Source organism: Kogia breviceps, chromosome 15 (genome assembly GCF_026419965.1).
Source record: "Kogia breviceps isolate mKogBre1 chromosome 15, mKogBre1 haplotype 1, whole genome shotgun sequence".
In the NCBI taxonomy this organism is placed as follows: domain Eukaryota; kingdom Metazoa; phylum Chordata; class Mammalia; order Artiodactyla; family Physeteridae; genus Kogia; species Kogia breviceps.
In genome coordinates this window covers 64753454-64875349 of record NC_081324.1, presented here as the reverse complement: position 1 = coordinate 64875349, position 121896 = coordinate 64753454, and the positions used below count along the sequence as shown (strand labels likewise).

The 121896-nt window shown below is 55.5% G+C and overlaps 9 protein-coding genes, 3 long non-coding RNA genes and 1 other non-coding gene across 44 annotated transcripts in view; 5 read left to right on the top strand and 8 right to left on the bottom strand.

The window, feature by feature from the left end:
- Window positions 1–518: 518 nt before the first annotated feature.
- Window positions 519–17133, bottom strand: SLC2A11 (solute carrier family 2 member 11). Of its 4 annotated transcripts, XM_067014365.1 has the most exons (13): window positions 17095–17133; window positions 16566–16625; window positions 13849–13947; window positions 11840–12000; window positions 8642–8766; window positions 6878–7007; window positions 6209–6357; window positions 3189–3376; window positions 2967–3077; window positions 2427–2528; window positions 2266–2341; window positions 1919–2046; window positions 519–1611 (listed from the first exon to the last, which is right to left on the bottom strand). In XM_067014365.1, exons 2-13 carry the CDS (start codon window positions 16605–16607, stop codon window positions 994–996), a joined length of 1929 nt encoding a protein of 642 aa, XP_066870466.1. In that variant the 5' UTR covers window positions 16608–16625; window positions 17095–17133; the 3' UTR covers window positions 519–993. The 4 variants fall into 4 exon arrangements, with proteins under 4 accessions (XP_066870466.1, XP_066870467.1, XP_066870465.1 ...); XM_067014366.1 differs by lacking the exon at window positions 17095–17133 and having other exon boundaries at window positions 519–1700; window positions 16566–16868; XM_067014364.1 differs by lacking the exon at window positions 17095–17133 and having other exon boundaries at window positions 16566–16867.
- LOC136792631 (uncharacterized) lies at window positions 2202–8122 on the top strand. Of its 3 annotated transcripts, XR_010836694.1 has the most exons (5): window positions 2216–2317; window positions 2808–2886; window positions 5267–5345; window positions 5620–5774; window positions 6913–8066. It is a non-coding gene; the product is annotated as an uncharacterized lncRNA (long non-coding RNA). The 3 variants fall into 3 exon arrangements; XR_010836696.1 differs by lacking the exon at window positions 5620–5774 and having other exon boundaries at window positions 2202–2317; window positions 6913–8122; XR_010836695.1 differs by lacking the exon at window positions 6913–8066 and having other exon boundaries at window positions 5620–5928.
- A 1655-nt stretch (window positions 17134–18788) lies between the features above and the next one.
- LOC136792739 (uncharacterized) lies at window positions 18789–26600 on the bottom strand. The gene is made up of 2 exons (XR_010837019.1): window positions 25136–26600; window positions 18789–19073 (listed from the first exon to the last, which is right to left on the bottom strand). It is a non-coding gene; the product is annotated as an uncharacterized lncRNA (long non-coding RNA).
- On the top strand, window positions 23358–33976 carry DERL3 (derlin 3). 15 transcript variants are annotated; one of them, XM_059039300.2, is made up of 8 exons: window positions 23358–23574; window positions 26695–26896; window positions 27023–27088; window positions 27164–27237; window positions 27344–27437; window positions 27851–28046; window positions 28503–28593; window positions 29508–33976. In XM_059039300.2, exons 2-8 carry the CDS (start codon window positions 26804–26806, stop codon window positions 29605–29607), a joined length of 714 nt encoding a protein of 237 aa, XP_058895283.2. In that variant the 5' UTR covers window positions 23358–23574; window positions 26695–26803; the 3' UTR covers window positions 29608–33976. The 15 variants fall into 15 exon arrangements, with proteins under 15 accessions (XP_058895283.2, XP_058895286.1, XP_066871839.1 ...); XM_059039303.2 differs by lacking the exon at window positions 29508–33976 and adding an exon at window positions 28697–28941; XM_067015738.1 differs by having other exon boundaries at window positions 23401–23574; window positions 26695–26913.
- Window positions 30908–58901, bottom strand: SMARCB1 (SWI/SNF related, matrix associated, actin dependent regulator of chromatin, subfamily b, member 1). 2 transcript variants are annotated; one of them, XM_059039296.2, is made up of 9 exons: window positions 58316–58901; window positions 54278–54416; window positions 52645–52774; window positions 50404–50541; window positions 48224–48351; window positions 44486–44652; window positions 37665–37855; window positions 31575–31706; window positions 30908–31239 (listed from the first exon to the last, which is right to left on the bottom strand). In XM_059039296.2, the coding sequence occupies exons 1-9, from the start codon at window positions 58406–58408 to the stop codon at window positions 31200–31202; spliced, it is 1158 nt and encodes a 385-aa protein (XP_058895279.1). In that variant the 5' UTR covers window positions 58409–58901; the 3' UTR covers window positions 30908–31199. The 2 variants fall into 2 exon arrangements, with proteins under 2 accessions (XP_058895279.1, XP_058895281.1); XM_059039298.2 differs by having other exon boundaries at window positions 54305–54416; window positions 58316–58609.
- A 798-nt stretch (window positions 58902–59699) lies between these two features.
- Window positions 59700–69880, bottom strand: MMP11 (matrix metallopeptidase 11). 4 transcript variants are annotated; one of them, XM_059039290.2, is made up of 8 exons: window positions 69753–69880; window positions 64381–64610; window positions 63334–63477; window positions 63114–63247; window positions 62730–62971; window positions 62396–62612; window positions 61437–61694; window positions 59700–60582 (listed from the first exon to the last, which is right to left on the bottom strand). In XM_059039290.2, exons 1-8 carry the CDS (start codon window positions 69870–69872, stop codon window positions 60449–60451), a joined length of 1479 nt encoding a protein of 492 aa, XP_058895273.1. In that variant the 5' UTR covers window positions 69873–69880; the 3' UTR covers window positions 59700–60448. The 4 variants fall into 4 exon arrangements, with proteins under 4 accessions (XP_058895273.1, XP_066871831.1, XP_058895272.1 ...); XM_067015730.1 differs by having other exon boundaries at window positions 60355–60582; window positions 61437–61556; window positions 61671–61694; window positions 62396–62971; window positions 69753–69872; XM_059039289.2 differs by having other exon boundaries at window positions 60355–60582; window positions 62396–62971; window positions 69753–69872.
- A 2750-nt stretch (window positions 69881–72630) lies between these two features.
- Window positions 72631–74542, top strand: CHCHD10 (coiled-coil-helix-coiled-coil-helix domain containing 10). The gene is made up of 4 exons (XM_059039305.2): window positions 72631–72780; window positions 73031–73250; window positions 74097–74244; window positions 74344–74542. Exons 1-4 carry the CDS (start codon window positions 72740–72742, stop codon window positions 74361–74363), a joined length of 429 nt encoding a protein of 142 aa, XP_058895288.1. The 5' UTR covers window positions 72631–72739; the 3' UTR covers window positions 74364–74542.
- A 945-nt stretch (window positions 74543–75487) lies between these two features.
- Window positions 75488–76819, bottom strand: C15H22orf15 (chromosome 15 C22orf15 homolog). The gene is made up of 5 exons (XM_067014667.1): window positions 76810–76819; window positions 76137–76223; window positions 75885–76045; window positions 75604–75676; window positions 75488–75522 (listed from the first exon to the last, which is right to left on the bottom strand). Exons 1-5 carry the CDS (start codon window positions 76817–76819, stop codon window positions 75488–75490), a joined length of 366 nt encoding a protein of 121 aa, XP_066870768.1.
- Window positions 76820–77480: 661 nt separating this feature from the next.
- On the bottom strand, window positions 77481–82529 carry LOC136792718 (uncharacterized). The gene is made up of 3 exons (XR_010836963.1): window positions 82215–82529; window positions 80358–80495; window positions 77481–78298 (listed from the first exon to the last, which is right to left on the bottom strand). It is a non-coding gene; the product is annotated as an uncharacterized lncRNA (long non-coding RNA).
- On the top strand, window positions 80321–81583 carry VPREB3 (V-set pre-B cell surrogate light chain 3). Its single transcript, XM_067015425.1, has 2 exons — window positions 80321–80426; window positions 81174–81583. The coding sequence occupies exons 1-2, from the start codon at window positions 80378–80380 to the stop codon at window positions 81488–81490; spliced, it is 366 nt and encodes a 121-aa protein (XP_066871526.1). The 5' UTR covers window positions 80321–80377; the 3' UTR covers window positions 81491–81583.
- On the top strand, window positions 82188–95282 carry ZNF70 (zinc finger protein 70). 8 transcript variants are annotated; one of them, XR_010836962.1, is made up of 3 exons: window positions 82684–83196; window positions 85865–87736; window positions 94949–95282. XR_010836962.1 is itself a non-coding variant. In XM_067015424.1 (3 exons), the coding sequence occupies exon 3, from the start codon at window positions 85928–85930 to the stop codon at window positions 87260–87262; it is 1335 nt and encodes a 444-aa protein (XP_066871525.1). In that variant the 5' UTR covers window positions 82684–82796; window positions 83114–83196; window positions 85865–85927; the 3' UTR covers window positions 87263–91001. The 8 variants fall into 8 exon arrangements, 5 of the variants coding, with proteins under 5 accessions (XP_058895278.1, XP_058895276.1, XP_066871525.1 ...); XR_010836960.1 differs by having other exon boundaries at window positions 85865–88725; window positions 94873–94956; XR_010836961.1 differs by lacking the exon at window positions 94949–95282 and adding an exon at window positions 88544–91001.
- Window positions 95283–105790: 10508 nt separating this feature from the next.
- Window positions 105791–105897, bottom strand: LOC131742971 (U6 spliceosomal RNA). The gene has a single exon (XR_009331628.1). It is a non-coding gene; the product is annotated as a U6 spliceosomal RNA (small nuclear RNA).
- Window positions 105898–114937: 9040 nt separating this feature from the next.
- The window catches only part of IGLL1 (immunoglobulin lambda like polypeptide 1), an 8085-nt gene continuing 1126 nt past the window's right edge, over window positions 114938–121896 (bottom strand). Inside the window, exons 2-3 of one of the 2 annotated variants that reach the window (XM_067014912.1) lie at window positions 115727–115845; window positions 114938–115257 (exon numbers count right to left, since the gene is read on the bottom strand). In XM_067014912.1, the coding sequence (XP_066871013.1) occupies window positions 114938–115257; window positions 115727–115845 (439 nt within the window). The remainder of the gene's footprint in view (window positions 115258–115726; window positions 115846–121896) is intronic. The other variant, XM_067014913.1, reaches the window with a different exon arrangement.

Genomic DNA, 121896 nt, shown 5'->3' with positions numbered 1-121896 from the left:
ATACAGTGGAATACTATTCAGCCATACAAAGGGATATATGCTAATACATGCAACAACACACATGAACCTCAAAAACTTTATCTGGAGCAAAGCCAGACACAAATGCATACATATGGTATGAAATTATATCAAATTCTGAAAAAGAAATCTGACCTATAGTGACAGAAGGGAGGTCCATGGTTGCCTAGGGCCTGGGGTCGGGCAGGGTATTGATTGCAAAGGGGCACGACGGAACTTTGGAGATGATGTGACCGGTCTACCTTGATGGTGGTGGTGGTTCATGGATATGTACACCTGTCAAAACTTATCAAATGTAAACTTAATATGGATACATTTTATTGTATGTAAATTATACCTCAATAAAGTTGATTTTTTTTTTTGCGGTATGTGGGCCTCTCACTGTTGTGGCCTCTCCCGTTGCGGAGCACAGGCTCCGGACGCACAGGCTCAGCGGCCATGGCTCACGGGCCCAGCCGCTCCATGGCATGTGGGATCCTCCCAGACCGGGGCATGAACCCATGTCCCCTGCATCAGCAAGCGGACTCTCAACCACTGTGCCACCAGGGAAGCCCCAATAAAGTTGATTTTTAACAATCAATTCCTCAGAAAATCCTTCCCTGACCACACCCCTCTCAAACACCCCTTGGTATTCACACGCTTCAGAAGCTGTATTTTCTGCCACTTCATTTCCCCGAGTTTGTTTGTTTTGTTTTGTTTTAAGATTTTTTTGATGTAGACCTTTTTTAAAGTCTTTATTGAATTTGTTACAATAGGGCTTTCCTGGTGGTGCAGTGGTTAAGAATCTGCCTGCCAATGCAGGGGACACGGGTTTGAGCCCTGGTCCAGGAGGATCCCACATGCCACGGAGCAGCTGAGTCCATGCGCCACAACTACTGAGCCTGTGCTCTAGAGCCGGTGAGCCACAACTACTGAGCCCACGTGCCACAACTACTGAAGCCCACATGCCTACAGCCCATGCTCCGCAAGGAGAAGCTATGGCAATGAGAAGCCCATGCACCGCAACCAAGAGTAGCCCCCGCTCGCTGCCACTAGAACTGCTAGCCTGCTCGCCGCAATGAAGACCCAATGCAGCCAAAAATAAACAAATAAATAAAATTTTAAAAATTTGTTACAATATTGCTTCTGTTTTATGTTTTGGTTTTTTGGCTGCAAGGCATGTGGGATCTTAGCTCCCCATCCAGGGATCAAACACGCAACCCCTGCACTGGAATGTGAAGTCTTAACCACTGGACTTCCAGGGACATCCGCCCAAGTTTGTAATTGTGTTTTTATTGGTTTCCTGTTAACTGCCTCCAGACAGGGAGCACTGAGAGGTCCCACACCCCATCTCTCCAGTTCACCGTTGATGGCTAAACACCAGGCCTGCACACAGTAGGTGCTCAACAAGCACCCATTAAACAAGGGGATGCAGGACTGGTGAATGGAGAGGGCCCGAGGGAAGAGCAGCGGCTGGCTGGGCCCCAGCCAAACCTGCTGAGCTAGAGTTCCGTGGACCAGATGACCTCTCGCCCGTCCACGCGGGGCCCTTGCTCCACCCCGGGGAAGTTGAGTCTGTGCAATTCCTCTGAGATGTCCATGAAGCTCTTGCCTCTGGTCTCAGGGAGGAAGAAACCAGTGTAGACGGCCCCACAGACACAGACACAGAGGAAAGGCACATAGAGCAAGTGGGACAAGCCCTCCTGTGGGTTAAGAGACCCAAGATCTGGTGTGGCCCATTCAGCTGCCACATGGAAGGCCCCCCCACAGGTCCTGATGAGGGACTCGACCCTCTTGGCTCAGATAAGCCCCATCCCCTTCAGTCTCACACATCCTGGATGGAGCCTCCCCTGGGGTTCTCATGCTGACAAGGACAAAACCTACGGCAGGGCCCCCGGGAGGGAGGTGCGGGCAGGCCTACCATGATGAAGGGGAACCCCAGCCCGACTAGGAAGAGCGTGGTCCACATGAGCGCCCCGCAGACCATGTAGGCAGCAGGCCGGGCCATCTGGTCAAACAGCTCTGTGGCCAGGATCCCGGTCACTCCGGCTGGAAGGAGGAGTGGGGACAGAAGGCTGCCAGCCAGGGCTCCCTGGCTGGCCTTCCCCCTACCTTGCCCCAGACAGGAAAGTGGGGCCCTTCCAGGGCTCCTCCAGCCATTCCCTCCCAGAAGTCTGTACAGTGCGGGGAGGGCACACCCAAGCATCCTTCACCCAGACATCCGTGCTCCTTCAGCCAGGCCCAAAGGCAGGAGCTCTTCCCACTCACCAGGGCCAATGCCAAAGCTGAGGATGAAGGCAAAGACGCAGGACATGGCCAGGTAGGGCATCCAGGGGAGGGAGCTCTGCGGCAGAGGGGCGGGGGTGGGTGTGGGGGTGAGGGAAGGTCAGGAGGGGCCCAGCCGCCAGTCCTCATCCACGCCCAGCTACCTGCAGGCACAGGGCTGCTGTGAAGACGCTCCCCCAGCAGGTCATCAGGCCGTACCCCCCAATCAGCAGTATCCGTCGGCCCACCCTCTCGATCACCACACACTGCAAAGGAAAGGAGCCCTCACTGATTCACTCGTGTGGGCCACGGTCGCGGTCCTCTCGGTTTGCGGGCCAGCAGTGGGGAGGGGCCTCATGAGGAAGCTGGGGAGGCGGGCGCGAGAGCAATTTACCGCTTCAGTGGATTAAGACATTATTAACTTCTCGGAGGACCTCAGTCATTCAACCTCATTCAGTTTACCCATCTCAAAATGGTGGTGGGAGTGCCCGGCAAACTAGGTACTCGATAAGTGGTGCTTCCTAACTCGCCGTATTTTAACATAGCGACCTTTAGTGGAAGTGGCTTAGCGCCGAGCCCTGCAGTCCCCGGAGGGCCAGCACCCCGAGGATCAGCACCCCGAAGGTGAGCACCCCGAGGGCCAGCACCCCCAAGGGTCCGACGCAGGGCTGGGGGATGGGGTGTCATCCCGGAGGCAGACTCACGCTGAGCAGCGCCGCCAGCAGCTCGCAGCCTCCGGTCCCGATGGAGGCGTACTGGACCTTCTCCGGGGGAATCCGCGCCTGGCTGAACACTGCCGACGCATAGGCGTACACCTGCCAGGGGGAGGGCGAGAGGCCGAGGCGCACCGGCTCTCTCCCGGACCCCGCCCCACCCCTTTCCCCCTCCCCTCTCCTCCCAACCCCGGCCTGGCGCGGACTGCTCACCGCGTCGTTCCCGCACAGCTCCATGGCCCCGCCCAGCACCACCAGGCTCGCCACCTGCCTCCGCAGCGCGCGGTCCCGGAACAGCTCCCACGGGCGCCGCGCGCGCCGGCCCTGGCAGGCGGCGCGCTCCCGCTCCAACTCGGCCAGCTCCCCGGCCAGGTCCGCGGGGCCTCGCAGCCGCTGCAGCGCTGGGGGAGGGGGCAGGGCAGAGGACGCTGAGCTCCCCTCCCCCAGGCCCTCTGTGGCCCCCACAGTGAGCTACCCACTCCCACCTCCTTTCGCCTTCCCAGGGTCCCCTTGGTCTGATGGGGATGATCAGTTCACAGCACCACGGAGCAGAAAGGGCTTTAGAAACTCGGGGTTCTGCGGGTGCATCACACAGGACACGACAATTGTGGCAGATCTCCACTGCCGTCTCAGTTCTCCACCCCTCCCTGAGCCATGGGATTTGGCAGTTGCTCCCACTAAGGAGGCGTGTATACATCCGCCCCTTGGTGCTGGGCTCCCGGCTGTAGCAGGGCGTGCCGCGCGTTCCAATCCAGCCTCAAGAGACCTGCTGGTTTCTATTTGGTCTTCTGTCATCATCATAAAAACTTGCGGTGGGGCTGGCCCACTGGTCCCAGGAAAAAGCAGAGATGGCCCAGCTGGGACCGTCCTGGATCAGCCAATGCCCAGCTGACCCACACCAGTGACAGAGCCTCCAGCCAGATCCAACCTTCATCAGCCAACCCCAGAGAACTCAGAGGCTTGGGCTAAGTAATTGCTTCCTTGGTCTCCCGCGGAGGTGCGACTGTTAGGCAGCAAGAAAAAAAACGGACTAAAAAAACCCCTGGTACAGGAGTAGGTGATGCCATAACTAGGACCTATGACATACAGTGTTGGTTCCTAACCAGGCAGAGGACGGTGAGGAGGAGGCTGGAAGAATGAAAGCCTGTGTAACATGCAAGAAACAAAACAGGTCTAATGAACTTCTGGACTTGGGCAAAGAGATCTCCAAGTGTCAAAAGCATGAACTAGCTGCCTTTACCTGAGTATTCTAAGCTGATTGTAAGGAAAATGAGCTCAAAAAGACCTTCAGAGGGAACACAATTTAATCAAATTTAACTTATTCCAGAGCTTGCTAGGTTAGTTAAATAAAAAAGAAAAAGAAATCTGTTTCTCATCTCTACCTTCTCCATCTAGCAGAGTCCTAAGTTAAATCACAGCCTGAGAGCAAAGACTAAATCCAGAGCAAGGCCAGCGAGCCCTGGCCTGAGGGTAAAGATCAAATCAAGGGTATGGCTTACTGCAGTGCCTCATAGACCCTCCTGGCTGGAAAAACGGGCATTACAGAGGCTTAAGGGTATTGGTCCACCTCAGCTCTGCTCGACATGCCCTAAATTCCAGTAATTAGGTTGCAAGAGAGAAGCATGTCTCAAAAAGAATTGTGGGTGTGGCTTTCTGGCACATAAATCAAATGCACAGAAAATTCACATCATTTTTGGAGAAAGTTGTATTGACAGAAGCTCTGCCAGCCTGGATGAAAAGACACCAAGACAGTTTGAAATGTAAAGACTTCTGTGCCCCAGTTTTCTATAGGTACATTTTCCAGGGCCCTCTTCAGGTGTCAAGGAGGGTGATAGAAAAGGAAGGACTTCTCAGTGGCCTGGGGAGTCCCTCCCAGGGGGCAGAGCCAGGGCTTCATGCAGGAGCACTCTCCATCCCAGGGCAGGGGAACCTGGCAGAGTTTTCCCAGGGACACTCAGCATTGCTATGGATCGGCCTCATTGCCGCCTCTTTTTTTTTTTTTTTTTTTTTTGTTGTTGTTGCATGCGGGCCTCTCTCTGTTGTGGCCTTGCCCATTGTGGAGCACAGGCTCCGGATGCGCAGGCTCAGCGGCCATGGCTCATGGGCCCAGCAGCTCCGCGGCATGTGGGATCTTCCCAGACCGGGGCACGAACCCATATCCCCTGCATCAGCAGGCGGACTCTCAACCACTGCACCACCAGGGAAGCCCTGCCGCCTCTTTTCTGAAAAACATTTTCTCACCAGTGTCTGCTGAGTGCGCGCGAGGCAGAAGACTTCTGTTTATCTCCTAGGTCTCTGGCTCAAGAAAAGGCATATATAGACTTGACATGATCTTAAGATCCTGGACTTCAAGCCTGATGCCATGATTGGGTAAGACTTGGGGGGTGTTTCTGGATAGCACTGAGCATGTTCCTGCTCAGGGGAGGGACATGAATAATAATTGTGGCCACCATGGCAAGCTGGGAAGAATACGTTAGTGGGTCCTGGTCTTCGCCCCTTGCCACATGAGTGGAGATGCCATGGATTTTCCCATCTCTGGACTTTGGGTTCAGTGACGTGACGCTCCTTGGCTAATGGGAGGGTTAGTGGGCAGGAAGGGACCAAAGGTTTGGAAAGTGCTTGTGCAGTTGGATCTGCCTTCTAGGCTAGTCTGTCAGTACCAAGAGTGCGAGGAGCAGCGTGTGCAGCAGAGCTGAACGGCTCCAGCCCAGACTAGCCTCGACTGGCCAGCCCTAGCTGACCCCAACACCATGAGCCAGCCCAACTGAGATCAGCAGGGTCGTGCAAACAACCCAGCAAGTAAATGAGTAGAAGATGCAGTAAAGGATTGCATGCTTTAAGCCAGAGATTTTGGGATTGTTCCTTTGGCATCATTATTGTGGCCATAGCTAACAGGGAAGACCATCAGCCCAGCTGGCAATGGGCCCCTGAGGTCTTACTCAGTGTTTCTTCATCTTGCATGTCAGGCAGGGGGCAGGTGGCGCTCCTTCTCTGCACCACCCTGGGGGTTCCCAAATGGCAGGTGCTGGGTCTGTTCCATCCCACTGCTTTGGCACTTAGGACAGCCCCTTGATAAAGAGCTCTGAAGGGATGGATGGATCATGAAATTGAGGCACAAAGAGAGGGACAGTTTTTCCTGAATAAATGCGACCCAGGAAATGAGGACCCACATGCTCTGGCCAGACGTGCCCCATGATCAAGGGTGGTCTGGGAGCCCGAGGTCAGGGACTCACCTGCCAGACAGGCCTCGGAGTCTCCACAGTCAATGAGGAGGTAGCGCGGGCTCTCGGGGAGCAGGGGCAGGGAGGCCAGCTGGAGCACCCCAGGCACCAGGCAGCTGGCCAGCAGCAGGGGCCAGGCCTGCGGGCCACCCAGGAGCTCCCTGGGGAGACAGAGAAGAGGCTGGGCCAGATGCCTCCTTGTCAGAGCTCTGTCCCCTACCGGCCCCCCTGAGGGCAGAGGGTCTGCATTACCCTGTGCCTCTTCCCAACCAGTTCTGGGTCTGGGCAACCAGGTAGGGACCCACGATAGGACAAGGTCATGGCCCCACCTCATCCCTGGCAGCTCCTCTCCCCAGGGCTCTTCCCAGGGCACAGGGCTCTGCCCTCACCTCCCTTTTCTGGGATGAACAGGACATGCTCCCTTTAAAAGCCCAAACCTGCACCCTCTCCTCTTTGCTCCCTGATCCGGAGAGGCGAGAAGAGGGTGACTCACACCAAGTGTGGCTGACTGACACCACACTAGCCAGATGCACGTGGACAGGGTTTCAACGCCTTCATACAAGGAAGCAACACCTTAATCCACTTGGGGGGGTAGGGGGAAATTTAGGTGAAGAAGGGCTTTCTCTGGCATCCCTCTAACCTCTCAGTGCACGTGGGGTGGGGGAGGGGGGCGGCGCTTACCTGAGTCCAACCACCTGACCCATCACGATCCCCAGGGCGGTGAAGATGGCTGAGGTCATGGCCACAGACCCTCGGAGCTCCTTGGGGGCGCTCTCCCCCAGGTACATGGGCTGGACGTTCATGCTCACACCTGGACATAAGCACAGCAACCGTCAGCCACAGGCTGGACTCCCGCAACGCTTGGGCCCGCCTCCCCCCTCCCCCCACCGCCCCCACCGCGGCCTTGGCGCCACCAGCCCATCATCTACAGGCACTGAGTGCTGCTCCCTCAGCCCAAGCGCTCTGAGGGGTTCCTCCCCACCTGATGTAGGGCCAGCAGGACTCCAGTCAACTCCCAGGACTTCTGAGAGAGAAGCCCCATCACCGGGAGGAGTGTGAGGGGCTCAGAGGGAGCAGATACCCACCAGCGACCCCGGCTCTCACTTCTCACATCAACTACCACTGCATGTTCTCCCCCATCTTGGCTTCCCTGGGGACGCACCTCGCACCCAGGCAGCCAGTGGGAAAATGGAACTGGATGGCGCCCCCACTGCCCACCCCAGAGGGTGATAGCCGGCAAAAGCTAGGAGGCCGCAGTACTGGGGCACCATCCACCTGGGAACACGTCAGGGAGTGCTGCTCCATCCCCTCCCTGACGTGGGATCAGGAAACAGCCCTCATCAAGGTCCTGCCTCTCTCTGAGCACTGGGTGGGGGGAAGGTGGGTACACTGATTGCCAGAAGCTCTCCCACAGAGGTACACCCACTCTTACAGACAATTAGGGAGAGATTCCTTCTGTGCCAGGTACTCAGGGCACAAAGTTTGTCCTGGTCCCTCTTTCCTGAAATGTGGGCTGTTCTGAGTGACTCACTTCTAATAAGTAGACTGTGGCAAAACTGATGGTGTATGACTTCTGAGATTAGGCCATAAAATGCGCTGGGACTGCGTCCTTGCGCACACACGTGGGCTCCCTCTCTCCCATCACTTCCTCTGGAGGAAACCAGCCGCCATGCTGTGAGGACACTCAAGCAGCCCTACGGGGACACCCATAAGCTGAGGAGCCCGGGCCTCCTGCAAACAGTACAAAAGGGTGCCATCTCAGAAGCAGGTCCTCCAGCCCCAGCCAAACCTCAGGTGACTGCAGCCCTGCCTGACAGCTTGATCACAGCCTCCTGAGAGGCCCCAAGCCAGGACCACCCAGCGAAGACACTCCTGGTTCCTTACCCAGAGAAACCATGAGTTAATAAATGTTGCTGGTGTTAAGCCACTAAATTGTGGAGTACTTTGTTTCACGGGAATAGATAACTAACGAATAAAGACATCAGCACCTGGCTGTATAAACAGTAGGAGTCAAGGGGGATTGTTGATGGGTGCCCCTAAAAGCCCAGGTGGACACGCTCAAAATTCTCCTCCCTCCCATGACAAGCCCCAGAGCCTGAGGGGTCCCTAACAGGCTACTCTGCTTCTGTAGGAAAGATCAGAGAGCTCGGCCTAGATGCCTTTTCATCTTGACTGCCAGGAAGCTCCCAGCTTAGAGGACTTCTGTTTGTTTCAGTTTGGGGATGTTTGCCCTCCCATCCCTTACAACTTTTCAATTTTTCTAGATCCGCTTTAAGTACCTAGTTATATGACCCTTTTAAGATAAATCATATCTAATCATTCTGCAAACAAAAAAAAAATGGTGGGCATGAGTGGAAAACAAATCAATGACTGAAGGGAATAAAGAGGATACAGGAAAGAGTAGGAACAGAGGCAGGAGGAGATCCCCCCCCACACACGCTGTACCTGCACTGACGCCCACGAGCAGCCGTCCCAGCATGATCATCTCAAAGGAGCCAGCTCTGCGGCTGAAGCCAAACAGGGCTGCTGCGGCCACCACGAAGATGTTATTCACCAGCAGGGACTTCTTCCTTGAGGAAGCCAAACACAGGGGAGAGAGGTGGGTTCAGTCCTGAGGACCACCCCTGGGGACCCTTCTCTGAAGCTGCAGCCAGCCCTGATCAGACCTGTGTGTGCAGAGGGGACTGAGTCAGGAGTGTAAGCTGCACGAACAGAAGTGACACTGGCCACTGTAGCTGGGGTCACTTGTGTGATGCCCCCAGGGGCCTACTCCCACTCCCCTCCTCCAATATGCCCCAAATTACTCTCCTTTCTGCCTCCGCCATGGCTTGAAGTGACAGAACTCGTATGGCTTTATCCCTACAGATTGAGTATTGCTCTCCTCAAACTCCTCTGTAAAGCGAAAGGCCTAATATCTGATTTCTCAGACTCAAGGAAACCCTGGGGAGGAAGAACAGGGACTTCTGGAGTGAGGGAAGGGACACCTGGAGAGCCAAGTCCCTTCCCATTTCCTCCGTGCATTGCAGAGTCACTGCTCAGAACCTTCAGGATGGCTGGGTGGTCTCTGCCAGGCTGGTTCAATGGGACAGACGGCAAAACAGGAAGGGGCACTGGGCATGTCAGCAGCTCCACACGATGAGGCGTCAGCTCTGGGCTCCTGACACCTCGCTCAGAGGCGCCGTCATGCAGGTCACCCAAGAGAGGCCACAGGCGGTCATATGCCTCATGTACTGACAAGGAAATGAGCCATGGGAAGCCGCTGGCCTGCTCCAAACCAACAGTACAGGGGTGAAAGATGGGCCAAAGCTCAGATCCCCTGGCCTAGAGAATGGAGAATGACAGTGGATTATAACTTGATCCAGTGGTAACTCCAGTTGTGATTTATAAGCCACATACAGCTTCCTCACTGGTATAAATTAATACAGTACTTCCAGGACTTTCCTGGTGGTCCAGTGGTTAACACTCCATGCTTCCAATGCAGGGGGCACGGGTTCAATCCCTGGTTGGGGAAGTTCTGCATGCCAATGCCGTGCAAAAACAAACAAAAAAACACAGGACATCCATTGTAGCTACTTATCTGGCGAATGCATTTTGCTGCATTTCAATACACAGAGGACAGCAGAAACACTTTACTTCCACCTGGCTGGGAGAGTACTGCACCTTTACCGACCTCCTTAGGGACATGGCAGCTCTCCAGCTCTGGGCCGCCCCTGCTCCATGGGGAGCTGCCCGCCTCAGCCTCAGGCATCTTGCCGGCCGGCTGCTTTGATGACTTTATTCTGAAAGGACCTGGGGAAGAGGAAGCGGCAAGTGCACCTGAAGTCATGGTAACGTAAAAGCATGACAGAGTGGGAGCCGCCACACCAGTGGAGTTCCTGACATCCGAGGGCACATTTCCTCCAAAGTGCGGGGTGGCTTGCTGCCCTTCCTCTAAGAAGGATGGACAAATCTCAGATGGCTTCTTTCTACTTTGGAGGCAGCCTGTCCCACAGTGAGTGTAGTGATCTGATACCTACACTGGGTGATTTGCAAACCTGGAAGCTGTGACTGGAGTATATGCCCTAGTGGGTCCAAACCAGCTGCCAGATGCTCTGCCCCTCGACCCTCTAGACCTGGGAGATTGTGGTGCTCAAAGTGCCTCCAAGGAGAATCACAGTACAAGACCTAGGATTTTGCAGTAAAGCCACTACTTCAGTGAATTACTACCCCCTTAATCAGAAATAACTCCTGACTGGTCACTAGGCCGTAGTGGAGAATAAACACCAGAATGGGGTGTTTGACTATTGTTTTAGCCAGCTGAGTCCTGGTTTTCTGTCACTTGCCATCGATACTCCTGCCAAATACACAAACATGTTATCTGTGCAATTTTGCTTCCAACAAAGGAGGTTGCATCAGTGAAAGTGGAAGGATGGGTGCCCATGGAACTCAGTATCGCATTAGGAACCCCGCCATTCAGAAGATGACCTCAGAGGGTAATAACCTGCTGAAGGACCCACACCATGCCCACTCAAGCATGAAGATTGGGGTCACCCCGATGGGCGAACAGCCTCAGCCGGTGGAAGTGCTGACCCAAGACAGGGGCAGAAAACCTGAGGATGGACGTTCCCGAGGCAGGTTTTGGAGTGACCACCTCCAAAACCCAGGAGAAGACCCTCTACCTATGTTTCCAGTTTCTGGATCATACACTTTAAACTAAATTCATCCACTAGTTTCCTTTTCTTTGATTAGTTCCCCCTACACTTTCTTCTTTCTTCTTCCCATGAGGTGTCTTGAGGGCAGTTAAGTTTACCATTAAGTGTGTAGATTGCAGAATATCAACACGTTAACGGCAGGGCTGGCAGATTGGTCGTCACGTGGAAACCCTGCACTCAGGGAGGACACCTCCGTTGTGTCGTCCCTGGTGGCTGTGACGAGGCAGTGACCTGGGTGGTCTCAGGAAAGACTGAACCAACTAACGTGAGGAGGGGCACATGGGGAGCTGAATATATGGGCGAAAGGTGCTGACACATGCTGGGTGGCCAGCCAAGGGGGGGACCATGAGAGCCGCTTGTTTTTCCACCCAGCCTTGCTTCTCTCTGCTGTCTCACGGGTGTAGTCGTGCGACCCAAGGTGGGCCAGGAACAACCCATCTCCCTTGATTCTGAGAGCAAGTGAAGATGCTGGAGGTGGAACAAGGCTGGAGCTGATGTGCTGAAGGCATCTCCCAGGAGGAAACCCTAGGCTAGGGTGGCCTTGCATCCTGCCCTCCCCAGACCTGGCTTTTGACCACTTCCTTTTGTCCTATGAGCTGCCCCAGTATCCTTTGCGTTATCACAGCTTTCCATTCAGTCTGTCAGAGTCTGTCTCTCTTGTCAGCGACCCAAGGTCTGCATCAGTTGGATACAAAGGGGGTCACTGGGGAGAAGACACCTGTTCACAGTCAGACAGCGTGTGTTGTATTGGCAGCCATGGTCCTCCCTCCATCCCAGCATAGGACTTTTCCCTCTGCCACATCTTCTGGGAAACGTGAGTCACCCAGTGAAACTGCAGGCAGAGCGGGAGGCCGGTGAGGAGTTGACTCGGGCCTGGGCCTGCCGAGCATCCTGCTCACACCTGGGGTGCCCCTCACTGAAGGGCATTTGGGGGTCCACGGGAAGCACTTACCTTCCCAGTGTGATGGCCAAGGGGCCAGCAAGCAGTGCTCCCAGAAGGCCCCCCACGGGGTACAGAGACACGATGAGGGACCACACGAGCGGGACCAGATGGTCGGGCAGCGGCCGGCCGGTTCGCATCCGCCATGTCTCATTGGTGAATTCCTGAATGTGCTGTGAACAGAGATGCCAGTCAGCCCCCTGGGGGCGGGGGCTCCCTCCCCACAGCAGGCCTTCTCCCCACAGGCCCTGCCTCTGCAGAGCAGGCAAGTCTCCTCAGCAATCCTACTCCCTTCGGGGCAGGACCGAACTCACCCAACTGCAGGGCACTGTGCTGTCTCTTTCAAACACAGTGTCTCCTGGAGCTCAGAGCTGGCCAGTCTCTATGTGCCCCTCTGAGTCCACTATCAGCCCCCCTCCCCCACTTTTGGCCTGGGAAGCCACCTGCATGGGTCACATCAGCAGGCTCCCTTGATGACCAGCTTTCTGATGGACTTGGCCATCAGTGAGCATCAGCAGAGCAACGGAGGCAGGAGGGGTGTTTGTCCTCAGGGCTCCTTTGCTGGGGGCACCTCAGGATGGCTGCAACGCCTGACCAAAAGACCCAGATACCCTTCTCTTGGTCAAAGATGAATGTCAATGTCTCGCTGGTCTTAGGCCTCCCAACAGGACGTGAGGGATCCTCTTTTAAGGGACTGGGCAGCTATAGTTGTTTCTGCCCAGAATGTACTCCCATCCCCAACTTCTAAGCACCAACATGCTTTGAGGGCAATTCTTTCCCCTTGACAATTACAGCCCCCTACACAGTTGGTCACCTGACCCAGGCCTGGCCAATCAAAGTGCTCCAACCTCCTGATCACATGATTGGTCTAGTGGGCATGTGATCCAAACCAGCCAAACTCTTCCCCAGCCTTTCTGCTGGAACTAATAGGGAGGACTTCTGTTTGGGGGTTCCCAGTCCAGGACAGGAAGTGAGTCTGTTGACAGCTGCTCCCTTGTACTGGGTGGACGATGATGCCCCGCAGGGATAGGAGAGACCCAGTTCCATCCTGGGACCTGTTTCCTGTAGCCCCGCCTCCTTCACAGCTATTTGACAGGACACTTGCCCTTCTCACTTAAGTGGGATAGAGGTGGCTTCTATCAATGGGGCCGAGAGATTCATCCTTTCCACAGGCATTTACTGAACATCGGCACAGGCCAGGACAGAGTCAGGTGCTGGGGACTCAAAGATGACTTGGACACTGAGAGGAGACCAGCAGGAGGCTGAGACTAAGGGCTGGGGAGGAAGGGTGAGTCCAGCTGGGAGGCTGCTAAAGGAAGGCTTCAGGGAGGTGATGGCATTTGGGTGGCTCTTGAAGGGCTTCTTGCAGGTGGGGCAGAGAGGGCTTCCCATCAGAAGGAGGCTTCAAGGAAGGGCTGGGTGCATTTGGGGAACTGCGTTTAACCTGATTTGGTAGCAGAGTTGGGGGAACGAAGGTGGGAGACAGGTGGACAGGTTCTGATCCCAGGAGGCCTTGGACTTCAGATGGATGAGTCTGTCCTTATTCCTGTAGGCACTGGGGAGCCACAGAATGATTCTGGGCAGGGGAGTGGTTTGATCAAACTTGAGAGGATCTAGAAGGGGGAGGTCAAAGGCAGGGAGGCCAGTGATACAGGCAGGAGAGACGGGGTCTGAATTAGGATTGTGGAAGAGACCCGAGGAGAAATGGCTGGAAGACAGAGGCAGTTAGGAAGGACTTGGTGTCCAAGAGGGAGGGAAGAGTCAGGGCAGACCCCAGTCACTGGGTGGATGGTGGAGTCATCCACTGACATCAGGGACTCAGGAGAACTTGTGAGTTTCAGGGGAGGATGCAGAGCTGGGTTTGAACTCACAGGGCCTGCGGAATATCGCAGTGGAGGTGGACATGTGGAAGAAAGTGCCATCAAGTGGATGCTGGCCTGAAGATCTGCTGCAGGCAGCTGCTGGCCCTGGCCCAGCACTAGTGCACTAGGATGGTGACATTGGGCATGGAGGGTACATACCGAAGTTGGGGCATTGATGATTGAGAGGTTGTAGCCAAATTGAAAAGTCCCGCCAATGCCAGCCGCACAGATGGTCAGGAGCAGGACCCTGCCCTGGAACTGAGGAGAGAGGAGAGGACACAGAGTGCCTGATTACAGCCTCCACCAATCCCAGCACTGCAATCAATGTGAACCAGGCAATGATGGCTCCACTTTGCAGATGAAGAAACTGAGGCAGAGAGGAGTTGCCTAGGTCATATGGCTGGCAGGTAGCAGAGGCACCCCTAGCCTTCTGCTCTGAGTCCAGGATTTCGCTGCCCCTTCACCCCTGACAGCATTTTCCTGAGATGGACAGCCATTCCCGGCCCTCCTTGCCGGGCTGCCCCTGGGCATGCCTGCTGTGGCTCAGGGGACAATGCCTTGAGCTGGGGCCCCACAGGTGTGAACCTCTGCCTCTGGCAGGACAGGAGTCCCTGAGCTAAAGTGACTCGCCCCAGTGAAACTCTCTCAACAGCGTGGCTGGGCCTCCCTCTCTTCCCTCCCAGCCTGTTCTGCCAGGAGGCTAAGAGGAGGGGCCACATGGGCCTCCATGTGTGGGGGCCTGGGGGGCACATGGAGCAGCAGAGAGCAGCCTGGGTCCCAGTGCCAGCTCTGCCCTTCCTTCCTCATCTTCTCTGAGTTGCTTCCTCGCTGGCCCTGGTGATGATAATGGCTATCTTCAGGCTGGGGGACAGCCAGTGTGCATGTGCTCTACACACACCTGGTACAACAAAGGGCAGCTTTTCATCCTCATGCAGCACCCTTAGAGATGGAGGGAGAACTCCCCAAGGCACCCAGCTCAGCGCCCTGATGCCCCATCATTAGGTTGGTATCTTTTTCAGGGGATTCACAGTCTTATTTATATTTTTTCTCTTATAATTTTTAATTACAAAATAACATGCTCGCTAAATTTTTTGAAAATCCGGTGTACGCTAACAGTTCTCCACTCTCCCAAAGAGCAGTGAACTGCTTCCCTCAGATATTCTCTGAGACATTCACAAAGTGGTTAACTATACAAAAATCAAATTGTTGATCTTTTCCTAGTAACTCTATACTACCTTTCTTGCTCGGGCAAATTGTCCCACAAATATAAAGCACTGTGTCATATTTATTATTTTTTTAATACTTAAATACAAGTTTCAAGTCAGAAGGATGTTTGGCTAAGGGCTTTCTGAAGAATTTCCAGAACCTGAAGACTACTTACTCATTCATCAGTCACATACCAAGTGCCTGTCCCAGCCAGGAACTGATCTGGGAGGCAGATACAGCAGGGCCGGGGGAGGGGGGTGGGGGACGAGAGACCTGCTTTCACCGTATTGTGAGAACCTGGCCTGGGGGTGGGGAGGTAGAAGAAGAGGCTCTGAGGGCAGGATCTTGCCAAAGATCTTGCCACAGGTCTGCAGGCAGGTCTATGACAGGCACCCTGGCTGCCCACAAGTTCCTACAAGGTCTAAGTAACTTCCTCACAAGCCTGAAGCCATAGGAGGAAGCCAGGTGAGAACCCAGGAGTCCTGTCTCACTGGAGTCACTGGAAGCACCCTGCTAGGCTGCCGGGAGGTGAGAGTTCCACTAAGAGAGCAGATCTGCAGGAAGCAGCAAGTCACGCAACCGCCTGATGAGAACTGAGCGCACGCGGCAGGGATGCTGGCAGGTCTCCAAAACAGCATAAATTATTTCATTCCATGAGATCGTGCATGGAGATTGCCTAGTCCTCTGACTGGTCATGAAAAGAATTCAGACATTAGCTATGGTGGTGATTATTAAGTCAGTGAATAAAGATTTCTTGCCTCCCTACTGTGGGCAATAAATCTACTGTTCTAGGTGCTGGGGATATAGTAGTGAACAAAAGAGGCGAAATCCGTGACCATTCCAGAGGGGAAAGACAGTTAGTAACAAATGAACAAGGAAAATACATAGTATGTCAGTTGTGCGATGTAGACAGAAAGCAGGGGAAGGTGAGAGGGGGGGTCTGGAAAAGGTGGTCAGGGAATACGCCATGAGAAGGGGGCATCTGCACAAAGACTTGAAGGAGGTGAGGGGAAGCGCCATGCAGATCAGCGCCGGTTGGCGGGGGAAACCCTGAGACGGGGTGGTGAGCGGTATAGGCTTGCTCTTCCCGCTGCCCCGCCCCCTCGGTGCAGCAGGACGGGAGGACGGAGTTTAGAACCAGCGTGGAGGAGATGAAGGTTGGGGAGAGAAGTGAAGGTGGGAAACAGACCCAGGACGGGATGAGGCGGCCAGGACTGCAGTGTCCAGGGGCTGCTGCTTCTGGGGGCGTGTCCGGCCAGCACCAGGACCAGAGGGATGCTAGCCTGGGACACGGCCGGTGCGCAGGTCCCGCACACTGCGCCCCAGCCCAACACTGCGCGTGAACACCGGCTCTTGTTCGTCTGGGCCGAGCACCTAGCTCCACTGTGCAAACAAGGATCAGATACTTCTGTACACTGGACGCGTTCGTTGAGCCTCCCCGAGTGCACGCCAGTCCGCAATCCCTCATCCGAGAAGCCTGGGCTGGCCGGTCTCGGAATTCTGACGTTTGCGAAAAGCGGATCGGCGTGAAGAGAGAGGCGCATGCGTAGTGGGTGTTTGCGAAGGCTCGCTCAAAGCTTACCTTAGCCAGAGCGCGCGCGGCCGAGACACGTGCGCAGGCGCACAGGGCGTAAAGCGGGTGGGGGGCTGGGGTTCCGCGAGCGGGTCACCTGAGTCCGAGGCTGTAACGGCGGCTCGTGTTCATCCTCCATCCCTCCCTTTCTGCAGATCTGAAGGTGAAAAGTCACTGACTCCTTACTCGACCGAGCCTGTGGCCCATCTCCGCAGACCGGAAGGGGGCTCAGGTCCCAAGTCACCACGGCCAACCCCTGCATCCGCCTTCGCATGTCTTGGCCAGCGGCTCTGATCAGCGCGCTCCAGACTCGCCCGAAATCCCGGCCCTGGCCCCTAGTTCCCTCGTCTCATTCCCCGCTGCCGCCTCCGGAGTGACTCTCAGCCTGTCACTGCTGCGCTCCCCTTTGGACCTCCGCCGCCGCCCCTTCCGGCCCCTCTGCCCGGCCTCCTCTCACCCCCAATCTGGCGCCCCTGCCCGCCTCCAGGAGGCCCCTGTCCCCAGGCACTATGAGGGCCGAGCCCTTGATTCTGCACAGACATCCCCACTCTCCTCCAGTACAGGTGTCCCCCCCCCTTTCCCCCTGGAGGAGGGACAGGATTAGGAGGGCCAAAAGGCAGACCCACCAGTCTGGAGAGCTCTCATCCGTCCGTCCTGGGAGAGCCAGTGACTTGGAACGCGCCTGGGGATCCATTCCGTGAGAGGCCATCCCGGCCTATGAGGCAAGATTAGTCCGGCCCAGTAGACCTTGTGAGATGAGGAACCACCGGGTCCACTGGGCAGGATTAATCTTTTATTTCTCAGGGCTTCTCAGGTCCTTCATGAATCCAGGAGTTGGATTAAGGCCAAATCGAAACCAGACTTGCCAAAGATGCTATTTGTGGTCATAGAAACATAGACCTGAAAGTGACCCTAAGAAGTCATCTGAGCAACGACTGTGATAGGACATACACCAGAAGGGATACTGTTTTGTTTTATTTTTGCTGCCCTGAACTTTTTTTTTTTTTTTTTTTTTTTTTTTGCGGTATGCGGGCCTCTCACTGTTGTGGCCTCTCCCGTTGTGGAGCACAGGCTCCGGACACGCAGCCTCAGCGGCCATGGCTCACGGGCCCAGCCGCTCCGCGGCATGTGGGATCCTCCCAGACCGGGGCACAAACCCGTGTCCCCTGCATCTGCAGGCGGACTCTCAACCACTGTGCCACCAGGGAAGCCCTGCCCTGAACTTTTTTTTTTTTTTTTTTTTTTTTTTAATGCGGTATGCGGGCCTCTCACTGTTGTGGCCTCTCCCGTTGCGGAGCACAGGCTCCGGACACGCAGGCCTAGCGGCCATGGCTCACGGGCTTAGTTGCTCCGCGGCATGTGGGATCTTCCCGGACCAGGGCACGAACCTGTGTCTCCTGCATCGGCAGGCGGATTCTCAACCACTGCGCCACCAGGGAAGCCCTGCCCTGAACTTTTAAAAGTTTCTAAAATACATCATGCTTCCCCCCACCCCCACCCCCGGTCGGCCCTCTCACTGTTGTGGCCTCTCCCATTGCGGAGCCCAGGCTCTGCGGCCATGGCTCACGGGCCTAGCCGCTCCGCGGCATGTGGGATCTTCCCGGATCGGGGCAGGAACCCGTGTCCCCTGCATCGGCAGGCGGACTCTCAACCGCTGTGCCCCCAGGGAAGCCCCATTCATTTTTTAAGGAAAAATATCAATACAATAAATAAAATATTAGCAGTTGCTAAGTGTATGCCTTTCTGCATCTCTGCATCTATTGAGATGATCCACTGCTGTGATAATACCCTCTTCGCTCCCTCCCCGCCGCACCCCCCATGGACACCTCGCTGGAGTCAGCCCCCCACTGCGTGGGTTCCCCAGCCACTAATTATTATCCTTAAGCAAGGGAGCTTGAGGTTTCTCTTCGGCAAACATTAATCAGGAGTTTAACCTTGAGTGTGTGAAAGTCAAGGTTGTGAGTGTGGCTGCCCAGTGCTGATGGCTAATCCTCTCAACGTCCCTGAGACTCCACAAGGTGGAGTCTGTGTCTGCAGCACCCCTGCAGCCCTGCTGGAGGTCGGGTCTGGGCTTTCAGATCTCCAAGTCCAGCGCAGACCCTACAGGATGGGGCCGCCAAACCACGCCTGAGTCAGGGGAGCATGGAAAGACAACCCCCACGTGTGCCGACTCCTCCTCCGGGGAGCATCCCGCGTGGATTCCCACCCAGTCTCGGATTCCCACCCAGTCTTGGTTTCCCTGGTGAGAAGGCAGAGGTGGGGGTGTTACCAAATCTTGGCTCCCTGTCCACCGATGCCAAATAGAAATAAGGAGACAGAGTTTGGAGGAAATAGAACAGAGTAGCTTTATTCCTTTTGCCAGGCAAGAGGGGAACACAGTAGGCTAGAGCCTCAAGAACTGTACCCCCCTCCTTGGGGAATCGAAGAAGATTTTATATGTGGAGCTCGCAGTCCGGGATATATGATAAGGATCAAAAGTAGTGAAGGTCTTGCACTTCTTTTCTTCTGCAAATTCATGGCCAAAGCTGGCATCAGGCGGCTCAGCAACCAGGTCTGGTGTCCCTGAAGTTATCGGCTGGTGACCTTCTTTCTGAAATGAAGAGTGCTACAAGGGGGTGTAGGGGGAGAAGAAAGGCCAGGTGCAAAGGGTAATTTGTATGGAGTCAGAGAGTAATCAGCTTTGTGAAGGACGAGTCTAGATACAAGTGTTTATTAGTAGTAATAGCTAAAGAATAACCAAGATTACTTAACTCTTTCAGGCCTGTTTATATTGTTTCCCCATCCTGTTCATTTTTTCCTTATTTTCCTTGCTTATCAGAAAATTCTCAAGTCTGTTTTTGCTGCAACAGGGGCAAGGGAGGAGGGGTGACCTGCTTTCAGCCACCAGTGCTCAGGACCTCCGGGAGGGAGGCCAACATGGGTGGTGACACCCCTCCCCCGCCATGGGAGCCACGACCCACGCTCCCCTCTACACTCCGGAGCCTGTCACTCTGCAGATGGGGAAACTGAGGCCCAGAGCTGGCGGGGAGGGGGGAGTAGGGGGATCCGCCCCGGCACTCAGCGGGAGGCAGGGAACACGGCGTCTCGCACCGAAGGTAATCGATACCGCAAAGCTGGCTGGAGGGCTCCACCGGGTCCGCGCTCCACCGGGTCCGCGCTCCACCGAGCCCCCGGCTGCTCCTACCCCCGCAGAAGTGGCGAGGCCGCCTTGTCGACCCGAGCCCGCTCCAGAAGGTGCCTCCACTGTTACCCGGGCCTGGGGACTCCCCTGACCCCCAGATTCGGCCTCCAGACCCCATTTAGCCCTCCCGGGCCGCCCCCTCCAGTTGCCAGGATCCGTCCCCGCTGCCGAGACAGGCTCCGGCCGCGAGGCGGCGACAAAGCCCGCGCTTCGGGAGTTGGCGCGGCGGTTCGCCAGGCCTCTTGGGGCTCCGCGGTGGCAGGGAAACCAAGAGGCCTGAGCCAGGGCCCCGCCAGGTGCGGGGAACTCCGGGGGAAGCTGCCCCCACGAACCCTGGGCGCCGAGCCCTGGCCGAGCCCAGGCGTCCCCTGTTCCACGAGCCCCAGGTGATTTCGCTTCCTTGGTCCTGCGCACCCAGACCGCGCCCCGCCGGGTGGCGGCGGGGGTGGGGGGCGGGCAGGGCCTTAGTCGGGAGCTCGGAGGTCTGACACCCAGCCCACCCTGCCTCTGCCTCGCTATGTGCCTCCCCTCTCTGCTTCATGAGGGGTGGGACAGGAGTCTGGATGGTGGCCTAACCCCTGGAGCCTGGGCTCAGGCTGGCCCCCATGGTCCCTGGTCTCTCCTTCAGCCCATCAGTTGGGCATCCATCACCGGGTGGGTGGTGGGTGGGCTGACCTGCTTTGACCCGACTGCCTCCCCTCTGACCTCAGCGTCCTCATCTGTCAGCTGTGCTTTCCAGGAAGGGCTGGGGAGTGGTTCAAGGCCCCTCCTCCTTGCAGCCTTCCCTGTTCCTCCCACTTGGACTGGCAATTCTACTCCACACCAGGAGCCTCCCAAGGAGGCACTGGCTGGAGTTCAGAGGCCAGCTGACCTTGGGCACCAGGCTGTCAGGGTGGGCAGTGAGCCATCATCAAGCACAGCAGGCCGGCCACAGACCTGGCTGCAGCTGATACCAATAGGGTACCTGCAGTCCCAACATGTACTTCCTCTCTCCAGGCTCCATTTGCTCACCTGTAAAATGGGGACATCATGACAACTGACCTGCCCCCTGCACAGGCGCTGTGCCCTCAGGCCCCAGGTGTGTCTGTTGACTGCCTGCACTGAGCATCCTGAGGGCAGGTACCGTGCCCTCTCTTGATCTCCAGACACACCCTGCCTGTGGGTAGGTGAACACGAGGGGCTGCAGCCTGACTGATTGTGGAGGGCAAGGCCTAGGGGCAGCCCCTGCAGGCTCTACCCCAAATCCAGCTTCTCCCTCCTCCTCAGAGCTGGCATCCACTCCAGTTCTGGGTCACATTTCCAACTTAACGATTCAAAACTAAGAAAGAAAGAAGAAACCCCAAGCAACAACCAGCCGAGCAGCCCCTCCTGGCCACCCTTTGATATTTGAGGACTGAACAGTGGAGCTGATTGCGGATAGGAGATTTAAAGCCATCTTAATTAGAAGCAAAGAATGTCCTCAGGGTTAGCTGTTCTAAAAATACAGCTGTGCCCACATCTGGAGGGGAAGGGTGGGAGGCGGGGGTTGGGGATGGTGGTTAGACAGAGTCTGAAGTGCTGACGCCTGCATTCCCTGGTCGGGGAGGCCCCCTCTCAGCAGGGCCCATGGTAGGGGAAGAGGGGAGGACACCAAAGTGGCCAGTCCCCTGTAGCTGGGCCACCTGGTGCAGGTTTGGGATGGAGCTAAACAGGCAGCCCACCCCTTCCTGGGCTCACCCTCACCCCTTCCCCATGCCCTCCCCACACCCCAGCCTCAGTTTCCCCAGGGGCCTGGTTAACGCCCTCTGCTTCTTTCACCAGCCCCTGCCTGACACTGGCACAGCTTCTGACCGGGGAGGGGATTTTTCCTGGGTTTGATATTGAGTGCTATTTGTTACCTTTTATGAACTTGTCACTTGTTTTGTTTGTCTCCTCATTCTAAACAAATGAGGTACTTTTGTACCTAATCTTGGATTTGTAATTTTGCATTTGTTTTCTTAAAGAGGCCCCAATACCTCACACAAGTGAAGGGCGTGGGAGGCTGGGAGAACATCTTGAGTGAAATGTGGAGGCAGGGCTTGTGGTGGTGTCTGGGGCGGGGGGCGGGGGGGTGGAGGGGTACAATGACACAGGGTTCCTGTCCCAGGGGCTGAGCGAGCACCTGGCCTGGGGCTCACCCTCCCCGGTTTGTGAGCAGGGCCTGGGCTGCTTGGCAGGGGTGTCGGGGGGTATAAGCCAGGTGGGAGATGGGGGAGCCCCAGGCCTTTCTGAGCTTCTCCATCCACCTGCTCTGAGCACTCAGTCACTTTCTGGGCAAGGCTCCCAGAGTGGTGGCCCCTGTCCTTCCAGGTCCTTGCCAGACCACAGATGGGAATTGCCTGATGATCTGGCAGACAGGCTATGGGTAGGAAGACTGTGGGACAGTGTGGCCTCAGGTTCTACACGGACCGGATCCCATGTGCATCCCCGGGTGTGCAGGTGGGTAGCAGACCCGTGTGGGACCACAGTCTTTTGACTGTGTCTCCATGAACTCGCATCCCCGGCCCTGCCATTTGGCTGATTCAGCCAAGCAGATAATCTCCTTCCAAAACACAGCCCCGCAGCCACACTGAGCCCGAAAATAGCTGAGGTGGAGCGGGGGGCAGGCACCACCAGCTGCTCTGGGGCTCTGGCTGGAGGCAGCTTAGATGGTCAGGTAGTGGCCACAGCAGCGAGTGGAATGAGGGGCCATTGATGAGGGTCATGACAGCCGGGCATTGAAGGTCAGGCTGGCCTGGCAGCTGGGGCTGGGGAGGGACCATCTCATCCAGCCACTGAGGGTCAGAGATAGAGAAACCGGGGTCCAGGCGGGGAGTCCCACACCCCAGCTACTCAGCAGGGGAGCATCCAGGGAGCAGAGTCACCTGTCAGAGACATGGCAGGAGCCCAGATGTGGCAGAGAGGTTTTTGTCTCTGAACCACAGCTGGAGAAGGGTGAAGGCAAGGAGCTGGGAGGGCAGGGCTGGGGATGCCAGGGAGGGCTTCCCTGAGCGGTCCAGTCCCCCCGGGACCCCTAACTCAGCCTGTCCCAAACCAACAGGGGGTCTCCCTCCCAAACCTGGCCCTCCCCTATGTCTCAGCCCCCTCGCCAAGCACTCACTAAGGTCTATGCCTTCCGCCTCCTTGACCCTGTCACCCCCGTCGTCACGTGCCTGCCACTGCAGGCCGCAGCCATCTTCCCCTCCGACCCCTGCTTTCTCCAAAGAGCCGCCATCTGATCCTAACCTCACCTGGGGCTCTTCACTGCCCTTGGGACAAAGACCATCACCTACAGGGCCCGGTCAGCCAGCCTCTCATCATATGCAGCTCCTTCCCTGCCTCTGTCCCTCCATGCCACCTCAAGACCTTTGCACAAGCTGCTCTCCTGTTGGGCCTGGCTAATGCTTACTCTTCCTCTATCCTGACTGACTCCTCCCTCCCCAGCCCACCCAGAGACCCTCAAATTCCTGGAAAGTCGATTCTGCTACCAGGCTCAGAAGGCCAGGCCCAGGTCACCCCCTCTGCCGGGCAGGCCTGACACAGCCCACCTGGACGGTTTGTTGTTCTTATGCTCCGGTCACGAGCAGCTGCTGCCAAGTGAGTTCCGGACTCAGTGCTAAAAATATCCCATGACCCAGGCAGGAAGGGCCACCGGGGACACAGCTGCTCCTGGGGGCACTGGCAGGAGCTGTGGTGAGACCCACCCACAGCAGTTGGGGGCGTGGTCCATGTGCTGGGAAGGGGTGGGCACTGAGCTCACAGTCCCTGAGGAAAGGCCCCGCGAGGGGTGCCACATGTTATCCACAGGAAGACACAGCGCCTCCAGCACTCACCTCGTTTCTGCTTCTTGCCAGCTGTTACCACGGGCACGTGCTGCCTTCGGAATAAAATACATCTAAAAATTGAGTGTGTGGGGCCCTAACAGAAGGTAGGTGAGCTCTGGTCCCTTCAGGGAGGGCTTTCTGGAGTAGGGGGCATTTCTGTCACCCTCTCTCCCTCTCCTTTTAACAGAACATCTAGGCTGGTAGGGAGGGAAATGAATGACTGAATAAGTCAGATCTGAGCCATCCCAGGAGAGAGATGCTGAATAAGAGGTGGGGAAAGGACTGGAGGGTTCCCTGTGGGGCTGGGGAATGGGAGTCAGGGTTGGCTTCAGGTTTCGGGGTTGTCATTGGGGTCTCATGAGGGTCTCTCCTGGTGTACGAGCCCTGTGAGGAAGCAAACCAGCTTGGTGGGCACGCAGCAGGTGCTGTCCTGCCTGTAGGCACTGGAGAGCCTGGACAGAGAAATCAGGGGTCTTCGGGTGTCCCTGGACCTGGCCACCTGTCCCCAGACCTGGGCTCCTTGCTCTGTAGCAGGCAAGGTCCCGAGGCCAGCGAGGTGGCTTGGAGAGCAGGCCCATGGTCACCTCGCCACAGGCCTGCCTCCTGCCATAGTCCTCAGCCCAGGAGAGAGGAGGCGGTCCCTCGGGCAGGCCTGCTGCCCTGCTGCTCAGGACAGACAGATGGCTACACAGCCATTAGCATCCAGCACCCCACCTGCCTGGCTCACCCAGGGCTTCTCTCTGTAATTAACTGTCTGGAGGTGCCAGGGGTCGGAGCAGTGGGCCCGGTGCCTCTCGAGTGGCCTGTCCTGGGCCTGACACTGGACGTGAAAGCCTGGACTGGTGGTGACAGTCTGCCCCAGGCCTTGCTCTGCCTCCTAGGGGCCTCAGTCCCCACCTGAGGGTACCCTGGGCCTGAGAAGGGAAGATGTGCAGTAGAACCCCACCGCTGCTCCTGGCATGTCCCGCCCCCACCCTGGGCTCTGTCTCCCAGGAATGTGCTTCTCCAGCCCCAAACCCAGCTCCTGCCTTATCAGCCCCATCGAAGGGGAGAGACAGACACCCCTATCACATGACGGCCCCTCTGTTAGTCCCAGCCTGACCCTGAGCAGAGGGCCAGCCAGTGCCTGCTTGCTGAGGGCCCGGAGGCATGAATGCCTCCCCTTCCCTGTGCAGACAGGAAACCCGACCCCCTCGCTGGCTCCTTCAAGCCTGGCAGGCACCCGCCCTGATGTCTGAGGCCCTGGAACCCAGCCCTGCAGCCGTACCTCCACCTAGGTGGGATCCCACCTGGGTGGTATCTGCTCCGCCGGCCTCACCTCGAACGTGACCTAGATCTGCTTTGCTGGACAATGAAGGCTGTCTGAGGGGGCCTTATCAGCTTGCTCCCACCAGCCTCTCAGCCCTTGGTCCAACTCCTGCTGTATCAGACTGACCTCTCCTCACTCCTGAACCCAATGCACACCCCCCTTCATGCTCCCAGCCTCTCCCTCCCCGCCCCTCCCTAGTGGGCCTCCAGGAGCCACTCCCCAGGGGACCCCTCTTAGCCTTCCTAGGATCCACCTGAAATGGAGTTTCTCTTCCACCAAAATAACAAGGTATCTCGGCTGGTTCTCCCCACTCCAGTCTCCCTGGGGGACTCAGTCCAGCCCAGGGCTTCCCTCACCTGCCACACTCGAGTCCAAGGTTGAGCTCCCATATGGTAAAGGTCCGGGCACCTTCCTCTCCCTCATGGCCGCCATTATCCAGGGACCTTGGCGTGGCTTCCCAGGCCACATCTTCCAGGGCTTCTCACTTCTCACCTTGTCCCTGCAGCTTTTTCCTGGTTCTGCTGCAGCCTCCCTGGTCTCCTTGCTTCCCTGGCTGTCTGCCTTCTCTCTCTAACTAATGAAGGTCGAGCTGCCCAGGCCTGGCCTCACCCCTTGGGCATCTCACGCAGGCCCAAGGCTACAAATGTCATTGGTCTACTGAAGGCTGCTACCCACACTTGGAACGCCTGCCTAACATCTCCCCCAACACCACACTTGGGTTTTTCCACACGGATGTCATACAGATGCCACAAACTCAGTGAGGCCAGAACAGGACTCTCCATCTGCCTGCCTGTCTCCCAAGCATTCTCCAGCTCAGTAAAGGCAACCGCCTTCCATCCACCCTGCAGCTCAGGCCTCGAAGTCACCCTTGACTCCTCTCTCACAGCTCTGTCTAGTCTGCTGGAAAACCCACATCCCGCCCCTCCTGGCTCCACCCTGCCCAAGCCACCAGCGTCCCTTGCATCATCCCTTGCTCACCAATTCCTCTGGCAGTCTACTGTGCTCACAGCAGTGACAATCAAACATCACCTCTTCACAGAGGATTCCCAGATCACCCCATCTGGCATGGGGCACACTACCCAACCCTCCAGCCTCCACTTGGCTGTTATTTCCGTTAGCGCACTGTCCTGCAAACACTAGCTCTCATCTTAGCATAAGACCATGACGGCCTGTCTCCTTGGCTACACCAGCAGGGCAGGAGGGATAAGCATCTTTTGTTGGCCTTTGTGTCTTCAGCATCCAGAATAATGCCTGGCACATAGTCGGTGCTCAATAAATGATTGACTTTGTTCATTAGAATGAATAAATGGAGTTTCCCTTTTCCACCAAAATAACAAGGTCCTCTCCAGCCCGTCCACTTGCTCCAGCCTGCCCCGTCACCGGGGCTGCAAGTCCCCAGCCTGGCCCCTCCTCCGGCGGCCCTCGTGGGGCTTCCCAAGGAGCCGGCAGTTTCAGCAGGGCCTGGACATCCGGGAGAATTTGGACTCGCAGATGAGCGCCTCCTTCGCTGCTCTTGTTCCCGGAGGGAAGAAGGACGGCCCGGGTCACCGGCCAAGCCAGGTGGATCGACATATTAGTGCGGCCGACCTCCGGGTTCTGCCTCGCCCACGCCCCGCGTGGCCCCGCCCCTTCAGTCTCGCAGGGCCTCCTCGAGCAAGCACTCCTAGCCTCGCCCCCAGGGTGGCTCGTGGGTCCTCGCTATTGGTCCTCCCCTTGTTTGCCGCGAAGCGCCCAGTTCCTCATTGGCCACACATTCTCCCGCGCCGCCGCCGCAGTAACCACAACAAGCGCCACGTGCTCAACCGTGGGGCTTGTTCATTGGCCACGAGTCCCGACCCGCCCACGCCCCCATCCTGCCCCCGGCTTCCTGCTTCCTCCTCCTATTGGTTACCTGTTCCAACACCCCTCCCTTTAGCCCGGGCGCGCTGCACCTCGGATGAGGATTGGCCGAAGACAGGAAGGCGGGGTTTGGAGGCAGGTTAAGAGCACTCGGCGGTCGGACCACGCGTTCCTGAGAAGGTTCAATGGCGTGGCAGGGGATGGCGGCCGAATTCCTGCAGGTGCCGGCGGTGACGCGGACCTACACCACAGCCTGCGTCCTCACCACCGCCGCCGTGGTGAGCCGGGCGGGCGGGTGGGTATCGCCATGGTTACAGCCCCGGGGGTTGCCACGGTTACGGTTGGACCCTCCCGCCGCACCCCCCCGCCGGGGGGCAGCTCCTGACGCCCCCCTGGTTCCGCAGCAGCTGGAGTTCCTCAGCCCCTTCCAGCTCTACTTCAATCCGCACCTCGTGTTCCGGAAGTTACAGGTGAGGCCGCCCCGCCCCTTGCACCTGCTGGCCCCGCCCCGCCCGCCCCGCGCCTGACCATCCGCCCCCATGCAGGTCTGGAGGCTTGTCACCAACTTCCTCTTCTTCGGGCCCCTGGGATTCAGCTTCTTCTTCAACATGCTCTTCGTGTATCCTCCGCCGCGCGGGCCCGGGAGGCGGGAGTGGGGGGTTGGGGGCGGCGGGAGCGGGGAAACTGAGCTCCGCTGGGAGGCACTTCCTATACGGACGCCGCAGGTTTCGCTACTGCCGTCTGCTGGAGGAGGGTTCCTTCCGCGGCCGCACGGCCGACTTCGTCTTCATGTTTCTCTTCGGGGGTGTCCTTATGATCGTATCCTTCCCGGGCTCTGGGACCTCCGGGCCCGGCCTGTGCTGGCACTGGGGCCCGGCTTGAGTGCCAGCCGGAGAGGGACGGAGTCGCTTCCTCCAGCTTAGGCTGTATTGAGCGTGCATCGCGTGCTCAGCTCCAGGTGCCAGGGCTAGGTCCAGTGCTGTACCCAAAATGCCACACGGTGGGGTACCCGGGGCTCTGAGCCCTGAATGCCAGTATCCAGGAGGAACTGGGGCCAGGATGACCAGTGGTGGGGCCTGGGGTGAGGTGGAGAGGCAGTACAGATCAGGTGGCCCCTGGAGGCCACAATGTGGCCTTAGATTGGGAAGGAAAACCAGCCAGCAGGAGGGTTCCAGGGGTTTAGGAAGTCAGAGGGGCCCTGGGCAGGGCATGAGGCCTTGACTCTGGCCCAGCTGCTGGGGCTCCTGGGCAGCCTCTTCTTCCTGGGCCAGGCCCTCACAGCTATGCTGGTATACGTATGGAGCCGCCGCAGCCCCCGGGTGAGGGTCAACTTCTTCGGCCTCCTCACCTTCCAGGCACCATTCCTGCCCTGGGCGCTCATGGGCTTCTCAATGCTGCTGGGCAACTCAATCCTCGTGGACCTCCTGGGTGAGCCTGCTGTCCATCCAGCCTTCCCCAAGCAGGTTGTCAGGGACCTGAGGGTCTGCTTGGCCAGAGCCCCCCGTCCACCTGCACTGGACCTCTCATCTGTCCCCACCGCCTCTTCCTGCCCTCATGGCTACCCTGTTCTTCCAGCCCCTCAAACAAGCCAGCCTATCGGGTTTACTTCTTCAGGCCTCACCTGCTTGCTGATGCTTGTGTAGGTTCTGGCCCAGGTGGGGATGGGTGGGTCAGGGTTCCTGCTTCATGGCTTCCATTCCTCCCATGTTCTCAGGCCTGACCCCCTCCCAGGACCTGCCCTCTTCTGGGCCAATCCTGGCCCCACCCTGGGCTGGCAGTCTGTGTAGGACATTGGTCACCTGTGCTCTGGGGCCTTCAGGGCTGAGCTGGCCATGGGCTCTGGGCTGTGGAGGGTGGCTTCAGCAGTTGGTGGCTCTCCCACAGGGATTGTTGTGGGCCACATCTACTACTTCCTGGAGGATGTCTTCCCCAACCAGCCTGGTGGCAAGAGGCTGCTGCTGACCCCTGGCTTCCTGTGAGTGCTGAGATGACAGCCCTCCCTACACACCCCCAGATGGTTCCCTACCCCATGGGGGAACCCCTGTTGGCTGAAGCTCAGTGTGGGCCCCTCCCCACAGGAAGCTGCTACTGGATGCCCCAGAGGAGGACCCCAATTACCTGCCCCTCCTCGAGGAGCAGCCAGGACCCCCGCAGCAGTGACCCCACCCAAGGCCAGGGCCAGCCCCAGGGGCCCATCTTCCCGGCCTCCGGCAGGCCTGCATTCCCCCCGCAACCCCGGCTTGTAGCACAGCTACCTGTCCTGGAGGCTGGGCCATGCCCAGGGCCCACCCGAATAAACAATGACCTGCATCCTCTTCAGACAGCACTGGCCCTCCTGCCTCAGCCGGCCATACCTTTCCATGCAGGGTAGGTGCTGCTGGCCTTGACCAAAGGCCACCAAGCCTGACCTGCTCTCTCACACCAAGAGCAGGTGGTAGAATGGGAGGCCCAGAGAGGGTCCAGAACCTACCCACAATTGCCCAGCAGAGCTTTGAGCTCTCATCCCCACCCTGACTGTGCCTCAATTCAGCCTTCAGTGAGGGGTGTTAAGATCTTGGTGGCGGGGCCAGGACTGGGCTAGCCGGTCATGCTGAGCCCAGTCTGTGGTGGCTGCTACCTGAGGGGCCCTCAGGCTGATGCCTCCCTAGGCCCCTCCTGTCCCTCACCAGCAAACCCACAAGGGGAGCTTTGCCTCATTTTCCAGCTAAGCAGCTAAAGGACTGGCTAAGTACCCATGGGGCCAGGTGCAGAACGGGGGCAGGCCCTTTCTGTGACCCCAAAGCCTTAAATGTCACCTTAGCAGAGTCCAACGGCTGAGGCAGAGACCTCTGGGAAGCTCTGCCCCTGCCATTTTCAGTTGAGGACGTGGAAGCCTCCTCTGGCCCACAGCTCACTTGCATCAGATGACCAGTCCACATGGTTTATTCCTGGATCGTCACCAGCACGAGGGCTCCTCCAGCCAGCCACCGGCTGTCGCGTTCACAGATGACAGAAGTATTCGCCATGGAATTGGACCTTGACGTAGTGAAACCTTTGGAGCAGCAGTGGGCTCTGCGGTGGGCAGGCAGCATGTGAAGGCCCCTCCCCGGGCCTCTCCCAGGCAGGTGGCCAGCCTGGCCAGTGGGCTGAGGCAGGCAGGGTGTGTCCCACCCACTAGCTGGGGGCTTGGGCCACCTCCTGCTGGCCTGAACACACACCTCAGCAGTGGAGCCCACTTGTCTCCAAAGCCAGCTGGGCCTGGAGCCTTCCTCTGTTCAGGGCCTTCCAGTGAAGCCTAGCTGTCTCCTTGCTTGGGGTCCAGCTAGTTCCACTCCTGGATGAAGGGCAGTGGCCGGAGTACAAATTCCTAGGATGTGCTCACGAGGCCCCCCACCACCCCTGCCCCAGCCCAGACGCCAGGCCCATCTCACCCCACATCCCACAGCAAGAACACTCAGAGCTCTGCCCCTGCCCAGTGTGGGGCTTGGGCTGGGTACCAGGTGCCATGGGGCCCCAGCCATGCTCTGGGGAGCAGAGCAGTCCTGACCCTCAGCTCTGCCAGCAACTGAAGGTGCGGGGTCTGGGCCCATGGTCTTCAGTTAGACTGTAGCTGTGCCTGGATCACCCTGCGGTGCCTGGCCCAGTGAGGAGGCCCCCATGTGCCACCCTCCTGGGTCCCACATCCCAGGCAGAGTGGGGACCCTTCCACATTACAGAAGAGGATGCAGAGCTGCATCACTCTGAGTTGGCGCCAGGCTGGGTGCACTGCTCCACACTCTTCTCCAGTTACTCCTCACAACCGGCGGGGAGGGAGGGGCTGGCCCGGCCACAGCATCAGCTGGGGGTGGAGATGGGCCCCAGTCCACCTGTTATGTGTGAGGTGCTAGGAGGTGTGGCAAGAGCAGTGCACACCTGCTGGAGCTGAACAGCTGGGCACAGGCACCCGGGCTGGCAACACACCCTCAACAACCCCACAAGACAGGGCCTCTCCAAGGACCAGAGAAGCATGCTCCTGGCTGGGGGCAGGGCTGTGGCTGATAGGGCAAGCAGCCCTGCCTGCTGAGCCTCACCACCTTCTCATACCTCTGGGACTGCAAGGACTTGCCGAGCACAGGTGGGTGGGATGCCGGGGCCAAGGGGAATCAAAACTGCTCTGAGTCACAGGCCTTGCAGGGCTGAGAATAGAGCCACGGCCCTGCTAAGGCCCAGCTGGGGACATGGGGCAGAGGAGGGTGAGGGGCCTGCCCACAGCCTCGACCACGTGTCCCAACCACATGTGCTCTCCCCCATTCTTGTTTTTATGCCACCACTTTGAAGAAACGGAACAGGACCTGTCGCCTTTTATTTAAAAAATGTTGCTTGCCTTGCCTGGGGCTCCTATACAAAAACAAAACACAACCCAAAACAAGGCTTCTTCCTGACCAGAGACGGGCGGTGGGGACTGGAGCTCAGCAAAAGGAATGTGTACCCTGGGGTGGATGACCAGGAGGCCCCTGCCCCATGCTCCTCAGGATGGCCGGGCTGCCCCCTCCTTGCCAGAAGATGGAGGGGAGACGGTCCAATCTTCCAGATGCTCCGTGGGAGCCAAGCACCACTGGGTGGTTACCAGGCCGGGGCAGTGTTGGCCAGACGCCTCATCCGCCTGCAGGAGGGGAGAGGGCGGTGACCCTGGGCAGCTGCCCCTCTACCAGGGATCTCTAGGGCAGCCAGGGGAAGGGGCAGAGATAGGATGTGGTAGGTGGGATCCCCAACCCCTCCCTCAGCCTTGGCCTGTCTGCTACTTGGGGCCCTGAAGCTGCCCTCTGTCCCACCCACCTCTCCAGGGGTCCCGAAACCTGGTCTAGGCTGTGGTCAGACCAACCCAAGGGCTACTCTTGTCCCCTGCAGGGCTAGACTGGGACTCATCATCCAGGGGCCTGCTGGGTATTGGGAAAGGCGATGGTCCTGTCCTGCCTGGAAAGGGGGCTGGGGAGGCACCTTGTGTTCCTGTCCTGGTCGCGGATCTTCTTCTCCATCTCAGCATCTGTCAGGGTCTCCAGCAGCGGGCACCACTGATCAGCATCGCCTGTGTTCCGGATGGCAATCTCCACCGTGGGCAGGGGGTTCTCACTGTGGAAGATGGGAGGAAGTAGACAGTTCACAGAGCAGCAGCCGGAGAGGCCCCAGAAAGTGCTGTCCACTCCCCACGGGCAGCTGGAACGCTGGAGCCTGGTTTCTGTGCCCAGCCCCCAACAGGGCAGCAGGGGTGCTGCGGCCCAGCAGACACCATGACAGCAACTCCGGGTCTGCATGCTGGGGAAGGGTCCATAGGACAGCGTTGCGGGGCCAGCTGTTCCCACTACACCTGCGGGGAGGGGGAGGGTCGTCCGTCCGCCTCGCTCAGCATCCGCGAAAAAGGAAACCAAAGGAGTCCACCCAGGAGTCCAGATGCCGCTCACCGAGGGCCACTGCCCCCAATGTTCCCACACGGCTCCTCAGCCCGTCATGGGGCCCAGAACCCACGACCCCTGACCGCTCCACCTTGGGGTCCCTCAGAAACGTCTCCAACTCCAGCTGAAGGTCACCTGCACACCCTCTGGCTAAGTGGACTCAGCGGTGGGGGGGGTCAGCCTCAGCGAGGCCACCAAGGCTGGGGGTGGCTGACTGAGCTGCCACCTCTGCCAGGAGGGCCAAGCCCAGGCTGCCCAGTGAGCCTCAGCAGAGCCCAAGCCCTGCCCTCGTCTACCAGGAGCCCTGTAGAGTCAGCTCTGGAGGAGGGAGAGTGGGGGGGCCCCAGGGAGGTGCCCGGTGGATGATGGCACAGAAAAAACCAGGCCCCTGGCCTTGGTCTTAACACCTCATCTCGAAAATGGGGACAATGTCCTTTCTGTGAGGGATTTCAGAGGATCACTATTACTAAACATCTAATGTACATCCACTATGTGGGGGCCAGGTGCCACTCCCACAGCCCCCCAAACCCATACCGAGGGGCTGCCCAGCGTGACTGCAAAGCCCCTGCCCACCCCCCTCATGCTGCTCCTCGGCCTGGAGTCTCAGGGACCGCGGGCACACAGGGCACAGCCCAGGGCTGCCCCACTCCCCTGCAGAAGTGGGGCTCACCTCTTGCTGCCACAGCTTGGCCCGTGGGGTCCGTGCCCATGAGGCCCGGAGCCAGAGCCAGTGCTGGTGACTCAGAGGCCTGTGGCTGGGCCGCCCTTCCTCGGCCACTCCTGACAGCTGCTCCCCAGCCGGGTGGTGGTTTGGCAATCCCCAAACCAGCCGGCCACAGACCCAAACATCATTCCTCACCTCGAGGGCTCCCAGCCGCCTTCCTCAGAAGAGGGAAACATGAAAGTCGCCAAGCCCACGCAGAGGGAAGCCAAACATGTTTTCCTCTTAAACGAGAGCTGGTGCGTGGGTCCTGGAGGCCCCTGTGTTTACCTCCCCGTGGCTCTGGGAAGATTCTACCCCAGTGAGTTTGTTCTAAAATAAGAACTGCTTGAACCAGGCACGGAAGGATGGGCCTGGAGCCAGCAGGCCCCATAGGTGTTGCAGGGGACATGCGGGCAGAGAGCCACCCTGCTGCCCTCAGAATCCCCTCTGAGGGGATTGTGCTTCCCAGGCCTCAAGGCCACCTGGGACCCTGATGTTCCCACGACCTGCGGTGTCCAGGCAGGGAGGCCATGGCTGAGGAGGCAGAGGACCTCACTTTTATGACCTCACGAGGTACGAGAGGCCAGCTGAGAAGCATGACTGTGCCCACTTGGTAGAACAAGACTGTGATGGTGAGTAACCTGCCCACAGCTCCTCAGCTGGGAGGAGGGGGCAAAACTTGACATCGCCCTCCTGTTTATCATCAACTAACTTTGGATAAGGGGCCAAACCCACTCGATGGGGACAGAGCAGTCTTTCCAACAAATGGTGCTGGGACAGGAGCCTGGATCAGGCCACTGTTTCTTTGGTGTGACACCAAAAGCACAAGCAACAAAAGAAAAACAGGGCTTCCCTGGTGGCGCAGTGGTTGAGAATCCGCCTGCCAATGCAGGGGACAAGGGTTCGTGCCCCGGTCCGGGAAGATCGCACATGCCACGGAGCGGCTGGGCCCGTGAGCCACGGCTGCTGAGCCTACACGTCCGGAGCCTGTGCTCTGCAACAGGAGAGGCCACAACAGTGAGAGGCCCACGTGCCGCAAAAAAAAAATTTTTAAAAAGAAAAAAATAGATAACCTGGACATCATCAAAATTTAAAACTTTTGTGGGACTTCCCTGGCGATCCAGCAGTTAAGACTTCGCCTTCCAATGCAGTGGGTGCAGGTTCAATCCCTGGTTGGAGAGCTAAGATCCCACATGCCTCTCACCAAAAAACCAAAACAAAACAGAAGCAACATTGTAACAAATTCAATAAAGATGTTAAAACAATGGTCCACCTAAAAAAAATTTTTTTAACTTTTTTGCCTCAAAGTACACTGTCATGAAAGTGAAATACAAACCCACAAAAAGGGAGAGAATATTTGCAAATCATGTATGTGATAAGGGACCTGTAGCTAGGATATATAATGAACTCTTACAACTAAATAAGAAAACACCAAATAACCCAATTAAAGCACAAAGGATTTGAATAACCTTTTGCCTAAAGAAGATATACATTCATCCAATAGCACATGAAAATATGCTCAACACCATCAGCCACTGGGAAATGCAAATCAAACCACACTGAGATGCCACTAGGGTGGCTAGGATCAAAAAGTCAGATAACAAAGGCTGGCGAGGATATGGAGAAACTGGAGCCTTTGCTCTGCTGGAGAGAATGTAAAATGGTGCAGCTGCTTTGAAAACAAGTCTAGTGGTTCCTCCAAACGCTAAACAGAGCTACCACGTGACTCAGCAATTCCACCCCTAGGTACATAACCAAGAGAACTGAAAATAGGTGTTCAAACAAAACCTGGTGCATAAACGTTCACAGAAGCACTACTCTTAACAGCCAAAAGTTAACACAACCCAAATGACCATCATCTGATGACTGGATAAAGTATGGTCTGTCTGTACGATGGAATACTATTCAGCCACAAAAAGGAATGAAGTTCTGATACAGGCTCCACATGGATGAAACCTGAAAACATTATTTTAAGAAGCCAGCTACAAAAAAACATATGTTATATGATTCTATTTACGTTAAGTATTCACAACAAGCAGATCTACAGACCGGAAGTAGATCAGCGGTTGCTCAGGACTGCGGAACTGTGCAAACACACAAAAACCCACTGAGTCGACACTCTAGGTGGTGAACGAAAACAAGCCGGCCAGCCCGGCCATGGGGCCAGTGCAGGGGCTGGAGCCCCAGGACTAACCTCTTCTGGTGGCTCTGGTCAGCCAGTCCACAACCACCCTGGTGCCTCCCAACCCTGAGGCTGTTCCAGTGACAATGCCTCTGTCCCCCACCGGGCACAGCTGCCAGGTTCTCTGACCTTTGCCTGTCCCCAGCTTCCTCTGGCCGCTCCTGCCCTGGCTACCTGCTGCCTCCTCCCTGGCCCACACCCTCTGGCCTCGGTGGCCAGGTACTCGCACCTCCTCTGCTAGACACCGCGCTGGTTCTCCTGTGTCCCCAGCCAGGGCGCAGGGCTGGCCTGGAGGAGGTAGAGGAACTCTGCAGGATGCCACCCCCCTCACAGTCTCGGTGACCGTCTGACACCCTCACACCCTCTGCCCAGCCCTCCCCTGGGAAGCCCTGCCCCCTCGTCACTGTCTCTGTCTCCATTCCACTGGCTCCAGGACATCTATATGTCCTTCTGGTTCAGCTCTGTCCTCTAGCAGCCACATGCCCACGTCCCCCTCACGCTCACCATCTGCCTCTGCCCACATCAGGCTTGCCTGGCCCGCTGCCTGTTCTCCGCACTGGTGCCCCTGCTCACGCATGGCCTGTGACTAGCCTGCTCCACTGTCACAGAGGAGGGCACCACGGCCAGACACTGGGCTGGGCTCAGTCCAGGGGAGACAGCCAGCACTGGCTCACAGGAATCCAGAGTGCTTCCAACAGGGGTGACGGGGCCCAGAACTTAAAGTCCCCTTGAGGAGTCATGTGACTCAGCAGCTGCCAAGCCTCATGTAGCAGAAACCAGGCCGGGGCTCCCAGTCCAGCTCTCTGTGGGCCAGGCAGGCCTTGGCCCTGGAGACGCAGCGAGCCCCTCTCCTTTCCCCAGGCAGAGTCTGGACAGCAGGGAAAGGCTGCTACTGCTCTCCCGGGGAGCTCCTGAGGGGTGGGGAGTGTACGGGGAGAATGAGGGGTGGGGTCAGGAGACAAAGTTCCAGGCCCCCTGCTAGCCGCAGTCCTCCCCTGGATGATAAAACCTGACCCTGCGCTCCCCTTCCTGTCCTGCCAGCTCTCTGAGCACCCCGCTGCCCAGCCCAGACCCAGCACACATGAGCCCACAAAGCCTGGTCAGCTGGGCAAGTGCAGCAGCCCTCCTGACGCCAAAGGAGGCCTGTGGCTGCCTCCAAACCACCAGGCAGGCCGCACCCACCCAGCTGGTTGGGCCAGGCTGCCGTGAAGGGGACGTGCTTACCACAGTCCCCAGTGGGGCGGCCCTGACTTTGATCCTGAGGATTTGAAACCTGCATCCTCAGTACAAGAGTCATTCCCACCCACACAACGGAACATGTTAACTAGCTGCTGAAATGGGAGCACTCCATCCAAGTCCTGACCTGCACCCCCTGGGGCCCCCACGGGCCTGCTCTGGAGCTGCAGGTCGCACTGCCAACAGCCCGGAGACCCGGGAATCAGAGCAGGAGGGATGCAGCCTCGTGTGTGGACACCCTCCAAGTCCCCCTGCTGCACACCAGTGAGATGTGGGCTCTGACTCAGCATTTGGGGATGATGGACTCCCAGGACCTCAGGGTCGACTCTAGGAAGCAAGGCCACCCCAGACTGGCCCCAGGCCGGTCGGCCTCAGCTTGCATGCCGTCAGTGGACACGTACTGCGACACGGTGAGCAGACCTCCCACGGGATGTGGAGTGTGAGCCTGGACCCCCATCTTTGGAGCAGGATCCCCAGTTAGCGGGGCTGCTGGAGGTCATGGGAGGCCATACGTTATGTCAGCCGGGACGCCCGGGGCCTCAGGCCCTGCGGGTGTTGGTCATTCCTTCTTTCTTGCTCAGAGCTACAGGAAAACTGAGAAGGCTACCTCCTGGGATTTCTGGGGGAACCAGCTGAGACACAAACAGACTCACGCGCTCCCTTAGCTGTTTCGTCTCTGCAAGGCTCTTCATCTTTGCTCCTCTGCACCACCTTAAGGGGTGGTCCCTCAGTAATGGCCTCCAAATGTGGACGGGGACAGCTTGACGAGTAGAATAAATCCTAACATCCTGTTTTGATGCAGAGATACTCAGTGCCGCCCCCGCTGGCACCCCATCCCGCCGAGGAAAAGGAGCTCGGGGGACAGGGCTGGATGTGACGAACAGTCCTGTCGGTGGGCAAACTCTGCTATGTGGTTAATTAACGCTTGCTGACTCCTGCCCCGGCCAGGCCCGCACGGCAGGGCCACCAGGAACAGGAAGGCCACATCTGCGTCATGAGGAGCCCTGTCCCCCAGTCCACCCCCACCAGCACCCAGGACACTGGACCAAATGCTCCATTTACACTCCCTACCCCCCGGTCCCCAGCAGCCTGAACGCTACTCCCTCTTCCACACCGGCATCCAGTACGGGTCCAGCTGGCGGGGGCGCCCACCACCTGCTCTCTGACCGAACAAGAGGCGACAGCAGCCTCTTGGCTTCCCTCCAGGGAAGGCTGCATGGAGTAGCCCTTGTTTGAGATTCAGTGCCAGTCCATCAGACGACCCTGACCAAGGAAGGGTCTGGGTGAGTGCAGGGAGGAGGTGGCGTGTGAGGGTGGCAGGGGCTGTCGGCGGCAGAGTGGGTGAGGACAGAGTGGGGGATCGGAGGAGCCAACAGAGGCCGTTGAGCCCACAAGCCTGCCCTCGGCCAGACAGCATCATGAGGCTCCAGAAAGTCCCAAAGGCATCACCACACACAGGGGGAAGCCTTGTCCCCAGAATGGTCTGCAAGAGGACGAGGCACCTGTCCAAGACCTACCTGAAGGCATAGGTCTTCTGATGCCAGCTCAGCTGTCCCCGGATGCTGTACGCGATGGTGGTGACGAACTCCCCGCCCAGCCCCAGCTCGGAGCACAGCTTCAGGGCAAACTTCTCCGGCGAGTTCTCCTTCTCTGACATGTCCCACTCGAACTGGTCCACCAGGGAGATGTTTCCCACATGGATGTTCAGCTGGGCCAGAACCAGGAACACGAGTCAGAGCAGGCAGAACTGCATCCCCCACTCCAGGCCCATGAGAAAGTGGGACAACTGCCCTTATCCCTCTGGCTGCAACTCCCCATCTGCAAATGGGGCTGACCCCACAGACCTCCTGGGCGGCCAGAGGGATTGTGGTTCAGGGCCCGGCATTGTCACTCTCTAGGGAGGGCCCTGGAGAGCCCTGGGCACCTGAGTCCCTCCTTGCCCCTGTTCCCAACCTCTCGCTCCCTGCACTGGCCGGTACCCTCTTCTCTGCCCTTCTACAGTGCCGCTCTGGACCTTTACAACGTGGTAAACACTGCTCACTCATCAGATACTATCCCTGAGCCCTCACCTGAGCCAGCGTCTACCCTCCTACTCTGTCTCTTCATGGAACATGCCCTGCTCTGAAATCATCTGCTACGTGTGCTCACAGACCCACAGCCCGCATGGCACAGGCAGAACCTGGGCGGGTGGGGGCGGGGGGCAGCGGGAGCGGAGGCCATGCCGGCTCCTCCGCCTCACTCCCCAGAGGCATCTGTGAGACGTGCCACCTGCAGCCACAGCCTGCGCCCCAGGAGCTCCCCACCCGGACTTCTTACCCCACAGATGACCTGGGCCTGCTCTGAAACTGGGCATCAGCGACTCACAGGAAGGACAACTTGGAGTCTGGCAGCATTCACTGGGCATTGTGTGGAGACCCCTGCCCCTGCTGTCCAGCCCTCTGCCAGCCAAGCAGGCCACGGTGCACCTGCCCCTTCATGCTACTGTCCCCAGGCGCTCAGCTGGGGTTTAAGATTCAGATCGGGACTCGTCCATGCCTTCAGAGAAACGTGAGGCCCTACCACCTAAACTGTGCATGAAGTCCTGCACCTCTGGGCCCCCTGCACGGCGCTCCACTCTGCAGTTGAGGACCCGCCACTCCCGCCTCCAAGCCAAGCCGGTCTGCGGATGAGAATCGGAAGAGCTGGCCCTTCCAAGCAGGAACCACGTGTCTGGTGAGCTACGTCAGCACAATAGGACCGGAAAGCGAAGCAGCAGCAGGCAGCCCGTGGACACACCACACGGGACCAAACCACCCCACGCACCACTCGGCCTGGCCATCAGGGGTGCCACGCAGACCGGTGCCTGTTTGTGCACCACGCCAACTGCTCATCAACACTATCGTTTATTAAGAAATACAGACTCCTGCCGACCCAGGGCCACACAGTGGGAAAAACAGAGTCATCTTCATGGGTTGACATCCAGTGCGGGGTTAAATACATGAATGAGGGGACATCAGAGGTGTAGGTGCTGAGGGGAAGACGGGGAGTGGCGGAAAGTGCAGTCAGCGGTTAGCCAGGAGCCCCAGGGAAGGCCACCCGGTGGAGGGGACATTTTAGGAAGAACTGGACAAGCTGAGAGAGAGCAGGGTGGGGCTCCCGGGGGAGGGTCTGGGCAGAGCAGGGCCTGAGGCCTCCACAGAGGACGCAGGAAGCTCACAGAGTGGGGACTGGGAGCCGTCAGGGGGGTGGTGGGTGGTGAGGGGCAGCTAGATGGTGGGGCCAGGCCCCCGGAGCAGGCTCCCCAGCTTCAACCTGTATCACCCACGTGTCATTCCCTCCCCAGAAAGGGCCCCCCAGCCCCCCAGAGTCTGACCGCTTCACCCTCAGCTGCATTGAGCCCCATGGCCCTGGAGGGCCAGGTATCCTGGTCGTGGTGCCAGCCTGGGCTTTCATTCCACCGCTCCAGGAGCACCTGTGAGCGGCTGCCCTGAGCTAAGGTGCTGCTCTGTGAGGAGACATTGGTCAGATATCCTCCACTGTGTCCCAGAAGCACCCGGCTCCTGTGCAGTCTGTGACACACGAGAAACCCTGGATGTCACCACCAGCGTGCTCACCTACCAGGTGGCACACTCCCCCCAGGTCACAGTGCCCACGAGGCTCTGCCCCCCCAGAAGCAGGCCTTCCCTGACCAGCTGTGTCTGGCCCCAATGCTGGCAGGCCCTCACGACCCCAACCAGGCAGGACCCCTACCTGGGGATGGTCTCCTAGCAGCCTACCAGCCGACACCATCCCACGGGTGGGGATTATAGGCGGGTGTGAGGGCCTGAACGGACCCCACGGCTGAGAGCTGTCTAGTCACCAAGAAAGCCTCTGATCAGGGAGCAGGTGACAGTCCCAGGTGCATTTTCAACTGCTTGACAACTTTCTGTATGGCTGCCCACAAGCCCAATCAGGATAATAAAAAGATGACACTCAGTTACAAGAAAATGTCAGAGAAGCCAGCTGTCAGACTCACACAAGGACCTTCCCTGTGGCTGACCCCGCCTCTCTGGAACCACGTCCCCACCATGGTTACAGGACAAAGACGCAGCACAGAGCGGAGTAGGGACCATCCTCCAGGGGCCACAGGCTGCGCACAGGGACACAGGTGTTGGTCCCACAGCTGCACCCCACACATCCCCACTGCTTCTCTCCCAGGACATCCCCCTTCTTTCTCACGCTTGCCCTTTTTCTGCTAGTTGGCCATAATGAGAAACTGAAATAGGTTAAGAAAAATAAATTCATATTTTTCTTAAAAGAAATTAACTAGCAAGGAGGTTCAATCAGTAATTAAAAACCTCCCTACAAAGAAAAGCCCTGGGCCTGATGGCTTTACTGGTGAATCCTACCAAACGTTTAAAGAAGAACTAATACAAATCCTTATCAAATCCTGCCAAAACCAGGATGGACTTGAGGACACAGGGAGGAGGAAGGGTAAGCTGGGACGAGGTGAGAGAGTGGCACGGACTTATAAATACTACCAAATGTAAAACAGATAGCTAGTGGGAAGCAGCCTCATACCACAGGGAGATCAGCTCGTTGCTTTGTAACCATCCAGAGGGGTGGGAAAGAGATGCAAGAGGGAGGAGATATGGGGATATATGTATATGTATAGCTTATTCACTTCGTTATAAAGCAGAAACTAACACATTGTAAAGCAATTATACTCCAATAATGATGTTAAAAAAAAATCCTGCCAAAAAACTGAAGAGCAAGGAACACTTCATAACTCATTGCCTTGATACCAAAGCCAGGCAAAGATACTACAAGAAAGGAAAACTATAGACCAATACTTCTTACGAACATTGATATAAAAATCCTCAATGGCCTTCCCTGGTGGCACAGTGGTTAAGAATCCACCTGCCAATGCAGGGGACATGGGTTCGAGCCCAGGTCCGGGAAGATCCCACATGCCACAGAGCAACTAAGCCCATGCACAACAACTACTGAGCCTGTGCTCTAGAGCCCAAGAGCCACAACTACTGATGCCCGTGAACCCAGAGCCTATGCTCTGCAACAAAGAGAAGCCACCAAAATGAGAAGCCCACACACCACAATGAAAAGTAGCCCCCACTCACTGCTACTAGAGAAAGCCCACATGCAGCAAGGAAGACCCAATGCAGCCAAAAATAAATAAATAAATAAATTCAACAAAATACTAGCAAAACTGAATTCAACAGCACATTAGAAAAATTACACACCATTATAAATGATACAACAATATAAATAAATTATAAAAAGTGGAACCAGGCTTCCCTGGTGGCACAGTGGTTGAGAATCCGCCTGCCGATGCAGGGGACATGGGTTCGGGCCCTGGTCCGGGAAGATCCCACATGCCGTGGAGCGGCTGGGCCCATGAGCCATGGCTGCTGAGCCTGTGCGTCTGGAGCCTGTGCTCCACAATGGGAGAGGCCACAACAGTGAGAGGCCCGCGTACCACAAAAAAAAAAAAAAAAAAAAAAAAAGTGGAACCTATTCTGGCAATGCAGGGATGGCTCAATAAGAAAACCGATCAATGCAATAAACCACTTGAACAGAATGAAGGACAAAAACCATATGATCATGTCAACAGATGCAGAAAAAAGCATTTGACAAAATCAACATGTTTTCATGGTAAAAGCACTTGATAAACTAAGAATAGGTGGAAACTATGTCAACATAACAAAATTAATACACAAAAAAAATCAATGTAAATATCACACTCAATGGTGAAAAACTGGTAACTTTTCCTCTCAGATCAGGAACTAGCCAAGGATACCCACTCTTGCCACTTTTATTCAACATAGCATTGGAATTTTTAGCCAAAGCAACTAGGCAAAAAAAAGAAATAGAAGGTATCACTTGGAAAGGAGTAAGTAAAGTTATCTCTGTTCCCAGATGATATGATCTTATTTGCAGGACACCCTAAAGATTCTACCAAAACACTATTAGAACTAATAAATGAATTCAGCAAAGTAGGAGGATACAAAGTCAACACACAAAAATCGGTTGCATTTCTACACACTAACAATGAACAATCTGAAATTAAGAAAAAAATTCCAATTACAATAGCATCAAGAAGACTAAAATATTTAGAAATTAACTTAGATAAAGAGATGAAAGACTTGTACAATGAAAACTATAAAACACACTGAAGGGACTTCCCTGGTGGTGTAGTGGTTAAGAATCCACCTGCCAATGCAGGGGACACGGGTTCAAGCCCTGGTCTGGGAAGATCCCACATGCCACGGAGCAACTAAGCCCATGTGCCACAACTACTGAGCCTGCACTCTACAGCCTGTGAGCCACAACTACTGAGCCCGTGTGCTGCAACTACTGAAGCCCATGTGCCTAGAGCCTGTGCTCCACAACAAAGAGAAGCCACCACAATGAGAAGCCCGTGCACCACAACGAAGAGTAGCCCCCATTCTCACAACTAGAGAAAACCCGTGTGCAGCAGCAAAGACCCAAGACAGCCAAAAACAAATAAATAATTTTAAATTTTAATTAGTTAATTAATTAAAAAACATGCTGAGGGCTTCCCTGGTGGCGCAGTGGTTGAGAGTCCACGTGCCAATGCAGGGGACATGGGTTCGTGCCCCAGTCTGGGAAGATCCCACATGCCGCGGAGCAGCTAGGCCCATGATCCATGGCTGCTGAGCCTGAGCATCTGGAGCCTGTACTCTGCAATGGGAGAGGCCACAACAGTGAGAGGCCTGCGTACCGCAGCAAAAAAAAAAAAAAAAAAAAAAAAAAAAAGCTGAAATAAATTAAACACATAAATAAATGGAAAGACATCCCATGTTCATGGATTGGGAGACAATATTAAGATGTCAAGACTGCCCAAAGCAATCTACAAATCCAATGTAATCCCTATCAAAATCCCAACAATATTTTTGCAGAAATAGAAAAAAATCTATTTTAAAATTCATATGGAGGGACTTCCCTGGCAGACCAGTGGTTAACACTCCATGCTTCCACTGCAGGGGGCCTGGGTTCAATCTCTGGTTGGAGAACTAAGATCCCACATGCACATGGTTTGGCCAAGAAAAAAAAAAATTTATATGGAATCTAAGGACAAAGGACGTCCAGCCAAAACAATGATGAAAAAGAACAAAGCTGGAAAACTCACACTTCCTAATTTGTAAACTTACTGTAAAGCTACAATAATCAAAAGTGTGGTACTGACATAAAAACAGACAATAGACCAGTGAGACAGCCCAGAAATAAACCCTCAAATATGTGGTCAAATGGTTTTCAACAAAATTGCCAAAACCATTCAATGAGAAAATGATAGTCTTCAACAAATGGTTTTGGGAAAACAGGATATACATATGCAAAAAAAACCGAAGCTGGACCCTAACCTAACATCATATGCAAAAATTAACTCAAAATGGATGGAACATATAAATGTAAGAGCTAAATCTATAAAGCTCTTAGAAGAACACAGAGTGAAAGCTTTATGACATTGGATTTGGCAATGATTTCTCAGATATGCCACCAACAGCATACGTGATAAATGAAAAAATAGACAAACTGGACTTTACCAAAATAAAAAAATTCTATGCATCAAAGAGCACTATCAACAACATAAAAAGGCAACCCACAGAATGGAAGAAAATATTTGCAAAATCATTTTATCTGAAAAGGGATCGCTATCTAGAAGACTCAGGGAACTGCTAAAGCTTAACAACAAAAGAACAAAAACCTGATTCAAAAACACAAAGGACTTAAGCAGACTTAGAGGATAAACAAATGGCCAATAAGCACATGAAAAGATATTCAAGGTCACTAATCAACAAGGAAATGCAAATCAAAACCACAATGAGATATTGCTTCATACCAAGCAGGCTCTGCAGCAGGCAGGACTGGGCCCAAACCCCAGCTCTACCACTTCTCAGCAGGGCAGTTTGGGGTAGGTGACCCCACCTCTTCACTTGTAACACAGCATCTTCCCCCAGGATGGTGGGGGTTACTGAGACAGTATGGGGTGTGCTTGGCCCAGCCTGCCCATGGGAAGAGTGTGGCAGTGTGCTCATCTTACTGTAGCCTTCCCTGCTCTACCCGTCAGCTGGCATAACCCCCTTTGTACCACCCAGGCTCTGCTCCACGTCAAGCAATACCACAGCAGCACCCCGAATGTGCCCAGAATGTGATACCTTACTCAGAAGTCAGCCCACGCCTTTCCTGGGATAGGCTGCCTGAAAGACAGCTTTCCAGAAACCCTGTCCCACAGCATGAATCCCAGACAGGCTTCTATTGAAGCCTCCATGTAGCTTCAGCACCCCATGACCCCCACCAGTATAAGGAAGGCCCTGGTGCAGGGCGGGGAGCTGCCTACCTTGATAATGACACGCTGGTCTGACTGGTCCTCCAGGATGCTGTCTGTAGGGTAGGACTCGATCTGTTGTCTGATGGCGGAGGCGATGGCTGGTACGAATGTCAGTGGGTTCAAATCCAGGTCATCACAGAGAATTTCTGAAAACATCTCAGGAGTCATCAGCTTCTCTGAAATGAGGTGAGAGGTATGGATTGCTGGTGGACTGCAGGGCCTAATGTCACCATGCTCAGCTCTGTCCTCCCCCAGCCTGTCCTCCTCTGCCAACCCACCTGGATGAAGATGAGCATAAAGATGAGGACGATGGATCCTCCCAGACACGGTAAGGAGAGGAAGCACAAGACGAACACCCCCCTTCTGGCCCTCAATCCATACACACCACCCCCCCACACACCTCTGGAGGTGGTCATGACCTTATGTGCTCCCCACCCCCAGGTTCCCGGCTCCCAGGCTTAGGACTGCACGGCTCCGTTAGTTCTAACCAGTGAGCTGTCTGGGGAGGGGAGAAGCAAAGGCACTTCAGAGCTGACGTGCCACTTCCTCCCCTCTTCCAACCCAGGCAACCAGGGAAGCCCACGTAGAGACACAGGGAGAAGATGGCTTCAGAGGAAACCAACGTTGCCAACACCCTGACTTGGACTTCCAGCCTCCAGAACTGGGAGGAGATAAAACCTGCTGTTATGCCCCCCAGGCTGTGGGACTTTGTCATGGCGGCCTGAGCTGACATAGGTTCCTTCCGGACAAGCCACCTGAAAGCCAGCATCCACTGGAAGATGGAGCAGGTGCATGTCCATCCACCACTTCCTCCACAACGGAAATCCCTCAGAGATCACCTGGGGCTGCGTGTGGCTTTTTACAACCCCGGGCTGAGTTTCTGACTCTGTGGGCAGCACACGCACTCAACAAGGTGACAGCATGGGTATGGGTACGGATCCTGGATCCTGGAGATGTAACTGCCTCAGGCGTGAGCTTCATGGGGACTGTCCACTACTGGCCAGACTACAGCAAGGTCCTGTGCAGTCAACTGTTTTCCCCAGACCTGCCCTCTTTCTCATAACTGAAACTTCAATGACCACATGCCAAGCTGGGATGCGCCACAGAGAAGGGAAAGCAAAGAGTGAATTCCCAGGTTTCCCTGGTGGCGCAGTGGTTTAAGAACCTGCCTGCCAATGCAGGGGACACGCGTTCGAGCCCTGGTCTGGAAGGATCCCACGTGCCGTGGAGCAACTAAGCCTTGCGCCACAACTACTGAGCCTGCGCTCTAGAGCCCACAAGCCACAACTACTGAGCCCGCATGCTACAACTACTGAAGCCCACACATCTTGAGCCCGTGCTCTGCAACAAGAGAAGCCACTGCAGTGAGAAGCCTGCGCGCTGCAATGAAGAGTAGACCCCGCTCGCTGCAACTAGAGAAAGCCTGTGCACAACAATGAAGACCCAATGCAGCCAAAAATAAATAAGTAAAATAAATAAACTTATATATATATATATATATATATATATATATATATATATAAATAAAAGAATGAATTCCCTCATAAGCACTCAGCATGATTCCATCTTCAAGAACGAGGTCTGCTGGGACTTCCCTGATGGCGCAGTGGCTAAGAATCTGCCTGCCAATGCAGAGGACATAGGTTCGAGCCCTGGTCCAGGAAGATCCCAAATGCAGTGGAGCAACTAAGCCCGTGTGCCACAACTACTGAGCCTAAGCTCTAGAGCTCATGAGGCAAAACTACTGAGACTGCGTGCCACAACTACTGAAGCCCACACGCCTAGAGCCCATGCTCCGCAATGAGAAGCCACCACAGTGAGAAGCCCACACACCGCAACAAAGAGTAGCCCCTGCTCGCTCCAACTAGAGAAAGCCCGCATGCAACAAGGGAGGAAGGAAGAAAGGAAGGAAGGGAGGAAGGAAAAAAAGAAAGAAAGAACTAAATAAATAAATAGAATGAGGTCTGCTTAACAGACAATTGACCCCACTATTTCATTAGCCCAGAAGAAGGGCTAGAGACCAACCCTCCTCACAGCACCATTGTGCCAGACCTGAACACTCAGCCAGCCTACTATTGATAATTCATACATCCAGTTTTGGAGAAGCAGCAGGAAGCTAAGGTGCTCAGGCCAAGCATCCTATGAGTATATTGTGCAGAGGATTTTTAAAATTAACTTTTTTAGTCTATGATCATTGTAGATTCAGATGCCCCCTTGATTACTGCAGCTCCACACCAAGTCTTGGGATTAGGAAGACTTGTTCCTCCTACTTTCTTCTTTTCCAAAATTGCTTTAGCTACTCCAGTTCCTTTGCCTTTCCGCTGAAATTTTAGAATAATTTTGTCCAAATCTACAAAATGTCTTGCTGGGATTTTCAAAGAAATTGCATTAAACTTGCATATTAAAAGGGAAGAGGGGCTTCCCTGGTGGCGCAGTGGTTGAGAGTCCGCCTGCCAATGCAGGGGACACGGGTTCGTGCCCCGGTCCGGGAAGATCCCACATGCCGCGGAGCTGCTAGGCCCATGAGCCATGGCCACTGAGCCTGAGCGTCCGGAGCCTGTGCTCCACAACAGGAGGGGCCGCAGCTATGAGAGGGCCACGTACCACAAAAAAAAGGGAAGAGGGGCTTCCCTGGTGGCGCAGTGGTTGAGAGTGCGCCTGTCGATGCAGGGGATACAGGTTCGTGCCCCGGTCTGGGGAGATCCCACATGCCGCAGAGCGGCTAAGCCCGTAAGCCATGGCCACTGAGCCTGCGCGTCTGGAGCCTGTGCTCCAGAACAGGAGAGGCCACAACAGTGAGAGGCCCGTACCACAAAAAAAAAAGGGAAGAGATACAGGGATATGTGTATATGTATAACTAACTCACTTTGTTATAAAGCAGAAATTAACACACCATTGTAAAGCAATTATACTCCAATAAAAATGAAAAAAATAAACTTGCATATTAATTTAGGGAGAATTAACATCTTGAATCTTCTGATCCATGAACATAGTTGTCTGTCCATTTATTCAGACCTCCTTTAATTACTTCCACCAGTGCTTTATAGTTTTCAGCATACAAAATGTTTCTTGAAACAAACTATATGTCTGTAAGATTTACACCTTTTTTCTTAACTGAGTAACTCTAAAGAGTAACATATTTTATACTGGACACTTGAGTGTCCACGTGCTCACTGACAGTATATAATGTATAGAAATACAATTGACTTTTGCATGTTTATTTTGGGTCTTGTGACCTTGCTAAGACTTGGTTATTAGTTCTAGCAGGTTTTTTTGGTGGTCTCTTGGGATTTTCTATGTAGATAATCATGCTATCTACAAATAAAGACAGTTTTATTTCTTCCTTTCTGAGGTGTATGTTTTTTATATCATTTTCCTGCCTTGTTACACTGGCTAGTACTTCCAGCACTGTGTTGTCTATTCCCAATTTCCTGAATTTTTATCAAGAACGAGTGCTGGATTTTGTTAAATGCTTTTTTGATATATATAAATATATATATAAATGCTTTTTAAAAATTGATATAATCAAGGGATTTATCTTTTCTAGTCTGTTAATATGATGGATCACACTGACTGATTTTCAAACACTGAACCAGGTTTGCATTCCAGGATTTGAACCCAAAGTCCACACCCTCCAAATCTACTCCACAATGCTCTGACTGTCACAATCAGAGTCCAGGGTCCCCCTGACAGGCAGCAGGCAGGAAACAAGACTGTGTGCAAGATGGTGGGTTGGCCACCACATACCGTTCATGTTCCAGGTAAAGGCGTCCCGCAGCTTCTGCCCGTCGATCTCCATGTCCAGTCGGATGGGAACCAGCACCTCGGGCTGGGACGCGTTCTCATGGATCACAGCTGGGTCGTGGTCGTCGAAGCTGGAAGGGAGGCAGCAGCAGCATGCTCAGCAAGGGGGGCTGGGGTCCCTGCACCCAGGGCCTCCTTCTCTGCACCACTGGTCACTGTGACCTAACCAGAGGGGAAACCCCGCTTCTTACAGGGACTTGTCCACTATGGGCTGAGTCGGCAGAGACAGTGCCAGCAGGGGTCCATGCTAATGGACACGTGGGACGGGAGGGGAGATGCTGACTTGGGCAGCAGGACAAGATGGAGATGTCCGAAGTAAGGGAGATTTAAGCCCCAAAGCAGGCAGGGCTTTCCCAGGAAACTGTAGGAAAGGAAGGGTACTCCCAAAAGTGGAAGCCCTTGAGCAAAGGCCAAGGGGCAGGAGAGTTGCGAGCTGCTGAGGGAAGGAGGGGTGCAGATGGGGCGGGGGGGCAGTGGGAGGGCACTGGGAAGCCACAGGGGTCAAGTGCCCACAGTTCTCCATCTCCAGCCTCGACCCCGAGGGAGTCCCAGGAGGACTGAGAGCAAGGCAGTTCTGTGCTCACACCTGCATTTTAGGAAGACGAAGTGGGAAGATACGGGGTGAGGGTGGGCGCAGGAAACCCAAGGGTGGAAGACTGAGGGTTGAGAACTGTTCTCAGAGAGCTGGGGGCACAGATGACAAATAAACAAACAAATGAGGAAAACACCCCCCTCTCCCCACCCAGACACAAATGCTCTAGGAGACACAGTCAGGGAAAGGGACAGAGTGGCCATTCTAAAAGGGGAGGACCACTCTGAAAAGTGACATTCAAACAGAGATGGGGAGGGATTAAAAAGGAAGGGGGAGGAGGGAAGGAGGAGGGAGAAAGGGATGAGCCTGCAGATGCTGGCAGGAAGCGAGGGAATTGCAAGGGCAGGAGTGCCTGGGCGGCTGAAGAACGCTGAGGAGGCCACTGTGCCTGAGGTGAAGGGCGGCAGGAGCCGGGGCCAGAGAGGGGCAGCCACCACCAGGACTCTGTCACGTGGATGCTGGTGTGACGGGGCATCTAGAGGACCTGCCCTGGGTAAAGGGGCACATGCCCAATGGGGAGCTGGCCAAGGGTGGTTCGGATTCTGGACACTTGGAGAGCTGAGCAAGTAGAAATTGTGGAGACTGGCTCTATGGTGTGAGAAGGAGGAAGGGTTCCAGAATTGTGGCCCAAGCACAGGAAGGACGGGATTGTTGTGTCCTGGGCTAGAGAAGCCTGCAGGCAGCCTTTGCTGGAGGTGCTTAGGGCGGCATTCAGAGGAGAGCTTAGTGGGCGGGAGCTTGAAAAATGGCCCCCCAGAGATATCTATGTCCTAAGTCTTGGAACCTGTGACTGTCACCTTACAGAGCAAAAAAGGCGAGGGAGCCTTGTCCAAGTGGGCCCTAAATTACATCACAAGCGTCCTCACAAGAAACAGAGGGAGAGGGAGTTCCCTGGTGGCCTAGTAGTTAGGATTCCAGGTTTTCACTGCGGTGGCCCAGGTTCAATCCCTGGTCAGGGAACTGAGATCCTGCAAGCCACGCGGCATGGCCAGAAAATAAAGAAGAGAGTGACAGAGAAAGAGAGGGAGATTTCACACACACAGAGGAGGCCATATGACCAGGGAGGAAGAGACTGGAGTGATGCTGCCATGAGCCAAGGAACGTGGCAGCTGCAAGCAGCTGGAAGGGACCCTGGAGGGAGCAGGGCCCGGCAACACCTTGATTCCGGCCCAGTGAAACTCCTGGCCTCTGGAACTGTGTGAGAATAAACTTGTGTTGCTTCAAGCCACCCAGTTTGTGGCGTTCTGTTCTGGCACCACGGGCAACTAAGCATCGAGTCATGTGGATGGCAGAGAAAAGGTCCAGGGACTGCACCCAGGAACGCTACCTGAGGAGCTGGGGGTGAGCACAGGCAGAGCCAGGCTGGACCACGTGGAGGCCAGTCATGCTGGACGCTGAGGGAGACCAGCCCCAAGGAGGAGCAGTGCAGCGTTTCGGGGACAGGAGGTCAAAGCAGAGCGTTTTTCTGGGGAGGAGGAAACTAAAACATGCTGGAGGACCTCGGTGGAGTCAGAGGGCGAGGCCCACTCACCACAGCGGAAACGTCCTCTTCTTGTCCCGGCCCATGCGATTCCTGTTGATGGTGGTGGAGCAGGGCACGGCGTCTAGGTGGTGGGAGCTGTTGGGCAGGGTGGGCACCCACTGGCTGTTCCTCTTAGCCTTCTGTTCCCTGGGAGACATGGAAATACCTCCGCTCAGTCTACGAGCCGAAACTGCCCACCAGGCATCAGGTTGTGGTCAGTGGATGCCCACTGCGCCCCTGCTGGGCCCCAGGTCCCAGTGGGGCCCTCTGTGCACCCCAGACTCCGCAGGTGTCTATTCCCTAGGCTCCCACCAGCACCTGCTCCTGGGTTAGGGGAGGTGCAGAGAGGCCCCAGCCCAGTGCCTAAGCCATGACCCAACGTGCTACATGCTGGGCACAGCTGCACAGAAGCACAGTCCCTTCCTCGCAGAAGGGACTGTACAAGAAGGCTGCCCAGAAGAGCAGCCCTGGAGCAAAGCCTTAAATGCTGAGTCACGGTTCATGGGTGGAGGAGAGGACAGCATTTCAGGAAGAACACAGAGGGCAGCGGGGCTGGAGACACAGAGAGGGTCCTGATTACAGGGGCTGGCTTGCTCTGCAGGAAACGGATGCACTAAGCAGGTGGCTGTGAGTCCCCAGAGGTTTGAAGCAGGCAGAGACTCAGACTGTTATTTCAGACATGCAGTCCAGGCTGAGACAGACTAAGCAATGGCTCTGGCCTCTGGGCCTTCAGACCAGTAGAAGTGAGAAGACACATTGGTAAATACTCTCTAAAAAATGATGCTCGGGCTTCCCTGGTGGCGCAGTGGTTGAGAATCTGCCTGCCGATGCAGGGGACACGGGTTCGTGCCCCGGTCCGGGAAGATCCCACATGCCACGGAGCGGCTGGGCCTGTGAGCCATGGCTGCTTAGCCTGCGCGTCCGGAGCCTGTGCTCCGCAATGGGAGAGGCCACAACAGTGAGAGGCCCGCATACCGCAAAAAAAATGATGCTCAAAGTAATCCAAGGAACCCATGTCCCACAAAGAGCTCACTCTTCTCTCCAAATTACAAGTTGCTTTTACTACTAGGAAAGTACCAAAAGCTGACCAACAAGAGGGGGTGGGCTCCCACCTTGCTCTGTGAGCCCCTTCATCACCCTCGGGCCGTGTCCCTAGTAACCTGGGAGCAACGTGAGGGCAGCAACTGTACGTAACTCACCTTTCCATCCCCAACCTCTGTACCATGTCACCTTCATGATTTTCTGTAACCGCATAACTTGAAACAATGGCCTGCCCCCCACCTTAGTGCTCCCACCGTCTCATGCACCTAAATGCATGTTTTCTTGAGAGCTGAAAGCGTCACGCAGGTATTCTGCACGTCTCGCTCCTGTGAGCCAGGTTTCGGGTTGCTGCAGGGTCTACTTACCCACAACACATCATGTAACCCCATACTATTTGGTTGTCTACATCTTTGCTCACACAGCCTTTCCCTGAGGCAAGACACTCAAGGGGCTCCCTAGTTCCCTTTATAATTCACATGCCACCAATAGCATCTCTGTACTTATAATGGCTTTTGTTGATAGTATAAATGATTTCCCTGGGACAAATTCCCAGGGGTGGAATTAATAGATCAGAGACCAACAAAAAACCTTGAGGCCGCAATGCCTGAGGCAGAGCCGCCACTGTGGGCGTGAGTGTACCCACTCCATGATGCCCTCCCTGGTTCTTTATGTTGCTAGTTATTTATTTTTTTATTTTGCATTTTTAAAATCACTCCCAAGAACAAACATCATTCCCTGTGTTTGTTTACTCCTGTGCTTCAGTGTGGATCAAGCTTTACCTATTTGCCTACATAAAACAGAGAAATACTTGGGGTATCCAAGTTTTTCTTATAAATCTAAATGAACAAACTCTACAAGGTAGCAACTTCCCAATTACTCCCCTGTTGAATTGTTCATGTAAATGCTCTTTCAAAGGATCTACGTGGATACGTTCAAATATATTGTTTGTTTCTTTTGTGAGTTGATCTGGGCCACTAATTGTTCTGACAGATTAGTGAATCCCACTTTCAAAGCATTCTTAATGACTCTCCAGAACCCAAGACTTGACTTACGTTTCTTAGAAATTCCAAAGTCAGAAAAAACTTCGAAGCCTGGCTAAAACGATCTGTAAACACAGTGGGTAAATTGCTGAAAAGTATTTTGGTTCCAGAGCATGAGAAAAATACCCGTGGGTGATCCGAGAGCGAGCCGAGCCCGGGGGTGCAGTACCTGAGGTAGGTGGGGGGTTCCGTGCTGATGGATACGGCCTTGTACTTCTCATCGTTGCCATCCAGAATCTCTTCCACCTCGGAGGCTTTTAACAGAGTTACACTGGTGGCCAGGGTCGTGTATCCATGATCTGCAACGAGAGATGCGGCTGCGGTCACCCTGCAGGAGGGCAGTGAGCAGTAGCAGCCAGGAGATGCAGCGCACTGAGGTCCTCACATGCAGGAGGTGGGAAAGCGGGTGTCAACCTCACTACTGCTCAATGCTGGCCTCTTCCAAAGGGGCGGTCTGGACCCTGGCTTTCTCTAGAGGCCCTCCCGGGTCAGCACTCCCTGAATGGACGGGGACTAACGTGTCCTGGGAGGAGCACTGGCTCCAGGCACAGGGGACGCCCATGGGCAGCTCAGCCCGCGGGGCCTCTCGAGGAAAGGAAGGCTCCAGAGTGACACCGCCAGTGGGAAGAGGTCTGACACCGCTGCAGTCCACGACACGAAGCAAGGTGGAGATGAAATGAGAGATGAGAAACATTTTTCTTTTAAAACAAGAGCCCAGAGAGTTGGAAAGAGCTGCTGTACACCAAACAGGAATTCCTGGCCCAATGCCAGTGGATGCGAGCTGCCCGGGAGCAGGAAGTTCTAGGCAGTTCGACCACAGCTCGCCTAGGAAGCCTGGTGGAGAGTCAGATGGTTACAGGAAAGAGTCTCCCGAGCGCGAGGCCGAAGGGTCACCAAGGCTTCCAAGGGGCAAGCACAGCTAGGGATGCACTGGTTAGTGACTGGTGCTCCACTGGGGCGGAGGGAGGACCAGGGAGGCTTTGGAAAGCGCGGGAGGGAGTGAAAAGTTACAGCAGCGCATAGAAAAGCAGCTCCGGCTCCTGCATTAAAAGAACACGGTAGACGAGACCAACGCAGCGCCTACAAACGCACCCGCACCGGACAGACGGCAAAGTGCACATGCACACGCGCAGGGACCCAAACACACGCACGCAAATGAGCACACGCACGCAAACGGGCACGCGCACGCACGCGGACACACGCACACGAGGCCCGGGCCGGCTCCGCCAGGCAACCCTGCCAAAGGGAAGGCGGCTTCACCCGAGGCCTGAGGCACAGGTCCTCTCCCCAGCTCAGAGGTGAGGAGCACCCTCTGCCCGCCCTCCCGGGTCAGGTGGCAGCGCCCCACAGCCCCAGGCAGGACATGCACACGAGCGCCAGCAGACCGACTGCCAGAACCAAGTGCCACACGATGGATGTGCGCTGGGAAGCGAAGCGGTGAAAGCCCGAGGGGAGCGGGGCTGGGGCGGGCCCCTGCCGCCCAGGCGCATGGAGGGCGACGACGATGGCAACACGCCCGCGGCAGATGGTAGAGCATCACAGCATTCCTAAAACGTTTTCAGACCAGCGGTCTTCACAACACCCTCTCCGCCCTGGCCCCGCCCCCTCCGCCCACCGCCCGTTGCCAACACCTGACCCTGACCGATCCTGACGGAGGACCACCCGCTCCAGGGGGCCTCCAGGACGCTCCGCCACCCTAAGGTCAGGGCTGCCGTGAAGACGCTCCGGAGTGAAAACGTTTTATCTTCATGACATAAGCGAGTGGTTTTGAAACAGGTTTACAAACCCTCGTGAAGACGCACCCTTAGTGTTAGGTTTTGTTTTTTTACCATGTGACGATGCAACTATTTTCTTCCTCTCTTCCACAGTGGCTAGTCGCCTCCAGAGTGAGGGGTATCTCTTGTACAGAGAACCTCGGAACATACGGAGGTAGTTTCCCACCTATGAGTAAAGCGAGAAGGCTCATTATGAGGGTCGCAGCTCCTCGAGTAAGGAGAGGGCCCTGGCTCAGAGGCTCTGCTGGATGAGTGACAGACAAACACACCTCGACTTGGCCCCCAGGCCGCCAGGCACCAGGCTTCCAGCAGCAGTAAAAATACATTCTGCTGACATCAGGGGTTCAACAGCAGTTCGTATCTGGCCTACATCTGTCCCTCTGGCAGGGGTAATAACATCTGCATCCTGACGACAGGACCAAGTTCAGACAGGCCTGACCAGACACTGGGGAGGCAGGGCCCCCGAGATCACTAAGAAGCTAGATGTGATTCTGATTTTGGACTAAGGATCTCTGGCACTTTCCAGAAATGTAAGGCCTCTCTGACTTTCTTTTATCTTAAGGCTTTGATATTTTTACGATGTAATAAAGACCAAAAACGTCTTTTAATTTTAGACAGATGCAGGATAATTTCCCCCATGGCCTTTGTTGCTTTGTTTAGTAACAAAACTCAAACCAGAAATACCAAAGGAATTTTCCAAAGAGTTTAAAATGCACTTATCAGCAATCCTTAGACTGCTATATAAATCATTACTTCCCCAAACAATAGCTTCAGTTTGCCTGTACCAAATACTCGAAGTACGACTTACTTGATGAAAAGAAATCTAGTCCTAAAGTTTTTATAAAGAAACTCCATTGTTTCACTGACTTTTCAAAAACAAACACTTGAGTCACATGGCCAGGGACAGCAGGTGGACTGGGTGCTGGCTCCACCTGTGACCAGGCATCATTACTCTTTTCTGGGTCTCCCTACTTCTCTGTCAGATGTTCATCAACTGTGAAGTTCACCCATGAAGGACCACTTCTACTACTTTCCCACTTATCTACGCCATTATAGTATATTTATTTTTAAAGTTTCTCCATTTTTCATGAGTCAAAGATTTACAAGATGCCTAACCAGGGCTGCCAAACAGTGCAAGAGAAAGTGGCCACAGGGTCACTGGTGCTCCCCACTGCAGGCACAGACCCATGTGAGTTATTTGGCTTGAGTGTGGTTACCATCCAAGGGTAAACACATAGTTTCCATTAGGTTTTTGAAAAGACACTGACTATAATGGCCCCACTACTACTTTGCAGGTCCTGCAGACCTCCCACACTCCTAGGCCCTTCCCAAGGTCCCTTCAGAACTTAGGAGACCAGGCCTACCTCCCTGGGTTTCCCCTGAACTAGTCTTTGCCACCTCTGGACCTGGGTTTCCCAAATGGAAAACGAAGGTGTGGTTATGGGGATTTCCTAGGATCCTCTCAGCAGTGACTCTGGCATGGTGACAACGGCTGCCTGCAAATGGCAGGAGAAGAGTGACATGCTCACTGCAGCTGTGGATGCCCTCCCAAGCCTGCTACACCCAACTGTGTGGGGGCGCTGAGGGTGCTGCTCTGGTGGGCCCACCTCTCTGAATATGGTGCCTGTTTGCCAAGGGCAAGGGGCCTGGGGGCCATCTACCCAATGCTGTCAGAGGAGCTGCTGCTTATCAGTAGACAGCACTCTGACCTTGAACCCTTCCCAGGCCTCCCAAGGCCTGATGATTGTTGAGCCAGGCCCCAGAAAGCAAACTGCCTCTCCCTTCTTCCATCTGGTCTCTATAAACTGCATCTCAGGACAAACGTTCTCACTCAACAGGGCTGAAAGAGAAGACTGCAGTTAGCTTTCTAGAATCTAAAATATGCTAAGGGGAAGATCTTAGAGACCATCTAGTCTAAGCATCTCATTACATACATGAGAAAAGTGACACACAGGCAGAGCTGGAACCAGGCCTCCTGACGTTCTGCCCACCTGGCTGCGGGCTCCACCTAATAAACGCAAGCTTGAGGGGCTTCCCTGGTGGCGCAGTGGTTGAGAGTCCGCCTGCCGAAGCAGGGGACATGGGTTCGTGCCCTGGTCCGGGAAGATCCCACATGCCGCGGAGCGGCTGGGCCCGTGAGCCATGGCCGCTGAGCCTGCGCGTCCGGAGGCTGTGCTCCGCAACAGGAGAGGCCACAACAGTGAGAGGCCCGCGTACCACAAAAAACAAAAACAAAAAAATCGCAAGCTTGATTTTCAAAAGTACCACCGACTCAGAGCCAATGCTAAACTGACTGCTCTTCCTGCCCGTTAGATCAGGTAAAGGTTTCTTTCTTTTTCTTAAATTAATTTATTTTTGGCTGCATTGGGTCTTCATTGCTATGCACAGGCTTTCTCTAGTGGCAGTGAGCAGGAGCTACTCGTCGTTGTGGTGCATGGACTTCTCATTGCGGTGGCTTCTCTTGTTGCAGAGCACAGGCTCTAGGCACGCGGGCTTCAGTAGTTGCAGCACATGGGCTGAGTAATTGTGGCTCGCAGGCTCAGTAGTTGTGGCTTATGGGCTTAGTTGCTCCATGGCATGTGGGATATTTCCGGACCAGGGCTTGAACCCATGTCCCCTGCACTGGCAGGAGAATTCTTAACCACAGCGCCACCAGGAAAGTCCCAGGTAAAGGTTTCTTTAAACAACCTGTCCATCATCACAAACTGAAACTCCTCCACTGCCTTTGTGCCCACCAGCCGATGAGGACCATTCTGAGCTATGGCAGATGGCAGGCACTGGCTCCTCTCCTCAGCACAGCTAGCTTTGAAGAGTAGTATTTTTGTGATGACATGAAAAATGTGTTGCATCTTGCCCCTTGTGTTTTACAAAAACTGGTGAAAAAAGGAAACACTAAGGTTCTGATGCTACTGAAAGCACTAGTCTCATAACTCAATATAACTCAGACAAGCCAGGAATCACAGGGAGTCCTAGAAGCCTCAGTGTGACCATCATGAGGCTTAATTCATTCACACTATGTTCAATTGTGATGGAAAAAAAACACTGTGGGGGAAAAAAAGAAAACAAAAGGAATGAAATGTCTAATACTGAAAACTGCTACAAGCAGAAGCAACCGCTGGCATTTGTAACTGCTTTAACTCTCCAAGATCTGCACTTAACTCATTACATGAGGAAGACACTACTGCTTGGTGTTTGCACATCTAAATTGCATATCCATAATTTTTAAATATATGTGTATGTGCATGTACACACACAAACCGGGGACTGCCAAAAAGGCCTAGTTTGAGGCAATCTGGAAAAACTTAATATACTTGGTATAAACTACCAGTGAAGAACCAGTTGTAGGGTTTTTCTAAAGTCAGTCATCCACATGATTCAACAAAGTGCTGAAAAGTCACTTTTAGTTAAGGATTAAAGGCTTAAGGCTCTTTCCCCTGTACTAACTCAGAGTTAGTTCAAGATATCCGAAGTGTCAAGTGCTTCCGAATTGCTGATAGATCTAACTCGGGGGCTGCGGCCTTAGCCATCCAAAAGCAAGCATCCTCCCTCCTCCCAACCTGTTTCCTCACCGGTAATCAAAGGTCAGAACAACTCCCCGCCCACTTCAAAGTTCACGAACACTAAGGGGGTGAGCCCTCACTAAGCCCCGTGTTTCGAACATACGATTTCAGGATCTCAGCTACAGCAGTGTAGGAGGGGTGCGCGTGAAGGGTCCAACATGTCCCCCCCACGTGTCGCAAGAGATAACACCCCGTTTCTATGTGTCCGGCTGGAGCTGTGGAACTCAGCGTGGCCCAGGGGCCCCGGGACGCCGCAGCCCTGGCAGCCGGGCGAGTCCGCGACTCCGCAACACCAGTGGGTGAACCTAGGCGGCCGAGCGCGGCGCGGGGGCCTGCTCAACCACGCCCCGGTCAAACCACGCCCCCAGACACAGACAGACCGCGCTCCCGCCCGCCCGCCGCGATGAATGGAGACGCGCGTTCCCGGCGCGCAGACCCGCCCCGAGGCTCCCGCGGGGACCAGGCCGGCCAGGGGCCCGGAGAGAGAGGACGCGCCGCGGGCTACCTCAGAGCCGATCATGTAGAACTCGCCGTCGTCTTCCAGCTGGAACTTGACAGGCTTCTGCCCGAAGGTCTTGCTCAGCGCCATCATCATCATTGCGGCGGCAGAGTCGGGCGGCCACGACCGGGCTGCGAGGGTCAGGAGGGCTGAGGCGGGGCCGGGGCGCGCCGAGCCCAGGGAAGCCGAAGCCGGAGGCGAAGGGCTGGCCGAGCCGGGCCGGGTGCTTGCGCCGCCGCCGGGCTCCTCCACCGCCGCAGCAGACAACCAGGCCGCACTCAGTGCGCAGGCGCGGGCGTTGACGCTGACGCGCGCGCCGCTACCTCCCAAACAAAAGGCCGGACGCGCCCCCGCGTGCCCCTTAAAGGAGTCTCGACCCGTTTCTCTTCCTCCCAGGCCGCCTTCCAAGTGGAGGTACCAGGGGAAATTTCTCACGGACAGAAATAGCAACCGCGGCCCTGACTCAGGCGGTGGTCTTCCCAGTGTCTCACAGCTGGGACTGTAACTCAGCCCAGTGAGGAGGAACGAGGCGAGGCCTGAAGGCCTGGAGGAGGCCAGAAGCACATATGCCTCAGTTTCCTCGGCCCAAGAACTCAGTGCAGCTGAGCAGATAGGAGGGCTCAGGGACCGCTATCCCAGCTCCGGGCCCACACTGTTCCTGTGGCTTTGGGGATGGGGTTGGCAGGATTTCAAGGCCCAGGTGGTGTTTGGTTTGGCTGGTGCATCCTCTGAGTGCTGGGGTTGGTGGGGGCGGGGGGGACCGTCTCCATTCCCTCCTTAACTCTGCGCTTTATGCCTATCACAAGCCCTGTGCACTGAAGCCAGACAGCCCTGCCCTGGGGCGCTTACAGCTGGAGCGGGGCCTGACACACAGGAAAGCATCAAAGCATCCGTGTATCCGGTTGAACAATTGCAGTAGGTCAAAAACGGTCCACTGCTGACAATTTCTTATGGTTCCATCTGATAAATGGCAGCCATGGTAGGTGCCACTCCGAAGAACATTTGCGTGGGGCTGGGTGGCAGGCGAGGAGACCCTGGAGAGTTAGGAATGGTTGGCGGTGGTAACCATGAGTTCTGTTCTGTGTCTTAACAGCGGCAAGATAAGGGCTGGAGCGTGGCATGATCAGAAAGAGTAACCACCACTTGGTGGAGGAGGGTATGAGGGGCCATTGGGGAGGTAGGGAACAGATTATAAAGCCACTCTAGGCATCCAGCAAGATGAGGAGCAGCCCTAAGCAGGGCACCCGGGCCCGAGGACCAGGGTCTTGGGGGTGGGGTGGGCTGCAACCCTGGCTCCCAGGGCAGAGCAGGTCCCCAGCCAGGCCTCCCACCTCCCTGGCCCAGCTCTCCCCCGATCCTGGCCTTGCAGTCACAGACACACCCCAGGCAGGCAGGTAGAAAATGACCATGTTTAATGATAGTCCTCAGTAAAAAAAAAAAAAAAAAAAAAAAAAAGAAAGAAAGAAAAGGCTTTATACACACTGTACACATTTACATGGCTTTGGAGGGCTTGATGTGGGGTGAGGGCTGGAGAGGATCCAACCCGTGATAGGATTGAGGTATGTTGGGGCCTCCAGGTCCCAGGGTCTCTGGCAGGAAGCACCCCCCTCCCCAGCTGCCTGGCCCTTGTGCCCTGGATCCTGGGGAATAGGTCTCCAGAACCACCAACTGGAAGGCAGCCAGTTCCAAGCACCTACCCAGAGCCGACTTCTCAGGAAAAGACAGAAGGCACAGTGCCCTGAGACCCACATGCCAGCACCCTGTGGGACCCCACAGCCAGGACAGTGAGGGCTCCAACTCCCCCAGCCCTGCTGAGGTGCTACCCTGAAGGATGGCGACAGAGACCCAGGGCAGCTGGGTTTGACCGTGACCTGCACAGGTTGGGTGGAGCTGGCCTGAGGCCACCCTCACCCTTAATGCCGGAGCCTCCCTGCCCAGTCTGAGGCAGTCACTGGCAGTGGCCACGACCCGCGCGGCCCTCCCTGCAGTCCTGATGGCAGTGCCCGCCCCATCCCCACCCCCGAGTAGACACGGCTCCGTGCCACGCCCAGTACCCACAGCCACAAAGATGGCCATGGTCTCCAGCCGATGTCAGTGTCCTGGCAGGGATTAGGGGCCCTGAGGACATCCAAGCTGTGGTTAGCGGAAAGTATTAGCAGGCTCGGTACACCCAAAGAAGTCGGGGCCCACGAGGCGGGGGAAGCCCTCCAGGACCTTCACCTTCACAGGGTCAAACTTCCAGTAGAGGCGGCCGCGCAGGAAGTAGGCATAGCCTGAGGAGACAGGAGGGTCAGGCCGGGCGAGTGGACACAGGGGCAAGTCCCAGTGGGCAGACCTTGGCCACTGCTGAGTTCCTTAAAACCTGTAGACCCCAGGGTGTCCCATCCAAAACCTCCCTTTGGGCAAGCCCTTCTGCCTGCCCCAGGGTCTGGTCTGAGCTACCACCCAGCCTGACAGAGGCCAGAGCCTCGGAGGCCCAACTCCTGCCTCTCAGGAAAGCAAATCCTGCCCCTCTCACCACCTCTCCTGCACCTTGAGTCAGATGGGGGACACTGGCGACCTGGAGACCAGGAGCCCGAGGCCACTACAGGACAACTCTCCCAGCAGGTCCTGATGTGGGGGAGCACAGAAGCAAAGGGAGAGAGTGCTGGACTGTGAGTCCCAGATCTAGTGCTTCAAGATTACAGGAGGCAGGTGGCTCTTGGCTAGAAGCAGGGACTGCCTGGGTGGAGGTCCTGGCTCTGTCCACCTTGGTGGCCCCGGTTAGGTACCTCACCACCTGAATCTCTGTTTGCTCTTCTGGAAACTGGGTTCATAACAGATGCTACATCGGGAAATCGCATGAGACGTGTATAGAGCTCAGCACTGTGCCCAGCCTCGCTGGCCCTCAGCAAGCAGCAGTTATTACTTCACCAGGCATGACCAAGGGACCTCGGCAAGTCCTTGCACCTCTCTGACCCTTGGTCTCATCTGCAGCACAGGGGTCTAGCACTGCCCTGGCACGAGGAGGGGGTGGAGAGGGAGTTCGCCAGGCAGAGGACCCGCAATGAGAGCTGATGCCCAGCCACCACCGGTGGGAGATGCAGCCGCCACCCCGCTTCCCCCAGCCACCCCACCCCCAGCGCACCGTCAGCATCCTGGAAGGCAGCGTCGATCTCAGAGGGCACCCCTCGCCAGTCAGTGGCCCGGCGGGGCACGGGGCTGTCCACACGGTGGGTGCTGGGGTGGAAGCGCCAGTAGTCTCCGCCTTGGAAGAAGTAGATCTTGTTCTTCTCAGGGCCCCAGACCAGGGCGGCGTGGACCAGGGACCCCAGCAGGCCCAGCTCAGAGAGGGGCGCGGGGCCCAGGACTGGCTTCTCACCATCGTATACCCAGTATTGAGCTCCTGTTAGAGAGTGGAGGCTGCAACGAGCTGCCCAACGGCCACATCCAGCCACTGTGGACCCGCCCAGCCACCACCATGGCCATGGACTTTCCCAGCCTCAGTTTCCTTGTCCGTAAAACATGAAGGCTAGCAATGCCTGCTTGGCACCCCCCACCCCGAAGTAAGACATTGGGCAATGCAGGCACTGGGAGGTACACGTGGGGAAGTTTACTCTCAGCAGCAGAGAGGCCACCTTGGCTCCTGCTCCTTCCCTGCACTTGGCTGCCCCGGACAGGCACATGCTGCCCATCCCTGGGCCCAGCCCTGCCGCAGCAGGCCCTAGCTGGGCCTATGTGAAGTCCCTGCCGCCTGCAATGCTCCAGGCTCTCGTCTCTGCCAGACCCAGATCACACCCCTCTCTGCCTTTTCCAAGCTGTGCCCTCATGCAGGTCACTTCACTACCTCTGAGCCCTGTCTAGAGCCTCGTCTCTAGACCAGGGGTAACGATAACACATGCTCCATGGGGTGTGATACCTTCAATTCTACTCCATCCTCGAGAGCCGCTTCCTCTAGGAAGCCTCCCCGCTGTGCCCAGAGGAGTGAGCCATACTCTTCCTTGGCCCCAAGAGTTCAGGGCACCCTCCATCTGTTCATCATGTCTGCCGTCTGTCCCTACCCTTGGCCATGTTATTCCTGAAGTGTGACCTCCAGCCCCAACTCACCTTGGAAGAACCAGATGTGGCCCTGGGCATCCTCGAAGGCTGCATCCACGGAAGTGGGCAGCCCCTGCCAGTGGCGTGAGGCCAGCGCAGGGTAGCCAGGCTGCAGCCGGCCCCCGCGCAGCCGCCATACAAAGCCTGCCTTGAAGAAGAAGAGTTCGCCACGGATGGTGGCGACCGCATCAAAGGAGACCTGGCAGGCATCTGGTGGGGCGTCTGGCTGGGGTAGGAGAGAAGGGTCAGAAAGAGCCTGCACTGGAGCCACAGAGGCCAGCAGTGGGGGTCGGGGCTGGAAGCAGGACCTCACCTCCTGCTTCCCCACTCTCCTGGGCCTCACCTCCAGTGGTGCAATCTCGTTGGTGTCCACCCCGGCCCCGGGGCCCAGGTCTGGGGGCCTAGAGGTGGGGGCTAGCCGAGGCCGGCCGTAGAGGTGCTGGATGCCCCTGCGGTCATCCGGGCTGAGGCTCAGCGGGTATCGGAAGGTGTAGAAAGGGGACATGAGGGCCTTAGCAGCTGTAGTGTGCTGCAGCCCGAGCACATGGCCAAATTCGTGGGCTGCCACCTGCAGGAGGTCTGTGCCTGGAAAAGGGAGATAGCCCAGCAATCCCCGAGCTCCTGCAGCAAGACACTGAGCTGCAGGCCCAGCTCAGGGACCTCGGCAAGTCCCCATTCTCTATGATGTTCAGTAGCCCCATCTGGAAAGTGGGTCCCCAGCCCATACCCTGGTTGTCCCCGATTGTCCAGGTCTCGTCATAGTCGAAGTGGACATCCCCTTCTCGGTGGGTCTTGGGGAAGAAGGCGTGGGCCAGGATGCCCCCAGGTCCATCAAACGGCAGGTTGTCCCCATGCCAGTACCTGCAGGGGGGTAGGGGCAGAGTCAGTGGCAGCAGCCACTGATGGGTTGGGCTCATTCCTAGATGGGTCCCCGGCCACTGGCTCACCTGGTGAAGTCGATCATGATGTCAGCGTGGCCCTCGTGCACCTCGGTAAAGGTGAGTGGCGTCACATCACTCCATACCTGTAGGGCCTCTGCCACCGTCTGCCGCACCTGTTCCCGCACCAGCTGCCATGGGAACCGGAGGATCCTGGGGGAGGAGGAGGGGCCTGGACCTGGCTCATGGGGTAGCGTCAGCCCCTGATGGCTGTTGGGCCAGGAGTTGCCCCTGGATGCTGCTCAGTGGGGGAGCAGGCACGCACATCACAGGCCAGGTGTGCTCTGGGCCTCGGGTGTGGCACATCAGTCCCTCTGCCACATGGGCACATCTTTGTGTGGGTTTGTGTCCTCAGGTACCCATGGGTATCTGCATTGGGTGGAAAGAACACAGGACCAGGAGCCCCGAGGCCCACCTTCTAGACCTGACTATACCGCTCACTGTGGGGAGACCTTGGGCCCCAGACCTGCCCCCTCCTGTTTCCCAGCTCCCCACCCAGGACATTTCCGGAGCCCCCAGCAGTCTCGGCTCCAATGCCTTGGGACACCACACCAGTATTCACACCTTCTCTCCCAAGATGAGCCCCGCTGCATCACCCCAAGGGGCCTCAGGTCACCTGAGCTGTTACCTGTCCTGCCACTGCTGCTCCCTACCTGCTCGGATCCCAAGTTGCAGCGATAGATATGAACCCTGTGTGGATAACACCTAGCTCGCTGAGAGGAGGGGCCATGTCTGCCTCATTCACCACAGAATCCCAGGACCTGGCCCTTAGTGCATCCCCACAGAGGCTGCCTGGCTGACTGAAGGCTGTGTCCCCACATGTCTACGGTGTGACCAGGCATGTGCTGAGACTCCTCTGCTGAGGGAGGGCATGGGTACAGGGGGTACCATCTGTGTGGGAATCTAAGTGTGGGTTTGGGGTGTTGACCCAGGGGGCTTGGGGGCCAGTGGATACACTAGCCTGTTACCATGGGGATCCGGCACAAGTGTGTCTTAAGAAGCAGCATGAGGGCGGTAGGTGGAGGGCGAGAGCCTGCTCGCAGCCCCTGGCCCTACCTGTAGGTGAGGTCCGTCTTCTCCCAGCGCCCGCCTGACAGCACGAACCGCTTTTGTCGGTTGTGGGCGCTCGGCCCGTCCGGCGGGTCAGGCACACCGCAGCGGGGAGGTCTGGGGCCGGTGGCAGGCTGAGGGGCCTCCTGGGCGGTCAGGGCAGGTGCCGGGCTGCTGGGAGGAGCTTCACGCCAGGGCTGCGGCCCCCTCCTCACTGGGTGGCGGCGGTGGGCATCCTGTGCAGGAGAGAGGATGCAGGGGCCTGCTCAGGCCTTGGGTCCTGGTGGCCCATGGTCAGAGGTATGGACGGTCAGCGCACCCTCACTTGACCCCAGCCAGACGTGTCAATGGCCAAGCTGAAGCCGTCACGCAGCAGGGCCCTTTGGCGCAGGCTGACTGGCGTCCAGGTGCTGATTCCAAGGCCTCCTACCGCCTCCTGCCCCCTTGTGGAGGGCCTGGGCTGCCAGGCACCTACTCCCGCCATTTGGGCTGGTGAGGACTGGGTTGGGGTGCAGCCCTGACTGTACTCTTCACACACACCCAGGAAGGGAGCCCACAAAGCTTCCAAGGAAAAGCCAGGGAATCTCCCCCTCCACCCCCACAGCAGATACCTTTCCACCTCCCTTTCTTCCTGGGCTCCCCCGGCCCCCACTCTGCCCTCTCCAGTTACATGAGCTGGTTCCTGCCCAGGACAGCCACTGCGGCCACTCCCCAGCATGGAGGGGCTGCAGTCCTGTCTCAATTTGCTCACCTGACAAATGGGGACGATACTTCCCCAGAGCGTGGATCTGAGGATGAACCAGGCAGTGCACGCAAAGTGCGAAGGGCACCAGAAACTGGGGTCTGATTGCTGGCGGCAGTCTTGCTCACGCCCTGCCAGGGCTGGGTACACAGCGGGGCTAGATGTGCTCTGTTTGCCCCCTCCACAGAGGTATGGGGGGCAGACAGTTACCAGACACCCAGCCCCACTGTGCCAGAGACCCTGGACCACAAACAGTGATCCTGACCTGGAGCTCCCACCCTCCGAGAGTCCCAGGATGGAGGTCGCAGTTCTCATGCATGGAAAAAACAGAAGCTCAGAGAAGTGGAGAGACCCAGCGGGGTCACCCAGCAAGGGCATGGCCAGGCCAGGTGAGGACTCTGGCTTCCCAGGCAGGGGGCGAAGGCCCGGCTTGGGACACAGTAAAGCTGGGGGAGAGGCACAGAGCAGTGCCGTCTGCTGAGAGACTCAACGCCTGTCTAGTCTGGGCCTGTCTGGTCAGGGCTGCTGTGGCCTTCCCACAGCCGTATTTGGGGCGGGAGCCGGGCCAGCCGGGCCCCACCCTCGGCCTCAGTCTCTGGCAGCTCTCCCGGGCCCTGGGTGCCCCAGAGCTCTGATGAGCATCCCAACCCCTCCAACTCCCAATTCCAGAGCCACCAAGAACTCAACCCCCTGGAGCCACTCAACCCCCAAGGACTCCCCATGATGAAGGGGTCTTCTAGACACCTGGAGCTTCTGGGGTGTGAGGCCCTGGGCCAGTTTTCCCATTTCAGAGTTGCTTCTTGAATGGCTGATCACCTGACAGAGCCCAGCCATACTGAGTGTGCCAGTACTAAGTACTGATAGCTGTTGCAGCTCACCCATATCTAGGCTAGGATGCTGCAAACTGCTCCACAGACACGCTGTCAGCCCCTGGTGGGACCTCCCACCATCTCTGCAGTCATCATCCCCATTTCTCAGGTGAGGACCCGGAGCCCAGAGAAGTTAAACAACTTGCGGGGGACACAGCTGGCAGGTGACTGGCTGTCTGCACTCACAGCCCACCCCCTACTTGCTACTCTGCTCTGCTCTTCAGGCTGGGGTCACCCTACCCCTGGAGGAGGGACCCAGGCTAGCCTCACCTTGGTGACAGAAGAGAAGGAAGGGGAAATGATTAAGCACCTGCCACTTCCGAGGCACTCTGGAGGGAGGTTCACTGAACCTCCCCGCCCCATGCCTGGCATAAGTTGGGGAGGATACGCACGCCAGGTCTCACATCAAGGATGTGGACCCCAGACTTATGTGATAAGCCATGATGGCCTGCACCTTCCCCTCCCAGGAAGGTCTAGCCCGTAGACCTCCAGGATAAATAGATTCCTTCCCCACAACCCTGGCCAGGGTCTGAGGACCCTCCCCAGGATGGCCAGGGCTGCGTCGTTCCTGGGAGCCCCAAACAGCCCAGAGCCCAGCCTGCCAGCTGTTTATGCCCACGAGCAGAAATTGCTCCTCTTCTCTGCCCCCCCCAGTGAGGCCTGAGCAGCCAGCCACAGAGGGAGGGTGGGTGTGCCTTCCTTTCCTGCCCCCACGAGGCACCAAGTTCTCATGGATCCCCCACGAGGACCCCTGGATCATGGGACTGTCAGTGCAGCAGAAAGAGCCACAGGCTGAGATTCAGAAGGCCCAGTTCTGTGCTGTGGAGACCCTGGATGGAGTGACCCTGGGCAAGTCACTGTCCTCTCTTAGCCTCAACTTTCCTATCTGTCAAATGGGAATGGTGCCATGGCAAAGGGCTAAATGACCTCCATCTGTAATGCCTGCTGCAGCGTCTGGCGCAGAGAAGAGCCTCTTCCTGGTCTGGCTTCTTGCCCCGTGGGCCCTCCCCTCCCACACCTGGGAATCTGCTCCACCCAATTCCCTATAGCTCCCTTGAAGTTTCCAGACTTTATCGTAACAAAGGAGTTGCAGCTAGAAGGGAGCTCTCAGGCCCAGAGAGGAAGAGTGACTCGTGCTGGGTCCACCCACAAGCCAGGGGCCTCTTGCTCCCCGCCCACATCACATTCATTGGTATTGGAGAGTGAATGAGCAGGAGGCACTAGGATCAAGGCCCCTGGGCAGTGGGGTCTTTTTTTTGGAGCCCACCATTTAAGGGCTTTTGGCCTCAGTTTCCCATTGCTGGGATGGGACACATGCTCCCTGCCCTGCCGACCTCTGGCACTCTGTCTTCCCAAGTCCTTGCCGGCCTGGGGCCAGGGGCCCTCCCTAGCTGCAAGGCCTGGCACGCAGCAACCTGATTCCTCAGATGGGTGTGCCAGTCCCCCCAGGGCGGCTGGGAGGCAGTGAGGTGGGGGGTGGGCATAGACCACACCTGGCCTCATCTACAGCCCTGAGGGATTGGGGAGCAGGTATCACCCCATTTCCCAGGGGAAAAAACAGAGCCCAGAGAGGTCAAGGTCTTGGCTCAGGGTCACACAGCAAGTCAGCCAAGAGCTGGGCCTAGACCTGGGGTTCATGCCTCCCCACCCATAGCTCCCCATCCCCCCAGCTCTGGCCTGTCTCCAAAACCCACATTCCTGAGAAATGCGCCTCTTTGGAGAAGGTCCGCCTCCTCCTCAGCCAGCGGCCTCCCTCAGCCTGCCCTGGGGAGGGTGCCCACCTCCTTCACCCCACCCTTCTCTGGCGGGCACCAAACCACAGCCTCAAACATACTCGAGGAATTTCTTGGGGAACTCAGCCTCCTGGCTGAGCTAGAGGCTTGGGGTCAGCCCCTGGGTCAACCTCCAATTAGGAAAATGGGAGGTACCTAGCAGAGGGGAGGTGAGGGAAGACCCCAGACTGGAAAGTGCTGGGTAAGGCAGGCCGGGTATGCCCCTCTCTGGGCCTGTTTGCTGTTGGTCCAGCGGGACAGTTACTCATAGCTACTCTCTCTACTGTGGGCTGGAGGTGACTCTGAGGGGAGGGCATTTGGTTAGACTGTGAGGAAGGCAGGGAGCATCACCACGCCATCCTATGCCCCTCTGAGGCTCAGAGAGATCAAGCAAACTGCCCAAGTCACACCGCTAGTGGGCAGGCAGGTCCGTCTCCCCCCACCTCCCCCACTGGCTCCAGAAGGGAAGGCAGCGTCCACCCCACTGGGCGGCGGGCTTTCATCAACCCTGAAGGCTGTGAACTGGGATGGATAAATATTTACAGAGCTTTTCTGGCCCTGCCAACAGCAGTCCAGGGATAAACACATCGGAGGCGACCCCAAATGCTCCCTGAATATCTGCAGTGTGACAGACAACGGCCCAGCTCAGACCCAGACCCGACCGACCCCGCACAAGCAGCAAAGTAGCAGCTGCAGGTGACAATGTCTCCAGTGTGCCTGGCTGAGCCCTCTCCTGGCCTCACCTCATATACTCTTCAGCCCAGCAGTGGGCACTGTTGCCTCCCATCCACCCAGACAAGACTGGGGTCCGGGGTGCTGAGGCTCCAGAGGGCTCACCTAGGGTCATGTGGTTCAAACCCAGGTCTCTCCCATACCCGAACCCCATGGATTCAACAGCTACCCAGGGTGATTTCTGACTCTGCCCCAAGGTCTAGGGGACCAGGAGGGGCTGGGAAAGAGGCAGGGTCCCTGGAGTAAGGTGCCCACCACCCCTTCTGTCCTCTCCTGCTCCTATAGCCAGGGCAGGGGAGGGCAGAGCTGGCATGGCTGGACAGAGGGGCCCAGCCTGGCCAGACCTCCCTCCTCACTGGACTCTACCTGCCACCCTCCTAATGCTCCCATCCCTGCCTGGGCTGGCTGGATGCTCAGCTGAGAGTCTGAGTGGACTGGGCACCCAGTGGGCTCTGGGCCTGCAGTTGCCCAGGCTGTGATCCCAGGCCCACCTGGCTGCCCCTGGGACTGGTCCCCCCAAGCGCCAGCCAGAGGGGAGGGTGCAGCTTTCCCAGGCACACACAGGCTGTCACACATGCCAGGACCTCCTTCCTCTCCTGATCACACCTTCCTCTCCCTTCCCTGTCTGACCCTACCCCCTGCTCTCTGAGGGTCTCAACTCCCTGCTCTCGGCCCCTTCTTTCTCACTCAACTCATATAACACACACTAGCTCTCACACTCATGCTGCCTTCTGGCTCCACGCTCCCCAATATCACCACACTCAGGTGCCAGGCGGTGGCGCCTCCTCCAGGCTCAGACCCCATTTCCCCGGCACCGGCTGCCCTCCCCAGCGCTTCCTTAAATCTCCAGCCTGGAGGTGTGCTCACGGAGGCCACACATCTGGAGGCTGACGCCAGCCTGAGACCTGATGGGCTTTGTCCCTGCAGTGAATACGGGGCCCTGTAGCCACTCCCGCTGTACCTCCCCCAATACACACCCCAGTATCTCGGCCGGGGCGCCGAGGAGCAGGTCCCAGAGCTGGGAGTGGGGCACGGAGTCCCGCTCATCAGCCTGAGCGATCCCGGCGCAGGCTCCACTTGCACACCTCCAGGGACGGGAAGCTCACTATCTATCACGCCCCACAGGGACCCAGACAGTTTTTTGGGTAACGGACCGCGCCGGGCCACCCCGGGCATCCCCGTGGGACCAGCTCGGCCACCGGGCCCAGCCCGCGTGCCCGGCGCCCCTCGGCGGGGGGCGGCCAGCCGGCGGCGGGCACTCACCGGCGACCGCGGGGCCCGGGCCAGCAGTGGCGGCGGCGGGAGCAGCAGCAGCAGCAGCAGCAGCAGCGGGAGCAGGAGGGCGCGCGGGGCCGCGCCGCGGAGCCGGGCGGCCCAAGCCATCCGCCCCGGGGCTGCTGGGCCTGCTGGGCCTGCTGGGCCGCCGCCCCTTATAGCCTCCGCCCCGCCCCCGCCCGCCCGGCCCCGCCCCGCCCCCGCGTCTTTTGTTCTGCACTCGCCCCGTGTTGGCGGCCACGGTGGGGGAGGTGGGCGGGGAGGGCTGGCCAGGCGGGGGCCGGCCCGCGGACCCAGTCCTTCCCGGGAGGGCCGGCTCTGCGGTCTCAGGGGCCTGGTGCTGGGGGACCCTGGCCAGCCGGTGCTGCTCCGGGCCTCAGTTTCCACGATGCGGTGGAGAGTCTGAGAGGAGCCGCGTTTCACTCCTCCCCCTCCTTACCACCTTACCAGGCCACCTTTGGAAGGCACATCCCTAGCTGGTCTCCCTGGGGGCCTGACCTCTGACCTCCTGTTAGCCTGTGACAGGTGGTGGTACCCACGGGCAAGTTCTGCCCCTCCTCAGAGCCTCAGCTGATCCATCTGGAAGATGGCACTATAGCCCCTGTGAAGAAAGGGATATTAAAATATGCCCCAGAGGAAACTGAGGCATATGGAGGCGGCTGGCCAGGACCCTAGCTTGGCGCAGAACCATAGACAATTATAGATGGGGAAACTGAAGCCGTAAGAGGGAGGGACGAGATCAGGCTTTTCCAAACCAGCAGGCAGGCAGAGGGGTCAGAAGGCTCTCTAGCTGGTCAGCTGGAGGGAGGGTAAGGTCAGAAAGCCATGGGGGGCAGTGTCTGAGTGGTGCACTGGGGGCCCAGGCTGCCCCCTGGTCAAGGACTAACAGGCTCCTCTGGGCCCCTCCGGCCCAGCCTCCTGAGACCGAGGATAAGTAGGTAAGAATCAGAGGAGGGGGTGATGACCGCATGCGGGAAGGGATCCTCCAAGCTCATATACTCCCTGTGATGACCAGGGACCTCACCACCTTGCCAGGCAATCCGCTCCATCATGGGCAATGCTGGGGAGCCAGGACACAGGCAGTGGCTCCCGTCCTGGCGGGCAGGGTGCTGAGCTGCCTCACGGTGAGGCTGTGGGCACCCATCCTGGGCCTAAGAAGGGGGGAGGCGGTGTGGGGAGGGGGAGGAGAGGGACACCGGCTGCCTCAGCCCTCCCTCCGGGTCCCAGTCTGAGGAGCCTTCACAGCCTCTCCAGGGAGGCTCTACAGAGACCCCTAGAGGGCAAGGAGAGGAAAGACAGCAGTGATATTTACTACCTGGGCTGTTTGCCATCTTTTTCTTTAATGTGATTTACTTTTAAAAATTGAAATGCCTACTTCAGCCTAATTTTAGCCACATTGGTCAAGAAATCATAGATTTGATGAGCTAATTATACATTTTTTTCCGATACACATGAAAATATAGACAGTAAAAATATTTGTGTAACTACCTTAAGTGAATGCCTCCAGGGGAGCATGGCCTTGCTTTGCGGAACCGAAGTCCACCTGTCATGGGAGCTCAAGTAACAACCTCCCACGTTGTAGGCCGCAGTGGAGAGCCATGGTTACAGCAAGCTGGGCTGGTCACAGAGGGCTTCCTGCAGGAGGAGGACCCTAATCAGCCTAGGATGGGCCAGTTTGGCAATGAGAACAAGTGGTCAGGGGCTGCATGAGCAAAGAGGTGGAGGCTGGATCAGGCCTGGCATGTCTATGAGGAGAGAGTAGCCACCCTTCACTTGCTTCCCTCACCTCGAGGCCAGTGGTCACCCCCACTGCAGAGAGGAGAAAATTTTTGCCCAGGCCCAGATGAGGGTCAGGGGAGGGCCCTGTTTCCCAGGCTGGCTGACAGGACTGTGTGGTTGGGACACAGTAGAGACATGCTGAGCCTGCCAGGCACTGCCCATGTCCCCTGCGTCCCTTCTGCCCCTTCCTCACAGAGGGGCCTCTTCTCCCCACCTGGTACCCCTCCCCCATGATTTTGCTGTGGCCGATTTCATCCTCCCCACAGTCCTGTTGCTGGGAGGCCTCCCTCGGGCATAGGGGACAGTGATGAGGGGGTGGTAAAGAGGTCTGGACCTCTCCCCGCTAAGGGTAGCAATAAAAGACTATGAAAACCTCCAGTTCCCGAAGGGCTGGGAAGCGTCCTAAATTCGGCATTGCCTTGCCCTGGGCCTGGAACCAAGGTGGTAAAATTCGAGGCCACAGGATTCAAACCCGCACAAACACCTCTAGGTTACGGCCTTTGGGAGGGACACGCTGCGTAAACGCTGTCAGGGTGTGGCGCTGCACCCTTGGGGCAGGGGGTCGGGTTGGGTGGAGGGCCACGCAGGGGGCCTCGTCGCACCCCAGCGGGGGCTGCTCGCGCCCCGCAGTGATTTTGCCGAGGAGTCCGAGAGCGGTCCGGACGCCCCCTGGCGGGAGCTCTGGGAACCGTCGCGGAGGGTGGGTGCTTCTTCCCCTGCCCAGTCCACCCGCGATCCTGAGGCCACGCTGGAGCCAGCGAGCCCGGACCGATAGGAGGGGGAGGAGCAGGGCCCGGCCTCCCGGTGCCCCCCTTCCCGAGAGCGGGACAGCCCCTAGCTCCACTTCCAGAGCTCTGCGGTGGTCTTTGAAGGACCAGGCTTCGCTCCTGCGTACGCCCTAGGCTCCCTGCGACAGCGGCCCGTGTCCCCAGGGCGCACATATCTCGAGCCAGGAGCTGGGAGGGCGCAGGGTCACCGGGAACGGGTGCTGTCGGATGGAGAGGCCGGGTAACCCGCGGGGGTGCAGCCTGGCCCCGGGTCCCGAGCCTCCGGTCGGGGGCGTGTCCCCGCAGCCCCGCCCCGGCCCCGCCCCGCAGCGCCGGCCGTGACAAGCGCCGCCGCCTTCGTTCCCGAGCCGGAACCGCAGTCACCGTCGCCGTCTCCGACTCGGCTCAGCCGGTCCCACCGCCGCCACCATGCCCCGGGGGAGCCGCAGCATGGCCGCCCGGCCAGCCAGGTGGGAGCGGGACGAGGGCCCGCAGGGTGGGGTCTGGGGAAGCGCGGCCCCCAAGGGCATGACAGCGTGACCTTGGCGGCTGCTGCGCCATCTTGGCGGGGGAGGGGTGGGGGTACCGCAATCACGCGTCTAAGACGGTGGTCGTCCACCCTCGGGGAGGAGGAGAGGGTGCCTTTCCGGAGCTGCGGGCCCCTGGGGCCGCTGGCCTGGAGTCCGGCCGAGATTAACCCTGCTTCTTCCCATCCCGCAGCCGCAACGCAGCGCCCTCTGCCCACCCGCCCGCGCACCCGCCGCCCGCGGCCGTGGCCCCGGCCCCCGCCCCGTCGGGCCAGCCCGGCCTGATGGCGCAGATGGCGACCACAGCCGCCGGAGTGGCCGTGGGCTCGGCTGTGGGACACGTCGTGGGCAGCGCCCTGACCGGAGCCTTGAGCGGGGGGAGCTCAGAGCCCGCCCAGGCTGCTGCCCAGCAGGTGAGCAAGGGCTCAGGGGAAACTGAGGCCGCCTTCTCTCAAGGCCACTGAGCGGGGAGCTGCTGGAACGTCCAGCGAGGAGCGTCCAGGGTGTCCAGAGCTGCCTCGGCCGTGGACTGTGCCCAAGAAGGGTCCTATTAGTCACTCTGCTTTTGGTCTCTGGTCACAGGCCGGCTCTCCCTGCCCCTCCCCTGAGGCCAAGGTCCCTAGACCCCTGTGGACAGACACCAACCAGCCCTTTAAAGATGGTGAAACTGAGGCCCTTAGGGGCTCAGAGACTGGCCCAAGGTCACCTAACCCTAGTAGAAGGGAGGGATGTTGAAGTTCCTGAGTCTGTGGTCTCTCTCCCCCAGGTAGCCCCTTCCGGTAGCCCCTGCACCCAAGGGTGAAGGGTAGCCAGGGACTCTGGGTCTGTTCCCTGCTGGCCTGTCCCCCACTGGGCACCCCACCAGTCCTGAACCAAATTCTGGCTTAGTGGTGGAGTCGGAGGTCATGAGGATCAGTGTTGTTGAGCAGGAAGGTGCTAGAACTTGTGGGGGTGGGGCTCATACTCCAGCAGAGCACTGGGCTTTTCTAGAACCTTCTCTCACCTCCCACCCCGCACCTGCCAGCATACCTGTTATGAGGCAGCTGGGAATGCTCTCTGTACCAGCACCAACAGAGTGGCTTTGAGAGGGCTGTGGGCTCACCCTGTTTCGGGGATGGAGCAGCTGAGGCTAAACAGGGCAGGCTGGGCCTGGCAGGGCTGGGGGCGTTAGGAGGGGCAGCCAGCACCCCCAGCTTTGGAGTCCTCTTCTGGGTGCCATCCCCAAGCTGACCGTGCTGCTTCCTGTGCTGTAACCCCAGGCCCCAGCCCGCGCTGCCCCGCAGCCCCTGCAGATGGGGCCCTGCGCCTATGAGATCAGGCAGTTCCTGGACTGCTCCACCACTCAGAGCGACCTGACCCTGTGCGAGGGCTTCAGTGAGGCCCTGAAGCAGTGCAAGTACAACCACGGTGAGCTGGGAGGCCCTGACCCCTGCTGGGGTGGGAGCGGCAGTCCCTCCTCCTGTACCTGCGGCCTGACCTCCACCTGTGCCGGCCCTCCCTCTGCAGGTCTGAGCTCCCTGCCCTGAAGAGACCGGTGCAGATTTAGGGGCCAGCCCTGCAGCCACATTCACCCCTTCACCGACAGCAAGACCATGACGTCAGATTGTACCCACAAAGCTGGGACTGGAAGTGAGGAGGGGGTTTCTCACCCCGCAGATGACCCAAGACGAAAATGTGCAATTGAAAGAGTTTATGTTAGATCCGAGCCTGCTGTGTCCACTCTCATTGGACTTTCTGCGGGTGGGGGAGGATGGATGGATGACCCACTGTGGAGTGGGATGCTTCACCTTCAGCTGGTGTCCTGGGTGGGGAGGGTGACCTTGTAATCCTGTGTAATCTGACAGCCTCGGGCAGTCCAGACTGGGTGATGAGGCATTAGCAGGTGACCATAAACCTCAAGGGCGTCTGACTCCTGGGGGCTGGAATCCCTGGAGGAGCATGCTGTCTCCTCTCAGGGACCCCTGCCCCTCCACCATTCTCATCTCTGCCTCTGGATCCCTTTCTCTGCACCCACATCTTAGGGGCCCCGCGGCAGCCTCACGTTCTGTCAGTGACCTTGCAATTTCCCAGAAATTCCAGATTCTGCAAGAGGAATACTGCTGGGCCTTTGTGCCTGATCACACCAGGCAGAGGTCACGGCCAACCCCCTTGGATCTGAGTCCAGCTCGGCCACTTGGCCGTGATGTGCCAGGTCATGGGGCCTGCCGGAACAGAGGTGCTGGCCCTTCAAACGCCATCACACACTCTGTGCTGCTGCCTTCACTGAATTCATTCAACAGCTCTGCACTGAGCACATACGGTGTGCCAGGCCCTATTCCACGTCTCCCTGCCCTTGTGCAGGCACTTAGCCGCTAGCGGGATGGTGGGGACCTGTCTCTGGATATAGTGTCTTCCATCACGTGGGTATATGTGTGTCTCTGAGGGGGGTTGGCATTGGGGTCTACCTCTCAGCACACACATCTGTCCCCTGGGAAGGGGTCCTATTTCTGGGTATAAGCATCCTTTCAGGGATCCATGTCTCCTCTTTACCTGGCTCTCAGCCCCAGCTAGTGGGTCCCAGACAGCAGGAAGCCCACCCTTCGGGGCCATGAAGGAGGGTCTTGCTCCTGGTGGCCACGCAGAGTGCTGGCGCGCCTTCTCCAGCCATTGCTCAGGGGGGCAGGCCCGACAGCCAGCGCAGCTCCTCTGGAAGGCCCAAGAAGCCCTGCCTGTGGGGGGCTGGTGGGAAGGCACACCCCCCCCCCGGGGCTCTCTTGTGACACTCACCTGCCAGCTCTGGACACCGCTCATCCAGGTTCTCCAGGAGGGACTCATAGCAGGTGGGGGCCCCGCCCTCACCCTCTGTAGAGGCTAGAAGGCTGATTCCTGGCTGGCCTGATGGTCCACACCCCCACCTCTCACTCGACCTGTTTGCTGGCCCACAGTGGGGTCAGGACAGGGCATTGGATGGGAAGGTCAGGGCTACATCTTGGCCAAAGTGGGGGCTCAGCAGGGCTTGGGTGGTCTGTGGCTGCTGTCCCCCTTCTTATATTCCAACATAGCTGCACAGGGGGAATCTGGAGCCCCTTACTGATGATCTGCACTAGGACATAGGTCCCACGCTCCTGCAGCAGGGGGCTGCCCATGGAGGGCGCTGGGGAAGGCCCCTCCTCCAGTCCCTCAGCCAGGTTCACCAGGTGCCCGTCCTCAGCCAGGAGGGCTATGGTCGCTGGGGGAGCAGAGAGGGAGGCAGGGCAGGGCTAGACTCTCTACCTGGGGGCCCTCAGCGGTTCTCCCAGCACCCCTCCCTGCCCCCTCACCATCTGGGGGCACCTGCCCCCTCTGCCTTAGGTGGGTGATGAGGATCACCAGGCTGCACCAGGGGTTCACCAGCTCCCAGCAGCCAGCTGTGGGGGAGGAGCAGAGGTGAACGAATGGCACCCTCTATTCCCCCCAGACTGGGACCCTCTGCCTCCCTCCTGTCTCTTCCCTACAGAGCAGGGAATGGGTCCAGGAGATTAGGAGTGTACCCCCTTCCATCTCCCAAGATGTCGGTAACTGAGGTGCACAACTTCTGCCTTTCTCACGCGACCCTCTCCGCCCACTTCAGCCCCACTTCCAGCACCTGACAGCCCCTCACCCCCTACCCCGCACCAGCCCCGCCTCCACCAGAAGGTCAAGAATCTGCAGCTGGGGCTAGAGCTTTAGGTGCCTCATGTCCCCTGAAGCTGGAGGACCACTGACCAGCTAAGGGATGGAGCAATTTGAACATTTGCTCCATGGCAGCGGCTTGGTGGCTGCGTGGCCCGTGCGCTCCTAGAGGAGCCCACGTGCATTTCCCAGGACCCAGCCAGGGTTTCCCCTCAAGAGACTCTCCGCAGATGCTCTCATCCCTTCCCATGTGTACCCCTTCCCCACGCCACCTCCCCACTCGCCCTCAAGGCAGAGGGAATGTACCCCCACCAGTCTGCTGGGAGAGGGGACCCCACTTACCTCCAGACATCACCGTGATAAACACGGCTGCAGGGGGGAGGAGACAAATGTGGGGGCTTTGATCCCCCAACCCCCATCCTGACTAAGGAAGGAGCTGGGGCTGAGATCTACCCCGTGTGGCGCCCTTTGGGAGATGTGTGTGTGTCAGGGATGGGGGAGTGATGGGTGGGTGGGTCCAAGTGCAGCTCCCCACTCAGCCGCCCTTGGGGCTGGGCTCCACCAGCCCAGGGGGTCCTTGCAGCTAGTCCAGGAGGCTTGGCCTCCTCTTCCTCCCGCTAGCTAGATCAGAGTACAGAGAAGACTCAGGCCCTCCCAGCTTCCAAGCTGGTCTCCATGGGAGTGGGAGCTGCCAAGAGGTCTAGGCAGGAAATGCCTTCCCCCCAGTATCCCAGTAATGGCCTCTGGGGAGGGTCCGGACATTCCCTGACGCAGGGCTCTAGTGGGGGCTGGAGCCTCAAGGCCCAGGGATGTCCAGAGACCACACCCCTTCACCCGTAGAGACAGAGCTCCCAGGCTGGAAGCAGGGGAGTTTCCTAGGGGTGGGGTGCTGGCATGGCTGTAGCAGAAGCGGGATCCTCACCAACCTCGCAGGCTCCCTATCAACTCAAGGCCCCCTGCTCTGGGCTCACTCCCAGCCTCCCTCTCTTCTGTCCTTGTTTCTTTCCTTTCTTAATCAAGTTTATTGAGTTATGGTTTACATACAGTAAAATTCACTTTTGAGTGAACAAAACACTTTTGAGTGTTTTCCAGTTGTGACAAGTCTCACAGAACCACCACCAGTCTGGATACACAACATTTCCATCACTCTCCCAAATTCCTTCATGCCCCTTTGTGGTCACCCCAGCCCCTGGCAAGCGCTGCAGTGTTCCCTGCACCCACCTCTTCCAGACTGCCACGTCACAGAGAGGGAAGCAGCAGACAGCTCGGAGCCTTTCAGGTGCGGCTGCTTTCACCTAGCTCCATGCGTGCGGGATTCACCGGGGTCGTCAACCGGTATCAATGGGTCCTTCCTTTCATCACCCGGGAGGGTCCCACTGCCTGGAGGTGCCACGGTCTGTGGATCCACTCACCTGCTGCTGTTTGGATTGTTTCCCGTTTTGGGTGATTATGAGTAAAGCCAGTACAGATACTCACCTGCAGGTCTCTGGGTAAAGAGACGTTTCCATCTCTCCACTGTAAATCTCAGCAAGAGGGATTGCTGGGTCCTCTGGGGAGAGTATGTTTAACTTTGTAAGAAACTGCCATTGTTTTCCAGCGTGTGCAGCGTTTGCATTGCCCCTTTCCGTCTGGTTGTGGTTGGGCCTCTGGACTCATGGCGGGTCAGGATACCTCCTTCTTAGCTGTCCTGCCACTGCTTCCCAGTGATTAGACTATTCATCCACCCTCTTCAGGCAGAGCTCAAGGCAGGAGGCAGGAGGAGGCCCAGATCCTCCCCGCAGCTCGTCAGCATCACTCTGCCTCTGGACAGGACTTGCCTCAGTGCTCACACCTGTAAAGCAGTGAGAGGCACCGCTCACGGCACCGCGGGCAAGTTAGCATGAGGATGGAATGCAGTAACCCTTTTGAGTGCTACCTGGGTGCTCAGCCTGCAGCAGGTGCTCAGAGGCAGCACTGGGGAAAGACCTGGGGCAGCGTTTCCCAAACTTACAGGGAGGGCACTTTCTTCCAAAATCTGGGGACCCGTGTCCTGCAGAACACAGCCCAGGAGTGGCTGCAGCCAGATTCTGGAAGGAATGGAACTCCCGGCCTGGAGCCTCAGCTCCAATGACCACCCCTCTGTTTTCCAAGGTGTTTGTCTTTAGTGCCATCGAGGAGGGGTCTTTTGTCTTGAGTGTCATGGAGGTGCCCTGAGGAGGTGTTAGGACTGGAGCGGGACCCACAGTGGGAGCTTTGTAACCTTCCCCAAGCGAGCTCTCAAGGCTAAAACGTAACGAGAGCACACTGCTTTAACTTGTTTTTATTATTTTTTAGGTATTTGGTAAGGCCAGCAGATCAGGAGATGATTGCCATTGAGAAGCTGGTTTGTTACAGTTCCCAAGTGGAGGAGGACAGAGCCCCGTAGGGGAGGTGGTCAAGGTGGTCGGGGGAGTGTGGACTCAGGAATGGTTGGTTTGCGTTTGAAAAGTGTGTTACTGTCTCTAGGACTGGCTGACCCTGGGAGGGCCAGTCCCTCCAAGGTCAGCAAGGCCCCAGATGTCAAAGCATCAGGATAGAGAATACAAAATCCTATCTATGATTTTTTTTGTTTTTCTTTTCTTTTTTTTTTGGCTGCAACGTGCAGCTTGTGGGATCTCAGTTCCCTTACCAGGGGTTGAACCTAGGCCACGCAATGAAAGCCCAGAATCCTAACCACTAGGCAACCAAGGAACTCCCACAAAGTCCTATCTTTGCATCTTCACAACACTTGGGCTGGCACAGTGCTCGTCTTTAGTTTCCAGATGAGGAAACTGAGGCACAGAGAGGGGAACTTGGCTGAAGTTGTGCAGTTAAGGGGAGGAGGACCTGGGATTCAGGTCTGAATCCCAACGCGGGCTGAATCCCAACCAAAGTCAGCTCCCCTCGTTCTGGCAAACTCTCTTACCCACAACAGGAGTGCAGATGGGCACAACCATGTCGGGAACCCTGGCGGTATCTACTAAAACTAAACAGAAAGGGGACCTCCCTGGCGGTCCGGTGGTTAGGACTCTGCGCTTTCACTGCAGGGAGCGTGGGTTCGATCCCTGGTCGGGGAACTAAGATCCCACATGCTGCGTGGTGCGATGCAGCCAAAAAAGAAACAACACTAAACGGAAATGTTCCCCGTCCTGGGTGTCTGCCCAGCAGAAACCAGAGCTCAGGTGCACCAACGACACAGGCAGGAATGCTCACAGCGGTTCTCCTTGAAATAGCCAAAGATGAAAGCACCCAAATGGCTAGTAACAGGAGATGGATAACCTAATTGTGGCTATCCACACAGTGATTTACACACAGCTGTGACAACGAATTAAACATTGCTGCATCCATATGCACACATGGATGACTCTTATAATGTTTAACAAAAGAAGCAGAAACAAAAGAGGACACACTATCACTCCATTTATAGCTGACATTCTACAGCAAAAGTGATTAACCACAGAGTCCCACTTGGTTACCACTGGGAGCTAAGAGGGCGTTACTGGCAGGGGAGGTGCATGAGGGAGCCTTCTGGGGTGATGGAAATGTTCTAAATCTTGGTCTGGGTAGAGGCTGCAGGGATATATATATATAAAATCATCGAGCCATACATGTAAGATTTGTGCACTTGACCGTATGAGTTATACCTCAGTGAAGAGCAGCCACCTGCTCTAACTGCACATGTGGATTTCCGGGCTTCTGTTCTCAAGAAGGCCCTGTGGGGCCGGGATGCTGACGTTTGGGAAGATAAGGTCTGGTTGCTGGGCCCCAGCACCGCCCTCCCACCGTGTCAGTGCTGATTTGCATGCCCCTTCGTGGTCCAGCAGCCTCCCCAGTGTGCCCTGAAGCAGCTGGAGCACGCCCAGCGCAAGCCCAACACAACAAGCGACTCCCACCTGCCTCCCTGCCTCCGGCCATGGCCTGTCGGCATCTGGCTCTCCTTCTGACTGGGGTCCTCCTGGCAGGTGAGCCCTCCCTGGGCCTTGCTCACCCGGGGGTGGAGTGGGAGACAGCACACTGGCTCTGGAAGCCCCCTGTAAGGAAGCAAATCCATGTGGTCAGTGGGGAAGGTTTTGGAAGGGTCCTTGAGTTGGAGAGGAGAACTGGCCACAGGTGGCCCTGCCCCAGACTTGAGGCAAGTCACTTCTCTGTGTGGGCCTCAGTTTCCCCACTTGTGAATGACCAGATTGCTAGGGTCCCTTTGGACTCTGACTCTTGGGGGTCTCAGAGACTCATCACCTTTTGAGTTTTTCAGAGGAGAAGCTGGTGTGGGCTGGTTTCTACCCCACAGTACCTCACGGACAAGCTAACCCTGAGAAGGTCTTCAGCAGCCAGTGGCCGGAGGCTGAGCAAATGGGTAGTAACAGCCCAGGAGGCTTCTTGGGGGTTGTCAGTCTGTAGACAGGGTTTGGACAAGCCAGTGTGACCAAAGTGATAGGGGTCTGCAGGGCAAGGGATGAGGGTGGGCAGCCCATAGACCACCAGCACACCCTCTGAACTCTAGATCCTTAGCTGAACATGGCTCCTTGGGAACATGACAATAACGGGGGCTTAGGGGTCGCCAGCTCTGTGCCCCACCCAGTGACGATCCCATGGCACCGGGCTGTGAGCTTTTGGGAGAGGATTCTCCTGGGAGTCTGACCAAGACTTCGTGGGGCAGGGACAGGAAGGAAGGGGCCCAGGCCAGACCTGAGTGTATCTGTCTCTCTCAGCCTCCCAGCCAACCCTGACCCAGCCGGACACACTGCTGGTCTTCCCAGGCCAAGTGGCTCAACTCTCCTGCATGCTCAGCCCCCACTATGCCACCGTCGGGGACTACGGCGTGTCTTGGTATCAGCAGCGGGCAGGCAGCGCCCCCCGCTTGCTCCTCCACTACCGCTCAGAGGAGGATCACCACCGCCCCCCTGACATCCCTGACCGCTTCTCGGCAGCCACGGATGCAGCCCATAATGCCTGCATCCTGACCATCAGCCCCGTGCAACCTGAAGATGCCGCGGATTATTACTGCTCCGTGGGCTACATACCCTAGGGGTGGGGTGTGGGATGAGTGCCTTCTGTCTGCCTCTCACTTATGCTCCTCACCTTGGGACCCTCCCTTTCTCTGAGCCTTGATTTTCCTCCTCTGTAAAATGGGTTAATAATCAACATGTTAACAATAACTATTCTGCGGGCCATGAGATCCTGGCTGCAAAAGTGACCAAGGTTGGTCTGGGAGTGTCGGGGTAGGGATTCTGGGGATTGTTGCAGAAGAGGAAGCACCTGAGACCCTTGGGTGGGGCCCCACCTCCCTACCAGCCCCCAGGGAGCTCAGAATGGTGGCTCTTGCCTTCCTGTGACTGGAGGAGCTGGAGTGAGAGAAAAAATAACCAGCCCTTGATGGTCTCAGGTCTGCATGGCTGGTTGTGGTCCAACACACACAAGGTCACTGGACTGGGTCCCTAGGAACCCCTGCCTACTCCTGGATGGGGCTAGGAGGCACCTGAGGGCCAGGACGGAAGGTGCTGAAGACAGGTGGGCAGATAGCAGGGGCAGAATGGCAGCAGCCATCCTTGGGTGGAGGGGCAAGTCTTGCCACCAGAAGCAGAAGTGAGCTCTGTGAGGGGGGTCGGAGGCTGAAGAACACACCCCTCTTCCCTTTCGGTTCCCCTAAGAGGCGCCACCTGAACGGAGGCCATCCCTCAGATGCAGAGGTGGGGTCCACAGAGGGTCCCGCCTAGGCTCCCTGCCATCTCCTGGGCCCTCTCCGGGATCACCTCATTTGTCTCTGTGGGGACGAGGTAAGCAAGCAGGACCAGAGCTCCCCAGGAAGGGAGAGGGAATCGCAGCAGGATCCCGGGCCTGCACGGGGTAACGGGCTCCGCAGCCCTGAGCGCGCCTGCCCTTCTCCCGGGGACACAGCCGCCACAAGGCCTCTGGCCGGCCCCACCCCCAGGACAGGTGCCCAGGAGCCGGCCGCCCCTCCCGGCCTCAGTTTCCTCCTCTGCGCTCCCGCCAACGCCCGCCCAGCCGGGACGCGCTCGGGGACAGCCCGGAGCCCTGAGCCGACCGGACGACCCCTCCCGACCCCAGTCCTGCGACCCGGACCCCCGCGTCCAGGCGGCGTCGCGTACTGCGTTGCGGGACCAGTGAGACACTGGCCTCCGCGCGGCCTAGAGCGGTCCCGGAAGTGCCGCGGGAGGGGGCGGGGCTCGGGCTCTCGGGCAGCCGCGGGCTTCGCGTCAGCAGCCGCAGCCGAGCTAGGCCACGGCCGCGGGCAGGAGCAGCTCACGTGCGGACCCGCCCCTCTCGCCCGCGGCCCCGCCCCCGCTCAGGTGAGCGGCCCCGCCCCGGCCTAGGTGAGTGGCTCCGCGGCAGCCAGTGTGGCCACCTCTCCCTTCGGTGGCGCAGGTGTGGACGGCCCCCGTCCGTGGAAGCAGGTGCCGGTCCGCGGCCGCTCTCTGGCCTCCAGCCAGGAGGCCCTGACTGGCCCGAGGGTCGGCCGGGTGCCCAGGCCCTGGGGGTCCCAGGAGGATGGAGTGACGGAGGCAGGAGGAGCTGGGGAAGGCCCGAGAGAGGTGGGAAACGTGGGGTTCCAGACCTTTGGATTTTTGGTCCCAGAATATTTAAAACATCGTTGGGCACAGATAAAGTATCGCCAACTTTTTCAACACAGTGGAGACTTCAGCGTGTAGCTGGTACATAGTGGGAATGGAAAACCCCCGAGGAGGGAACCTCGGAAACACCAGGATTTAGCAGGTAGGTGGAGGCACAATCCCCAGATACTGAGAAAGACGGGTCAGAGGGCATGAAAATTAGGGTGGTAAAAGAAACCAAGGGAATGAAGTGGGGCCTGGTAGTGAGGATAGGTTGGCCAGCAAGGTGGGTTAGTGAAGGGTGGGCTCGTATTGTCACATCGTCCAGTTTTTCATGGGAAAAGCTACTGAGTTTTAAATATTGGCAGCTAAGTCAAACAAAAAGGAAAAGCCTGACTCTTTGAGAGCCAAACACAACGTGTCTGTGGCAGGATCCCCAGAGTGCCAATGTGCAGTCTCTGAAATGAAGGGTTTTGAGAGGGATGTCTTGGGGAGGCCTTCCAAAGGGGGGAGGAAGTGAGGACCTAGAAGAGAGGGCTTGGCCGTAAGGAGGTCATTAGATGCTGGAGCTGAAGTCCCAGCTGAAATTGGAAACTTGAAGTTTGTCTCCGTGCCAGACGCAGTCGTATGATTTTCCTTGGCAACATTCAGCATCTTAGGAGCTGGCAGAGGAGGTGGGTGGTTAGTGGCAGGGCAGGGAGGTGAGGAATGTGATGCTGGTCAGAGAGCTGGTTGAAGTGACGCTCATAGTTAGACACGCTGTAGTCTAAGCTAGATGGGGAAGGGGTGGACCAGGGTGAAAATGGGACGTGAGGTTTGAGGAGGTCGGGAGGCGGGGGGGAGTGGAGACCGTGGTTGTGAAGAGGAGTGGGAGTGATCACAGGCTTTTTTTAAAAAAAATTTATTTATTTATTTATTTATTTCTGGCTGCGTTGGGTCTTTGTTGCTGTGCATGGGCTTTCTCTAGTTGCCGCGAGCGGGGGCTACTCATCGTTGAGGTGCACTGGCCTCTCATTGCAGTGGCTTCTCTTGTTGCGGAGCACAGACTCTAGGCACGCGTGCTTCAGTAGTTGTGGCTTGGGAGCTTCAGTAGTTGTGGCACACGGGCTTAGTTGCTCCACAGCATGTGGGATCTTCCCGGACCAGAGCTTGAACCTACGTCCCCTGAATTGGCAGGTGGATTCTCAACCACTGCACCACCAGGGAAGTCTGACACAGGCTTCTTGAGGATATTGCAGTTCTGTGCTTTTTTTCACATCTGGCCTTTCTACTGGCTGAAAATTCATTAAAAGAAAAATTCCAAATAGGAATGAGTTCCATCATGACTATTCTGATTAATTTAGTATGTCTTTTTGAGGCAGTTCCTGTCTGACTTCAGTGTAAGGATGATAGTACCTTTGTATGGAATCCTGAGGAATACATGAGATATGCTTGTAAAAGGTCTAGCCGTGCCTTGGCACACAGTAGTTGCTCAATAAACTCGAGTTGTCATCATTATGGTACCTGAAGAGTTTCCCTGGAGGTTGCATAGCAGTTTGTGGATGGGGTCCTGCGGAGCTCCCTCTGGGCCCCCACAGTGGGATGGGGGGCTGAGTGGGGTGTTCTAGTCTCCTTCCTTGTCCCTCCGAAAACACCCCCTTCAACCGGAGCAGCTCTGCTTTTGTATGTTTCATTTATTCATATCTCCCAGATAACTGACTTATTTGAATAAAGAGTACTTTGGCAAAATAAAATAAAAGTGTGGTAAGCAGTTCTAACACAAACACAAATAACTTTTCCTCCGTTCAATCATTTATTTATTCAATAAATGTGTGTATAATGATTGAGTGGCTATGCTGAGAGCTGGGGATTCCAATATGGAAGAGCCCCGAATTTGCCCTTGGGGAGCTCGCAGGCAGTGGTGGGGAAAGTCCTGCCATGACATTTGCCCTCCAGGTGGTGAGTGCTGTGATGGACATGTGCCCCATGCTCCACGGTCACCAAGGCCACGTGCCCAAGATTGTCAGAGTCTGAGGGTACAGGGAAGAGGGGACATTTGAACTGAGTCTGGAAGGATGAGCAAGTGGCCATGTGAGAAGAGTGGGGACCAGTCAGGAGGAAGAAACAGCAGCATGTGTGAGTGGTGGAGCTGGAAGTTTGGGAGGGTGTGGAAGGAGAAGCAGGGGACAGGGCCGCATGGCCGGATGTGGAGGACTTGGGCTGCTGCAAGCTCCTGAGAAGGGGCATGCCACAATCAGGACTGTGTTTTGGGCGTTTGACCTTGGCATCCACGTAGAGAAAGGGCTGGGGGGAGGGGGGAAGCTGGAGGTAGGCAGCCAGCGGGGAGGCGAGTCACACCGAGGCCTGAACTGCCCAGTGGCAGCAAGGAGAGAGGCAGAGACCCCTTCAGTAAAGACGGGAAGTAGACAGGACGGGATGTGCCGGCGGGAATGAGAAGGGCTGACTCCCAGGGCTCCAGCTGGGGCTCTGGGCTGGAGGCCTGCAGCCGACCGATCGTAGGAGAGGAGTGTGTGCTCTCTCTTTCCCAACAAGACCCCAGCTCCAACCTCCTCCGGTAGCTGGAGTCTTGCCCCTTTTTCAGAATGGCTCCACTTCCTGTCCTTGCCCACCTTTCTGGACACCCTGAGCCTTTAGAATCTGGACACCACAGTGTGGCATTGTCTGTCTGTCTGTCTTCCTTGCAGTTGTTTCTGGCAAGTCAGACTTGTCTCTAACTCAGTAAGGACCATCTCAAGGGCAAGATTGTGTCTTTGGTTATATCTTCCTTAGACTCTGGCACCTACTAGGTGCTTGACTTGTTGACTTGACAGTGTCTCTTGTTTTCTTTTCAGAATCTGAGAGCAGTAAGTGTGTCCCAAAGAGAAACAGTCACTGGGGCTGAGCCCGGACCCACAATGGAGATTCCCCCGGCAGCCAAGCTGGGTGACGCTTTCGTGTTTGAGGACCGGTTGGAGATGCAGACAAACCTTTTCCCGGAGGAGGACCCGGGGGACCCTTTTCTTCAGGAAAGGGGTTTAGAGCAGATGGCTGTCATCTACAAGGAGATCCCTCTGGGGGAGCAGGACGATTATGAGGGGAATATCAGTATGTGCTCGAGCCCCATCCAGCATCAGAGCATCCCCCCAGGAGACAGACCCCAGGACGATGAGCTGTCCAGCCCAACCTTCTTCCAGAAATCAGACCTGACTATGTGCCAGATAATCGACAGCGGGGAAGTGTCCGGTAAGCCCGATGGGGAGACGGCGGGCAGGGGGGACTCGGGACCCGAGGGGCCTCACAGGACTGCACAGCCAGCCAAGCCCTATGCGTGTCGCGAGTGCGGCAAGGCCTTCAGCCAGAGCTCGCACCTGCTCAGGCACCTGGTGATCCACACGGGGGAGAAGCCCTACGAGTGCTGTGAGTGCGGCAAGGCCTTCAGCCAGAGCTCTCACCTGCTGCGGCATCAGGCCATCCACACGGGGGAGAAGCCCTACGAGTGCCGGGAGTGCGGCAAGGCCTTCCGCCAGAGCTCTGCCCTCGCTCAACACCAGAAGACCCACACCGGGAAGAGGCCATACGCATGCAGAGAGTGCGGGAAGGACTTCAGTCGGAGCTCGAGCCTCCGGAAGCACGAACGCATCCACACCGGGGAGAAGCCCTATCAATGTAAGGAGTGCGGGAAATCCTTCAACCAGAGTTCGGGCCTGAGCCAGCACCGGAAGATCCACACACTGAAGAAACCGCACGAGTGCGAGCTCTGTGGGAAGGCCTTCTGCCACCGGTCCCACCTCATCCGGCACCAGAGGATCCACACAGGCAAGAAGCCATATGCATGCGAGGAGTGCGGGAAGGCCTTCAGCCAGAGCTCCAACCTCATTGAGCACCGCAAGACGCACACGGGTGAGAAGCCTTACAAGTGCCACAAGTGCGGCAAGGCCTTCAGCCAGAGCTCCTCGCTCATCGAGCACCAGCGCATCCACACCGGCGAGAAGCCCTACGAGTGTGGCCAGTGCGGCAAGGCCTTCTGTCACAGCTCGGCCCTCATCCAGCACCAGCGCATCCACACGGGACGGAAGCCCTACGTGTGCAATGAGTGCGGCAAGGCCTTCCGGCACCGCTCGGCCCTCATCGAGCACTACAAGACCCACACACGGGAGAGGCCCTATGAGTGCAACCGCTGTGGCAAAGCCTTCCGGGGCAGCTCGCACCTCATCCGCCACCAGAAGGTCCATGCAGGGGACAAGCTCTAGAGGAGGGGCTGGCACCACGGCCTGCGCCTCTGCCAGCTGGAGCCCTGCCCCCCGCTCATCTGTGAGGCCTGCCCGCCTCCCCAGACCAGTGCCTCCTGGAAATGCCCGCCCACCCTGGTGGCAGGGCCTGGCCCCCCTCCGCGGCCCTGGCCCAGCAGGGGGACTGGGTGGGGTGGGGAGGGAGGCCAAGGGCCAGGGCGCCAGGGCACAGCCGGCTCTCAGTTGTCTTGTGCTCACCTGTGACCCAATGGGGTTTAGTTTTGCCCTCTATTCGCTTTTTCCAGAGTCCAGAAGAAGAATAAACGTCAGAGGGAGAAAGTGGAGTTAAACCCATGAAAATGTCAGATGAGCTCTAACATCAGGCACTTTTAGAAGAAGTAACTGTGTTCGCGGTCCAATCAACTGAAGGAAAATGGATCCAAAGTAGACGCGTCAGCAGCCCACCTCGGGCACTGGTGGGGACGGCCAGCTCAGGTGACAGAGCAGAGGGAGGGTCTGGAGGACTCATCCTGGGTGTGGGAGTGAGGCCCCTGTGTGCTCTCTCAGCCCTTGATGTGGGTTAGATGAGGGCGGTTCTGGCTGGCAGCTCTTCCAGGAGGTGGAGGCATGGTCCCAGAGGCTGGCAGACGGTGCAGCCTGGCTCTGGCTCAGCCCGGCCAAAGGCTCACTGTTCCCCCGGGGTAACCCTCCACCAGACCTAGGGCCCCAACCACAGCATGCCTTGGACATCATCAGGGCCCGTCTCTGGTCGGCGCTTTGCAGCCTCCCCTCCGCCCTCTGGTGCAAGGGGATAGAAGGTGATTCAGTCAGAAGGTCTGGGTTCAAGTTCCAGTTCTGGCCCCTCCCTCACCTTGGTGACCCCTTCCGTGAGGTGGGCATATTGGGACTGGCCACATTCCCCTAAGGGCTGGTGCAAGGCTCCTGTTCAGAGTAGGACCACGCATGAACGTGCTTTGTCGGCTGGCAATTGAGGATGGAGACCCACAGTGACCCCTGCCCCACCTTCAGGGGAGGTGCATCCCTGTCTGGTTCCCGACATGGCAGGGCCCCCCCCCTTCAGCCAGGCTTTCCCTCCCTCTCTCCAGCTTGTGTCCTGGGTGCGGCACCCTGGGCAGGACACTTACTGCACGCCGTCCCCGCAGCAGCAGTGTGTCTGTGTCCTGTCCTTTCTGTCCTCCCCCCTGGGGGTGGTTTAATGAATACCATTGTCTGCGTCCTGCCCTGACCAGTTCAAATGGGCATCCCCAGAGGTGGGGCTCTGACAGTGGCATGTTTTTAAAGCTCCCCAGGTGATTAGAAGGTTCCCCTGCATAGCAGGCTGTGAGCCTGTGCTGGCTCCCAGGCAGCCCCAGCATCTCCCAGATGGCATCGTCCAGAGCAGAGCTTGAAGGTGGCCATCCTGTCTCAGACCTCTGCCCACCACCCCAGGGATGGGCTCAGGCAGTGCCGTGTCTGGCTGGTTGGTAAGCGTTTGTCCCAGGCCTTTGTGTGTCCACAAGGATCTTTAGTTCTGGCTCCCCGGGCTCCTCAGAGCTAGTGCGGGGAGGACGCAGTCTGAGCTATTTTGAAGCTTTCCAAGTCTCTGGTTGAAATCCCACGAACCCATCATGGTCACACTAGTTATTTCAGCTTATGAGAAGCTCAGCTGGGCAGCTGTGTATAGTTTAGATGAATGAAAATGGGAAAGCCATAGTGGTTACTTCTTAAGTGGGGCTTGGTAGGCCAGAGATGTTAAAACAACAGGTCTGTTGGGCTGGGAAGATCAGCTCTGTCCAGCTCCTCTCTGCTGTGTGAGTCTGTGGAGCATTGAACCAGCTCTCCAGGCCCCGCAGAGCCTCTGCGTGAGCAGGTGGACCATCCTGACCGGGCAGTGCCAGGCACTGTCTGCAGGCAGCCTGCACGGAGGGTCTTCAGTCACCAGTGAGAGTGAAGACAGAGTACTGACACCCCTGCTCAGTGCAGGTGGGACATCGCCCCCCCAAGATCTACCTCCTCGCCCGCTGCTGTCCCAGCATTTGGCCTCAGCCTTGGCCAGTTGTCGGCTTCCTACTTTTGATATCTGTCCCCGCACACTGTGCACCAGCCAAATTTTTTTTTTTCAAGCATCATTTTGCACATGTCACCACTCTCCTTAAAACCAACCTTCAGGGGTCTTCTGCACGTAAACCCCCATTTTAGCCAGCCTGGGTTACCCGCGCGAGCAAGCATCTCAGTGTTCCCACCACGCCCAGATGCACCCCACTCACGCCCAGCTTCTCTCAGCTCATTTATGCTGTTCTCACATTTTTGAATATGCACTTTTTCTCTTCCTCCCCTGCATCTCCTTTCTTCCTTTTGACTCTGTAACATGGGGATTAAAATCCCCTTTCTGAAGGGTTGACAGACTCACAAAACCATGGTCAGACCAGGCAGGTACTTTCTTTGTAGGAAGTGTGAGCAGAACCTTGTCCTTTCAGTTCAAATTCTTTCACTGATTTCTTATGTATTTTTAAATCTTTTCATTTATTTAGGTTCTCAAACAGTGTGATATTATAAGAGATCATCTTGGTAATATTTTAATCGTCCTTGAGTTTAGTTGTTTGTTTTTGTTTTATTGTCTTACATTTTTTCCTTCTTTTAGTTGTTGAGTGTTGTAAAGCTCCAGTTCTTGGTTCTGTTTACTAATTGAATTGTTTGTCAAAGTACATGTATTCTGCTCTTTTCTTTCTTTTTTTTTTTTGACTTAATACTTTACATTTCTAAGATTATTTAGATACAGTTAATCATTTTTAATATTTCTAGTAAATGGGGGTACTTTAGCCTATGATTTTTTTTTCTTACAGTTAGAGCTTTTTCTGCGCTCTGTAATGTTGACATGTGTTGTCTTTTGCTGTTGTCCTTAGGACTTTCCCTTTGGCCCAACTATTATTATTGTTATTATTAATTTAACATTTCCCAGTGATGAATGCTGAGGTTATGGCTGTTACTTCTTTTGGTACGTGGTGGTGTCAACATTTCTAAGTGTCCATAGAACTTTTCTGGGCCTGAATATATTATCAGTTTTTATAAGACATTTGTGTACTCTCAAGAAACGTGTTTTTACTCCATCAGTTCTATTTGTTAAATCAGTTTTTATATTATTTTATTCAAATCCATACTCTCTCTAACTTTACTTCAGAGTTCTTAACCTGGGGTCTAAGGACTGCCTGGGAGTCCATGAGCATGCAGGGGTTTCAGAGGTCATGGACGCTGGGGATTGAACAAAGCTGTGTGGATATGTGCATGCATGAATTATTCTGGGAAGGGGGTCTGTAGCACTCAGCACATTTTGGAAGGGCTCTGTGACCCCAAAGTAGGTAAGAACACTCATTTACCTAGTCAAATCACAGTCTAATTTTGTGTGTTTTTTTCTTTACGTATTTCTATTTTGCTTTAATTTCTGTTTCTTTTTTATGTATGTTGTTGCTTTGTTAGTTGTGCAGTTATCTTCTTAAGAAATAGGCAGGGTACAAATGATCAAGTAATTACCATATTTTGGGCATATATGTTTAATAGTGACATATTGAAAAACTGTGCCTTTTAGTGCCCTCTTTGCCTCTTTTAATGCTTCTAGCTTCAACTTCTCTTTTCCAAATATCATAATGGAAGCCCCTTGCTTTTTTGAATTTGCATTTGCATGAGAGTTCATTTAGCTCGGCATTTTATTTTTAAAATTTGTGTATATATTTTGCTATATATCTGTAACTTATAAACAGCAAATTGTTGGATTTTGTTTTCTGATTCTTTCTGTAATTCTCACATAAGTTCTATTATTAACATTATTGTTTAGAGTAAGGTGTAAATTATCATCTTAATATTTTAATATATATTAACTCATTTAACCCAAAAAGGTCATGCTCATCTCTGCCACCCCCATCTCTATGAGTTTTTATCCATGTGTAGAGCATCACTTCTGGGTAGACTAGAGGTCTGCCATTGGGCACACCTGCTCCTCCTGGTCTTCATCAGTGCTGGGCTCTGTCCTGAGCCCCTCTTGAAGCCACATCCTCTCGCTTCAGTGTCCTTGGCTGTAATATGGAGGAATGATGTTACCTCACAGCCCCATGGGGCTTGGAAGACTAAGGAGTGCAAACCTGTGTGGAAAACTGAAGGTGTAGGTGATTATTACACTATAAGTATTGTGAAATATTCCTTTGATTTTCTGTTCTTCTTAATCCCAAAGTTTGTTCAACATAATTTAGAATACTACATCGTGCTTTACTTTTTAGAAATAATACGCGATGCAGCAAAGAGCTAAGAGGTCAGGCCCACCCTCCCTGAGGGAACCCACACAGTCATGTGAAAGAGAGGTGGAGACCCTGATCTTGTGCTCCTCTCCCCATCACCTGTCTGTCCCAGGATGGTCCCCTCAACTTTCCCCTTTCTCCCCTGACCCCTCCTGTGGTGGGGGCAGAGGCTCAAGAATATGGTCACTCTGGCCACTCCTGTTGCAGGTGGGAACCCGAGGCCAGTGGTTTACCACAGGTGCAGTGGTTTAGTGTCAGATCTACCGGCAGCCGTGGGGAGGAACAGTTCAGATGTGATGTTGGAGCCCCAGCCTGCTGCTGTTGCCGGGGCTTCTCAGAGGCCACAGTGGGTTCAGTCACCACGAGCCAAGATGGAAACCAAATGGCCTCTCTGCTCAGAGTCGCTCTGCTCTTGGTGCCAAGCGGATGCTCGCCAGCATCACACATGTCTGGATGTATTTGCCATCGACTGACACCCACTTTACAGGGTGTGGGGAAAGGCAACCCCTTTCTTGTGCGGGAACCCCCTCTTCAGTATCTGATAACCAGGAAACCCAGTCAGAAGGTGGCCTGGGGAGTGTGGAGTGGGGTGTCTTGAGATGGACCATCCTTCCTGCACCACAGGCCAGGTGCTCTCCCAGTCGCCAGGATGCTGGTGGGGCCGTGTGCTGGAGACCCTCCCACGCCCCACCCCCCACCCCCATCTGCCCTAGTGGGCATATTCCTCTGTCATTGACCTTCCTCGGCTCCTGCTCTCTTGGAGGTCTCTGCCCTCTGGAGTCCAGAGCACCAGCTTGAAAGGCTCTCCCTACACCTTTCAATCCCTGCCCCCTGTGCTGCCACCCTCAGCCAGGCCAGCTCTTCTCGCAGAGATGACAGGAGCACCTCTGTCCTCTCCGACCCTCACTTGGGTCTTGCAGCTCCTGGACCCCAGAACTGAGAGGGAGTCATGAGCAGCCACAAACGAATGCGCTCCCTACATAATCCTCACGTGGCCTCATCTGGAAGAGGGAGCAGCGCTGTGTGTCTCTGGACTGGTCTTCTCCCGGGACCACAGGCACCCCCAGAGGGAAGAGCTGTCCTGGGCATGTGGTTGGAGGTGGTGAGGGGGACAGTTCCCCTCCTGGAGGCTGGTGGGGCCTCATGGGGTTTTATGAACTGGAGCCTCTACCTCCTGCCGGCGGCCCATCCACATTCCCAATGTGGGCCTTGCTCCCCCCATCCTCCTTTCTACCTGCTGTGCCCTGGAGGGGAGTGGCCTGCAGGTGTCATGGGCAGCTGCGTCCCCCACTCCACCAACACTGCCTTGTGAGTTGGCAGCTTCCTCCTGAGTGTCAGCCGCGCTCTTCAGCCTCTTCTGTCGCCCGTTGTTTCCTCTGGTCTCGCTGATCACAACCAGGGTCCGGAGACCCCTCCTTCTCTACCTTCTCATACACCTATCCCCCCAAACCCTGCCCACAATTTCCCTAATGCCACCCGCTCCTCTCATCTCACTGCACGGCCCCCTCCCTGGCCACCCACCCCTGGCCTTTCTCTCCCCCGCGGCCAGGGTGATCCTTCGGCCCTGCAGCCTGACGGGGTCAGCCTCTTCCACAAATACCCACCCTGGTTTCCACGGAAACCGGTGTCAAGATGCTTCCTGATGATCGGACACCTCCTCCCCACCAGGAGCTCCTGTGTTCCAAGCAGGCCTTTGTCCTCAGGGGACCCTCTCCCATCTGTAGGAAGAGCCTGGGCCAGAGACGGGGTTCTCACCCAGGGTCAGCTACTCTGAGGGCCAGGCCCCCTGCCCCAATCCGCCTCAGCCCCGTGCTGCGTCCTGGATGTCAGATGCAGTAGAGCTGGGGAAGGAGGCTGAGTTTAGGGTCAGGGCCAGCACTTCAGTTAGTGGAGACTGAGAAGAGAGAAAGGGTCCAGGAGAGGGTCACCCTCTTTTTTTTTAATTGACATATAGTTGATTTACAATGTTGTGTTAGTTTCAGGTGTACAGCAAAGTGATTCAGATAGGTATAGATAGATTTTTATTCAGATTCTTTTCCATTGTAGATTATTACAAGATATTGAATTTAGTTCCCTGTGCTCTACAGTAGGTTCTTGTTGTTTATCTATTTTATATATAGTAGTGTGTACCTCTTAATCCCTAATTTATCTCCTAATTTATCCCTCCCCGCCTTTCCCCTTTGGTAACTATAAGTTTGTTTTCTATGTCTGTGAGTATATTTGTTTTGTAAATAAGTTCATTTGTATCATTTTCTTGATTCCACATATAAGTGATATATGGTATTTGTCTTTCTCATTCTGAATTACTTAGCATGATCATCTCTAGGTCCATCCACATTGCTGCAAATGACATTATTTCATTCTTTTTATGGCTGATATTCCATTATGTATATACACCACATCTTCTTTATCCATTCAGTTATCCTCAACCATTGCCTTCCAGCAGGGGGGCATCCAGTGGGGTTGATCTAACTGAAGGTTTCCTACCACTCCAGCCCTTTGCTGGGTGTCAGGCCAAATGACCTGAGTTTGTGACCAATGGTCGAGAAGCCTATTGTCCTGTGGCCACTCAGAAGCTGTGACCTGCACTCCTGGACTACATCCTGTGCCCCACTGAGCTTAATTAGTTAAACTGGGACTCCTGTTCCTTATCTTACATGTGGAGGATCACCTCGAAAAAGCAAAATCCAACCTCCTTGGTAATAGTTTGTCTGGGAATGTTGGTTTTAACTACTGCAGGCCACACCTCCACTGCCACCTCACCTCCCATGAGATTTCTCCTATGAAAAGCCCTCAAACAGACTGAGGGGTGGCCATTTTTGAAAAACATGACATTGGGGCCACCCTTGGGAAGCCACCCCGAAGCAGTAGTTCTGCCCTTTAAGCTGTCATGAGGGGAGTGGGGAGAGGACAGGATTTCATCCCCTCCTGACACTTGGAAGCAGGAAATGTTTGGGGGGACAGAGAGTTGAGTGTCCAGCCTCACTCTCACCAGATATGGGCTCTGGGAGAGGTGAGGGTAAAGGAAAACTGGTTCCCTCCTTGCTGACGTGTAGCACAGCCTGTATATGCTTGCGGTGTTTGCAAGAGTGTTTGTATTTAGTCCTAAGCAGTCACAGCTTCTGGGTCCTTTGGAAATTGATTTCTTTTATACATCCCTGGACAGGCTTCTCTAGCTTCACTGTCCTGGGAGCAAATCTCACTAATCTTGGGAGACCTTGCCCTGCACATTGCTGGCTGGAGGGAAGAACTTCTGCATCCTTCTGTGTCCCCTCTCCCCAGCAGCCATCCCAAAGGAGCTGCCTGTGTTCTCACTGCTGATCCATCCCTCTGGTTTCACCCCAGTGTGGATGGGGCCGACCTGTTGGGTCCCCACCTCCTCCTGTTGTTCCCTGTGGCCGCTGGCTGTTTGCATGTGCAGGACCAGGACCTGGAGCATCACCCATCAGAGCCCAGAGGACAGGAAGTGGAGACGAGGAGTGAGCCCAGGAGTCTCGAGGGACCAGAGGCAGAATACTGGACTGTGTTCTCCGGGGAAGGCAGTTTTCTCAAGAAATCGTCAATAAGGCCACCCCAAACCATCAACCTTATCTGTTGCCGCGGAGTGGATTTCTCCCTTTGGCTGATGGCGGTTGATTTCTACCTGGACCAGGGTATTTATGTTTGAATTACAATCTTTCCCCCCTTTGCGCCTCCAGGGATCTGGAAAATGGAGGGCTGGGCTAGACAGAAGCTTTCTAGAAGATTCACTATTGAAGGGATCCAAAGGAAAACCATTGGTGGTCGGCGATCTATGGGGTATTGGGGGGGGGGGGGCGCCAAGTGCTAAGTGTAATGGTTTAGCTTTTTTTTTTTTTTTTTTTTCGGTACGCGGGCCTCTCACCGTTGTGGCCTCTCCTGCTGCGGAGCACAGGCTCCAGACGCGCAGGCTCAGCGGCCATGGCTCACGGGCCCACCCGCCCCACGGCATATGGGATCCTCCCGGACCGGGGCACGAACCCATGTCCCCTGCATCGGCAGGCAGACTCTCAACCACTGCGCCACCAGGGAAACCTGGTTTAGCTATTTTTACGGGACCAGATTCTTTGTGTCCATAGCGTAGCTGGCCAAAACCCTTAAACCAGAGGTTTGCAGCAAAGAGAGGGTTTATCCGCAAGGCAGCCAATGAGGAGATCAGAGAACACTCTCAAATCTGCCTTCCTGAAAGTAAGGGGCTGGGTGTTTATGGGATGGAGAATCAAGCAGCAGGGCGGTCTGAGGTGTGGGGAGCGCGGGGGTAAATGATTAGAAAAAGGAGCAGGGACTGTGGTTCTGCGCAGGTGTAAACAACTCCCCGCCTCTGCACGCTCACAGCACGATCTGGGGGCGGACTTTTCACGGAGCGGAGCCTCGCGCACGCCCAGTGGGAGGCTCCGGGGTCCCATCCAGTCTTAGGCAGCTCAGCTCCAACTAGATGCAGCTGACTCTGAGTTTCTAGAAAACAACCCGGGAGATATTTTATCATTTGGGCTACGTGCTTGGAGTACATGCAGGTCTTAAAACGGCCTTGATTAGTGACGGCAGGTGGAATGGATTTGACTAATGACCCACAGTTTCACTATCTCAAGGGCTGTTCTCATCCCCCACATATCCTACCGTAGGTTAGGGGCATAGGGCGCTGAGATCTGGGACATACGTATGCTAAACAGTCGGTCAGTGTTGCTGAGCAGACCCGGGGCCATCCTCACTTCAATCTTTGGCTTTTGTGCCCAATAAAAGGGGAAGAATGCGGGAAAACAGGGAGGCGGTTTCTGGGCCTTGCGCTTTCCTCCAGGCATTGCACGCGCTGGCCAAACCTCGGTGTCCGGCTCGGAGGCCCCATTCTTGTCGCAGAGATCTCACCCTCTCCCCAAAATGAGGGACACCTGCTCCCAAGAGTTGTATCCACAGCCAACTGTTAATTCCTCCTGAAATTCAGTCACAGTTCCACTGAATATTCTGCTAATCCCCAACAACTCCTACATAAAGTAATGCTGAGAAGAAAAGAGAGCGTGGTTGATAAATACACAATAAGGAGCAAAGAAAAAAGACGCAAAGTCACTGCCGCTCTCCGTTTTCATCGCTCATGAATAGGGTTGCCAGATAAAATACAGGATGCCCGCACAGTGAATAATTTTTTAGTATAAGTATGTCCCAAATATTACAGGGGACATACTTAAACTATTGTTGTTTTTCTGAAATTCAAACCTAATCTACCTTCTTTTTTACAAGTTTTGTGGGGCAGTCCTGCAGCCTGGATGGGATTGGGCTGTCTCTGGCGCCCTCTAGCGTTGAAAGGTCTCAGCTTGGTGTTTTGGGGTAGCTGGCAGGTATTTCATTTGTGATGATGTGACCGGGTGAATATGATCGTCCTTTACGAGGAAGCACGTTTGGAGCTTGTTAGCTGAGGGACCAGAGCAATCAGCCTGCACCCGTGCCCCCAGCCATCCATTTCTCCTTGGGAAATAGGAAGATGTCACCTAGACCTGGAGCTGGAGTGGAGGTGCCATCAAGTTGTGCTGGGAGGTGGGGAGGGAGGAAACAGGTCATTTCGTGGGTGAAATGTTACAGACTCTCACTGCTCTTGCCAAGTTTTGGTAGACTTCCTTGAATAAATATTTCATTTTTTGTATGCCCTTAGGTCCATTTCCAGAGACTTTAAACATATAGAGGTTTAAAGATATTTAAAGACTTTAAATATTTATATACAAAGATTATATTATTTCTTAAAATTTATACATAAATTTAAAATTAATATATAAAACTTATGCATATATAATTATAAATACACAATTATAAACAACTATATATATTATAAGTTCATAATCAAAAACAAACATTATAAATATATAATTATAAACAAATATAAGTATATAATTATAAACACAATATATAATTATAAACATATATTTAAATATTATTATAAATATATAAATTTTAAAATAATTTTCACCACTTTTGCTAGAGGCGGGTCTGTGGAACTCTTTGTGTTGCTGTTCCAGAAGTGGAACTCTTTCCCCTCCAAACTGGCTTTTGAAATGACCAGGAAAGAAGTGAAATGTATAAGAATTGGGAAGAAAGCAGCAAAACTGTCATTCTTCACAGATGATATGTTTAAGCATGTAGCAAGTCCCACAGAATGCAGATAAATAGCAGAATCTATAAAAAAGTGTAGCAAATTTCAAATGCAAAAACCTACTGTATCTCTATTAACAGCAAATGGAGAATAACATTTAAGGATACATTTTACAATTCAGTAAAAATATCAGTTTACTAGGGATGAATCTAAAGAGATGCCCAAGTCATTTGTTTATGGGGAAAACTCTACATACAACTTCATTGAGAATTATTAAAACATATTAATGGGGGAGAGAGAGAGAGAGAGAGAGAGAGAGAGGATATCCATGGATTGAAAGTTCAACGTGGTAAAAGATGCCACTTTCCCCCAAATTGATTGCTAAATTCCCCCAGAACTGGTTCAAGGTGCAGAATTCCTGTACCTTTTTTAGGGAGCAGAAGCCAAAGAGCCGATTCTAATTAAGAGACGCTCAAATCCTCTTGACAGAGAGGAGCGCTCTCCTTCGTCCTGGCCACCTGGGCAGTTTCAAGGTCATGGCCAGAAGGACTTGGTTCCCTGCGTAGCCCACTCAGAATTCTCCCTCTCTGTCTGAAGAGGCGACCTTGGTTGAGGGTCCCCCCATGGGCACACCTGTCCCAGCTTCAGCCCAGAGAGTAGGGACAGGGAGGGTCTCCCTGTGCCCTCTGGGGGTCGCCCCATCCCGCCCCCTCTAACTTGGGCTCTCCTGCCGCCCCCTCCTCGGCCGCCAGGGGTCGCTGTCCCAGAGCGGCGACCAAAAGGAAGGGCCCCCAGATGGCGGGGCTCAGGGACCTCCTAGTGACACCCCGACACACTGAGGCCCAGAGCCCGGGGTCACCCTAGGCAGGGACAGTGGGGGGTCGGGGGTGGACTCAGGGACCTCCGAGTGACTCCTGTGGACCTCTTCTAGGTTCTCAGTCCCGTGAGGGAGGCACACAGCTGAGGACAACGTCCAGGGGCCTCAATCCGAGCAGGGCCGCAGACGCAGGAGCGGGCTTGGCCTGTCCTCGGGGCTGTGAGTCCGGCTGCTCTGCAGAGCAGGCCGCAGGTCGCAGTGACCCCAACATAGACACCGTGTCCCAGCGGCTCCAGGTGGGCGTGTGCCCTCCAGAAGTGCTGACCGCGCACTAGGGATGCACAGGGCTCCCTGGGCCATGTCTGTGAGGGGAGGACTGGAACTGCCCAATGTCCATCCATGCAGACCCGGCGGCACCTGCCGTGTCCACACGCTGAGCCATCTGGCTCCCCCTGCTTGACTGGTTGGATCCCAGTCCCAGAGATGTATGTGCAGGAAGTTAGAAGGAGCAGGTATGGCGGCATGATATCGTCCAGGTACCTTTGAAAACTTGGACAAATCTCAAGGTGTTCAGCCTGCTCTGCAAGCCCCTGAGGGCCTGCCCCCTCCCCTGCCACCTTCCTTAGATCCAGCCATACTGACCTCCTTGCTGTTTCTGCAACTTGTCAGGCACATCTGACCTCAGGGCCTTTGCACTTGCTGTCCCTTCTGCCAGGATTACTCCTCTCCTGGCACCTCCTGGGGGGTCCCCTCCTTCATTCAAGGGTGGCCTCTCCTGACCATCCCCCTAAACCAACAGTTGTCACCCCAACCCCTTTCTTTCCTACAGAGCTTGTCACACCTCACATTATAGTATAACGTGTTGCTTGTCTGGCCTGCCTTACCCACTGGGACTTTGCTCCAGGACTTGGTCTCTGAGGCCCCTGCCATGTCCACAGGGCCCAAAGCAGCAGTGGGCTTCAGAGCGGATCAGGGGCTATGGGTGGAGTGAATGGTGCTTGCTTCTTCTGGGGAAGGAGCAACAATGGGCCTGGGGGACAAAGGGACCCGGCGTGACCAGTTTTCCTTCTCTTGGGAGACAATCTTAGCTAGTGGAACACTGCTTAGTGTTTCTTGCTTCTGTGTGGTGTGTGTGGAGCGTCTGTGTCAGTGTTCTTGGCATTTTGGGGTTTCTGTGAAGTCCAGCCTGCTCCCCTCCCGACACCCCATCCCATCACACAGAGGAGGCCCATCTTGGGGACTCTCTGGTCTGGAGATTCCTTTCCCATGGTTCTTCTTCCCTCCTGGGGGTCCGTGCACCTGTGCGTGTGAGGAGGGTGGGAGTACAAGACCCCCAGCTCCGCTGCCCAAGAGGGTCCAGCCTCTGGGTTCTGACAGGGCCTTGGGAGCTGGAACGAGCTGGAATCTGGGTCAGGAACCAGGGCTCCACTGCTTGCCTGCTGTATGACCTTGGCTAGCTCATATCCCCCACCCTGTGAAAGGAGAGAATGATCTTCCCAGACTTGTGCATCCGGGATTTCTAATGAACCATCCTGGGTCTTTGCAGGTGTGACTGTGACCTTTCAGAGAAATGACAACAGTGGCCAGTAGAGGGCACTGTCGACTGGGGCCTCTGTGTGTGCATCTGAGTGTGTGCATGTGTGCATATGTGTGAGCATGTGTGTGCACACCTGTGTGAGTGTGTGTGTATGCCTATGTGGGGGTGGCACGTTATGGGGACATGAGTATGTGACCAGGAATGCAGCCCAGACACCTCCATGTGGCCCATGAGCACAGTCAGGTGACGGTGGTGACACCCCTGTGTGGGTGACACCTCTATGTGGTGCATGGTGACGGTGTGGCTGGGCTCCCGAACTCAGCCGTCCTGCCCCCAGATCAGCTCCCCACAGGCCCAGCTCCAGGCCCCAGATGTGGACTGAGGGCCCCAGGCTAGGGGAGAGCCGGGCTGGGGCCTGGCTGGTCAGAAGGGACCAGGGTCTGGGGGCTCACTCTGCTCCCCAAGGCCTGGGACTGGGTATGTCGTAGGGCATCAGCTTCTCCCCTTGGACACTGTGTATCCCTCCTGTTCACAAGACGTGAGCAGCACCTGGGCAACGATGTGCTGGAATGGGCCTCAGCTCCACAGCCCAGAGGCAATGCTGAGTCTTGGGGTGCAGGTTGCAGGGCTGGAGGCTGGCTGAGCCGTGGTGGGGAATGGTGGCCCTCGGGGCCAAGGGCGTGTTGGCGCCATTGGCGGGAGAGCACTGGGCCTTGAGTCCAGCAGTTGGGCTCACAGTGTGACCTGGGCAAGTCCTTTGCCCCCTGTGGGCCCGGTTTCTCCTGTGAAAGCTGAGTGGGTAGGGCCCAATCTCTAAGACCCCTTCCAGGTTCCCCAGTAACCCCCACCCCCCTCTGGCTCCTGGGGCAGCCGGGCTGGGCAGCCAGGACCCCTAATGGGCCCGACACCCCAGACTCTTGAGATCAGGGCTGGGGAGATGGGGAATCAGGCCCTGCTGTTGAAGACGCTGGGGCTGGGGACCTCCCCTCCAACCCTCCCCCATCAAGGGCAAACTGGAGGTCTCTGGCCTCAGAAGCTGAGGGACCAGACGTTATCTGGGGCAGAGGGGCTAGACCCCTTTGGCTCTGACTGTGGAGACCACCGACAGGGCCTTCCCACAGCTCCACCTGTGCAGACTCCACAGGCCCCAGCCCACAGACCCCCACCCCCAGCATTCACACACTCCCCCCACAAACCCCAGAGCAGTGGGGGGCTGAGCTCACAGCCCTGTGCCTTCTCTTCTCACCAGGGGCTCCGTGTTGCCAGGGAGACATGCAGGGCAACCATGGTTGGAGGGGAGGGGTCCAAAGACTCCCTGAGAAGGGGGCTTCCAGATGGTTCAGGCCAGCTTGTGGCGGGTGCTCTGAAGAGCTGGGAAGAGGCCTTGAGGCCCCTGTCTGCACCCCACCTCAGAGCAGAGCAGGGGTCGGGTGGGACAGATGGGGGGCAGTGTCCTCGGGCCCCTCTCTGTCCACGCCTGTGCCATCCCTTCCCTAGGATCCAGGGGTCCTCCCGGGCTCTGAGGGGTGGGGGGCAATGTGTGCTGCCTTTCTGGAAGTCTGTCTGGAACGAGCTCTCAAAGCCTTAGGCGGGCATGACCTTTGATCCCTGAGGGGAGGGTCGACCCAAAGTCAGTGGTGGGATCCCTGCCCAGGGATGGAGGCCAGGGCATTGACTGCATCCTGTGTGGGACAGTGGTGCCCGAAGGGACCCACTGAGTGTTGTGAGAGCCGCAGGTTCACAAGTGTGATGCACAAGTGTGATGCACGCCCAGGTTACCACACATGCGTGGGTGTACTGTTCAGTGACGAAAAGAAAATATCTACCTATCCATCCCATCTCTTCTCTCTGTCATCTGTGTATGTATGTATGTATCTATCATCTATCACCTATGTATCTATGTATCTATCATCTACCCATCATCTATCTATACATCTATCATTGATCTGTTGTCTGTGTGGAATGTGAGGTCCAGTCTGGAAGGACACACACCAGATACAACCAGCATAATCTCCAGTCTGTTTTGGAAACTTTCCTTCTTTATACATTTTTCCAGTTTTATTACAGGAAAAAATTAAGCTGTCTCCATTTTTGAAAACAGAACAAATTGAAACAATGTATTGAACAATGACAGGCCCTGGACCCTCCCTCTGGCCCCAGTGTTGGTGGCCCTGCTCTGGGGGCAGATCTGCCCAGAGGTGGCCAGCCGGGCACACAGCTGGGTGGGGGCCCCTCCATGTCTGCAGTGAAAGCAGCGCTGGGTAGTGTGGGTGGTATCAGATGCAGTGTTGAGAGAAAGAAAACACATACAGTCCAACTTAATCTACATAAAGTTCAAAAACAGGCCCAGCTGAAAAATGGTTAGTTTAAGGGCACACACGGAGGACATAAAACTGTAAGGAAACTTAAAGAAACGACGAATTTGGGGGTCCTGAGGTCCTGGCCACGTTCTGAGCTTAGATGGTACATGATGGCGGTTTTATTACAGTACTTTTTCAACTTTACAAGTACATTTTATATATACTTTTTACGGTTGTTGTAGTTTGCAATTAAAATAGAGGAAGTACATCAAAATATTAGTGGTGGCTCTTCTGGGTGAAGTACGAGGGGGTAAATTTGTTCTGTAGTTTGTACTTTCCACATTATTTGGAGTGAGCTGTTATTTTTAAGCTAAAGACCAAGACTAATAGTGTGTTTTATTTATTTATTTATTTATTTTAAATATTTATTTGGTTGTGCCGGGTCTTAATTGTGGCATGCATGTGGGATCTAGTTACCTGACCAGGGATCAAACCCAGGCCCCCTGCATCGGGAGCACAGAGTCTTATCCACTGCACCACCAGGGAAGTCCCAATAAAGTGTATTTTTAAAGGAACTCAGAAAACCAACAAGCATCTCCCTGATGCTGGCCTGACACCCGTGTCCTTGTAGCTCAGCTGCACCCCGTTGCCTCCAGCTGAGCCTTTTGGGGCCCCAGCGATACCTGAACATGATGACATCTCTGCCAGGATGACCCTGAGATGGGACACAGATACCTCCCAGGCCTGGATTTTTCCTTCCTCCAGGTCATTTGGCTGACTCCACGTCACACCTGCGTTTGATACACTTTATTTCTGTCTGTTTGGGTGTGGTTTTTGTTAGTATAAGTTCATGAACCAGAGAACTTTGGGTCCCCTGGGGGAGAGAGTGGGTAGAGATTTTTTTTAATTGAGGTAAAATTCACACCACAAAAAATGAAGAATTTTGATTCAGTGGATTTGGTACATTCACAATTTTGTGCAACCATCACCACGATCTAGTTCCAAAATATTGTCATTACCCCAAAGGTAAACCCCAAACCCATTACGTGGTCATTCCCCATCCCTTCCCCCTCCCTCCAGTCCCTGGCAACCACTAATTTTGCTTTCTGTCTCTCTGGATTTACCTGTATTCTGAATATTTCATGTAAATGGAATCATACAATATGTGACTTTTTGTGACGGGGTTCATTCACTTAGCGTGTTTTTGAGGTCCATCCATGCTGTCACGTGTATCAGTACTTCATTCCTTCTTCTGGCCAAATAAAATTTCACTGCATGTATATATTTGTTTATCCATTCATCAACAGATAGACTTTGGGGTTCTTTTCACCTTTTGGCAACTGTCAGTAGTGCCGCTATGAACATAGGTAAATAACTTTTTATCTGAATATCTGTTTTCAATTCTTTGGGGTATGTGCCTAGTAGTGGAATTGCTGGGTCATATGGTAATTCTATATTTAACCATTTGAGACACTGCCAAACTGTTTTCCAGAGCAGCTACACCATTTCATATTCCCACCTTCAATGTACAAAATTTCCAATTTCTCCACATCCTTGCCAACATTTGTGATTTTCCATTTTAAAAAGTTATAGTCATCCTATTGGGCGTGAGGTGGCATCTCATTGTGGTTTTGATTTTCATTTCCATAATTACTAACAAAGTGAGCATCATTTCATGTTCTTCATTTGTATATATATCTCTCCTTTAGAGAAATGTCTGAGTTTGTTGACCATTTTGGAATTGGATTGTCTTTTTTTTTTTTTTTTTGCGGTACGTGGGCCTCTCACTGTTGTGGCCTCTCCCGTTGCAGAGCACAGGCTCCGGACGCACAGGCTCAGCGGCCATGGCTCACGGGCCCAGCTGCTCTGCGACATGTGGGATTTTCCCAGACCGGGGCACGAACCCGTGTCCCCTGCATCGGCAGGCGTACTCTCAACCACTGCGCCACCAGAGAAGCCCTGGATTGTCTTTTTTTGTTGAGTTGTAAATGTTCTTTATATATTCTGGATATTATACTCTTATCAGGTACATGATTTGCAAAGATTTTCTCCTTGTAGCTTGTCTTTTCATTTTCTTGAGTGTCCTTTGATACACAAAAGTTTTAAATTTGTCTATTTTTTCTTCCTTGTGCTTTTGGTGTCAGTTCTAAAAATCCATTGCCAAATCCAAGGTTATGAAGATATACCCTTATGTTTTCTTCTAAGAGTCTTATAGTTTTAGCACTTAAATTTAGGTCTTTGATACATTTTGAGTTAATTTTTTTAACATCTTTATTGGAGTATAATTGCTTTACAATGGTGTGTTAGTTTCTGCTTTATAACAAAGTGAATCAGTTATACATATACATATGTCCCCATATCTCTTCCCTCTTACGTCTCCCTTCCTCCCACCCTCCCTATCCCACCCTCCCACCCCTCTAGGTGGTCGCAAAGCAGCGAGCTGATCTCCCTGTGCTATGCGGCTGCTTCCCACTAGCTATCTATTTTACGTTTGGTAGTGTATATATGTCCATGCCACTCTCTCACTTTGTCCCAGCTTACCCTTCCCCCTCCCCATATCCTCAAGTCCATTCTCTAGTAGGTCTGTGCCTTTATTCCCGTCTTGCCCCAGGTTCTTCATGACCATTTTTTTTTAACGTCTTTATTTGAGTATAACTGCTTTACAATAGTGTGTTAGTTTCTCCTTTACAACAAAGTGAATCAGTTATACATATACATATGTTCCCATATCTCTTCCCTCTTGCATCACCCTCCCTCCCACCCTCCCTATCCCACCCCTCTAGGTGGTCACAAAGCACAGAGGTGAACTCCCTGTGCTGTGCTGCAGCTTCCCACTAGCGATCTAACTTACATTTGGTAGTGTGTACATGTCCCTGCCACTCCCTCACATCGTCACCGCTTACCCTTCCCCCTCCCCATATCCTCAAGTCCATGCTCTAGTAGGTCTGTCTTTATTCCCGTCCTACCACTAATCTCTTCATGACATTTTTTTTCTTAGATTCCATATATATGTGTTAGCATATGGTATTTGTTTTTCTCCTTCTGACTTACTTCACTCTGTATGACAGACTCCAGGTCCATCCACCTCATTATAAATAACTCAGTTTCATTTCTTTTTATGGCTGAGTAATATTCCATTGTATATATGTGCCACATTTTCTTTAACCATTCATCTGTTGATGGACACTTAGGTTGCTTCCGTGTCCTGGCTATTGTAAATAGAGCTGCAATGAACATTTTGGTACATGACTCTTTTTGAATTATGGTTTTCTCAGGGTATATGCCCAGTAGTGGGATTGCTGGGTCATATGGTAGTTCTATTTTTAGTTTTTTAAGGAACTGCCATACTGTTCTCCATAGTGGCTGTATCAGTTTACATTCCCACCAACAGTGAAATAGGGTTCCCTTTTCTCCACACCCTCTCCAGCATTAATTGTTTGTGGATTTTTTGATGATGGCCATTCTGACCGGTGTGAGATGATATCTCATTGTAGTTTTGATTTGCATTCTCTTAAAAAAATATGGAATGCTTCACGAATTTGCGTGTCATCCTTGCACAGGGGCCATGCTAATCTTCTGTGTATCTTTCCAATTTTAATATATGTGCTGCCGAAGCGAGCACTTGAGTTAATTTTTGCATATGGTGTGAGGTAGAGGTCCAACTTTATTCTTGGCATGAGGATATTAATTTGTCCCAGCACCATTTGTTGAAAAGGCTCTTTGGTTGAATTTTCTTGGCACCCTTGTTAAAAATCAGCTGATCAAGAGAATGAACACAAGCCATAGCCTGGGAGAAAATATTTGCAAAATACACATCTGATGAAGGACTATTATCCAAAATATATGAAAAACTCTTAAAACTCAACAATGAGAAAACAAACAACCTGATTAAAAAATGGGCCAAACACTTGGACAGGTCACCAAAGAAGATAGACAGATGGCAAATAAGCAGAGGAAAAGATGCTCCACATCCTATATCATCAGGGAAATGGAAATTAAAACAACAATGAACATCACTACACACCTATTAGAATGGCCAAAGTCCAGAACACTGACAAATGCTGGTGAGGATGTGTAGCAACAGGAACTCTCATTTAGTGCTGGTGGGAATGCAAAGTGGCACAGACACTTTAGAAGACAGTTTGGCTGTATCTTACAAAAATAAACGTGTTCTTAGCATAAGATCCAGCAATCATGCTTCTTGATATTTACGCAAAGGAGTTGAAACTCATACAAAACACTGCACACACATGTCTATAGAAGCTTATTTATAATTACTAAAATGTGGAAGCAACCAAGATATCTTAGAAAAGATGAATGGATAAATGCACTGTGTACATCCAGTCAATGGAATATTATTCAGCAATAAAAATAAATGAGCTTTCAATATTAAGTCATAAAAAGATATAGAGGAACATTTAATGTGTATTAATAAATGAAAGAAGCCAATCTGAAAATGCTACCAACTGTCTGATTCCAACTATATGACATTCTGAAAAAGGCAAAATTATGGAGACAATAAAAGGGTCATTGGTTGCTGGGGTTTGGGGGTAAGGAGGGAAATACTCTGTATGATACTCAAGGATAAATACATGTCATTATACATTTGTCCAAACCCATAGAATGTAAACTATGAATTCTGGATGATTATGATGTGTCAATGTAGGTCCATCGGTTGTAATAAATGCAGGAGAGATTGATAATAAAGGAGGTTATGCACGTGTGGGGGCAGGGAGTATGCGGGAAATCTCCATGTCTTCTGCTCAATTTTGCTGTGAACCTAAAACTGCTCTAAAAAATAGTGTTTTTTAAAAAATCAATTGACCATGGATGTATGTTTTTATGTCTCACTCTCAATGCTATTTCATTGATCCATATGTTTATCTTTATTCCAATACCACACTGTTTTGGTTACTGTAGCTCTTGGTAAATTGGGAACTGTGCTTCTTATAATTAGGATCTACCCACCCACCCAACTATTCAACCATCCATTCCCCCATCCAACTACTAACCTACCCTCAAACACACCAATCCACCTACTTAAATACCCATCCATCAATCAACCACCCATCTCTCCATCCATTTACCCACCCACCCAACTATCCATCCATCCATCCATCCATCTCTTCCTTCCTTCCTTCATTCAATCTGTTTATTGAGAACCTTGAAGTTACCATGCACTACACTGGGGATGAGATTCAGAGCCTGCAGACCCAGGAAGAGGCCACATCCCTTGGGAGCAGCAGCTTTTCCTTTGTCAATGAGGGTCCTGGAAGGGGGAGGTGAGAACCCATGGGGTCGGGCCCTCCAGGATTCCAGGACCCCGGATGGAGCTCGGGGAGGATGTGGGGAGGCAGCCATGAGGCAGCATCAGGCTCAGGCAGGGCTGGGAAGGGGAGAGGGCTGGGAGGAGGAGGGGGCTAGGGGTGGGGGCCTCTGCTACCCACTCCTGCAAGCTGCACAAACATCCGACTACAGCCCTGAAACTGACCTCTCCCATCGTCCTGGGCCACAACTGGCCCTGTTTGTCACCGGTCCCACACCCTACTGACCACGGGCTAAGCTTCTCTTCTCCTTACCTCTCCCCTTTTGTCACCCTGAGTTCTGTTTAGGTCAAAGTTAGGGTTAGCTTTAGCTTGGGGATTTCCAGGGGTGACCAGCAGGGGCACCAGAGCTGGGGAGGTGACCCACTCCATCCCTTTTCCACCTCGGGCGTCACTGCCCCACCAGGCCTGGGGCCTCCCTGTTCAGCCCCTTCGTCCAGGAATCCGACAGTTTTCCTATAGTTTCTGTCCCGCAGGGCCCCTCACCCAGCACTCCCTGAGCAGAGGGGAAGGCTGGGGCCCAGAGAGGGGAAACATCTTGCCCAAGGTCACACAGCATGTCAGAGGCAGGCCCCAGGCAAGAGCCCAGGAGGTGACAGCAGTGGCTGGGGTGGGTGAGGGTCACCATGGTCCAGGCAGGCACCTCACAGGCATCGTCTCCTTTAATCCCCAAGCCCACCCTTTGTGGGAGAGACTCGTTATCACTCCCTGTACAGGTGAGGATGAGGAAACAGCCCACAGAAGGAAGCAAATGGCCCAAGGTCAGGGGCTGAGAAGGGCTGTGGGTGAGGGGGGACTCTCCCTGTCCACCCTGGGGTCTGGGCTCCCCAAGGCCCTTTGCCACCAGCCCTCCCTCCTTCCAGCCATGGGGTGTAGGTAGCCACTGGGTCCACTCTCGGACCTCCTTTCTGTTCCCCTGACTCGGGTCGAGGCTGGGGGGTGATGGGGGGAAGTTGCCCACAGGAGGCTTCTGGGGCCTTGCAGAGGGCCGCTTTCCATCTGGGTGCCCCCGTGTGGCCTCAGTTTCCTGTCCCTCAGAGGGGAGGCCCCAAGTTGGGAGGGGGAACACCGGGGGCTGGCTCTGTCTCGCTCTCTGGGATGTTAATCATTCGGGCCTCAGTTTTCCTACCTGTGAGATGGGACGGTGATGCTGGCTGTGAGCCCCACAGAATCCGGAAGTGGCTCAGCTGGGTAACTCGTGTCGCGTGTTTCGTAAATGGTTCAGGACAGTAAGCCACTCAGTAGCCTCAGGGCGCAGCTGCCTTTTGGAATCTCAGATCTGGTAACGACTGAGGCCTTCAGGGCCTCTGCCCCCGGCCTCACCTCTTCTGAGCCCCGTCCCTGTCCCTCTGCTGGGCTTCGGGGCTTGGGACACTCTGGTCCACCAGCCGGCCTCACTGTGTGCGGCACAGAGAACCGTCCCCCTGGAGAACCCCCGGCACCCCCCGGTCCCTCCCTGAGGAGGGAGGAGGCTTGTCCCTCTCTGGCCGGTGTCCAGTCCACATCTGATTCCTCTTCCTCCCCAGGGCAGGGCCCCACCACGTGGCACTGAGTGCAAGGGATTGCTGGGCAGTAAGCGGGCTGGTGGGCCAGGCGGCGCGGGAGACAGGAGTCTGGAGTGTCTGAGGTGGGGGGTCAGGGCGCTTCACTGGGGGCCTGCATGCACCAGCTGAGGGCTGCTGCAGCCGCGCGTTGCGCCTTTGCTCGTGCTGAGCTCCCGGGAGCCTCTCCTCTCTCTGCCCCTCAGCCCGGGGGTCCGGCTCCCAGGCCCTGTTCTCAGGTGGCTGAAGTTGCTGCTGCTCCCCTTGACTGACCCCCAAGACCCCAGGATCCGCCGTCCTCGTCTTCCCCGCTGATGGTTACTGGTGGGGGAGGATCTCTTGGCACCACGGGCTCTGGGCTGGGCAGGGGCGAGTTTCCCTGTCTTAGCTTCACCTCCAGGACCGACCTGGGCCCACAGGGGCGGCGAGGCCGATGGGAGTGAACACTGGTTGGCGAGCTGACTGATCACTGCTGGGGTGAGGGCCATACTCCCCCAGGCTCTCGGGTGGGGGCATTCGCCCCCCGGGTACTGCACGTCTCTTGTGTCAGGGGATGCAATGTTATGGCTGTGGCCTGTGGGCCTGGCTCCCGGCTTCCCTGGGCTGGGGGACCTACTGGCAGTGTCCCCTGAGAGCGAGCTGGTGGAGTCAACCCTGTGGAAGTGGTTCGCTGTCTTTGGGGGTGAACTCAGGAAACTGTGGCTGGGTGCTTGTCCCCCATCTCCACTCCCATCAGGACCTTGGAGCCCTGGAATGTCCTGGGAAACTCTCTGATTGGAGAAGGACGGGGGAGGGAAGGAGAGAATGGGAGGTCAGCCTGGAGGGTGGATCGGGGAGGCCTGTAACTGTGGGTGGGGGTGGGGTGGGGAGTCAGGTCACCCACAGGGCAGGGGGCAGCTGGCCTCACCACGCTTGCCCTCTCTTTGACCTCAGCATATCGACCGAGCACAGGGCAGACTGGGCAGGGAACAGGGCACCCAGTGTCCAAAGGCCCCTCCTTCCATGGTGAAGCAGGCACATTCCAGATCCGACTTTGGCCTTGATTGGGCCAGTCCTGCCTTGCCTGGGACGTGAGTAGCTGAGAGCCCCACACAGGCCAGGTCCCCAGGAGGCCCGAGGGAGGCTTTTTGGATGGATGGAATGATGGATGATGGGTAGATGGATGGATGGGTGGATGGAGGGGTGGACAGACAGATGGACAGATAGATGGACAGACAGATGGATGAGTGACTGACCAATCTGAGGTCCTGTCCATTGGGGAAGGACCCCATGAGGCCTCTTGGGGGACATCTGTGCTCTGGGCTCCTCATTATTACCCCAGACCCAGGGCTCCCAATGCAGTGATTGTGAGGGTCCCCATTTCTCCCCTCTTCCCCGTTCTTGGCCCAGCCCCTCCCCCAGAAGAGTCCCAGGTGTGGGGACAGCAGGGAAGGTGTGACTGCAGTGCCCCATGTCCAGCCCTGGTCAGCCCTGCGCCCTGGGCTCCTCTGAGTCCCTAGTGTCTGGCTGTGCCCGCGTCAGTCGCACCTGGCGTTCAGAGAGGTCCCTGGGGGCCCCGAGGAGGGAGTACGACATGCACAGACACAAGATTCTGGAACAGAAGATGCCCCTTCTGATAGTTGATTGACGTGATCTCTGCCCGGCTCAGGCCTGGGCGCAGGGGCTTGGGTGGCCTGGGTGCTGTGACTCAGGTCCCTTCTCCAAGGGAGCTTGTGGAAGCTTCCAGAAATGGAGCCACTCCTCCCCCCAGCCTGGGGAGAGGGAGGCACCTGCTTCCCCAGGCTGGGCCGGTCGGCGTTTCCCTGCTATTTTGGGCGTCAGGGCCTCTTGGTTTCACCAGGCCAGCTGTGCGGGGGTGAGGGTGGGGCCCATGGGGAGCCCAGGGGTGCTGGCCTGAGGCCGGCTGGGCCTGAACAGCCTGATGCTAATGGCAGCACCAGTCAACCTCAGAGACCAGCAAACGTCCATTTGCCATCTGACCGTCCCTCCTGGACCCCAGGGAGCGAGTTTCCACTATCACCAGCCCGGCTGCATGGCGGGGACATAGGCCCCAAGCCGCCAACCCAGAGTCAGGGCTGTCCTGCCCCCTGGCCGCCTCCAGGCTCGGCCGTGGCCCCCTGTGAGGCCCAGTCGGGCACCCCCAGCCCTCACCCTGGTTGGTTTCCCCAGGGCACGAGCCCGTCCTGCGCGACACCAGTCCCTCTCTATAGGCTGCTTCCCTGTGCCCACAGGAGCCCCAGCAGAGCTGCGTTGCCACCGCCGAGGCCCCCACACATGGTAGGTGCTCAGGAAAGGGCTGCTGAGCGGTGGCTTTGCCCCGGGCAGTGACCTCAGCGGGCTTCATCCACGCAGGGCCTTGGTCCCCACTAGCGCTGAGCTGGAGGCCCGGTGTGACCAGAGACCCTGCGGGTGGGCTCACCGGGCTGCTCTGGGGTCCCACCTTCCCTCGGAGAGCCGCTCTCGGCCGGCCCACAGCAGCCCTTCCGTCCTCCTTAGGGAGCCTGTTCGGGGTCCGGCCGAGGCTTCCTCCCTCGTCCCGGCACAATCTGGAGGCCCCAGCATGTCCCCAGGAGGCCGGGCCCTGGGCGGGCAGGGATTGCCCATGCTGGTGAGGACTGGAGGGGGATCCAGACTCTGGTGCCCAGCACAGCCCGGGCACAGAGAACGCTCATTGGACGCCAGCCCTGACGTGAGATGTCCCCAGGCCGGGTGTGAGGAGCAGAAGGGACCTGGGGGGTTGAGTGGCCACAGGAAGAGAGTGTCACCCCGACCTGTGTGGAAACAGACGCATGTCAGTGCCCTGGTGGGTCACGGTGACCGTTAGCTACTCTGTCCCTGGAGTGGACACAGGGCGTCTGATGACCCAGCGCCTCCCCTGGCCCCTGTCCTGGTTGCCCGAGACAGTCTCCCTGATTCTTGCCTGTCACCTGCTCTCCCCTCCCCCAGGGCCCCTCTGCCCTCCCTGCCCAAGGCTATTCTGGGCTCTGCTGTGAAGGAAGCCACAACCCCCCTCCCCCATCAGTCACCTCCCCCAGCCTTGGCCTCCCACAAGGAAGCCCCAGACAGAGGGCAGGGCGCTGCCCAAGGTCGCATAGCAGGCAGGGCAGGGCCAGCCCCCTCCCCTGACCTGACACTCTTTTCTATTAGACCAGGGGTCCAACCAACATGCCCTCACCCCCCTGCAACCCAGTGCCCTGGGGCCACCAGTCCGCAGGGGCTGTCCCGCCTCTGAGCTGAGCAAAGCAGGCGCGGTGCATCCCTCATGGTCAGTGTCCCCTCTGTGAAGTGGGCAATGGCAGCCCTGATGGGGACTTCAAGGCTCCCTGAGGGGCTCTGATGAGCCTGGAGACGTGCTCAGTGCCGGCTGCTGGGGGATCCGCCACTCGGGGCCGGGCAGTGGATGAAATCTTAGCCTAAGTGTGCGGGGAGATGTTCCCTGGGTGGGGGGCTGACCTGGGTGCTTGAGGACACGGTGGGGTCAACGGTGGGCTCTACGGGTGTCCCCCCAACGCATGAGCTGTTCCAGGGCAGGTGGTCCTGTCTCCTTGCTCCCAGCATCGGCCCACAGCACTGCTCACTGACGGTTTGCTGAATGAATGAGTGAGTGAATGGATGAATGACATGTCTCACAGGGCTGAGGAAGCATGGAAAGAGCTGGGGGTTGGGGGGGCAGCTCAGCCAGCAGCTTACCCTGTGACCCTGGGCAGGTCCCCCAACCCCCATCCCGCTGACAGAGCCTCAGTTCTCTTCTCTGTGAAATGGGCCCACAAAACCCACCCTGCTTTGCTGTATGGACTCAGAGGGTCCATGAACCCCCTCCTGCCTGCCCCTACCTGCGCCGAGTCAGTATAGATTGAGGAGTCAGGGTTCCCCCACCCCACAGAGCCTTAGGATGCCTCTGACGTCCAGAGGCTGCGAGGTCATGTGCTCAGCACCGTCTCCCCGCCAGCACAGCACAGCCTCCTTGGGAAGGGGGAGTGACCTCAGAAGGGGGGCCCGGGTGCCCACCGTGTGTGTTGCCCTGAGCGCCTGTGGCCACTAGCGGCTGCCTCAGCTCTGGAACCTCTGTCTCCTCATCCATGAGGTGAGGGGGGTTTAGCACCCACCTCCCGGGGAGGTCTGGGGGTCACAGGAGGTAGAGCACGATCCACAGGCAGCACCCAGCTGGGGCTCCAGCCTCGTGGCAAAGAGATGACAGCTGCAGCAGAGCTGGGGACGGTCAGTCCCACGACCGGGCAGAGTTGGGGTACGGAGGAGGGTGCAGCTGGGTCCCCGTGGACACCCTATTGCCAGCAAGCCTGTTACCAGCTGCGCTGAGCAGGTCTGTGGCTGGCAGCTGTGTCCTAGGTGCCCAGGCACAGGTCTCATTCCTTATCCTGACGGGAGGTGTGAGAAGCTGCTTCCTGCAGCCCCTGGGGGTCGGGAGTGGGTGGGAGATGCCTGGGAGCAGCTCCTCTCAGCCTCCACGTGCTCAGCCCAGATTGGCTGAGGTTCAAGCATTGTCCACGTGAAGGTCACGAATGGAGAGCTGAGTGCGGGTTATCAGCGAGTGGCAGGCCTCTGTCAGGTGGGTGGGGACAGGGACTGTCATGCCAGCAAAGGCAGCAGCAGGAGCAAACTGCAGAGGCATGAAGCAGTGTGGCCTTTGGGGACAGAAGCCATTGGGCTTAGAGTAGAAGGTGTTGGTGGGACACAGAGGCAGCAGAAAACGAGTCTGGGGGTGGGAGGAGCAGGTGCCAAAGGGACCTGTACTGGGGGCGTGGTGTTTGAACTTTACCCTCAAGATGCTGCTATTGGGTGGCAGGGCACAGTGAGCCCTCACCTCCAGGAACCAGGACCGAGGCAGGGCCTCCAAGAAGACAACACCCTCTCTCGGCCCCTCCCCCAGTGTCCTGACCCAGATTTCTGACCCAGAGGAGGGAAAGGGCATGAGGAAGCCAGCCCCTCCAACCCAAGGCCCCTGTCCCCCATGGTCCCTCTTTGGCCCTAACAACTCTGTCATCTTAGGCCATGGGTCCCAGGGCCAGGGACCTGGGTCCAGGTGGGCTCAGAACTCTCCAGGTGGTTTGATGCCTGACTGGTAGGACCTGGAGAACATTTAACCGGGGCTTGAGGGAAGCAGTGCCCCAGAGCAGAAGCTAAGATCAAAGTCCCCTCCCCATGAGCCCAGGAGGAGAAGGGGCCGCAGGACGCCAGAGAGGAAGGAGGGGGAGCCTGGGCTGGGAGGCCCCCAGGAGTGGCCCAGCCCAGGGACCAGGCAGGACACAGAGGGAAAGGAATGTGGGCAAAGGCTCCCAGGTCAGTTATGCTAACAGCCATACTGGAAAGACAGGACAAGCCGGGGGCAGGGAGGTGTGGAGGGTCCCCACCAGGGCAGGGAGGGAGGGCTCATCTGGAGGTCACCAGTAATGGGCAGCTCAGGCCTGGAAGGTGGCAGGGGGTGGGCACGGCCCTATGCTGGAGGAGGAGTGGGAGGAAGGAGAGGGTGGTTGGGTGATGTGTCCTGGCTGGTTGCCTGGGAGATGCCCCTACCCAGGAGACTGTGAGCCTCTCCCCTTAGTTACTTTCTCACTGGCGCCTAGGATTCCCCACCCCGCCCCCCGCCAGAATTCTGGAGAGGGTGCAAATTAAATATGAGACAAAAAAAGAAATGAGCAGAGATTTCTGAATAACGATGAAAACATTCTTTTGAGAGTTGATCGGGTGCAGGAGGAAGGGCTGGGGGGACCAGGATGGGAGGGGAGACGCCCCAGGGGACCCGTGGCTCCAGGCCCCGGAGGGTGGGGGGTACAGGGACCTAAGGGCACCCTGAGGACGCCACTGTCTTCTCCACGGTGCTCCCCTCGTGTGTGACTTGGCAGCTGACCCTGTCGTAAGATTTCCACTCGCTGGCCGTCAGGGCCAGGTAGCTGCTGGCCGCGTACTTGCTGTTGCTCTGCTTCAAGGGCTGGGCGGTCTCCACGCCCCTGGTTATGGCGGTGCTGCCTGCCTTCCAGGCCACCGTCACGCTGCCCGGGTAGAAGTCATTGATGAGACACACCAGGGTGGCCTTGTTGACCTTGAGCTCCTCAGTGGAGGGAGCGAACAGAGTGACTGAGGGCGCGGACTTGGGCTGACCTGTGTGACAGAGGAGGGGGTGTGAGATGCAGGGGAGGGTCCGGGGTTGCCCACCCCCATCATGGCCTCTGTGAGTGTCCTCATGGTGGCCCTGCTTGCCTTCTCTGTCCCCCCTCCCACTCAGCCCCTGGACAGCAGACAGCCCCCCAGAAGCTGTTCCACATCACTCTGCCAGGTGACCCGGCCAAGCCGTTCCATATGCAGCCTCAGTGTCCCCGTGTATAACCAAAGCAGCTCTCCTCCCTCCTTATGAACCCTGTCGGACTCTGGAGGTGGCTGCTCCTGATGTTGGGGTCCTTCCTGCCGCTTACCCCAAGACCAACCTGCCTCCCCAGGCCCCAAGGAGAAAGGTGGGGGTCAGTCCTTAAGCTGGGAGGGCAGAGGGGAAGCAGCCCCCAGAGAGAAAATAGTGACTTTCTCGAGACAGCAGAGAGTGGGACAGGCTGGGAAAGACATGAGAGCCACTTACCTAGGACGGTGAGCTGGGTCCCGCCGCCGAAGACGTACCACGGTGACTGAGACTCAGACCAAAACCCACCGGGCCAGCACCTGGGGCCTGTCCCCCGGGGCCTGGGCCGGAGCGGGGACCTGCTGGGCATGACGGGAACAGGGCTGTAGCAGGCAGGGCTGTGTCCTCAGGTTGGGGGGGGGTGCGCAGCCAGCCCCCCAGAGGCTGGGGCACCCCTGGGTGTCCCCATGCCCAGCCCCCTGTCTGAGGAAGGAGCCACTCACACCTTGTCACCCAGTGTGACCCTCCAACTCTGAGGCTGTCCGGTGACCACTGAATCCTCAGTGCTGATGGTGCTGCTGAGTACCGAGGCCCCTCAGGTGGCCATGTGGTATGGCAAAGTGAGTCCTGAGCTGGCTTGGACCTGCTCGACCTCTCCTGGCCTCATTTTAGGGCTTCTGGGTGTTCCTTCCCTCACAATTTGCCACAGTCCAGCCAGGCAGCTTTCTCCCTGGGCCTGTGGACACCAGGTTATTTGGGGGCCCCCTGCCCTGTTGTCTCTACTCATTGAGACGCAGTTCAGTTCCTCCTCTTTCATGAAGCCTTCTTGGATCTTTCAGATCATTGTCTATCTGTCCATTTGTTTTTCCACCTATCATCCATCCATCCATGTGTCATCTATCTATCAACCATCCATCCATCATCCATCCATCCATCCATCCATCCATCCATCCATCCATCCATCCATGCAACCAACAATGGCTCCCAAACACTTGCCTGCCAAGCACTGTTTTACATTCTGGGACATGCCAGGGCCCTTCTGGCTCTCACCCCATCTTTCCCTGAAATCTCTCAGGTGATGGACAACAGGGCCCTCATGTGGGTCAAGTCTAAGGTCCCTCCCCAGTTCCTGTTGTACCTAATGTCTCTGCAGGATGTAACATAGGGTTGGCCCCTCTTTCCAGTGACTTTGTTCTCCTTGATGTCTGTGACCCCCACTTGCTTCCTTCTTTGTCTTCCCTTTCCCCTGACCCATGCATGGCTTCTGATCCCCAGACTGCCTCCCTGGGTCCCCCTTCTTTGCCATCTTCCCACAATATGCCTACATGATGAGGCTCGAGTCTATTCCAGCTCCAAACCCTTTCCTCATCTCCACTTAAGTTGCCTACTGACCATCTCCAGCTGGATGCCCAACAGGAAACTCTAACTCACCACTTCCACATGAGACTGACCACTTTTCTCCTATTCCAGTTCTTTATCTGTCTTCACCTTGTCACAGGTGACCTTGAGTGCTCTCACCCCCAGGCCAGAAAACTTTGTCCTTAGATTCTGCATCTAAATACTCCTTGTTAAAGTTAAAACAAGGCCCCAAATAATTAAGAAACAACAGAACCACCCTCAGAGACTCCAAAGCCACAAGGAGTTCCAGGTTTTGCCTTTGCTGATTTAAATTCCCAACTCATACAAAGATGCAGCATTGAGTTGGGGTTGATTGGATGCAAGAATCTCTGCCAGAGGATCAGACCAGTGTGTTTTCCACCTGCTAAGCTGGGCCAGTTATCTGTGGTTGGTTTTGTGAGGCAAATATAAGATTTTTTGCTTTAATTTTTTTATTGTTTTAAAATTATAAGAATATTAGATATATAACACAAGTAAGCAATCTAGAAGTGCATTTAAAAAGTGCAATGAAAGGATACCGGAGACTTCCCTGGTGGTCCAGTGGGTAAGACTCCACGCTCCCAATGCAGGGGGTCCGGGTTCATTCCCTGGTCGGGGAACTATATCCCACATGCATGCCGCAACTAAGAGCCCTCATGCTGCAACTAAGAAGTCTGCGTGCCGCAACTAAAGATTCTGCTTGCCACAATGAAGATCCCACATGCCAAAACTAAGACCTGGTGCAGCCAAAATTAATTAATTAATTAATTAAAAAAGAAAGGATACTAGACAGTAACTCAAAGTCACTATTCACAGATGACATGATCTTATATACAGAGAAAATAAATTCCACAGGTGCGTGATCAACACACTAGCAATGAACAATTCAAAAAGCGAAATTAAGGGGCTTCTCTGGTGGAGCAGTGGTTGAGAGTCCGCCTGCCGGTGCAGGGGATACAGGTTTGTGCCCCGGTCAGGGAGGATCCCACATGCTGCGGAGCGACTGGGCCTGTGAGCCATGGCTGCTGAGCCTGCGTGTCCAGAGCCTGTGCTCCGCAACGGGAGAGGCCACGACAGTGAGAGGCCCGCGTACCACAAAAAAAAAAAAAGAATGACGTACTGACTCCTGCTACAACATGGATGAACCTTGAAAACATGATGCTAGGTGAAATAAGCCAGACACTAGGGTCTTATATTGTATGATTTCATTTATATGAAATATCCAGAATAGACAAATTCATAGAGACAGAAAGCAGATTACTGGTTGCCAGGGGCTGGTGAATTGGGGGAATGCAGAGAGACTGCTTTGGGGTTTCCTTTTGGGGTGATTAATAAACTCAGGAAAAAGATAGTGGTGATGGTCGCAAAACATAGTGAACGCACTCAATTTCACAGAACTGTATATTTTAAAATAGTTAAAATAGTGAATTTTGGGAATTCCCTGGTGGTCCACTTGTTAGGACTTGGTGCTTTCACTGCTGGGGGCTGGATTTGATCCCTAGTCAGGGAACTAAGGTCCCACAAGCTACTCAGCCAAAAAAAAAAAAAAAAAAAAGTGAATTTTATGTTAAAAGAATTTTATCTCAATTTCTTAAAACAGTGACAATACCAAGTGCTGGGGAGAATACAGAGCAACTGTAACTCATACACATTGCTTGTGGGAATGTAAAAAGTTTTAGCCACTCTGGAAAGCTGTTTGGTAGTTTTACATAAGCATACACTTACCCTCTGATCAATCAAATCCTACTCCTAGGTATTTAACCAAGGAATGAAAACTCATGTTCAAACAAAGACTTGTATGCAAATGTATATACTGGCTTTATTTATCATTGCCAAAAACTGGAAACAACCCAAATGTTCCTCAATTGGTGAATAATTAATAAACTCTGATACGTTCATAGATGGAATCCTACTTAGCAATAGAAAGGAACAAACTATAGATAAAGGGGATAATTGGATAATTGCAAAGGTGTTACACTGAACTAAAGAAGCCAGACTCATACGGTTACGTACTTGGAATATATTGAGCAATAAAAAGGAACGAAGCATGTACAACCAACAGTCTGGATGAACAGCCAGAAAACTATGCTGAGTAAAGAAAGTCGCTTCCAGGGCATATATCCAGAGAAAACCATAATTCGAAAAGACACATGCACCCCAATGTTCATTGCAGCACTATTTACAGTAGCCAGGACATGGAAGCAACCTAAATGTCCATCACAGAGGAATGCATAAAGAAGATGTGGTACATACATACAATGCAACATTACTCAGCCATAAAAAAGAATGAAATAATGCCATTTGCAGCAACAGGGATGGACCTAGAGATTGTCATACTGAGTGAAATAAGTCAGAGAAAGACAAATAACATATGATATGTGCTTATATGTGGAATCTAAAAAATGGTACAAATGAACCTATTTAGAAAACAGAAATAGAGTCACAGATGTAGAGAACAAACATGTTTACCAGGAGGCAAAGGGGGGGAGGGATAAATTGGGAGATTGGGATTGACATATACACACTACTAAATATAAAATAAGTAACTAATAATAACCTACTATATAGCACAGGGAACTCTACTCAATACTCTGTAATGGTCTATAAGGGAAAAGAATCTAAAAAAGGGTGGACCTATGTATATCTATAACTGATTCACTCTGCTGTCCACCTGAAATTAACAACACTGTAAATCAATTACACTCCAATAAAAATTTTTAGAAGAAAGAAAGTCGGTCCCAAAAGGGTACACGCAGTATGATTCCATTTATAGAACAATCTTGAAAGGACAAAATTAGAAAAGAAGACCAAATTAGTAGTTGCCAGAGTTAGCAGGGGCTTGGGAGGGAGAGAAGTGGGCATGGCTAGAAAGGAATCTTTGTGGCGATGGAAATGTTCTGTACCGTGACTGCATCCATGTCAATATCCTGGTTGTGATTTTTTTAGTTTACAAGACATTACCGTTGGGAGAAACTAGGTGAAGGGTAGATGGGATCCCTCTGTATTATTTCTTACAGCTGCATGTGAACCTACAATTATCCCAAAATAAAAAGTTTAATTTAAAAAAAGATTACATACTGCATGATGCTGTTTATATCTTGAAAAGGCAAAACTGTAGGATCAGAAAGAGATCAGTAGTTTCCATGGTTGGGGCAGAAAAAGGGATTGACTACACAGAGGGCACAGGGAAATTTTGGTGGGGGGTGGAAATGTTCTGTATCTTGGTTGTTGTGAGGGTCACACAACCCTATAGTTTCATTAAAATTTCTACAACTGCTAACACCAAAAAGGATGAATTTTACTCTGTAAATCAAAATAAAACAAAAACAGTGTGCTAGTATGACATATTTCAACCTGTTTATAAAAATCTTTATTATGTCATTACAGTTGTCAAAAAAACCATATCAAACGACTGTGTAAAAATCCCTACCATGAATGTACCGTAGTTTATTTTACCTTTCCTTATCATTGGACATTTAGGTTGTTTCTACTTCTTCTCCAGGAACACACTTAGAGTACTTAGCTGAAGTTCTGATTATATCATCAAGATAAATTTCTGGAGGTGGAATTGCTTGATTAAAAGGAATGTATGTTTTTATGAATCCCGGTATGTTATTGCAGAAATTGTTTGCTCCAGAAATTCAGCCTCTCACTGACAGTCCCTGACTGTGCCCGTTCCTCCCCATCAGCACTCTGATAACACCACTTTAAATTCACTTGGCAATTTCATAGGAGATCTTGGTACCTGGTTACCATGGACCTCCTCCCCATCCCCAAGGCACAGGCTTTGGCCAAAGCCCCTTCTCCACGTCCCTTCTCCATCCTCTAATCTGCCCTCACACTGGTCTCTGATCTGGAGCCATTTTTCCAAAACACAAACCTGACTCTGACAGTGCCCCACTTAAATCCCTCAATGACTCCTCATGGACCGCAGGATAAAGGACCGGGTTACAAGACCCCCGTGGTCTGCACCTCACTCTCCCCGCCTCTGGAAGCTCCCTGCGGGCCTGTGCACCTCACTCTCCTCCTCAGCACCCCTTGCTCCCTCTGCCTGGAGCAGCCCCATCACGGGTCTGCGCCCTGGATCTGTAAGACCAGCTCGGGCATCCCCCCCACACACACATCTTACTTCTCCTAAAATGGTCCATGGGTCTGCCCTATGCCTGGACATGACCCCGCTTAGTTCAGGCCCACCCTGAGACCCTGAGTGGCCTGTCGGGGCCTTGGAGGAGACCAACTTCTTGCAGACCATCCCTTCTCTTGGACCATTTTGTTAAAATACAAGACACAGCATTCTCTTAACTGTCCAGCAAAAAAACCAAGGGGGCATCCTGGCTCCTCCCTCTCCCGGTCCTCTCACCTCCTGACTCTGTCCAGCTCTCTGTCCACTCTGCCCATGACAACACCCCCCTCCCTGAGGCCTCTCTAGTTCTGATTTCCTGCCCCCTCCCACCCACCCAACTCCAGTCATATTTCCTTGCAAACACTCCCCAGGACCCCCCAGATGAACTCTATCCTCCAGGGACAGGTCCTCCACGTGAGGCCCGGCGGTCCCTCTAGCCTCTTCTCAGACCCGCGTGCCGCAGCCCTGCAGACCCCCGGGTGTTTCCTGAGGGTTCTGTCCCTGTGCTGCCTTGCCCAGGTGGACCCCTTGACCTGAACTCCAACCCCAGTGGGGCCCCTTCTGTCCTGCAGGCAGCGCACTGCATGTGGCGGTTGTCGCCGGGCCCCTCTTCCCTGGACCTTGAGCTGGGGCCTGACCTGATGGAGGTCCGTCTCTCCTCGTGTTCTCCTGGGTCCTGCCCTGGCTGTGCAGTCCCCACCGGACGCTGCGGTGCCAGCCCTGACCTGACACTCACAGACACCCACCCACCTCCACGGCTGTGCTGCTGGTGCCACAGACGCCACTCCCCCTGTCCCAGACCTTCGCCACCGCGGCCCCAGCATCCCTGCGGCAGGCGGCAGGCTGCAAGGCCCTCACCCAACTAGGACCTCTCACTTTGCAGAGGGGGAAACTGAGGCTCAGAGAGGCG

Bases quoted from the DNA above. Each gene is read 5' to 3' on its own strand.
- SLC2A11 (XM_067014364.1), bottom strand. From the start codon at position 16,742: ATGCGAAGGCGGATGCAGGGGTTGGCCGTGGTGACTTGGGACCTGAGC. The intron at 12,001-13,848 runs GTATGTACCCTC...CTCTGTTCACAG, and splicing joins TCATCAATGCCCCAACTTCG to CACATTCAGGAATTCACCAA. The intron at 3,078-3,188 runs GTGAGCAGTCCG...TCCCCCTGGCAG, and splicing joins AGCTGTGCGGGAACGACGCG to GTGTACGCCTATGCGTCGGC.
- DERL3 (XM_067015732.1), top strand. From the start codon at position 26,271: ATGAGCGCCTCCTTCGCTGCTCTTGTTCCCGGAGGGAAGAAGGACGGC. The intron at 26,340-26,694 runs GTGGATCGACAT...CCCTCCCTTTAG, and splicing joins CGGGTCACCGGCCAAGCCAG to CCCGGGCGCGCTGCACCTCG. The intron at 28,047-28,502 runs GTGAGCCTGCTG...GCTCTCCCACAG, and splicing joins AATCCTCGTGGACCTCCTGG to GGATTGTTGTGGGCCACATC.
- SMARCB1 (XM_059039296.2), bottom strand. From the start codon at position 58,408: ATGATGATGATGGCGCTGAGCAAGACCTTCGGGCAGAAGCCTGTCAAG. The intron at 50,542-52,644 runs GTACTGCACCCC...CATGTCTCCCAG, and splicing joins GAACCCCCCACCTACCTCAG to GGAACAGAAGGCTAAGAGGA. The intron at 44,653-48,223 runs GTATGTGGTGGC...ACCTCATTTCAG, and splicing joins CTTTACCTGGAACATGAACG to AGAAGCTGATGACTCCTGAG.
- MMP11 (XM_059039289.2), bottom strand. From the start codon at position 69,872: ATGGCTTGGGCCGCCCGGCTCCGCGGCGCGGCCCCGCGCGCCCTCCTG. The intron at 62,972-63,113 runs GTATGGGCTGGG...TCCCTTTTCCAG, and splicing joins GACAATCGGGGACAACCAGG to GCACAGACCTCCTGCAGGTG. The intron at 60,583-61,436 runs GTGCGCTGGGGG...CTGTCTCCTCAG, and splicing joins TGCCTTCCAGGATGCTGACG to GCTATGCCTACTTCCTGCGC.
- CHCHD10 (XM_059039305.2), top strand. From the start codon at position 72,740: ATGCCCCGGGGGAGCCGCAGCATGGCCGCCCGGCCAGCCAG. The intron at 72,781-73,030 runs GTGGGAGCGGGA...CCCATCCCGCAG, and splicing joins ATGGCCGCCCGGCCAGCCAG to CCGCAACGCAGCGCCCTCTG. The intron at 74,245-74,343 runs GTGAGCTGGGAG...CTCCCTCTGCAG, and splicing joins GCAGTGCAAGTACAACCACG to GTCTGAGCTCCCTGCCCTGA.
- C15H22orf15 (XM_067014667.1), bottom strand. The intron at 75,677-75,884 runs GTGCAGCTATGT...GCCTCTACAGAG, and splicing joins AGGGGCTCCAGATTCCCCCT to GGTGAGGGCGGGGCCCCCAC. The intron at 75,523-75,603 runs GTGAGTGTCACA...TGGGCCTTCCAG, and splicing joins GCGGTGTCCAGAGCTGGCAG to AGGAGCTGCGCTGGCTGTCG.
- VPREB3 (XM_067015425.1), top strand. From the start codon at position 80,378: ATGGCCTGTCGGCATCTGGCTCTCCTTCTGACTGGGGTCCTCCTGGCA. The intron at 80,427-81,173 runs GTGAGCCCTCCC...TGTCTCTCTCAG, and splicing joins GACTGGGGTCCTCCTGGCAG to CCTCCCAGCCAACCCTGACC.
- ZNF70 (XM_059039293.2), top strand. From the start codon at position 85,928: ATGGAGATTCCCCCGGCAGCCAAGCTGGGTGACGCTTTCGTGTTTGAG.